The sequence below is a fragment of the Lynx canadensis genome, chromosome E3 (genome assembly GCF_007474595.2).
Source record: "Lynx canadensis isolate LIC74 chromosome E3, mLynCan4.pri.v2, whole genome shotgun sequence".
Lineage (NCBI taxonomy): Eukaryota > Metazoa > Chordata > Mammalia > Carnivora > Felidae > Lynx > Lynx canadensis.
In genome coordinates this window covers 34,960,836-35,096,968 of record NC_044318.1, presented here as the reverse complement: position 1 = coordinate 35,096,968, position 136,133 = coordinate 34,960,836, and the positions used below count along the sequence as shown (strand labels likewise).

The window sequence follows — 136,133 nt, the reverse complement described above, 5'->3', positions numbered from 1 at the left end:
GTCTGCTTCCAAATGATATTATACCACTTCACTTACATTGCAATCCTACAACAGTAAACTTCTATTTCTCCCCTTCCATTCTCTGTGCTATTGATATTATAATTTTTACTTTTACATACGTTATTAACGTCACAACACATTATTTTTACACTAGGTCATACTTTCATTCTTATGTATGTATGTACATTAAGTAATCTCTACACCCAACCGGGGGCTTGAACTCACGACTGCAAGATAGAGTCACATGCTCCACTGACTGAGCCACCAGCCAAGCGCCCCTAGACCATACTTTCTTTTTTTTTCTTTTTTAATTTTTTTTTAGGGTTTATTTATTTTTGAGAGAGACACAGTGAGAGTGAGGGAGGGGCATAGAGAGAGGGAGACACAGAATCCAAAGCAGGCTCCAGCCTCCGAGCTGCCAGCACAGAGCCCGACGTGGGGCTCGAACTCACAAACCGTGAGATCATGACCCGAGCGAACTCAGGTGCTTAACCGACTGAGCCACCCAGGCACCCCTAGACCATACTTTGTCAACAGGAGTAGTCTTGTTCCCCTGTTATGGGGGCTGATTTGATAAAAAATACCTAAAAGGCTCCTTAGGAAGATGGTATATATTTGTTTTTTGTTCTAACAATTTTTTGGTGTGTATTTTCTTAGGTTTTTCTGTATGTAGGATTATGTTGGGTAGTGTTCTGCAGGGGTCTTTTGGGTATGATGGGTTTAGAGTTTTCATTACTGATCTTCAGTCTGCTTGTTCTGTGTATTATTGGAAGTGGAGTATTGGAAATGTCCCACACTTACCGTAGAGCTATTTCTCCCTTTGATTCTGTCAATATTGGCTTCACATGTTCAGGAGCTCCGATATTTGGTGCGTGTATGTTTGTACCTCTTCTGTCTTCTTAGGGAATTGACCTTTTTATCATTATATGCTGCCCTTCTCTGCCTCTGAAATAGTTCCTATCTTAAAGTCTACTTTGTCTGACATCAGTATAGCTACTCCTGCTCTCCTGTCATTACTCTTTTGTGTGGAATACCCTTTTTCATCCTTTAACTTTCAAGCCGTGTGTGTCCTTCTATCTAAAGTGAGTCTTGTGGACGGCGTGCAGATGGACCCTGGTTTTTTATCCATTCTGCCAATCTGTCTTATCATGGAGTTTAATTCGTTTACATTCACTTTTTCAAATTAGTTAATTAATCTATTTATTTATTTTGGGGGCGGGACAGAGAGGGAGAGAGAGAGAATCTCAAGCAGGCTTCACGCTCAGCCCAGAGCCTGGTCTGGGGCTCGATCTCACAACCGTGAGATCATGACCCGAGCCAACACTGTGGGGTGGCCCAGTTGGTTCGGCGTCTGACTCTTGGTTTCGGCTCAGGTCATGATCTTGCAGTTTCATAAGTTCGAGCCCTGGGTTGAGCTTTGTGCTGGCGGTGTGGAGCCCGCTTGGGATTCTCTCCCTCTCCCTCTCCCTCTCTGCCCCCTCCCATTCACGTGGTCTCCGTCTCTCTCAAAATAAATAAACTTTAAAAAATTTTTGTAAATGAGTCAGATGATTAACTGAGTCACCCAGGCACCCCTCATTCATTTACATTTAAACTAATCACTGACCAGGGAGGACTTACTCTTGCCATTTTGTTACTTGTTTTCTGTGTCTAAGAGCTTTTCTCCCATTTACCCGGTTACTGCCTTCCTTTGTATTCAGTTGTTTTTTCGTTTGTTTTGTTTCTCTGTGGGGACATTTTAGTTCCTTCTCATTTGCTTTTGTATATATCCTACAGATATTTTCTTTGTGGTTACCATGGGGATCACACTTAATACCTTAAAATTATCGCAATCTCATTTGAATTGATAGCAACTTCAACCATATACAAAAACTCTACTTTTTTATAGTTCTGCCCTCCATTTGTTGTTGATGTGTCAAATCAGATCCTTAAACGTTGTATATCCACAAACATAGGTTTTACACACTTGGCTTTTAAGTCGTGTAGCAAATTAAAAGTCAAGTTACAAAACCGAATCGCCATACTTGCCCATGTATTTAACCATTACTAGAGAACTTTATATGTTCGTGTGGCTTTGATTACTGTCTAGCACCCTTTCATTCCAACATGAAGGCCTAAGCTGTTTCTTATAGGGCATCTCTAGTGGTGATGAATTCCTCTGGCTTTTATTTATCTGGAAATGTTTAAATTTCTTCCTCATTTTGTGAAGTTTTGCTGGATATAGACAATTTGGCAGCTTGTTTGTTTGTTTTTGTTTTTGTTTTTCTTTCAGCACTTTAATCATACCACTCTTCCAGTCTCCATGGTTTCTGCTAGGAAGTCTGCTGATCATTTTGTTAAGGATCTCTCATACACGCTGAGCCACCCTTGCTGCTTTAGAAGATTATGTCTTTGGTTTTTGACAGTTTAATTATAATGTGCCCCAGTATAGGTGTCTTTGGGTTTATCCTCCTTACAGTCCTTGAGCCTCTTGGATTTATACATCCATGTCTGTCCTCAAATTTGGGAAGTTTTCAGCCATTATTTCTTCAAATAATTCTCTCTTTCTCTCTCTCCTCTCCTTCTGGGATTCTCATAGTGCCCATTTTGGCCCCCTTGATGGTATGCTAGACAACGCTTAACGCTTAGCCTTTCTTCCCTTTTCTTCATTCTGTTTCTTTCTGCTTCTCTGAGTCAGTGATTTCAAATGACCTGTCTCCCAAGTTCACAGAATCTTTCCTCTGCCTGTTCAAGTCTGCCAGTGAACCCTCTAATGGATTTTTTTCAGTTTACTTACTATATTTTTCAGCTCCAGAACTTCTGTTCATATACTATTCTCCTGATTTCCACTGCTTCTTTGCCCATGTTTCCCTTTAGCTCTTTGAGCATTTTTAAGACAGTTGCTTTATAGTCTTTGTCTTAAAAGCCTATGTTCGTAAGCTAATGTTAAGCCTTTGTCTTATACTGTTTCTTCAAGAACCATTTCTGGGTCTTTGGGTTTTTTTCCTTTATTTGAACCATGGTTTCTTATTTCTGCCTTGTGATATTTTGTTGAAAGTTGGGCATTTGAAACATGTCCCAGTTTTCAGAGACTGGTTCTGTGCAGAGGAAGACCTTTTGCTGGTCAGCACAACATGAGGGCTTGAAGGTGTGGGTTTTATCTGGGTGTGCATCATCCCGGGGCCTGTGTGTGTGCCTAATCCTTCCTGGAAGCCTAGCTGCTTTTAAATGCCTTAATTTCCCAGAGGCGCCTGGATGGTCAGTCAGTTAGGCATCTGACTTGATCTCAGCTCAGGTCTTGATCTCAGGGTCATGAGTTCAAGCCCTGCATTGGGTACCATGCTGGACTTTAAACAACGAATGGATCAGTCAGTCAGTCAATGAATGAATCAATGAATCAGTGAATGGCTTAATGTTCCTGAGAGTGCCACCCCTGTCTTCTCGAGCCTCAGATGCCCTATCGTGTTCCTCAATCAGTAACCTTGTGCCGGGTGTCTGCAGACGGTCCTGTTGTGGGTTCCACAGGCCATGCCTGCTGCTGCCTGCTGCTTCCTCTGCTCTGAGATTTGAGCTGTGCTGCTTTTGACTGGGCTCCAAGTTAAGGGACCCAAAGATCAGCCCCTCAGACAACCCTTGACAGGCTGCTTTGCTCTCTGGTTTGTAAAAAAGGGGGACCCGGGACCTGGCTGCCACTTCCCCCAAATCGTGCTGTGCCACACCAGGGAGCACGTGGGGGAAAGGGCGCGTGAAAACACCTTGAAATGTTCTATCATTTTGAATGTAGCTTCTTCTTGGCTGGGCATTTGCTTACTTGCTGTAGATTCCCAGAGCTCCCGCAAAGGTATTTCAGCCGGTCTCTGGTTCTTTGTCACGTGTCAGGTGGTGGGGGTGGGGGAACGGGCCCGGAGCTTTCTAATCCTCCATCTTGCTGACGTCACTCTCTAGGCCTTTCGTTTAAATTTGTTACTTTTATTTTATTTTTTTTTTAATTTTTTTTTTAACATTTATTTATTTTTGAGACAGAGAGAGACAGAGCATGAACAGGGGAGGGTCAGAGAGAGGGAGACACAGAATCCGAAACAGGCTCCACGCTCCGAGCTGTCAGCCCAGAGCCTGACGCGAGGCTCGAACTCACGGACCGTGAGATCCTGACCTGAGCCGAGGTCGGACGTCCAACCGACTGAGCCACCCAGGCGCCCCTAAATTTGTTACTTTTAAATTGAGGTGTAATTTACAAAGGTGTAAATTAAAAATTAAAAAAAAAATTTTAACCATTTATTTTTGAGAGACAGAGGGAGACAGAGCATGAGCGGGGGAGGCGCAGAGAAGGAGGGAGACGCAGAATCCGAAGCAGGCTCCAGGCTCCGAGCTGTCAGCCCAGAGCCCAACTTGGGGCTCGAACTCACTAACTGTGAGATCGTGATGTGAGCCAAAGTCAGACACTTAACTGAGTGAGCCACCCAGGCGCCCCAAGGATTCACATATTTATAATGCACGTTTAGAAATCCTGTCCTGACAATTCTAGTATTATGACACTATCATTTGAGCTATTATGGAATCATGTAAGTAACAGTGATAAAACTGAAAGAGGAAAATGGTCAAAATTGCCTTAGAAATTAGTGCTTTATTTATAGATTATTTTAACAGACTTAGTAACAACAAAAATTCTATATTAATACTACCTTCAAATAGAATGAAGTGGAATCATTTAACTTTTAAGATTCACATTTGAGTATTCTTCTGTTATTGATCATTATTTTGAGAAAAATTTTATCAAGATTCTAATTTGAACCCCACTATATATGTACTCTCTGAACTAAAAAAAGCAAGGAGGCTAAAAGAGAAAAAAACTCAAAATTACTTGAGTGCAGAGATAAAGCTACCTAGGTAAGGTCCTGGACCGTCCAGTTGCTGCGTTAGAAGGCAAATCACCGCCTCGGACCATGTGGACAGAGGTGGAATCCAGCACCGGATGTAGACATTTCTATTGTCTGTGGAGTGTGTGTTGGGCCAGCAAAGACCGCTGGAGGAGAGAATCCCTGGAGGGCAGGATCCTCGTTTTCCTGAACGAAGGGAAGGACAGGTGCTCTTGGCCTCAGTCCCTGGGACCTCTTGTTCCTGGGTGACGCCTGAGTCGGAAGGGAAGTCCAGCATCTCAGCCAGCTGTTGTGGACAGATGAGTGTCTGTGCGTCTGGGCCTGGGTTCAGGAGGATGACGCACTCAGTGGAGGGTCCCTTGTCCAGCGGGCCCGAGCCTGTGGGGGACGTGGTTACACTTGGACCCTGCACCTTTACAACTCCACGTTCCTTCTTATTCCTGAGGAGTCTGGTTCCAGAGGATTCCCTGCTGGGCCTCATGAGCCCCTGCCAGATGCGTTGCCAGAAACATTAGAGACATATGTTAGGCTTTTAATTTCTTCTGAGTAACTTTTGTCTGAAGTCTGCCTCACCTTTTTTGTGTTTCCCTCATGGGAAATGAGCTGGCCTTGAGAGAGGCCATTGAGGATTTCTGGCGTTTCCGGAAGAATTCTGGTCTCTTGACCTGGTTCCAGCTCTTCACATGTGTGTCTGATCTTCTAAATTGCTGCAGAAAGATTCTCCTTTCTCTTTACACAGGGAATTCATTCTTGATTAAATGGTCAGTGGAGATTCATTTCTTCTTGCAGTTTCTGCTGGAACTCCTTTCACTATCTGTGACTTTATTTAGGGAATCATAAAAGAAAATGGAAAGTTTAAAAAAAAATTTTTTAATGTTTATTTTTGAAAGAGAGAGGGAGAGAGAGTGTGAGCAGGGGAGGGACAGAGAGAGAAGGAAACACAGAATCTGAAGCAGGCTCCAGGCTCTGAGCTGCCAGCACAGAGCCCGAGGTGGGGCTCAAACCCACCAACTGTGAGATCATGAGACTAGAGCTGAAGTCAGACGCTGCACCGCCCAGGTGCCCCGAAAATGGGAAGTTTTTAACATCCAGGTTCTATGCCCAGCACAAGCTTTCTTAGGTGATGACGAGTTAACGTAAGTTCTCTGACTCTAGAATTAGAACCTGGTTCCTCTAGAAGCAGTGATTTGGACTACACCAGCCCCATCAGGTAAACACCAAGCCCGTTTTGAATATTTTTCAAACCCTGGGGACGGGGGATGGGCAAAATGGGCAAAGGGGAGAGCTCAGAGGTACAGGCTCCCGTCTGTGGAATAAGTCACAGGGATGAAAGGCACAGCACAGGGAGTATAGTCAGTGGTGCTGTGATCACGTCATATGATGACAGGTGGTAACCACACTTGGGAGCACAGCATGACGTCTAGAATTATCGAGTTCCTACGTTGTATGCCTCAAACTAATGTAATATCGTGTCAACTTTACTTCCACAAAAAAAATATTGTTTCAAACCCAGAAGATCCTATAACTCTCATATGTGAGTTATTATTGACACATTTTTAAACGTGCACTTTTTTATGCAAGTCTATGAATTTTTATTTTTTTCCAATTTTATTGAGACCCGACTGACACAGAACATTGTATTCATTCAAGGCATGCGACATAATGATTTGATGTGTGTATCCATCACCGTGTTTTTGTGTGTGTGACTACAGTGAAGCATTCTCTGGGGATTTAAAAAATTTTTTTAACTTTATTTTTGAGAGAGACCGCAAGCAGGTGGAAGGGCAGAGAGAGAGAATCCCAAGCAGGCTCCACGCTGTCAGCACAGAGCCCGGTGCGGGGCTCAAACTCATGAACCGTAAGATCATGACCCGAGCTGAAACCAAGAGTCGGACGCTTAACCAACTGAGCCACACCAGGCGCCCCTCTCTGGGGAGTTTAAATGTGACCTGTAAGGGCACTGGTGGTTTTATCTTTCCTTGCTACTCTAACACACACGTCGTTTTGTCTTTTCTCAAGGCTTGTGAAAGCATCTCACTGAGCCGCATCGGTCAGTTTCTTCCAAACCCCTCGTGACCTGCCTTCTGTGGGCTTTCCAGATCCCGAAGGAGCCGTCCCACCCGCGCCCCCCTCCCTCCGTGTCCTCTCCATGACACCAGCCAAGACTTCCTGGGGCTGAGCTGCAGGACAGGCTGGGGGTGGCCAGTGTCACTGGGGGAACTGACCCGGACTCTGGGCCCGTGAACCCTCTGGGTTTGTCTGACTCTTCGTTCGATGTGCTGACCCTTGTCTCTTCCAGCCCCTCTCCTGCTTCTGAAAGAGGCTTTCTGCTTCCTTGGAGAGGACACTGCTGAATCCGGGCGTTCCTGGGGCTCATTCCTCTGCTGGCTTTTGGAGGCCGTTTTGGTCGTAGTCCCCTCGCCACTGGGTGTGTTTTGGGGCATCTTCCGACGACTGACGGCTCCATTGTTCCACACGCTGAGATTTCTCTTTGCTCAGTTCACCTCTGAAACTTGACATGAAGCCCAAGTACAGAGTAGGAGCTTTCCAGATCTTTATGAATGGCCTCCAAATTTGATTCATTTTTCTTGATTTCTCTTCTGGTCATCTGGCTTCCGTTAACTTTGTTCCAAGGCCTCTAGACTCTTCGGGTGTAAAGCTGAGCCCCTCCGGGGAGGGCACCTTGTCCTGTCTACACAGAGCAGGCGTTCCGTGATGAACAATCAAGTACGACCCTCACCGTGGCCATCTCCCCCAGTGATCCGTCTCGGGTCCCCTGCCACTGTGTCACCACTGGGCACCATGACCAGCATGGCGACAAGCACTGCAGCCGTCGGCAGGCCACCAGGCGCTCCCCCGGCACCCACAGCATAGGACAGTCAGAGGAACCCCTGGGGCAGGTGGACAGGGCCCCGGGGGCCACAGGTGGTTCCTGGAGTTCGGGTCACCCCGGCCCTACCCGTCAGCCCAAGGGCTCAGGACACGTGTGTCTTATCACGTGAGCCCATGAGCCGCGGGGGCCGGCGTGCCAGCCAGGCCAGCACCCTTCCTTCCCTGCATCATTCTGGGGCCCAAGGCCTTACCTGCCCTGCAGGGCGCACAGAAGACTCCTGCTCACGGGCCCCTCCTGGTTTGGGTGTGGCTTTGAATTGAGAGGCTTGTGGAAGGGGTTCTGGGGGGTCCCACACAAGTGACTACACTACGGGTCCCTTAAAAGCCAGAGGGATGTTCGGTGTTCATGTCTCAGGAATGTGAGGTCTGGCTGTGAGCAAGGAAACCTGATTCTGAACCTATCCCGCAAGTCCTTGAGGACGCTGATGTCACAGTGGGACTCCCGGGGGACGCTGATGTCATAATGGGACTCCCGGGGGGCCGAGTGCTCCTCCTGGGGGCCGGACGGCTGGGGCTGGGGCGTCTGGGTCCCGGGAGGCTGAGCCCTGGCCAGCCCCCAAGCAGCTCCATGCAGGTTCCCTGAGAGGACGCAGAGTCTCCCTGGCTGAGCTGCCAGGCCACAGGCGAGTCCGCCCCACATCCTTCCATTCCCGTGGGAACAGAGAGGGTGCCCTGCGGTGACGTTTTCACAGCACCTCTGCGTGTGGGGAGTGGAAAAGGGGGCAAAAGGAAGAGGGCAGTATGGGGGCACTGGGGTGGTCTTGGGGAGGTGCAGATGGACAGGCCTGCGTCTGGCCCGCCCCTGCATCCAGGCACCCCCCCCCCCAGGTCAAAGGTCACCTGGTGCCAGAGAGCACAGCCGTGGGAAGGCGGCTGGGGTGCAATCAGCTGCTGGCGCGGAGAAGGGCTCCCAGGGAGGGCAGCTGACGGGGCGAGTGTCAGCTGGGGAGCTTGCACAGCCCCGTACAGAAAATGAAAGAATGGTGGGGTGGGGTTTCTAGACCATATGCGGGCACAGAGTCTTCCCCAGGTCACCCGGCACTGCTCCTCTGTCCAGGGCTTGAGGCCGTTTGGGTCTGGGGTCCCAGCCCTTGTGTGGAGACCAGGAGGTCTCTTCCAGGAGGAACAGGGCAGATGCCCCTCAGGGGTCTCTTCTGACAGGCTGTGGCTGCAGGTTTGAGGGTGGGCCCGTCCTCTGTTTCACTAAGCAAACAACTTGACTCTTAACATCTGTAATCACTCCCTCACCACCACCCAGACCAAGGAACCGTGCATCTCCAGGGGCCCAGAAGCCTCCTGCAGGCCCCTCTTGGACATCACCATCCTCAGACGGAAGGACTCTTCTGACACAGCATCACCTTACCCGAGTCATTTGTCAACGTTTCGAGAATCCTCTGTGTTGCTCTTTCGGAGGCTCAAGAATTAAGTAATCCCCCCAACGTCACGTGGTTATGAACTGGAGCAGGATTCAAACGCAAGACTCTCCCAGCCCCTCCTAATCCTTCCATCTCCTGGCCCAGGGCCCCGAAAGATGGTTGGAGACTCTGGTTCCCATCCGGCGCACTGGGCGGCAGGGAGCCCTTGCCGGAGTTCTCTGCATCTCCCGGGGAGCTGTTTTTTTCTGTCAGCGGCTGCCCAGGTTCCCAGGGCAGCTCCTGGCCAGATGGGGAGAAGCAGCAGCAGCCCGCCATCCTGTGCCCAAGGTGCGCGAGGGGAGCAAGGTGCAGAAAGGTAAGACTCTCATGTGAAAAGCGTTGCTTCACATGAACATTACGACAGAACAGTATGATCCGTTATGACAGAGCTTGTCTGTGTGCAACATATTTCAATGGTGCACTACCCCTGGGAGAAAGATGATGTTTTCCCCATTTTCCAAATGAGTAAACCGAGGCACAGGGTAGGTAACACGTTCAAGGTCAAATTACAAAGCCAGGATTCAATCCCAGGTCTTGCCATCCTGCCTCTTGAGGGCATTTTGTATCTATCCATCTGTTTCTGACCATCAGGTAAGATAGGTGAGCTGTTATGTGGCCAAAAATAAGAATATCGGGGTGCCTGGGTGGCTTAGTCAAGCGTCCAACTCTTGATCTCAGCTCAGGTCTTGATCTCAGGATCTTGAGTTTAAGCCCTGCACTGGGCTCCGTGCTGGGCATGGAGCCTACTTGAAAAAAAAAATTGTCAATAGATACAGAAGTTATACAAAGGAACCAAAAGAAAATTCCAGCACTGCAAGGTGCAATAACTAAAATGAAAAATCTCCTAGGGGAGTTCAAAAACACATTTAAAGCAGAAGGAAGAATCAATGAATTTAAAGACAGGACAATTGAAACTGAGAAAAAAAGTGCACAGAACCAGAGTCCCATGGGACACCATTAAATAGAAAAACATAGATGGTGGGAATCCCAAAAGAACAGAGAGTAAGAAAGGAGTCAAAAGAATATTTGAAGAAACAATGACCAAAAACCTTCTCAGTTTGATGAAAGATATGAATCTACAACTATAAGAAGTTGGATAAACTCAAGATAGAACACGTTCAAGGACATACCAAAGAATCTTGAAAGCAGCAAGAGAGGTGACTTTTCTCATACAAGGAATCCACAGAAGATGAGCAGATTCCTCATCAGACTTTGAAGGTCAGAAAGCAGAGGGTTGATTTATTCAAATTGATGAAAGAAGGTGCCAGAATTCTATATCCAGCAAAATTGCTCTTCAAAAGTGAGGGAGTTTGTTACCAACAGAACTGCTTTACAAACAATGCTAGAGGAGGTCCTTCCATTTGAGATGAAAGGATACAGTAACTCAAAGCTGTAAGCAGAAATCAGAATCTCCAGTAAAAGTAAATACATGGGCAGTTATAAAAGCTATTATTATTATAATTTCGGTTTGTTAAGTCCACTTATTTTCTACAGGATTTAAAAGGCACATGCATTACAAAACCTAACTATATACAGATGTAATTTGTGACATCAGTAACAGAAGGGGGAGACGGAGCCATTCAGGATCAGGGAGTTTCATGTGCTATTTAAGTTGGCACAAATTAGGTTGTTGTAACATTAGGATGTTAAGTGTCATCCCTGTGGTAACCACAAAGAAAATATCTATAGAATAGACACAAAAGGAAGTGAGAAGAGAATCAAAATGTCACTATAAAAAATCAAATGCAAAAGGCAGCAGTGGAGGAAGTGAGGGACAAAAAAAGCCATAAGGCACGTAAAAAACAATAAAATGGAAGAAACAAGTTCTTTCTTAGGAGTAACTAAATGCAAATGTATTCAACTCTCTAATCAAAAGGCAGAGATTGAAGACGGCCAAGTCGGAAGCTCCAGGCCTGTGCTACCCCCATGGAAACATTGAAAATAAATACATAAAAGGACCTACAGACTGACTAAAATAACTATGGGACCTCTGGAAATCATTCCAAAATCTACAGCAACCAGGCGAACGCCCAATCGAGAAAAAGCCATGGTCAAAATGGTAGGGGATTTTGTGGCAGTTTTACTTGCCTTTGCCTCAACCCTTCCTGGTACGACAAATGTGTGGTTGGGAGGAGGCAGCCTCCTCCTGGCTTCCTCCCTTGTGCTGGAAGGAGGAGAGCAGAACTCATTGGCAATGTTCTGACCTGTCTGTGGACTGCCCAGGGGACTGGGGTTTCTGTTGTGCCTGACTCGGAGCCCAGACAGGGAAAGATGACCCATGGAGGGCTGGGGCACGCTCTCATGGGCAGAAGAATACAGTAACATCTAAGGTTCTGAGAAGAAGCTGGGGGGAGACTCTGGAAAACTAAGACTTTTGAAAAGCAGCCAGGTATACAGGCTGGGGATTGGGGGAAGTACAGGCCCAGGCGTAACACGTGCCCATAAAAGACCCAAGACTTAAGCCATTACCCTGGGTTGATCACAAGTCTTAGAACACACCCTGCAATTTAGTGAAGGTCTCCTGCCATTGTGCAAAGACTGGGCAGACAGGGCTGTTTTTTCAAATGACTACCTTTCAACAAAGATCTCAAGGCATACAAAGAGACGGGAAAACAGGGCACAAAGAAACAAAATCTTTATCTCCAGAAACCACAGAAACCATCCCTGAAGAAACATAGGCATCCGACTTACTAGAAAAGACTTCAACCAAGTAACTGTTAAATATGCTCGAAGAGCTAAAGGAAACCAAGAAACTGATATATGAACAAAATGAGAATATCAAAAAGTTATGTATGTTATTAAGGGGCTCCTGAGTGGCTCAGTTGGTTGAGCATCTGATGCTCAGATCATGATCCCAGAATTGTGGGATTGAGCCCTGCATCAGGCTCTGTGCAGGGCATGGAACCGGCTGAGGATTCTCTCTCTCTCAAATAAAATAAAATATAAAATTAAAATTAAAATTAAATTAAATTAATAAAATCTTTTAAAAAATTCTGGAGCTGAAAAAATGCAATAAAGGGATTCAACAGCAGACCTGAGTAGTGAAAAGAATCTGTGAACCCAAAGCCAGGTCATCTGAAATCACTGAAACAAAGGAGCAAAAAGGAAAACAAAGTGAAGCAGGCCTAAGGGACTTACGGGACACTACCACACAGACAAACATATGCACTCTTGGACTCCCAAAAAGAGAAAGAGAGAGAAAGGGGCAGAGAACTTATCTGAAGAAGTAATGGACAAAAATTTCTCAAATTTGAGTAAAGAAATGAATATACAACTTTAAGAAACTCAACAGACTTCGACAGATAAATCCTGAGACACACACAGCAAACACTGAAAGACAGAAGGGCAAAATGGAAATTTTACATTACAGTAATCGGACTCTAGAACAACCAGGTAGGTCAGTAAGGAAAGAGAGGACTTGAACACCACAACAGACCAAATGGACGTAACCAACATATATACAACATCCAACAACAGCAAAATATGCATTTCCCTCAAGTGCACGTGGAACATTCTCCATAATAAGTGACATTCTGTGAGGCCACGAACCAAGTTTCAAAAAATTTAAAAAGACAAAGCATATAAAATATTTGCTCTTCCCACAATGTACTGAAGCTAGAAACCAATAACGGAAGGAAAATTCATAAATATGTGAAAGCCAAGCAATAAATACATCGCAAGGGAAATTAGAACCCATCTTGAGACAAAATGACTGTGAAAACACAGCATACCTGAACTGAAAACAGTGCTAAGAAGGAAACTTAGAGCCATAAATGCTTACATTAAAAAAGAAGAAGGGCCTTAAATCAACAACTTACTTTATCCCTTATGGAACTTGGAAAAGGAGGAAGGTTAAGCTCAAAGCCAGCAGTAGGAAGGAAACAACATTACAGCAGAGATAAAATAGAGAACAGAAAACAATAGAGAAAGCCAATATAAAGCCAAGAGGTGGTTCTTCCAAAAAAAACAAAAACAAAAAAACAACACAACGGCAAACCTTTAGCTAGATGCGTGCAGCGGGAGAAGAGGACAAGGACTCGATGACACAAGAGGGCATCTTACTGCAAATTTACAGAAATAAGGGTTATAACAGAGTTCTGTGAATAACTATATGCCAACAAAATGGTTAACCTAGAAGAAATGGACAAATTTCTAGAAACACACAACCTACGGAGACTAAATCATGAAGACATATCAAGTCTGGATAGACCTATAACTAGTAAGGAGATTGAATCAGTAACCAAATACCTCCCGACAAAGAAAAGCCCAGGACCCAATGGCCTCATCAGCGAATTCTACCGGACATTTAAGGAATCAACACCAATCTTCCTCATACTCTTCCAAAAGAAGGAGGGAATGCTTCCTAACTCATTCTAGAAGGCCGGCATCACCCTGATACCAAAGCTAGATGAAGACACTACAAGAAAACTATTGGTCAGTATCCCTCATGAATACGGATGCAAAAAATCCCCAACAAAACATGAGCAAGTCGAATCCAACAATAGAATAAAAGTTTTATACACATCATGACAAAAGAGGATTCCTAGGATGCAAGAATCACTCAGTATACACAAATCAATTGATTTAATAGTCCGTATTAACAGAACGGAAGGGAAAGTAAATACTCTCAGCTGACACAGCAAAACCATTTGACAAAATTCAATACCTTTTCATGTTAAAAACACTCAACAAACTAGCAATACTAGGAAAATACCTCAACACGATGAAAACCATATATGAAAAGTCCCACAGCTAACATCATACGCAAAGGTGAAAGACTGACAGTTTTTCCTCTAAGGTCAGGACAAGACCAGATGTCTACTCACATTGCCTCTATTCAAGATAGTACTGGAAGTGCTAGCCAGAACAATTGGGCAAGAAAAAGAAAGAGAAGGCATCCAAATTAGAATGGAAGAAATAAAACTGTTTGCAAACAATGCAATCTTATATGTAGACAACATTAAGATTACACACACATCATTAAATTAGCAAAGTTGAAGCCTAGAAAGCCAACACACCAAAATGAGTTGTGTGTCTAGACACTAACAATGAAGAATCTGGAAAGAAAATTAACAATTCCATTTAAAATAGCATCAAAAAGAATGCAATACTTGGGAATAAACTTAACCAAGGAGGCTAAAGACTTACGCACTGAGAACTGCGGAACACTGCTGAGAGAAATCCAGCCCGCACAGATGTTACTGTGTAATGCCTTTTCTGGGTATCACGGCTGGGTCAAGTCAACAAAGAAAATTATCCCACCAAGTGTCCATCAAATCAACGGAAAAACACAATGTGGTACATCCCTACAGTGGCATGCCATTCAGCCATAAAAAGGAGTGAAATTCTGATAGATGCTCCAACATGGGTAGACCTTGAAAATGTTACACTAAGTGAAATAAGACACGGAAAGACCAACATTTTATGATTCTACTTACATGAAGTACCTAGAATAGGCAGGTTCACAGAGACCAAGTAGGACAGGTGTCGGGGGAAGGAGGAGCAGCAGTTACTGGTTAGTGGGTCTAGGTTCTAGTTTGGGAGGATGAAAAAGTTTGGGTACATTGGCAGTGATACAATATTGTGAATGTTTTAATGCCACCGAGGTAGACCTTACCCAGTGGATACACTGGCATATTGCAAATATCTTACCACAATGAAAATATCTAAAAAAGGAAAAGAAAAATGCAAACCAACAAACATGACCAGCATGTGAGGAACCAGTCAACAGCTTCAAGACTTTCTCGATCCCACAAGTTTCTGCTTTTGGTAGAGCACTTTCAACTGCCTGCCGTGTTTTTTCAGTTCCTTCTACAATTCTGAAGTCTGTCCTTTTTCCCTGGAAGGTCCTTGTCAGTATTTCGAGCCACTGACTTTCTTTTTTGCGGGACTGGAGAGAAAAAAAAGGAATCTCATCTCCACACCAAAGTATCAGACGCCAAAAAAATGTAAAGTCGTGAGTTTATTGCATATGTAACAAAATGAACCTGACCTCCTGGGTCCAGCCTGCTGTACAATCACTGTTTGTTTTGTGTTTCCAGCTGGTTCCATAACCACATTAAATAGAACTAGTATTTCTTTAAATACTTTTGATTTTGACATAAAACGGAACATTAGTGTACAATTTTCACAAAATAAATCAGCAATAAAAACAGTGGGAAGAATAACAAGGATAGCAGCAATACTTAAAAACAAGACATTACAAAATAAATTAAAAAATACATTATAAAGTGGTTGAGAAACAAAAATAAACAAATTTTAAAAATTCATACTATGTTTCGGGAAGGCTGCCGTGCGGCACGCGCCTGGCTGCGGACAGGGCCGGGGGGATGGGGCGGGTTCTCTGCGGAAGGCCACTCCTGACAGCTCAGGGTGGAGGACCCCCTCACCTGAATTGGGACCACGCGGCCGAGCAAGCTCGGGGAGCACGGGACTCCTGGCGGGCAGAGTCTCCCCTCGGGGAGAGCTGCCCTGTGTCCCCCAAGCAGCCCCTTTGTTTCTCCTTCCTACAGCGCTGGCAGAGCGGTGGTTTGCTGCATCCCTGAGGGTCGGCTGATGACCGCTGGTGAGGGCAAGCCTGCAAGTCGGGCCCCGGAAGCATCTGGGCCAAGGGGTGGGAAGGGGACGGCGGGGGCGGGGGGTGTTGGGGATCACCAAGGGCCACAAACGAGAGCTCGTGGAAACAGGGTCCACGTGGACCCAAAGTGGAGTCATCGGGAGCTTTTCCCCACTGTCTGCCACACTGCTCTTTCCGTGGTTCAAAAGGCCTAATCCAAGGTTCTAGAAGTGCAATGCTACTGACGGGCCTGTCTGGCGAGAGTAAACCAGGGCTCTGGAAAGTTCTGCTCTTTCAGGCCCCACTGTAACGCACAGCTGACGAGGACGACTGATGAGGGAGGAAAGCCCCGCCTTACAGGCCGGTCCCGCGTGCTGGGCCCACGCCTGACACCCGCGGGCAGCATGGGGCTGGCAGGCACGGGTTCTAAGGACTGTTCCTCCCGACAGCAGGAAGATCGTCTTACAGGAGCCACGTGCCACAGTCCCGCTAGACCCTCGTCTCCCCGCTCATTCCTGCAGCTCTGGGCCAAACCACAGGAACGGTCCGTGGTTCCCCCGCTCGGTCTGGATGTGCCCTCAGCTCTCTGTGGAGGTCTCCTCCTCACACTGGGGGGTTGAGGTGCACCTTCGAGAGGAGGCCTCTGTGGGGGAAGGGCCATAGCCGACATTTCCTTACTCTCGCAGAGGAAGGTTAAGAGGGAGGACTAGAGAGTCAGGGGGAGCCAGCTTCTAGAACGCCCTCTGAAGGACGATGGTAAACGAGCGAGACTCGGGGTAAGCCTGACCGGGGCAAGGCAGAACTTCTGACAGTCCAAGCCCATGATACGGCCTGGACTTCCTGAACGGATTTAATCTCTCCTCTGCAGCAGTCACACTTGACATCCTCTCTACCCTGGCACCTCCTCCGTAAATGGCCAGACGCGCGCTCTCTCACAGCTCTTGGAACCCACAGCCGCTAGCCCACGGCCCACCGAACCAGGTGAACTTCTTGTTCCGAGGGAGGGTCTGTCTCCCAGGGGTTCCCGAGCTCCCGCACGGCAGCCACAGAATGCTTCGGGGCAAGCCGAAGAACCACACGGCAAGACCCACAAGGGTGAGCTCGCCTCCAAACTCACCTAGCTCCGGAGGTATCCGTGACAAAAAGAGAGTCACCCGAAAGCCTTCCAGACCCACCTCAGACCCGCAGCTGGATCCCAACGCTTAACTCCGAAACCAACGGCAAACTTCCGACAGTGAAATGTCTTCCTGATGAATTACCCCGCATTTGCCCCCCCACCCCCCCACCAAACAAAACAACAACAAAAAACCAAACAGGACGATTGGCTGCTGCCCTTCACGGAAGTTCATCGCAAATCAAACCACCTTGTTCAAATACTGTTGAACTTCTGTGCAAATTGGAAAATGGTGTTGGAAACTCAGGGTCCAGGCTTGCTTTGGCCTTGCTCGTCACGTGAGGACGTCTGGGCGAGCGAACTGAGTAGTAGCGATTGTTCGCGTCTCCACCCGACACTCGGGAAACGAGCAGAATGAGCCAGGGTGAAGGGTCCCCTCCACTGACAGGTTTGCGTTCGTGCCCTACTCTTCGTAAAACCGTAACTCAGGGTGGATTTAAGTCAGTGGGGTGGCCCGTTCCCTCTCTCCCTGTGAGGCTACTTTGCACCAAGCCAGCAGCTACAACAGCAGAATTCTGTTAGTTCAGCTCTTAGCAACTTCCGCACAACACTTGGTTAGTATTCAAGTGACCCAGCCGACCCTCCTCGACATACAGGTGGTGGGGGAGTCGCAGCCCGGGACTGGCTGCATGGATCTGAGGCTGGTTTGGTGTGTTCTTTTATAAGCTCTGTTATGTGGTATTTTCACTGGAAAAATATCTCAAGCTAGATAGATAATGTGGCAAAAGGGACTCTTAAAAGGAAGATCATTTTTCTCTATGCAAAACAAGTTTTTTCAGCCAGGATCCCCTTAAAAATACCCCAGGCCTCCAGCAAAAGCTGCCCCAGTTCCTTTACTTTTCCAAAAGGGAAGCACATTTCGGATGCAAGCTTCCTGCTGGGGCAGAATTCCAACGGACAATACGGTTATTTTTCAGTTAGAAATTAATCTGCTTCCCAGAGCAGGCTGCTAGGGTGTGACTGCAATTTGAGCTGCAGAACTTGAAAAGGGACCTCAGGACTGTCTGGAGACAGAAGAGCTACCGGTTACAAACCCTCAGTAAGCCAAGCTCAGTTCCAGAACTTGTGGGTCGATCCTCCTATAAAGACCACAGGGCAGTGAGCCTATCACCAACCATGTGGGTTACAGTCGCTGCAGGGTATCCTGTGTGACCGAAGCCAAATGCTAAACCTGGCTGCATTTTATTGGATGGGTGATGGAAGGAGGTGGGGGGGGGGGGGGGGGGGGATCACTGTCAGAAGGGAGGAAAATATGGGTGGGAGCCGCCAACCAAAGTCCCCCCACCCCCCTCGCTCCCCCAACGAAAAGGAGGGGAGAAAACCCTTTCCCTCGGGTCATCTAGGGTTCCCGGGCCTCAGCCAGCTTTGCAGGAGGCGCACAGAAAGCTTGCTTTTGGTCTGGTGGTCGTGAGCTAGAATCTGTTGCCTTTGGTTGCTCTCTTCACTCCACGGCAAACCCGCAAGTCTCCTCCACGGCCGTCAGCAGCTTCTCGTAGAGCTTCTCGTACGACTCGTAAGGTGGAATGTCGATCCGATTAAAGCTGAAAGAGGACAAAAGAGCGACAGAGTCACTGCTGGGGCCATCTGGACCTAGGCCCTGGTCCAGGCGGGAGCAGAGCATTCAGGGCCTCGAGCTAGCAGCGTGTGAGTATACAGGCGGATGGGGCCAAGCATCTCATCGCCCAGCTGGGGTGGGGGGTACAGGCAAGTTTTCCACTCCCCCCTGGTGCTTTTCTGTTTCGAAAGCAAAGATTTTTCATGGAACACAGAACAAAATAAGTCCTAAGATCTTGAAAGCCAAAATTAAACCGATTACTATGTCCTGGTTATATCAGGACAAAGATCCTTCCTGATGCAGTGGTGGTTGTCTTCTTCGCATGTGGACCCCCGTAATCCAGACTGGCCGACTGTCGGATCACCACTGACAATCCACTGCCTGTCTGTCTAATCCTCCGTGACTTGACCTGAGACCAAATGGGGCAGTCTGGGATGTTTCCTGCAGAAACAAACTATTATCTCAAAACTAGTAAAACGTCAAATCTCTGATAGGAGGAGATAAATCAACATTTCCCTGGAGAAATTCTAGTGTTGTATTAAAAAAAAAAAAAAAAGAAAGAAAAGAAAAGGCATCCTTTAAGAAGGATATTCTCTCCTAATAAGTCAAAACATACAAAATTCTGACCGAGATAGTGACCTACTGAATTACTAGCGGTCAAGCAGTTAAGGATGGTTTTTGTCAAGAAAGAACTGGGCTGGGGCGCCTGGGTGGCTCAGTCGGTTAAGTGGCCGACTTCGGCTCAGGTCACGATCTTGCGGTCCGTGAGTTCGAGCCCCGCATCGGGCTCTGTGCTGATGGCTCAGAGCCTGGAGCCTGTTTCAGATTCTGTGTCTCCCTCTCTCTCTGCCCCTCCCCCGTTCATGCTCTGTCTCTCTCTGCCTCAAAAATAAATAAACGTTAAAAAAAAAAAAGAAAGAACTGGGCTAAACCGTGTGATAGTTTTTTTCTTAAAGTTGGGACTTCAGCATCTGAGGACAGTTCTCACATCCGTTTTATTCTAAACGTTCAACTATGAAAGGGCAGAGTCCTAGGGAAGAAAGCGGCTGCCGTGGGTCAACACAATGCTGTGTCTGTAACGGCCATGCGGGGCTGGGCGCCACAGCCTCGGTAGGGCCTTGGCCATGTAAGCACTTGAACCCACACCCCTGGGTTCCCAATCAGGAAGCTTCTGTTGCAATGTTACACATCTCGATGGCAAGGAACCGGCTCTCGCGAACCAGACACGCTGGTCTTTTTGATACGTGGTTTCTGAGACAAAGCGTACGTAAGTGACTTGATTTTTAAACTGCAAGGGAAAATCATCTGCTACAGGTATGAGTGATGTTAAAATTTAGTAAAGTTAAGAAGTTTTCAATGTGCAAGATGCATCCATCACCAAGTTCCAAGAAGGAAAACACAGGAAGCAAAGACTGGGAACTCCGGATTGAAAATGACAACTCCCCCGCAGGGAGGTATGTGTGTGCACACACGCGGCCCAGCAAAGGCAAGGCTGGAGCTGCCGAGTGCCAGCCGCCGTTAATCACATCTCACGACAAAACGGGTTTCACGAAAGAGACTTCTGATAACCCTCATGTGACACACGGCCAAGCGCTCATCCCACCTGACACTGGTTCCACGGCCAGTTGTCCTGGGGCGCAGGTAAAGGAAGCACGGGGAGTCACGTGAGGGGTGGCAGGCGCAGGGACAGGCTCCCCGCGATGCCACAGCGAGGTCCTTACCAGGTGTGGGCCTTCGGAAGGTTGTCTGTGTTGGCGTCGATCAGGTGGATGGTGAAGAGCCGGGGCCCTGCCGCGCCTGTAGAACCTTACGAGACAACATTCTAGTTAATGCACTTCAGAGGCGGGCCCCGGGCCCCACTGCCAACCACACCCTCGGCCCGATGCCCGGGCAGGTCGTCCTGCCGGACGGTCGTGGGCTTCCCGCGGCGGCATAGCCTGCACCTGGGTTAGGACACGCTGACCGTCCAGCGACCTATCCCAGCCATTCTAGAAAATCGCAGGGGCAGAGACGCGTGAGAGCTCTCCTCCTGGACCCTGGCCGTGGGCCCACTCAAGTGGGGATATTTGAAGGACAAAATCCTTAAATCACCAGTGACGGTTTTTCTTTTTTTTAAACAAGATGTTTAGCAAGTGGGCCCGCCCCTGACAGAGGACAGCAGGGTTATGACAAAAGCACGATACACAGTCATGAATCCCCCAGGCGGAGGGACGGTGGGAAAAGAAAAAGACACAAACACCTAGGACAACAGCCCAGGGGGATGGAAGTAGCTTCTGTCACTCAAATAAGTTCTTCAAATCTGGAAAAGTCTACAGGGAATGTTCTCTACATGAAATACACCTGCTATCTCTAGGAACATGCAAAGGTCCATCTGCTACTAGTATTTTAACATACTAACATTCTTCACCTTTTTCCTTCTGGCTCTCAGGGTTATCAAAAATCTGGATATCAGGTTTTTTATCAGCATCGGAAGGGACCAGAGAGGGGATGGGTACCTACACCAGACAGCGGAGCCTCTCAGGCAGTGCCTCTGCATAGAGGAGGAAACCGAGGCTCAGGAAGGACCCCTGGAGCTCATGACCAACACGGCAGCAGGAGACTCCATCTCCTGGCGCTCAGGCCGGGCTGCTCTCACCTCAGGGCTGCAGTGAGACGGCTGCTACCAGAAGACTCAGGAACGAATCCATGGTGCACTTTAGAACCTCTAATTTCTTTCCCCAAAGCCTTGCTGCTATTTGTACCCTCCCTCTGTCCCCCAGTTCTGTAGGGGTGGGGGAGGGACCGGCTCCATGGGGTCCTTCTTCACTCAGGTCTCGCCCAACTCAGCCCTGGGCGGGCACCAGGCTGGCCAGCCCCCGCCACAGCTGCGCGCCCCAGATGACACCCCGCCTGCTGGGCACGTGGCCTGCTGGGCACGTGGCCTGCAGGGACACCGAGAAAGGTGGGTTTGACAGGAAGCTGGGCTTTGTTTTGCTGAGATTCTCACCCCCTTTGCGTCTACAGGTATCTCCTCTCAGCTTGGGCAGAGGCTAGCACCCCCGGAGCACTGGGGGGCCGGCAGAGAGAATGGCAACAAGAGGGCCCCCGGGGGTGGGGGCGGCCGCGGCCGCCAGGCGAGCACCTCCACGCCCCCAGCGTTCGCTACGAGAAAACACAGGCCGCGCCACTTCCTAGGAGACATTTCAGGAAAACACCACCACGGCGGTCCAGCTCTTCCTGCCGTGGCCGGGCAGGGGACATGCCTGGCGGAGACGCGTGGGGCCAGGAGCCCCGCCTCCACATCAGTCACCTTGCAAAGCCTTGAAGCCTTGGAGAGGGACCCGAGTGGACCCGGTCACAAACTGCAGCAGCCTGGCCCTCCTCTCCTCATCGAAGGTCTCCACGGCCTGCCAGAACCAGCGGACGATGTTGCTGTCGGCCACACAGTGCTTCAGCCGAGTGTTGGACTTCCAGTCGCTCACGTCGATCTTATCCAGGCCGCCTATGATCAGCTGCGAAGGCGTTTAGAGGCAAGTTATTTCTCAGACGTACAGACCGGGTCATGGCAGCCTCCCAGGTTCCCAGCGTCTGAAAGGAGGGAATTCGTGGCGTCCGAATAAACTAGCCAGAGACTCAGACAAGCGGAGAGGGAGACGGGCCCACGCTCCCAACAGCGCCTTTTCTTACAACCAGGTCTGCTCTCCTCATCCGCGAGGAGTCAGTACCAAAGGGCCGACCGGCGAGACTGAAGGGGCTGACTGTAAAACGGGGCCACCTCCCCGGGACCCCAGGGGCCGTCACAGCAGGGCTGGGAGGGGAGTGGTGTGCGAGTTTCTGCACCGGGTGGGCTGCTGCCCGCCCACGGAGGCGCCTCGCCGCGGCAGAAAGACAAGGATTTCAAAGCCGTGAGCCACTTGGCACGGACGTGGGTAAGGGATGAATGAGTCTCTATGTTCACACACGCGAAGTGGGACACGAGAAGACAATAACACTTTGTGCGGAGTCTAATAATAGCTAGAACAGAAACACAAAGTTGACGTGCTGGCAGAATCTGGTTATACGCGAGAGAATTTCCTCGATCCGAGGTAAATACGTGGGAGGGGTTTGGAAACCGCCACGGCTGGAGATCTTGAACATGAGGATAAGCCACAGGACACCCCGAACAATGTCCGGAGAATGATCTGGACTCGTTGCCGCCAAGCAGACACCTGTCCTTGTCATAAACAGGCTCAGACGCCCTCGACACCCCGCTCGCTCTAGGCCTGTTCGTCGGGAGCCCCGACAAACCCCCGGCCTTGCCGCGGGGACAGACAAGCCTCATTCTGCAGGCAGGTTGTAAAACAAGAAAACACCGATCTCACTTGCGCCCTTTAATGCCTCCTTGGCTCGGCCCGGTGAGCACGTACCTCCAGTTCCTTCTGGTCAAACGGCTTCAGTAAGTGTTGAGGAATGAGTTCATTAAACCCCTTCTGAAGAGCCAAGAACTGGGCTTCAATCCCCCGCATGAACCTCCAATTTACATACAACCTGAGAAACAAATTCACAAGTTGGAGGCAGCATCAAGTGGTTCATGAAAAAAAAAAAGTTTTCTCCACAGAAGGTTCTGACATCTGAACCTGGCACCCTGCCTGCCGGGCCTCCCCTGGGGGCGGGAGGAGGGGGCGGAGGTGGGGGCAGATGGGACGAAACCCCCACCGGCCGACGTTGCCTAGCCTCAGTATCAGGTTAAAAATAAGTTAGCACAGGCCCTTACACATGCTGATGCTTCGCTAAAAATAGCTGTAGGAATTAACCTGACCTGTTAGAGCAAGTGCCATAACTGAAAAGTAGACCTGAAAATGACACACAGGATACCGTGGGAACACGCGCCAGTCTGGCAGCCTCCGCACACGGACACGCCCGCATGCTTCCAACTCCCCAGTGCGAGCGACTGGCCGTTTATTTGCCTGAAGAGGTAGGCGCCTGGACGGCTCAGCTGGTTAAGGGTCCGACTCTTGATTTCAGCTCAGGACACGATCTTATGGTTTGTGGGATCGAGCCCCACATCAGACTCTGAACTGACAGCGCGGAGCCTGCTTGGGATTCTGTCTCTTCTCGCCCTGCCCGACCCCTGTCTGCTGTCTATCTCAAAATAAACATTAAAGAAAAAAAGAAGAGAAAACAAACTACTATGGAGTAGACTTCCTCGAGACTGATCTCAAGGAAACTTCTAGGCTTCTATTCTCTCCTGCGTTCACCACCTTCACACCCAGAATTGGGAGGTCACCTGCAATCCCTTCCCCAGCTTGGGCTCTGGAGTCATTATCCTCCCTTCAATGGGCCGGCTCTGGTGGCACTAGGGGCACCTCTGTGCACAGCCCCCAACACTGAACCCGACCGTTGCTGAAAGTCTGTTCTGTTCCTGGGATTCTGGTCATAGGTGCCGGCAGGGAAGGGAAGCCTCAAACAGCCAAGGAGCCTTGACAACCTAAATGTGAACCCAGCCTTGCCCAGATGGTCCCAGGCACCTGGATGTCCCTGCTGGCAACTTCCAAGGTTCCCCAGAACATTACCGGACATATTCTTTCTTGTTGTCCTCTGTGACAGGAACGTTGCGACCATTGGGTTTCAGTTCATGCTGAAGAATCCTCCCGAAAGCATTGTGTTCCACACAGAAAGTGTGGTCTAGCACAGGGGTGATATCATTCTCTCTGTTGAAGTTAAGACACAAGATGGATGTCGGACCTCTGCCAGCATGCAGCAGCGAACAGAACCTTAGACGGAACGTTCCGGGAGAAAGACGGCACTTCCTGTCCATCACCCCAGATCTGCAGGGGGGGACGAGGAAAACCTAGGGCCCAGAGCACGTGTGAGGGCAGGGGTGCGGGTACTGAAGGGGTACCACAGCTCCACTCTGCATGTGCCCAGACTCTGGGCTCCCTCATTCACAGGGAGGTGATGGTAGCTCTCTCGTTCTGGGATTTTATGAGACACGGTGGCCTGACTGCCTTGTAAACTGAGTCTCCGAACAGAAGGATTCACGAAGAGGAAACGGGGTCAAAGGAAAAGCAACCTGCAGAAGACACACCTAGAAAACATTCGCAAGCCCTCCTTTAGGGCAGCCATTCCAAATGCATCCATTCAAACAAAGTAGCACTTGGAAGTTCAAGTGGACTCCTCTGCCCCCCGCATTTGCTGAGACGCAAGCAGAGTAAACGATTTTGTACAGGATGGAGGCCCTAACCCCCCCGGACTACCCATTTCCAGCTGGGGCACGTGAAGTGAGGCCGACCGGCACTTGGGGTGCAGCGGCTCCAGCTCCCCCTCTCGCTCTCCCCCTGCAGAGCCTGGATCTCTCCCTCCTGTGAAATCGGCTCCTTCACAAGGACCCGCAACCCCCGCGGTTACCACGTGACTGTGCCGACAGCTTCCAAGAGAGTTCTAGGATAATTCTAAAACAAAGTCGACTAAATATAGTTTTTCCTGATACTTTCTCTTACTATCAAATTCTCTGCCACTAATTTTGTGTTGGGTGCTTTCCCTCTCGAGATTCACTGGAGAGTCCAAAACAAAACCCACCACCCACCTATCAGGCCTGGGGATTAATTTTGTGGCCAGACCTTAATAATTTGAGGAAGAAATTAGTCTATGAAGTGAAACTGGCCAAATGTCATGAAGGAAGAAAGTCAACTGAGTATTTCTTGTTAAATCCACTTTTATGTTTTTGGCTGTAAAACAGCATTTTCTTTACTTCTCTTCCCTGACTTCACACCCATCCCTCGAAAACATTCACATGCACGCACACATGCACACAAAACAATTGTATTTGGTGGACAGTAAGATGGGTGAGGCATCTTCCATCAACTGAACAGTGAGTCGGTACTTACAGAATCCACACTAAGCTCTTATGGAGTTCTGGGTCCACCGACTCCAAATCAGAGAGCTGGATGGGTTTCCCCAGTAGCTGCTTATAGAAGGGAACCGTGAAGCCCCCGTTTATGTAGTGTCCGTGGAATACGGCGAGACCCATGATCCGACCCACGAAATGGAAATAAGACAGATGGTCCTGTAGGGGGCACCAGAGAACACATTTATTAGGAAAATGACCAGCCAGGGTGGATACCTTGTGCTTTCTCCAAGCTTCTTGGGAGACCTGTCCCATGGGCAACCCAACACTGACTCAGTTGCTCACAGGTTGTGCTCACGATCAAAGGAAAGAAGGCTGGTTAGGGAGTCAAAATTCAGAGCATGCGTTTTGTATAGATCATCTGAACATTTTACATGCCCTTCGTTCAAACATGTCCTCAGAACTGCTACATCATTTGTGGTACTCAGCCTAAAAGGAAAATGCAGAACTCTTTGCTCAAAAATTATTAAGAATTTCAACATGGCAGCCACGGAGAATCAAACCAACACAGGCGCTTCTAAGTGCCAGGCGTGCAGGTAGCCGGCCCCCCGTTTTCCCCACTGCACTACAAACAGAGCAGGGGGCAATTCTCCCTGAGTCCCAGGAGAAAGCAGAAGAGAAGAAAATCCAAAGGAAATAAAAAACCAAAGAGGAACATAGAGGAAAATAATGGACAGCCCAAGTAACAGAATCATTCTAAAACCAGAGCTGTTCTGGTTTTTAACTGGGGAACCTCACATCTCTGCTTTCCAGGTGGAATTATAAGCAGAATTAATGAAAACCCCATTTCCATTTCCTGCTCTACCTTTCAGTGTCTATTTACCAGAGACTGAGTAAGTCCACAATGGATAAACCAAGGACTGACACTGGACCTGGAAATCTAGCTAGAGAACTTTCCAATTCGCCCTCTCTTTATTCATGGGTACTTACGGGGTTGATCGAAGAATCCGGGTTGATTTGCAACATGTAAATGTTGTCCGTAGAATACTGGAAGAGTCCATAATACGGATTCAACATTTCATGGCACAATAAATAGAGCCACTCCCTAGGAACAACAAAATGACAACCATTTTATATGTGTGAAAATGTCCAGTTTAGGTCTTACCAAAAGGACTGACTCCCTGGGTCCTAGAAGGCCACACTGCAGGATAACCAGGCCCTGAGAGAAGGTGTAGATGGGGCAGATTAGTCTGAGGAAGTAACAACTTGCGTCCGGTCGTCTGAGAAATGGCTTTTCTGGCCCAAACTCCCACAGTGGCTCCGAAGCCGAGGAAGAACGGCGGTGGGCTTCACCCGGCACCACCTGCTACGGGCAGTGCTCTCGGCAGGGGGACTCATCAGCCTGCCAGAACCTCAGCTAAGGTGTTCCCTGGGACTCTGCAGAGACCAGCTCTCAGGTGATGATGTCAATCGTGTGGTTCCAATGGACAAAAGAGCAATTAATAAAGAGCAGTCATATCCTACTTATAAAGGGTGTGCGTGCACGCGTGTATGTACACAAAACAGGAAAGATCTATATGCAGAGCAGAGAGGAAGAGGAGGAGGAAGAGGATTTACACAGACACTTGGACAGTAGTTAACTTTAGAATCAGCATTCTGGGGGATCTTCAGTTTTCTTTTGCCTCTTGCTAGAGAGTTTTTACATTTCCAACAGGAACATGTTATTCACATTTAAGTGAGGAGAAAACAGTTTGCAGTCCAGGCAGACAGGGATTGAGAACGACTTTCACCCTTTATGACTTTCTTTTAAAAAAAATTTTTTTTAACATTTATTTATTATCGAGGGACAGAGAGAGACAGAGCATGAGCATTGGGGGGGGGGGGGGTGGGCAGAGAGAGGAGGAGACACAGAATCCGAAACAGGCTCCAGGCTCTGAGCTGTCAGCACAGAGCCTGATGCAGGGCTTGAACTCACAAACCGCGAGATCATGACCTGAGCCGAGGTCAGACGCTTAACCGACTGAGCCACCTCGGCGCCCTTACCTTTTATGACTTTCTATCTTGTCGATTCTACCTTTTGTCATAAACATTTATCATTTTTATAATTTTAAAAAACAAGCTGAATCCATAACAAGATATAATTTCATGAGTTCTGAAATCTGGACGAGATACATAAGAATAAATTATTTTTGGAATCCCTTTATATTCCAATCATTTCATTATGTATTAAAAAACAAAACAAAACAAAAAGCCCCAAATCAGAAACATCCAACAGGGGCGCCTGGGTGGTTCAGTTGGTTCAGCGTCTGACTTCAGCTTCAATTCAGGTCATGATCTCACAGTTATGTGAGTTCGAGCCCCACACTGGGCTCTCTGATGTCAGCATGGAGCCCACTAAAGATCCTCTGTCCCCCTCTCTCTGCCCCTGTCCCGCTCACGTGCACACTCTTTTTCAAAAATAAATAAACATTAAAAAAATTTTTTTAAGAAACAATCGTATGGAAGCCAATTTGACAATTATAATTTTTTTTGAAAAAATAAAAAAAAAATACATAAATAAAATTAAAAAAGAAACAATCCGGCAAAACAAGCACTCTCAACAGCATCTGTGTGATTTGGCTCCAGGGTCAGGGGCGAGAAGCCCAGGACCGGGAAAAAGCATATGCAAACACCTGTGTCACTTCTACAGTGACCCTTTTATTCTTTCTACTCAAATCTCCTTTCTAGGGGCGCCTGGGTGGCGCAGTCGGTTAAGCGTCCGACTTCAGCCAGGTCACGATCTCGCGGTCCGTGAGTTCGAGCCCCGCATCAGGCTCTGGGCTGATGGCTCGGAGCCTGGAGCCTGTTTCTGATTCTGTGTCTCCCTCTCTCTCTCTGCCCCTCCCCCGTTCATGCTCTGTCTCTCTCTGTCCCAAAAATAAATAAACGTTTAAAAAAAAAAAAAAATCTCCTTTCTAATGGATACATTTCGTTAAGACAGCAGCCCCAGATTTTATTCTGGAATTTCTTACTCTGTCAAACACAAAAGGCATGGAATTGAGATCAACCAGGAAAAGGATGAGCACACGTGCAAACGATCCAAGGCAACGGTGACAATACACAGAAAGGATCAGACTGCAAAAGATTACGTATCGAACTCAAGAGAACAGAAAGGAACTGGCAGAAACCAGGAGACTCCAAATGTCACACAATTCTTTACTAGAAAGGCAGAATTTCCCGGCTATAAGACCAAGGTTGAGAGTTTGGGTTTGAGAGGAATCCTTTTCAAAAGCCGAGGACCTGCAACTGTCTAGACAGGAAGTGATCAAAACACAAGCAAATATTCTGACCGAGTCACGCACAAGGGAGGGAGGCGTATTAGGGATGTTAAGGAAGTGGTGAGGGGAGAGCTAACTATACAGGAAATGGTTGAGAACCAAACACCGGGGAAGTGAGTGTAGACTGATTCTCATCGGCCAGATGATGAACGAACGAACGAACACACACACACACACACACACACACACACACACACACACACGTGATTTAAATCTCTCTGCAGCTCTCTGAGACAGGTCTGATCCCCTGTGGATGTGAGGAAGGATCTGAGGGGTGAAACAATGCAAGATCACACTGGAGTAGGAAACCCAGGACTCACAGCTCTTTCCGCTAGACCACCGTGTCAACCAAGGGACCTCCAAAAAGGCCTCTCTGTGTGGAAGACTGGATAAAAACTGGGACATGCAGAAGGAACAGAACTCCTATCAGATCAAACCGAGCTATTCACATGCGTGCCTGGGGATACATAATACAGCCACGCTAAGACGGATGGTAGGTTGGAACAGTTGAGGGTCCTGAATTCCTGAGACTGTAAAGGAAATAGCAGAGAAGAGAAAATGCAAGTAGTCTGATTTGAACTGTTGGGGCAAACACGAACATCTAACTAGGAAGCTTCTCACCTAAAAAGGGGGCAGAAAGCCTGATCCACTTGGCAGGAAACAGAACTCGCTTCATCACGGGCAAACAGAAGTTACGTTTGCCAAAAGAAAGACGGTTTCTAGAATCAAGATGGAGATGATTAAGGAAGAACTCTGGGACAGTCTTTTTTGTTTGTGTTAATGTTTTTTTTTTTTTTTAATTTTTTTTTCAACGTTTTTTTATTTTATTTTTGGGACAGAGAGAGACAGAGAGGGGCAGAGAGACAGGGAGACACAGAATCGGAAACAGGCTCCAGGCTCCGAGCCATCAGCCCAGAGCCCGACGCGGGGCTCGAACTCACGGACCGCGAGATCGTGACCTGGCTGAAGTCGGACGCTTAACCGACTGCGCCACCCAGGCGCCCCTGTGTTAATGTTTTTATTTATTTTTGAGAGCGAGCAAGACAGAGTGTGAGCAGGGGAGGGGCAGAGAGAGAGGGAGACACAGGATCCGAAGCAGGCTCCAGGCTCCGAGCTGTCAGCACAGAGCCCGACGCGGGGCTCGAGCTCACAAACCACAAGATCGTGACCTGAGCCAGAGCCCGATGCTTAACCGACTGAGCCGCCCAGGCGTCCCTGGGACAGTCTTGAAAGGGAAAGCGTTTCCCATGGAGAGCCAGTGCCCGCTGTGAGCTCACTACTGGGGAGAGGCGTGCCTTTCTGTGCCCTTCATCCCAGGTGGACTCAGGAGCAGCCGAGGGCAGGAGGATGAAGGGCAAAGACAGGAGTGGAAAGAAGGTGGAGGAATGATTTTCTCCAGGGCCAAATGGCAGATCGTGACTTCTAGCTAACACTAACCAGAGTTGGTGTTTTACATGTATTTGTGTAATTCTCTAACGCCTGTACCTCGTCAGATTGAGAACGCCTTTGGATGGGGACTTTGGAGGGGTGAAGGGGGCAGAGAACATGTTACTTTGCTCACTACTGTATCTCTAGTACCTGGTACATGGTAGAGTCTCCATATTTAATGGTTAATAAATAAACACAATTCTTACAAGAGCATACAAATTTTAGGGGTGTTCTCCTTTAAGAAGATTCAATCCTGTAGGGCGCCTGGGTGGCGCTGGTTGGTTGGTTGAGCGTCCGACTTTGGCTCAGGTCACGATCTCACGGTGTGTGGGTTCAGGCCCCGCATCAGGCTCTATGCTGACAGCTCAGAGCCTGGCACCTGCTTCTGATGCTGTGTCTCCCTCTCTCTCTCTGCCCCTCCCCTGCTCACGCTCTGTCTCTCTCTCAAAAATACACATTAAAAAAAACATTTTTTTTAAAGATTCAATCAAGTGAAGATTCAATCACAGATAAGAAATTTTTAATTTTTAAAGTATTTTGTTGCAATGGAATCAATAAATTAGTATGTTACGATCACATAAAAAGTGAAAACGATGTTGGAGCGGTACAGCCACTGTGGGAAACAGTGTGGAGCTTCCTCAAAAAATTAAGACTAGAAATACCAGGCAATCCAGTAACTCCACTGCTAGGTATTTACCCAAAGAAATGAAACCACGGATTCAAAAAGATATACGCACCTCTATGCTTACTGCAGCATTATTTGTAAGAGCCACGCTATGGAGCAGCCCAAGTGTCCGTGGACAGATGAACGGATAAAGGGATGCGGTATATACGCATGATGGAATGTTAATCACCAAAGAAAGGAGATCTCGCCGGGTGTGGCAACGCGAATAGACCTAGAAGGTATGATGCTAAGTGAAATGAGTCAGAGAAAGACAAACACCACATGGTGTCGCTTTTATGGGGAATCTAAAAACACAACAAAACAAAGCAGAAACAGACCCATAAATACGGAGGACTGATGGCTGCCAGAGGGGAGGGTGCCGCGGGGCCGGGCAAAATGCGTGAAGGGAAGAGGGAGGTCAGAGAGCGCCCCCTGTTGGTGACAGATGACGGCTACGCTTGTAGCGAGCAGAGCGTTCGACTTTTCAAAACGCTACGTTGCACACCTGAAACTAACGTAACATCGTGTGTCAACTATGCCTCGTGAAAAGTAGGAACTCGGAGATGAGCGAGTAAAATCAAATAGACTGTCTAGAATCACCACTTTTGTTCACGTAAAGAAAAAATCCTGAGGCACCGGAAGCTGAACGCTCCTAGAAAGTGGGGGAAAACAAGCAAAGATGGGAAATAAAAAGAGAGACCTGGAGGGTCCATCCAGGGAGTCCAGCATCTGCGTAACTGGCATTTCAGAAAGAGCAAAGCGGGGAAACAGAAGAGGGGAAACTGAGCAAGAAGCCGCTGCTGGTTCGGCTGATCCAGGAGGGAGGTACGCTGGCGTGGCAGGTGCTCCTAGGAGCTGGGGGTCCCGCGAGGAGGGGATGGGAGCTGGGGTTTCAGCGAGGACGGGAAGGCTCCGAGTGCACGCTCTGTGACTGTGGGCCATGCAGCAGACCGGGGCCAGGGATCTCGGGATCTCGGAGTCAGAGAAGGCCCTTTCGGGGGGCGTGCGAGCAGACCCAAGGGAACAGAGGGAATGGGCTACATGAGGGTCTCGGAGACACTCTAGGCAGAGGGGAGGTGAAGGCCAAGGCCCGAGGCAGCCACGGCGAGAGTGCAGCAGCCGAGGGAGAGCAGCCAGGGCCGAGCCTGGAGCACCTGCGGGGGTTCAGCTGGGGGTTCGGGGACAGGGGACGATGGCCGAGTCTCCAAAAAGCTCACGCCGGCTGCTGCCAAGCAGCGGCCTGTGCAGGACAGTGAGAAGCAGGGGGCACGTTCGGAGGAGCAACGACAGATAGGACAGGTAGGCCCCAAGCGGCGGGGGGGGCAGGGAGCTGGCGGGCAACATGCGGTCGGGGCAGCGCCGTCTGCTGAGGACCACGGACACGGGCCCTGGGAGACGACAGGGGAGGGGGTGAGGGCGGGCACTGAGGTAGGACAAACGAGAAGCTGATGAGGGGCCCTCAGAGATTCGGGACCATCAGGCTTCGAAGGGTTCAGAAACCCCCACGGAGAGCCCAGGGCAAGCAAGTGTGGCGTTGACGGGAGCAGCACACAGACGGAACCCAGGGTGCCCTCGGCGACCCCGGGACTGAGCCGGGGGCCGCCGATGCTCCGGGTGAGGAGCACCCGCACGAGGACTGGCAGGGACCAGGGGCCAAACCAGGAGAGGGGGGCGTCCGGAAACCAAGTGGAAAAAGCGCTTCGAGAATAGGGAGCGACCAGAGGCGTCAGGTTCCGCTGACAGGCCAGGGGACGTAGAGGCCCAGGAGTCATCACGGGGTCTGGGGGAGATGGGAGCCGAGGAGGGCATCCGAGGAAGCGGGGCAGGGGCGGTGTCGAGAGGAAGCAAGAGACATGGGAGCAGGACGAGGGATGCTCACAAGTCCCCCGAGGGCTCCTGCTTGAGAACAAACAGGTCAATGACTGAGGCAGAAGCACCTTTGAACAAATTTGTGTTTTTCCTGGAATTTCTCTTTTCTTTGCTTTATTTGCCTCGAGTGCCTCCTTAACATGTAGACAGGAAGGGGATCGCGTCCGGGGAAGGTTCAAGAAAGGTGCCGTCCTAGCGCACACACGCGGAGACTGACCCCACAGAAAGGAACACGGTGAGGAAGCGAGGCGGATGCGAAATAAGAGTAGGACACGCACTGTGCGGGGGACAGGGTGGCTCTCCTACAGGGGGCCGTGCAGGGAACACGGGGCCACGTGGGTAGAGGTGCCGGCAGACGGATACTCGGTGGCGGTGGAGAGACTCCACTGGGGCCGTGTGTCGTCAGTGGCAGAGGAGGCGCAGTCGGCAGCCGAGGGTGAAGGTGTCGGGGCCGAGGCAGAGGCCCGGGGGGCGCACAGGCGGGGACGCAAGGAGCACAGCACGGCTGCACCGGCCGCTGGGACCTCCCGGGGCTCGTGGGCGCCAGCGTGGGAGAGGCCACAGCGTGGAGCGCACAGCCCCCCGGCCACCCTCTGGGCCCGAGGACGGGGCTGTTCAGAGGCGGGGTTTTGCCAGGCAGGGGCAGCAGGCCGAAAGGGCGGCGAGGGGGTAATCGTGACGGCGGATGACGCAGAAGCAGGGAGCAGGGATGGGAAGGGGGGCAAAGAACAGAAACAAGGTGGCAGACTCCGAGGGTGACGGGTGGTCCTGGATGAGGCCAAACCACTTCGGGTGAAGTTAGGACTAAAATCAGATTGGCTCCAGACCACTGCTCGGTGACGCTGGGTGCCCGAAGATAGGACAGCGATGCCTTCAAAGTCCCGAATGAAAATTACTTTCTTCCTAGAAATCTATAAAAAGGGCAAACTGCAAATGAACGTTTTCCGTAAGACCTTGGAAAATTCACCTCCCACACGTCCTTTCTAAGAAAGCTGCTTGAGGGTACAGTCCAGTAACACAAGGGAGTAAACCAAGGAAGAGGGAACTACGGGATCCACAAAACCATGCTCTAACCCGGGAAAGCAGTGATGCCCGTGACCATGACTGTGCAGAAGACCTAAGGAACCACCAGTCAGACTGGGCAGTGTCCACGAGGGAGACACGCGGGGGAAGCGGGGGTGGGGGGTGGAGGGGGGCAAAAGATCAAGCTTAATCGGACAACGTAAAGACATAGCCTGGTTTTGAAAAAAAAAAAAAAGACAAAGATGAAGAAATTCTTGGAATATTAAAATTTGTTCTAAAGGCAAAAATCCTAGAAACCACTCAACCCCCTCGGTGAACAGTATTTACACGGTCCTAATAACGTAAACAATGTACTGATTTTCAAATTAAAGACAAATTTTTTTTGTGATGTTTCTTTTTTTGACAGAATGCAAGCAGGGGAGAGTCAGAGAGAGAAGAAGACACAGAATCTGAAGCAGTCTCCAGGTTGAGCTGTCAGCATAGAGCCCGACGTGGGGCTCGAACCCATGAGATCATGACCTGAGCCGAAGTCGGACACTTAACTGACTGAGCCACCCAGGTGCCCCAATAATGTACTGATTTTCAACACAAAAATACTAGGTAGGTAAGCACGGGGAGCTACTTAATTTTGGCTACAGAACAGACTATAAATCTCCAAGCCTGGATGACAGAACACAGGAGGGGAGGGCAGAAGGACTCCTGGAGGGGAAGTCAAAAGTATTTATATCCTTCTTGCTTATGAAGAAAGAGGTCAAGAGACAATGTGTCCAGTTGACAAACCAACAAATAATGGTGAAAACACATCATGTCAAGTTACCAGGGCAATGATGGAAGATCTAAAAATTGTGACGGCGCCAGACTAGGAAGTGACAGTATTACATTAGATCCAGTCTATCTGTGTCTGTGACCATAAATCCTGAAGTCAACGGATTATGCCTGAACTTGATCAGTTTAGTGACATAAAGTCATCCATCGGAAGAAACTGTTAAAAGGCAGTGGTCTCAAAGGTGAAAAGAGGCAGGACGGGAAACAGCAGCTTTTAATTCTTCTACTTTTAAGGTCATTGGCACGAATGATCTTGACCAGCATTTCACTTGACAAAATTCCTTTGACACAGATGCAATTTACATGCCTTTCTCCCACCCTGAAAGTCCTCTACTGAGAAAAGTAAGGCTGCCTCCCTCGAAGACTAATTTCAGGAGCAGGCCTCTCACGTCTCAGGTTAGAGCTGCCAGATGAAGCGTGGGGGGGGGAGTTGAAAAGTTTAAACCAATCTTTCCACAAAATAACGGAGAAGATGTGTCCTCTGGTGGTTCTCGGGACATGCTCACAGAGCCCCGACAAACCCTTACTCCCAGAAGCACCGAATGCCATGCGGAGACACGCCCAGCATGAAGCGGGGCTGACCGAGAGCCTCACCTGGCCACTCCGCCATAATCCAAACCTTCTTCTCCCCGGAACTTGACCATCAGTCGCTTCTTCAGATCCTTTGGCCGCATCTTCATGATCTGGCGATAAGACTCCTGCATGGCAAAAAAAAAAAAAAAAAAAAAAAAAAAAAAGACAGCGTCAGAGAGAAGAACGGGTCGCATTCTTACTGTTCTACAGAGATAGAGCCCGAATCAGGATAAATAGTCATTTAAATCTGAGTTTGATCTGATTCCTAGTCAGAATGTTGGTCTGATGTCCAGTGTCTGATGTGGGGTAGCCCCTGTCGCCTGATCTCCCCGGGTGTCCCTCAGGAACAAGGAGCTCGTGCCGGGCAACGTCGTACCCAAAGGAAACGCACACCCCCATTTTCAGCACAATCGCTAAAGGCCTAGGGACAGACATCCTCACCAGAGTCCATTTTCTCTACACAAATTGATTTTAATGAGGCCATACTAAGAACGACTTGTGTATTGTAACCAAAAGGAAGATGTCACTGGAGAATCTGAATAGTAAAAGAATTCGGAGCCTGTTTTTGTATCTGAGGTGAAAAATCGCATAATTTCCAGGGGGTCAAAAAAAGCAAAAAAGTATTTAAAGTAAGATCTATGGGGGAATGCCTGGGTGGCTCAGTCTGTTAAGCGTCGGACTTCGGCTCAGGTCATGATCTCATAGCGTGTGAGTTCAAGCCCCGTGTCAGGCTCTGTGCTGACAGCTCAGAGCCTGGAGCCTGCTTCGGATTCTGTGTCTCCCTCTCTCTTGGCCCCTCCCCCGCTAGCGCTCTGTCTTTCTCTCTGAAAAATAAATTAAAATGTTTTAAAAAAAATTTTTTTAATAAAGTAAGACCTATGGGAGCTTACCCAAAACACAGAACACAGGCGGCTAGCCTAACCTTCAGCTACTTTTTTGTTTTAAGTGCAACTAGCTAAACGCTTGTAGATATTTTCAGTGATAAGGCACTTCAGACTCTTCCCCTGCTTTCAATTTAATGTAATTCAAGCCTTCCCATCCCCAGAGGGAAAGGGGATGCTGAGTGGAAATGATCTAGCAGCAAAATGTGAAGAATGCAGCTCTTTTCCCTCCCTGCTCAATGGCCATTCTGGCCAATCCATCCATTCGCCTAACCGTCGTCTGTGGCCGAGCATCGAACATGGCCCTGGGTGCTTTCAGCGCCCAGTGAGGACGGCACTGGGCTGCCTGCCGCTGTGTCTTCAGGTCTCACCCAGCCTCTTTTGATCACTCCTGCCCATGATTCCACAAAGGCAGGCAGGACGCAGCCCAAACATCACCGAGACTTTACCTTCCAATCACCTGCCTTGAGGAAAGGGCCCTGTCTACAGGAGGTCCCGCCTGTTTGGTGGCCTTGATCCCACAGGGGAGCTGTCTGAAAGACAACCCTTTCCAGGAACCATCGGATCTTCCCATTTCCAGAAAAGACAATAAAGTGGCCACTTGGCCCCGAAGGTTCTCTGAGGAGGCGATGCCCTTAGGTGAGATGGCAAGAGCAGAAGGAGGGATTGGTTCTGGAGAAACCATGCGGACTGCAGGAATATATAACTGGCACACAGAAGAGGATTTACAGTGTTATTTAGTGCTAGTTTCTGTGTGAGTCTCTGTATTTTCGTTTCAGAGGCTCTCTAGCTTTTAAACTCCTACCACAGGAGGAAGTCCAGTCTGTCTCTCTATATGGCCATCAATCCTGAAAAAGCCCTGCAATTCGCTGAGTGATAAAATCGGTACCCGAAACACCAAACAGAAAGAACCTGCTGTCTGTCAACAGGGTTTAACAGTCTATGCCTCCCTGCTGGTCGCGCCGAATTCCATACCTCAAATATTTCTTCTCTGGACACTTCGATGCGGCAATGACCAGCTTGGGGTTGCTGAAGCGAAAGCTCGTGTCTGAGGACCTTCAGCTTCTGGACTAAATCCCTCTCGTATCTCTGGGCGGGAAGCTCCTCATCCTCCACCGAGCCCTCGCTGGGCAATGGCAGCGGCTGGCTGGGCTCCTTTAGTTGGCACTGGTGACTTGAGAAGAACAGAAACATCAAGGTCACCCCAAAAGTAGCGGCCCAGGGAGCCACAAGCAATGCCCCCCACTGGTGAGGGACTGAGAAGCGGGCTCATCACACAGAACTGCAAGAAGAGATGTTCCCTCTGCTGACATAACCATGTATGAAAATACATAAACACTGACAGTGGCCACCACTGGCCTAAATACAGAGGTCCAAATATGGCTTCAATCAAGAAGATACCCCAGTTCCAAGCAACTGCTTACCCTACAGCTTATCACTGCTGTAAATAAAAACAGAAATTGCTGTCATTTATCACACATCTGGTATGTATCTGAGAGACTGACCGATGCATTACTAGATGCGCCTTGGTAGTCAAAATTCAATGGAGCTGACGTGAAAACTTTCACGAGCAGGTTATCGTACAAGAGCAAACAAGGCAAGTGCAATCTAACGGGAACTATTCCTCATTTTCACGACCAAGAGATTTCTAAGCCCACTCACAAAACGCCAGCAAAATCAAGGACTAGGACTAGTAGAGGGATGAAGTGGCATTCGTCTTGTCCAGGTTTGGCCCCTAAGGTCAGGTGTCGGTGAGAAGAGCCACATGGGGCTCTTACGTTCTTGAGAACACGACAGAGCCAGAACACTGACTGTGGGATCCAAGATAACTCCCGGTTCCAAGTCATCCAGGAAGGACGGGCCCAGGAAAAGGCTCTGGCAAGCAGCAACACGGACTGCGGCAGCCCGTCCAGATGGTGACGAGCGGGCACTAAGGAAGAGCCTGGTTTCAGGGGCTCTCGTGCCAAGGGCCACACACTCCCCCAGAGAGCCACGTGCGGGGGCTTTGAACACGGAGCTGTACTGCCTAATGCTGTCATCTCAGTGACTTTTATTTAGGCTGCAAGCAAGGAAAGACGGCAACAACACAGTTTCAAAACTGTTCACAACTGAGGCGCCTGGGTGGCTCAGTCAGTTAAGCCTCTGACTTCGGCTCAGGTCATGATCTCACAGTTCGTGAGTTCGAGCCCCGCATCAGGCTCTGGGCTGACAGCTCAGAGCCTGGAGCCTGCTTCAGATTCTGTGTTTCCCTCTCTCTGCCCCTCCCCAATTCATGCTCTCGCTCTCAAAAATAAACATTAAGGAAAAAAAAAAAAAAAAACTGCTCCCGGCTGTCCTGAGAGTTTAAAAACCCGCAACTGTCCACCAGACATTTATTATATTTCGCTTACACTTAACCTCCACTAACAAACAACACAGTCGATAAATTAAGAGAAATATTAGTAGAAAACATTAAATTACAAGCGTAAGAAATCTACAAAGATTCTGTACAAGTCTTACTTCATGATGTGATGTAACCTTGGGTCTGTAAACTGGGTTGTTCGGTTATTATGATCTACAAAATATATTCTCCCCGAGACTGTACTTCTGACTTCCCAGCCTGGTGGCAGTGGTCCGAGTTCATCACAGTTCACGCTGTTAAGGTCTCTGCCGAAATGGAAGAGAACAGACAGGTTTGTCCGTCTGAGTGTGGAGGCACGAAACCAAAATGTCAGCAAGAGGAACCACAGGAGTCCCTGATCAATGCGGCCAACGTCCCATTCTGCTAAGAGGGACAGTCACAGCGCGACTCACGCCAAACTCCCACCGAGTCCAGGACTCCGTGCTGCAGGTGGCAGCGAAACCCGACAGATAAAAACGGAGCTCTAGGAGCCCATGACCCTGATGGGGAACATGGCTCATGGTCTACCCGGGGAACAGCGTTTCTTCCTCGAAAGAGGGCCAAGTAGCAGGAGGTAGATGATTGTTGTCAGAAAACCATCTGAATTTACAAGTTAAATTAAATGCTCAAGGTCACAAAGGCGGCTTCACTTGAAAGGCTCCCAGAAGCGCAAGTTCAAGGGGATATACTGACACCCCTTCAAAATCTCACAGTTCAGAACAGCAGCACCGGGAAGCGGCATTCTCGTGCTTTCCTTGCCTTTGTTACACGTGTGTCTCTGATTCTAACCTCTTGGTGAATGATCTCAGTACAATCCGGCCACATGGGAACACAACATTACTGGCCAAGTTGCTTGTCTAATCAGCACAAAGCCTGACGTTTCTTACAGCGGGTACTAGAGACACCTCATTCGTTTGCAGGTAATATTTCCATTCTAATTATAGACACTGAATCTTAAATTCAACAGAGACTTGGAAAGTCAGCAACAAGAAGTCTTTCTCAGATGAAACAAGTGATGAATAAAAAGGATGTGAGCATTACTAGAAACGTTATTAGGTAGTAATGCTATTCTGAAACAAAACAAAACAAAATTTGGAAAGGAAAGCAAAACGAAGAAAAAAAAGAAGAAACTTAACTCCATTACAGGGTGGGGGAGGGGCGGGGGTCTCTCTGACCTGGGCTCAGATGTATGGCCTTGTAGAAGGAAATCGCATAGAAAAGCTTCATCTCCCCCAGGAATGGTCCCCAAGGGACTGAGGCAAGAGGGACAGTAAAGTAGAAGAGAGAAAGGGTAATAGAGTCTTTACATTTCCTTTGTAACTTTTTATTATGGAAAACTTTAAGCACATAAAAAAGTAGAGAGAGACCACTAATGAATAACCAACCTCGACAATTATCAACTCGTCACCCTATTGCAAACCTAATCCCCCCTCCACTCCCCCCACCCCAGTTACTTGAAGCAAATCCCAGACGTGCTATCATTTCATCACCCGAAATGATATCAATATTGATATCAATACATCGTTGGTATTTTTAGTGTAAAATGGGAACAGCACATCTCGAAGGGCTTATTGGCTTTTCAAGCAAGGGCATGTGTGATTTCATCTAGAGCGAGGGTCTCTTTCAGTTACATGATCTGATCTCAAGACACAGGTTTGCTTCCTAAAGGACCCACGGGCGGTACAGTAGCCGCCCACTGACCACGTGGAGTCTGAAGGGGGCAGCAGAGAGCCTGGGTCCAAGACCCTGGGATGACTCCTTCAAGCCCCAGGGGTGCTCCCTATCGCGGAGGGCAGGGGTGAGGGAAGAAGTGCTGGCGGAGGGGCGCTGACGGTGCTCTGTCCGTAGCAAACGTACCTTGGTATCCTGGGGTCGTGCCACGTGCTAACTCCAGTCTGCGTGTGCAAAAAGTAAACTTGCCCCTGCACCGTTGTCCTTTGCTCTGCACAAGAAATCAGAGGGCGCAATTAGTTCAATTCCAAAGAGTTTTCAACGAACCCTCTTAAGCACAGAGTCTAAGCTTCCTTTCAATATTCTTTAAAATCAGGGAGGAAAGGACAGTGGGTAGCTTCCGCCTGACCTCCCACTTGACAAGCCCCATGGAAGTATCTGGGCGGCTCTCACTTCTTCCTGCCCACACCTGCGGAGGCAGCGATCTCCTTACTTGGCCACACCCCAGGAGTCCCTTCCATCTTGGTGCTGACCTCACCTTGGCCCCGTCACCTCCATCTGCTCTCACTTCTGCTGTTCTCTGCACATCTAAATTATATTCCTCCCTCACCGGGTTCCCCTCTCTGCGGCGGTCAGATGATCCCTTCCGTCCCTTCTTTCCCTTGTACCCGACGCCGAGCTTCCCACGTTCAAATTACTGAACGCTCCATCCACCCTCATCCAGCCCACGCATCATTTTGGATTTTTTTTGGTATTCATTTGCCTAAAATTTTCACACGATTGCTAAACTGGGAGACTGGAGTGATTGCTGACAAATTCATGATGCACCAGATTTATCGCCACCTTTTTTACTTGGCTTTCTTCTGACACGACCATCGCGCGGCCCCACTCTGCAAATGTCCACAGTTACCGCACGTACAAGTTACTAAAACAAGCTTAAGAAATGCAACCCTGCCGCTCACACTCCGGTGTGGCTGGGTGGGTTCTCTCACCATAGCCTTCGGGCAGTTCTGGTGACTGGTGGCCGTGGGGACGGTTCTGAGGTGTCTGTAGTGACCCCCGGACCTCAGGATTTCGAAGTCGCTGTGCCTGGAGCCTTTGATCTTGACTTGGGGATTCCACAAACCTGCAGTCCCCTCCCCCAGCCGCAGCACCAGTACTGTCTGTGTAAGGGGCTGGCTCCTCCATGAAGCAGCTGAGAGGCCTTCCAGGTCCTGAGTCTTCATACACAGTTCTAGAAAGGAGAGCAGCACAGCACACATGGGAACACCGGCCCAACACAAGTACCCAAAACCACACCCGTTTACTGTGCTTTTCTTCAACAAGATAGATGCCCCCAAGTGCCCAGCTGTACGAGATTCCTTCTGTCCCATCTAAACAGAAAGGTAGACTTTTTCATGAGGAACAAGCAGCCAGAGGGAGCCATCTGTCAAGTGCCACAGAGGCCACGGGCGGGATCTCATCCTCGGGGAGAGTTGAATGATTCAAAAACCCAACCTTGTACTGTAAGGAGCTCACAAAATGAAATTTCATATTTCTTGCTTTAAAATCAAATCCACGGGTGCACCTGAGTGCTCGGTCAGTTAAGCGTCCGACTTCTGCTCAGGTCATGATCCCATGGTTTGTGAGTCTGAGCCCCACGTCGGGGTGCTGACAGCTCAGAGCTTGGAGCCTGCTTCAGATTCTGTGTCTCCCTCTCTCTCTCTGCCCACCCCCACCCCCGGCTCTCTCACTCTCCCTGTCTCAAAAAATAAACATATATATATATATATATATATATATATATATATATATATATATTCAAATCCATACTCACTTTCCTTGTTACTTTACTCTCTAGTCGACCTTCAGGTTACATAAATACAGCAATGACTTTAAGTGCACTCTAACATAAATCTTTACCTCCTAAACTTTTTTGAAAACAATTCACCTTAAAGGCTATTTTTTGAAGACTATTCACCTTAAAGCCTATTTTCCCTCATTAGCATTAAAAAAAATCATACATTGAAAACTTTCAAATATATACACAAATTGAGAGACTATCTCAACAACCCCCCCAAACTTGTCACCCAGCTACAACAATGGGCATCTCACAGCTACTCCTCCAGTGTCTCCCCTCTGCCAGGTTATTCTGAAACCAGTCCAGAAGTGTTTCCATTTCACCCTTAAATACTTCAGCTTATGTCTTGAGAAAACAAGGACTTCTTCCATCATCGTGACTAAAAACAGTACACTCATTTTTTTTTTAAATATCATCAAATACTAGTGTCCAAATTTCCCCAGCCAATTGTCTCATTACTCAGAATATAAACAAGGTCCCCAATGTGCATTTAGTAGGTAGGTATGTCTCTTTAAGTCTCTTTTATTATGAATTTGTAGATTCTCTTCCTCTTTATTTCTCTTCCAACGTAATTGTTGAAGAGTTGTCTTCTACACTCTCCAGAGCGCCCCCTTCTGGATGCTGCTTAGTGTTCGGCAGCAATTTCTCGGTCCTCTTTCCAAGGGGTGTGTTAATGTCAGATTAACTCTCTTTTGTGCTGTTTTAGCAGCTATTAATGGTTACTGCCCAGCTCCATTAAGGCACTGGGGATCACAAAACTGTGATAGTGACCAATGAGCTTTTAAGTTTTTCTGTGTGTGTTTTAGGGTTTTTCTGCTGAGTGTCGTTATGAACTCAAGAATTTTAATATATTTGATTTGTTTCAATCCACTAGTTATAATTCTTTCTTTAAATTTGTAATGTTTATTTATTTATTTAGAGACAGATGCAGCAAATGGGGGAGGGGCAGGGAGAGGGAGAGGGAGAGGGAGAGGGAGAGGGAGAGGGAGAGGGAGAGGGAGAGAGAATTCCAAGTAGGCTCCGTGCTGTCCGCGCAGAGCCCAACATGGGGCTCAATCTCACAGACCTGATCATGACCTGAGCCAAAATCAAGAGTCGGAGGCTTAACTGACTGAGCCACCCAGGCGCCCCTACGGTTATAATTCTTACTGATGCTCAAACTCCCATCTTTGGCCAGCGCAAACCTCTTTAAATTGGATCTTATGGGCACAACCCCACTAGTCTTTACAGCTTCCTTTATAAACAAGGAAACTGGACCCCAGTTTTATCCCAAACTGCATCTCAAGCATTCGGCACAAAGGTGTGAAGGCTGTTTCATAAAGAGTGAGAGCCCAAGGCAGCAGAGAACTCAGCAGGCATCGCCACGGGGATACGTACCCTTCATTCTCTAACAGTCCTCGGCAGTCTACCACAGACCCTCCAGTGCCTATTCTGTCTCGTGTCTGTAAACTGACTAAAACAGAAAAGAACGTCTTGCATTAAAATCCAGTGGCATTCCATACAGTTGTGATACAGTGAGCCATTGCAAAGGTGTAACTTACGTACGATATTATTATACAAAGCGAGGCACATGTATATACATAAACACAGCTAGTCCTGTGCTTTCATGTCTGAAGCATTTACTCCATTACATTAGCCCTACACCACTGCATACTGTTTGGAACATTCCTTGTAAATGTGGAGGAGAGGCTGTGTTTTCACGCTCTCCATAAAAATAACAAATGCCCGGTATGCACTTCCTCTAAGTTACCTCACTTTTTAAGAAGATCTTGACTCATGTTTAATAAGGACACAGGGAGCACTTTCAGTATCTGCAAAGTCTAGATGAATTTAAACATTTATTCTCTATCCCTACTGTGAACAACAAAGACGTTTACAAAGTTGCTTCTAGTTACTTGTTTTTCCCCTGGCACATCACTCCACAGAGAAAAAGAAATCACAAACAGGAAAAGCATTAAGTGAGAACTTTCTCATTATGATAGTTTTCAGGATGCATACCCACTGTTGACTTATTTTGGGTCAAATATATTCAAGACAATACCTAAAAGATTTGGGGTCGTGACTCACTCCGGTACACTACTAAAATACAAGGTTTTCTCCGATTCCTTGCAATGCACACAGGCAACATTTGAATTACCCTAAAATGCTAATGAAATGGGGTGGATAACAGAACAAGCCACTTAACAGATAAATCACTTCCAATGGAACACCTCCAGTCAACACTTGTAACACTAGCACATTTGATCTTTTTTTTTATCCTAAAGAATTCAATCCTGACTCTATAAAATCCTATCACATGGAAGTCTTCAGAAGTCATCTTTGCCTTTTATGCATATTACAGGTCTTCCTGAAGAAACTATTTCTCAACTCTGGTACATGTGGCCACCACTCTTGTCACGTACACTTGGTTAAGACCGTGGCAAATTAACTGTCTATTAACGTGGTGATTAAAATTATATTTAAAAATTATAACCTGAAATCTTTTTGTAGCCTAGTCATTTTAACTCAACTTGGAATGACAGGATGAAGAGAATTCAGTAAAATAATAAAACCACAAAAGCGAAAGTTTCTAGCGCGGAAAAGATGGCCCCGGATGTGGCTCGTCCTTTGAAAATATGTCACCACGGTCAGTGCCCGAGTGCGCTTTCTCGGTGATGGAGAGCTGAATGTTAAATTTTGAAAAAGCATCTCTTTATACAGATGAGAAAGTTCTTACCCACTATTTGGCCACGAACTGCATCAGTATCTGAGGGAGTTAGTTTGCATAGATCCAAACGCTGGTCTGCAAACAAATAATTCAAAACTTAACCCAGGGAAATGTTAACTAGGGAGGAGGGCAGGAATTCTGTATTCGGTATTCAAAAGGAAAAAACAAAACAAAACGAAAAGATGCCTCATAACCCTTCTTCAGTTGTACTCTAAGGCAGAAGAGCATTCCGGTTCTTACAGCCAGTATCTTTTAATCTGCTGATGGCGTTGGAAAGCAGCCGCGCACAGCCCAGAAAGCCAGCTCCCTGCTTCTTGTGAATCTTCTTATGGTTCCACACGCTGATGGTTATGGAATCCGTTTTCCCAACATATCTGAAAACATGCAAACTCCTTTTTAATTGCCTCTTTGGATTACGATAGCCCGTTGAGAGTTCATCTGATTGACTTCTTAGTACAAAGGAATCCTTTTAAAATGACGTTGGCTCTATATACCCCACACATAACAGGTGCTCAATAAATACACATCTACTAACTTCAAGGGGCTGGGGAAAGGCCGACAGCCAGTTACGTAAGAAGCATAGTGCGTCACTACATCACGATAATCATCCTATAACAGAGATGCACTATATTTTTATAGTTCCAAAGGACGATGACATAATTCATAAAATCTCGCCAATTAAGCTTAACGTAGAATACTAGTTTGCAGCAAGGGCCTACTTATAAACCACAGATGCACCCAAAGCACATTAAAAAGTGCGTTCTACCTCCACCTACTCTTCATGCAAATCAACCAGAGGGCAGTTTTCGGGGAAAAGGGGCAACACCCATCTCCCAAGCCACTTAGGATTCCTGAGTGTAACTAAAAGTGAGTCTTGGAATCTGGTTACAAAAAATCCCACCCAGACTCCATGCAATCTGTATTAATACAAAACCAATAATCACTCCGTGTTCTTTTCATGACACTGTCTTAGCAGGGCCATGAAAACATAGGTGTATCTAAAATCATGGTCTTCAAAGTGCGATCCATCTTAGGAATGAATGTTACATCCATTCGATCATACCGAGCTATATTTTCTACAACAAACTTCATCTTCTCTTGTAGAAAATATAGTTCCTACTAAAAAGTAGAAATTTTATCAATCAATAGAAATATAAACAATATATATTTGAATAATAAGTATGTACAATAATAATGCATTTTCAAAAAGATTTTATTTTTAAGTAATCTCTACATCCCACATGGGGCTCGAACTCACAACCCTGAGGTCAAAGAGTTCCTTGCTACACCGACTGAGCCAGCCAGATGCCCCAATAATAATGCATTTTTAAAGTAAAACTCTACAACAAGCTTCAGAGGTTCACTGTGGGGGGCGGGGGGGGGGGGGGGACAGCATACAAAGGACCTGAACTATACCCCTTTCTCTCCTGTCAGCATGGCCAGGAGATGGAGAAGTTTGAAAAACACAGTACGGAAGCAAACCATAAAAATCTATGAACATGTCAAATGCAAGAACTTCCAAGTATACAATAAAATTAGGCAATATGTATTCATTTGGTTATCAGTGAGAAGTTAGTAATCATTTTTATTTTATTATTAAGTGCTTCTCTTGAAAGCTAGATTCCTGGTGCTCGCTCCCCAAATGGCTTAACAGAATATTCAACTCACAGATCATAGTGCTGGTTCCATTTTGGGTCCAATGTGTTTTTCACAGTGTCCGTTGAGTGGCACTGCCCAGATCCATCCACCACAATCTTTGCAAAGGGGTCGGGGAGTCCTAAAGGAGAGGAGACGGCCACACCGCGATGAGACTACACATCCATCCATGTGACACAGAACACAGTCTCACAGGCTACAGAGAGCTTTGAGATCATCTAATTTGGTGAAGAACTTTACCCTGGGGCACTGTATTCTCTAATTTAGGGTTAGTTTGATCAGCAAAATAAGTTATTTCTATTTAGCTTTCTAAGAAAGGCAACCCAGTCTGACACCACAGATTTTTAGGGGCTAGAAAACTACAAAAACTAGGCTTAAATTTAGAATCATTTCTGATGATCACCAACTGGGCTAATTAAATGGAAGAAAAGAGATCTATAATTCATTATATTTATACCTCCTAAAAAAATAACACCTAGCGATCTTACTTACTGGGCTTTGTCTATTTTATCTACGAACCCAAGTATTCACCAAGTCTTAATTAGGTGGGTTCCTAAATGCTGGCGTATGAGTCGCACAGATTTATAGGATCAGAGAGGCGGCAAGTTAAGGGTTTTAGAGACATACTTGATGGGGACCACTACTCCGGAGGTTCCCGGCTCCTTGAATAAGGCCTGTGAACCTAAGTTTCTTCACCTTTAAAGTGTGAATAATACCACTTAAGAACTGAGCTGCATTCTTGTGAGGATCAGAGAGTGAAGAAGTTCATGCTGCAGGCACCGACTTGATAGTGGTGAATTTCTGCAGTTAAGGGGTGATTTCTTCCTTTGGAAAAAGATCCCCTCTGGTTTTTACGCTTCCTTTAATTATGAGGCTTTTAAACTGTGATTTCATTTCTAAAATTTGACTAACAATTTGACTCAAACCCAGCTCTTTTACAGAAAAGCGTCTCGTGTGTATTTGAGCTGAGAACACTTCATCCAGCAGAAAGCAACAGATTCAGGGCTGGAAAGACGGAGAAGACAGGGTGCGGCCGGAACAGGGAGTGAGACAGTTTCTCTTGTATGAGTTATAACGCTACGCCTAGGAGCTCGAAGCCTCCACATTGTTGCCAACTTGGAAATGAAGTTTGTCAAACCATGGGTCCGTTCGGTAGAAGGCAGAACTCTGAGGGGAATATGTCCAGTGTTGTCTTTTTTTTTTTTTTAAGTTCAAATTACAAAAATATGTGAAGAATACGAATACTGTAAGAGAGCAAAAGCAGGTGTGTACTTACTGAAGAAATCTTTCTTTGCAAGGTTCTTGGCACATAACACTGAAAACAAACAGAAACGCTAGGGTTAGCATTTATGGAGAAGATTTTCATCGCACCTAGTTGCTGTGGACTGGATTGTATTGGACCCACCCCTGGGCCCTCAATTCCCGTGTTGAAGCCCTAACCCCACTGTGATAGCATTTGCAAGAGGCCTTTATAGGAGGTGCTTACACTTAGATGGGGTCATCAGGATGGGGCCTTAAGATGGGATTAGTGCCCTATAAGAAGAGACCACAGAGCTCGCTCTCGGTCTGTTCTCCATGTAAGGGCGCAGCAACATGGCTGTCTATATGCCAGAAGTGGGCCCTCACCAAGAACCAAATCTGCCAGCGCCTTGATCTTGGGCTTTTCCAGCCTCCAGGATGGTGAGAAATAAATGTTCAAGCCATCTAGTCTATGGTATTCTGTTATATCAGCACAAACAATTGAGACACAAGTCTATATTTGCAACACAAAAAAAATTCTAAAAATTATCTTTGCCAATGATGTCTTTCAAGTTTAGTAGCACATCACACACACACACGCACACACACACACACAAACTGACAAGCAACTAAAAAGTATTTTCTCCTCCAATTGGGAGTCAGCCATAACAAATATAATTTTTTTTTTACTTTTTTTTAATGTTTACTTATTTTTGAGACAGACAGAGAGAGAGAGAGAGAGAGAAAGCACAAGCAGGAGAGGGGCAGAGAGAGAAGGGGACACAGAATCTGAAGCAGGATCCAGGCTCCAAGCTGTCAGCGCAGAGCCCAACACAGGGCTCGAACTCATGAGCCATGAGATCATGACCTGAGCCAGAGTCGGCCACTTAACTGAGCCACCCAGGCACCCCTAAAATGTTTTAATTTAAACTTGAAATCTGAAACACACAGAAATGGATTTATCAATATGCTCTTATGACTGCATAGGATCCCATGAATGCCAATTCAAATGAAGACCTACAATATTTACCTGTATAGCTCCTGCTGATAGCAACAAAAGGAGCTGTGCATCTCTGATAGTCTAATAAATAAGACAATTTTGCAAATGCTAGAGAATAGAAAGCAAGGGGAGATTGACAGAAAATATTGGGCCATCATCAAGTGCTGTCAAAAGCAAATGAGAAAATACATATTAAGAATTTAGCACAGGGGTGCCTGGCTGGCTCAGTTGATTGAGTGTCCAACTTCAGCTCGGGTCATGATCTCACAGTTCATGAGTTCAAGCCCTGCTTTGGGCTCTGTGCTGACAGCTCAGGGCCTGAAGCCTGCTTCGGATTCTGTGTCTCCCCCTCTCGGTGCCCCTCCCCCACTCATGCTCTGTCTCTGTCTCTCAAAAATAAATAAACATTAAAAAAATAAAAAAAGAATTTAGCATGGGGGTGCCTGGCTGGCTCAGGCAGAAGAGCATGTGACTCTTGATCTTGGGGTTGTGAGTTCAGGCCCCACGTCAAATGTAGAGATTACTTAAAAATAAAATCTTTGTTAAAAGAAAAAAAGAATTTAGCACAATGTTGGCATAGAGACAGAATACAATTAAAGCTACTGTTATTATTGTAATAATGAGGTGGCATCAATTACTGTGAAGAAATTTTGTCACCTAATCTGTCACATGATTAAAGCTTACCAGACCAAGGGAAAATACACCAATGGCACTTTTAGAGTGCTTCACAAATTTTGCCAATTTTCAAGAATGTAGTATTTTTTTTAATTTTTAATGTTTATTTATTTTTGAGAGAGAGACAGAGCACAAGCAGAGGAGGAGCAGAGAGAGAAGGGAGACACAAAATCTGAAGTAGGTTCCAGGCCCAAAGTGGGGCTCGAACTCAGAAACCATGAGATCATGACCTGAGCCTAAGTCAGACACTTAACCAACTGAGCCACCCAGGCACCCCAAGAATATAGTGTTTTACTATAAACATTTTAATATATTCATATGATATATTGCTCTGCAAACTTTTCACTTAATATATTTTTTGTATAACAGCATTATCAGATATAATTCATACACTATACAGCTCATCTATTTAAAGTGTGTGATTCAGTGGTTTTTTAGTATATTCACAGGGCCACAGGATTGTACAACCATCACCATCAATTTTATTTTATTTTTTTAAGTTTATTTATTTTGAGAGAGAGAGAGAGAGCACAGGAGTGAACGTGAGCAGGGGAGGGGCAGAGAGAGAGGGAGAGAATCGCCAGCAGGCTCCGTGCTGTGAGCACAGAGCCCAAAGTGGGGCTCGATCTCACAAACTGTGAAATCATGAGCTGAGCTGAAATCAAGAGTCAGACACTTAACCAACTGAGCCACCCAGGCACCCCATCACCATCAATTTTAGAACATTTTCATCATCCCTCCAGATAGAGATCCCCTACTCATCAGCAATTACTCTTCATTTAACCTCAACTCCCTCTACCCCACTCCTAGGCAGCCACTTATCTACTTTATGTCTTTGTGGATGTGCCTATCCTGGTCAGTTCATATAAACGGAATCATACAGTACATAGTATTTTGTGACTGGCTTTGTCCACTAAGCAGGTTTTTCAAAGTTCACCCATGTTGTAGCATGAATCAGTGATACTCCATTGTACGGAAAGACCACATTTTCTTTATCCATTTATCAGCTCATAGACATTTGGGTTGTTTCCAATTCAGGGCCACTATGAATAATGCCATACAAGTTGTTGTGTAGACATAGATTTTTGTTTCTCCTGTTGGGAACCTACGAGCCGTTATGCTGCACATTTCGAGGACGGGTCAGACTGTTTTCCACAGCACCCGCACCATTTTATCTTCCCACTAGCGGTGTCTAAGGGCTCCCATTTCTCCACGCCCTCACTAATACTTACTGTCTCCGTGGCTTTTCATCTCTCTGGTTGTCATTTGCATTTCTCTGATGACTAATGACTTTGAGCATCTTTTCATGTGCTTACTGGCTACTGGTATATCTTCTCTGGAGAAATTTCTATTTAAAACTTTTTTTTTTTTGCCCATTTTTAAGTTGGGTTATTTGCCCTTTTATGTGAGAATTCTTCATTCTAAATATGCCGATATCTACAGACAAGATATCCTCATCAGATACAGGATTTGCAAATATTCTCTCATTCTGTGGGCTTTCATTTTCTTGATGGTGTTCTTCGAAGCAACAAAGTTTTAATTTTGAGAAAGCCCAATGTACCTATTTTCTTTGTCGCTTGTGCTTTTGGGGTCATGTTTCAGAAGGCCTTGCCTAACCAAAGGTGTTAGAAATTTACTCCTTTATTTTCTTCTAAGAGTTTTAATACTTTTAGCTTTTTTACACTTTCAGTTCTTTTTTATTACAAAAAAAATTTTTTTTTAAGTTTATTTCGAGAGAGACAGAGACAGCGCAAGTGGGGTAGGGACAGGAGGAGAGAATCCCAAGGAGGCTCTGTGCTGCCAGCACAGGGCCTGACTCGGGGCTTGAACTCGTGAAACAGTGAGATCATGACCTGAGCCGAAGCCAAGAGTTGGCTGCTTAACCGACTGAGCCACCCAGGGCGCCCTTTTACACTTTCAGTTCTTAACTAGACATTTAGCCTATGATCTATTTTGGGTTCATTTTTGTGTGTGATGTGAAGAGGTCCAACTTCACTCCCTGACAGATGGCTATCCAGTTTTACCAGCACCATTTACTGAGAAGAATATTTTTTCCCCATTGACTTGTCTGGACTCTTGCTGAAAATTAATTCCCTGTAAATTTGAGAGCTTATCTGTGGTCCTTCAATTCTAGTCCGTTGATCTACATGTGTTTCCTCATACCATGACCACACTGTCTTGATTACTGTCTTAGTCTGTTCAGGCTATATAACAAAATACTACAGATTAGGTAGCTTATAAAAAACAATTACTTCTCACAGTTCTGAAAGTCTGAGATCAGGGTGACAGCACGGTTGGACAAGGGTTCTCTTCCAGGATGCAGACTTCTTGTATATCCTCGGCAGAAGGGGCTACAGATCCCTCTGGAATCTGTTATAAGGCAGTAATCCTATTCTTTACGTTTCCACCCTCATGACTTAAGTACCTCCCAAAGGCTCCACCTACTAATACTGTCACCTCTGGGGGGAGGGGGAACATAAACATTCAGACCATAGTAATTACCATTAGCTTTATAGTAAGTTTTGAAATTAGGAAGCATGAGTCCTCCTCCAATTTCATTCTTTTTCAAGATTGTTTTGGTTACTCTGGATCTGTTAAACTGTCATGAATTTTAGAATCAGCTTGTTAATTTTGGAGGGGCAGTGAGGGAAAGCCAGCATGGAATTTGAAAAGGATTTCACTGAGCCTGCAGGTGTATGGGGGGAGTAGTGTCATTCTAACAAGCTTAAATCTTCTACTCCATGAACATGGGATGCCCCCCTCTTTCATTTAAGTCTTCTTTAACTTTGTTTCATAATTTTCAGAGTATCAGTTTTATACTTCTTTTGTTAAACATATTCCTAAGTACTGTATTTTAATCTTTTAGATGCTGTTGCAAATGGAACTGTTTCCTTCATTACATTTTCAAATTGTTTTTTTTTTCTTTTTTAATGTTTACTTATTTATTTTGAGAGAGAGAACAAGTGAGCAGAGGAGGTGCAGAGGGAGGGAGAGAGAGTATCCCAAGCAGGCTACACACTGTCAACGCAGAGCCCAACATGGGGCTTGAACCCATGAACCACAATATCACAACCTGAGCCAAAACCAAGAGTTGGATGTTCAACTGACTGAGGCACCCAGGGGCCCTTCAAGTTGTTCATTTGTAGTATACAGAAATACAACTGATTTTTGTATATTCAACTTGTATCTTACAATTTTGAATTCATTTATCAGCTCTAATACTTTTATTATTTTGAATTTTCTGTATGTAAGATCATACCATCTACAGATCTAGCTTACTTCTTCCTTTCCAATCTGAATGATTTTCTTCATTTCTCATGCTTAACTGCCCAGTACTTCCAATACAATACTGAATAGAAGGGGTGGACATCCTTTGTCTTGGTCCTTATTGTAAGGGGAAAGCATTCAGACTTTCAACCATTGAGTACGATGTTAGCTGTGGGGTTTTCGTAAATGCCCATATTTAGTTGAGGAAATTTCCTTCTGTTCCTAGTGTGTTGAGTGTTTTTATCATGAAGCACTGTTAGCTTTTGTCAAATACTTTTTCTGCATCTACTAAGATGATCATTTAGTGCTTGTCCTGTATCTGTAGGTATGAGGTAGTACATTAATTGATTTTCAGATGGTATGCCAACCCTGCATTCTGAGATAAATTCCACTTGGTTATGGTGCATCATCTTTTTAGTGTGCTGCTGGTATTCAGTTTGCTATGAATTTATCAACATTTTTTGTTCTATATTCATAATAGATATTGGTCTATAGATTTCCTTTCCTTTTCATTTTGTATCAGGGTGATAAAGACTCATAAAATGAGTTGAAAAGTGGACTCTTCTGTTCTTTCTCTTTAAGTTGGTGACGAATTGGTATTCATTTTTCTTTTTTTAAAAAACATCTTTTTAATGTTTATTTTTAACAGAGAGTGCGCATGTATGCACAAATGGGGGAGGGGCAGAGAGAGGGGGACACGGGATCTGAAGCGGGCTCTGCGCTGACAACAGACAGCCCAACATGTGACTCGAACCCATGAACCACAAGATTATGAGCTGAGCCGAAGTTGAACGCCCAACCAATAGAGTCACCCAGGTACCCCGGTATTCATTTTTAATATTTAGTAGAATTTGCCAGTAAGCCATCTAGACCTGGCTTTTTCTTGTGGAAAGTGTTTTCAATTACTTATCTAATCTCTTTACTTTTTATACACCTATTCAGATTTTTCATTTCTTCTTAAATCAGCTTTGGTAGCGTGTGTCTTTCTAGAAATTTGTCAGTTCACACAGGTTATCAATTTGTTGGCATACAGTTGTTTACAGCATTCCCTGATAATCCTTTTTTATTTCTATATTGTCAGTAGTAATATTTTTTCTTCAATATAATCTTTATGCCCTTCCTTCCCAATGGAAATACACATACACACACTTTCTCTCTTTTTCGTCTTTTCTGTGGATAGATCATAATTTATAGCTCCTGCTTGCTGTTTTGTTTCTGTAATTACAAAAATACTTGTAAAAAATGAAAACTTGGAAATGTGAGTAGAGAATGAATGCCCCTGAAATCTCATCATTACTCTTTGCTTAGGATTCTCCTGGCTAGTTACACATGCTTATCATTCCCACTAAATTTTAGGATCATTTTGGTGCGCCTGGGTAGCTCAGTCGGTTAAGTGTCCGATTTCAGCTCAGGTCATGATCTCATGGTTCATGAGTTCGAGGCCTGTGTAGGGCTCTGTGCTGACAGCTTGGAGCTTGGAGCCTGCCTTGGATTCTGTGTCTCCCTCCCTCTCTGCCCTTGCCTTGCTCACACTCTGTCTGTCTCTCTCAAAAAGTGAATAAATGGTAAAAAAAAATAAAATAAAATCAAAAAAATTTAATTTTAGGATCATTTTGAGCAAATTCAAAAAAATTACTTCATGAATAAATTTGAGGGGAATCTATCTCTTTACCATATGAAGTATTCCTATTGTTGAAGGCAGTACATTGATCCATTTATTACATTCTTCTTTAATGCTCTTAAGTGATGTTTTAAAGTGTGTCATAAAAGTTTTCCACATTTCTAATTGCATTTATGCTGAACTGTCTTTTTGTTACTATTGTGAATGGGAGTGTCCCTTTCACTGAATTTTCTAATTGTTCTTTGGATATAGGAGAGCTATTAATTTTCTTCCATTAATTTAACATCAGCCATCATTTTCAACTCTCTTCAAATGCACCTGCGATGTTCTGTTCCCTTCAACTTCTCTTTTCTTTCCCACAATTTGAAAGTCTCAAAGGCTCTCACATCAAACTAAAATGTTCAAAACTGAAGTTGAAACCTTCCTACTCTACTTCCTACTCTCCCAGAATCCATTACTTCAGAGACGGTCAGCTACGCGCAACAGCTGCACAAGCCAGAAATCTATGCTTTTCCTTCTCCATCTCTCTCTATGCCTTGACTCCTCACCATCTCTACCCTTGTTCAAGTCCCCAACATCGGCCATCACCAAGTACTCTTTTCAAAATTTAAACCTCTGATCTCTTTCCTTTTTAAAAATTCCATACTGGCTTCCCATTGCAAAATTCCATCTGTCATGTTCTGACCCCCAACCTACCTTGCCTTTCCAGCCTCAAACATTATCCACCAGCTCCAGGCCCTCGTGTTTCTAAGGTGCTGGTGCTGGGCTGCTTCTGAATGGAAGAATTCTGCTCATGTCTCAAAAAGGTGAATCTTCGCTCATATTTACAAGACTAGCGATGTTTTAATTTAAGGCTCATTCTAGTGGAATTTGATGACATCGTGAAGTGGAGAAGGTCTCAATAGTGTCAGCAAAGATAATCCTGCCTCAATTTTGTGCAAAGATCATTTAGGGCCATAGTGAATCTAGTTTGGTTAGTGGAATAAGATTTCTCCTACTAGAATAATTTTGTGATCTTGCCCACTCTAGGAGATAAAATGATGAAATGTAATTTATCACAGCATAAAATCGTACTCTATCCAGAACTACGACTCATTTTTAAACAAATATGTTAGACACCAATTCTGTGTGAGGCTCTGAGGATACAACAATGGACAGAACAACAAAGCTTACTTCTTTCAGCGTAGACCACAGCATGGTGGCTTCAACTCCCAACTCCTGGGTGGCCCTCTACTGTGGACACATCTTGTCTCTTACATTCCATAATTTCCTAATCACATACCACAATCTCCTAATGTTGGGGATAAGAGCAAATTACATAATGTTCACTTCGCGTCGGGAAATGCATGGAAGTTTTAACTTGAGGTATCTTCAATTAGTAAGACACCCTCTTCACTAGGTCGCTGACAAAGGCAGTTTCCCTAAAACACCGCTTGTGGTTTCACCCACCCCCAGGATGAGTGGCCATGGCACAAATTTAGTACTTTATTATAATAACCAACTTTAGAAATTTTCTGTCTTTTTTTAAGGTTCTGTATTTTGAGAAAGAGAGAATGAGAGAGCGAGAGAGAGCAGGGTAGGGGCAGAGAGAGGGGGGAGAGAGAATCCCAGGCAGGGTCCATACTGGCAATGAGGAGCCTGATGCGGGGCTCAAACTCACAAACCATGACTTGACCTGAGCCAAAACCAAGAGTTAGATGCTTAACCGACTGAGCCACCCAGGTGTCCCAAGAAACGTTCTAATTTGTGTCAATACTTCCACTGTTTTTCTGTTTGCCAAGGCTAGAGACTTCTGGCTGTCATTTTTATTCCCCCCTGCTCCTGTACTTACACGTGTCACCGAGTCCTATCTTTTCCTTCTCCTACAGGTCTCTCGAATTTGCCCCTTCCCCTACTTTTGTACCCGCTCTCCCATTCTTGGCTTCACTGACTCACAGCTCAATGGAAAAGCAATGACGCCCTCCCTCCTCAGGACACTCAGCCACAACATCAACCTTCTGAGACGCTATTTGCGTGTCCCGAGGCTCTAAAAGCTCCAATGGCTTATTTTATTCCAATGCATATTTTACCGCTAATCTAAATTTCTCCCTGGGTTCAAAGGTGCTCCATTCCCTCATATCACTTGTGTTTCCCACCATTCTTCAAAGTATAGCTTGGTTCATCACCACCTCCTACCACCCCAACTGTTACCACCTCTACGCCATTATTCTTCCACTCAACCCACTCGACAGCCTCCTTCTCTTCGCTGAGCTCCAGTCTTCACAGTCCAGGCAAGGCCCCTTGTCGGTGAAGCCACTCAGACCGGTATTTCCTGAATGCCACTCAGTGATAACACTTTCACTAGTGCCAAAATGAAAAAAGTGAGGACAATATGGTGTGGTTTTTGTAAAAGGGAACTAAATCATTTTAAATGCCTGTCCTGTGTTCTGGTGTTAGGTCTTTTCTCTATTTTTTTCCTATTACGATATCGCATCCTTAATGAAAATGAGGTAAGAGAAAATAGTGATAGTTTCACCAGTGACTTGGCAAAATAAATAGCTGACAATCTTATGTTACATTTACGTTAGTTTCGCCTGATATGAAAATTGCTGCTCGTAACCACCAGCAATCTACTCCCTCGTCTTGCTCCTAGTTAGGAACCATATGGTTGAGTTGACTGTTACTTTTCACACAGGCGGGACCCCCCCCCCCCAACCCCCCCCCCCCCCAGGTAAGAGAGGGGCTTTGACAGGGGTTTCATGTAGAGCTGGCCAAACAATCGACAGCCATGAAACATAGACTCTGATAAGCAAGAACCAAAAAGCCAGAGAGAGTAACAGTGATATAAATACAGAAAATTAAGGTATCACAATCATTTAAAACATCTAAGTAGGGGCACCTGGGTGGCTTAGTCGGGTAAGGGTCCGACTTCGCCTCAGGTCATGATGTCACGGTTCATGAGCTTGAGCCCCACATCAGGCTTTGTGCTGACAGCTCGGAGCCTGAAGTCTGCTTTAGATTCTGTGTCTCCCTCTCTCTCTGTTCCTCCCCAGCTCATACTCTGTCTCTCTCTCTCTCTCTCAAAAATAAATACATATTTTTTTTAACTAAAAAAAAAAAAACAAACAACTGAGTGTTAAGATAACAATTACATTAAAAATTTCAATTCAATGTGGCCAACACTGGATTCATAAGCTCACTTAAATTAAAAAAAAAAAAAAAAAGATCAATCATGATCCAGCAATTCCACCCTTAGGCATAGAATCAACAGGAATGCACACGTATGTTCACCACATAGAATGGTTATAGCAGCACAGTTAGCAATAACCAAAGACCAAGAACCAATGAGACATCTATCAAGAGTACAATGAATAAAGAAGTTGTATTCACAAAATGGAGTATTATACAGCACTGAGACAGATGAACACAACTACACACAAAATTAGGAAGGAATCTCACAAACACGATATGAACGGAAGACACGGCAGATGTTATACACAGTGCCATTTATACAGAACACAGAATCCACAGAGCTAATATATACTGTTGAAGTCAGATATGGCCAGGCTCTGTCTCTTGATCTGGGTGCTAATGACACATGTGTGTTCAGTTTGAGAATTCGGTGAGCTGTACACTTAAATATTTATAAATCAATCATAAAAATCAATGGAACAGAAAATACAAATATAGACCCATAGGTATGAGATCAATTGATTTTCATCAAAAGTGCCAGGATAATTCAATGAGGGGGAAAAAAGGATAGTCTTCTCCAGCCTGGAAAATGGGATATGCAGTTAGAATAAATTGGAAATCCTTAGGGTAAAAATAAACAAGCTTCAACTCCTACCTCACATCATACATAAAAACTGACTTGAAATGGAGCACAGACTTAAACATTACGTACCATTAAGAAAATGAAAAGGCATTTTTCCCCAGTCAGGGAAAAATCTTCAAAATACATATATCTGACAAAAGATTTGTAAACAGAATATATAAAGAACTCTTACAACTCAATAATCAAAAGAAAAACCACCCAACTTAAAAATGGGCAAAGAATGGGCACCTGGGTGGCTCAGTTGGTTGGGCATCTGACTTCGGATCAGGTCATGATCTCATGGTTTGTGAGTTCAAGACCCACGTCGGGCTCTGTGCTGACAACTTGGAGCCTGGAGCCTGCTTTGGATTCTGTATCTCCCTCTCTCTCTGCGCCTCCCCACTCATGCTCTGTTTCTCTCTCCTTCAGATATAAATAAACATTAAAAACAATTAAAAAAAATAATCACAGAAAACTCAGACACTTCACTGAAGAAGATATCAAATGGCCAGTAAGCACAATTAAACATGGCCAACATCACTAGTGATCGGTGACATGCCCCTGAAAACCACAATCAGGTGTCACTACAGTACCCACTAGAATAGCTAAAACTAAAAAGACTGACAATACTAAGTGCTGGCGAGGATGTAGAAGAACAACTCTCAGACATAGCTGGTGGAAGTGTAAATCAGAACAGCTGCTTTGGACAACTGTTTAGTAGACATGTACCCTATGACCTAGCAATTCTACTCCTGGATTCTTGTCCAAAGAAATGAAAATATAATAGCCACAAAAAGATGTGTACGTGAAAGCTGACAACAGTTTTATTCATAATCACTAAAATGATAACCTAGCATCTATCAACAAGTGAATGGACAAATGGTGGTATGTCTATAAAAAAGAATGAATTACTGATACAGTCAAAACATTAAATCTCAGTAGCATTAAAAACACTTTAGAGTACATGCCATATGACTGCATGTATACGATACTTTAGAATGGGCAAAATTAATCATTATAAAAAGCAAATCAGCGGGTGACTGGGTCCAGGGGCTAGGTGGGGAAACCAGCTGCAAAAGGTCATCAGGAACTTTCCAGAGTAATGAAAAGATTACAGATCTTGACTTGCGTGGTGGTTATATGAGTGCCATACATTTGTTACAACTCACTGAACTATATATACACTTAAAATGAGTGCACTTTACTCTAGGTCAATTATATTTCAATAAAGGTTATTTTAAAAGTAAGAAAAGTCATAGTGGTGGACAAGAATACAGAATGACACGAGAAGATAATCGGTATATTTTATTGGAAAAAGTTAGGTTTCTTTTTTTTTATTAATTTTTTTAAGTTTATTTTGAGAGACACCAGCAAGCAAGCAGGGGAGGGGCAGAGAGAATCCCAAGCAGGCTCCACATTGTCAGCGTGGAGCCCAATGTGGGGCTCAAACTCACAAACCACGAGATCGAGATCCAAGCCGAAAGAGTACGATGCTTAACCAACTGAGCCACTCAGGCACCCCAAAACGTTACATTTCTACTATCATCGACCATTAAAAGAAAAAAAGGCTCCATGGAGAAATGTATGCTTCTAGGACCAGGACACGTAATATATACTTGTGAGCACCTTGTAGTGACAAAAAGTAAGAAAATGCTCAAAAAAAAAAAAAAAAAAAAAAAAAAAGAAAAAAGGAATGAAAGAAAAAGAAAACAAAGGGAAAGAAATAGAATCCCACCACACTTCCAACTTGGATAAAACTGACATGTTACTTACTAGGTTTCCAGAATGACAGAACACACACCAATAGGAATGATGAAATAGATACATAAGACACACATACACATAGCTCTGCACACAAATTAAAGGAACCTCTAAAAGATAGAGACCAAACAAGAAAAAGAGGAAAACTTTAGCCATAAACAGATGACACAGCCACAGGCAGGTGACTGTGACTGCAGAAGGTGGGACCAACATTGTGGCATCCCAGGCATGGCCACAGGAGTGGCGAGTCACTGTGGCAGGTGTGGCAAGGTTTCTCGTCAGGCATGCCCACTGTCCAATGGGAGCCAGAGACCCAGGGCCAGGCTCTGCCTCCAGCTGCGGGACTGACTGCAGAGTGTGCTTCTGGGACACAGGATGGTGTGTGGGCAGAAGCAGGGGGCGGGGTTCAAGTTCAGAGCTCATTCATCGCACAGAATAACAGCTCTCCTGCAGCACGTCTCTCCCTCATCCCTCCATCCCTCTCACACCTTGACTGAGAAGCAGGAAATCCCAGTTGCAGAAAGAAATACATAACTGGGAATCACTAAATGTTTACAGAAGTTGCATCATGGGAGAGAAAATAAACTCAATAAAATCATTTTCCTTCTAAAACAGAGAATACCCATTCTTTTCGAACACGCGTGGAATTTAGAAAAGCGGACTGTGTTCTAAGCTACAAAGGAAACTTAAACAAATTTCCCAAGCTGATAAACAGTCCACATTCATTCACTAAATGTAATAAAACATCCACACCAAATATATAGCCTAAACAAATCCTCACTTCTGGAAATTTTTAAATCTATTTTTAAATAACTCTTGTGGTCAAAGTGGAAAGGAGAAGCTATTTACAATCAAATGAAACCAAAAAATACTATATGTTAAAATACATAGGCTTAACTTCATTCATTAAAAACCCAGAAAGATGGAAAACATGTGAACCAAGCTTCCAACTCAAAAAAGATAAAGGGGCTCCTGGGTGGTTCAGTCCGTCAAGCGTCTGAGTTCGCTCAGGTCATGATCTCACAGTTCGTGAGTTCAAGCCCCACATGGGGCTCTATGCTGACAGCTCAGAGTGTGGAGCCTGCTTCGGATTCTGTGTCTCCCTCTCTTTCTGCCCCTCCCTGCTCACACTCTGTCTCTCTCTCTCTCTCTCAAAAATAAACATTAAAAAAAATTTAAGATAAATAATCCAAAGGCAGTGAAAAGAAGGAATTAATAAAGATAACAGCACACATTAATGAAAAAGAAAAGAGTTGCCAATAAAATCAGAAGCCAGTGCTCTTAAATAGTTTTTTTTTAATGAACAAATCTTTTTTAAGTAAGCTCAAGAGAAAAGAAAGGCAGCATAAATAACCCATGCAAAGACAAAAGGAGGAGATAAAACCCAAAGACTAAATTTTACAAATTGCAGTAGTACACAGGTGCAACTTTAAAGCAATGGTTAAAGTGGAAACTCTTCTAGGAACATACACATTGCCAAAATTGGGCCCCAGAGTAGTAAAACCCTGACCACTACTCATAGTTAGGTGAAACGGTAATTGAAAAGCTCCCGACAAAAATAAGGCATCAAGCCCAGACAGTTTTACAGGAGAATTCTATCAAGATTTCCAGATACAGATAATTCCCACCCTATAATAAGAGGAGCCATTCCAACCAAGTTCATGAGGCTGACATCAAAACCAGAAACGTCGAGAAAAGAAAAGAAAATGGCAGACCATGGTAGATATCCATAATGCTCCCCGTATCTGGTTCTCCTCTTCCTTAAGACAAATGGAAGACTACACTTCCCAGCTCCCTCCAGTTGGCTGGGACCATGTGACCATAGTACTCCTGGCAGAAGTGGTGTGTGTCACTTCTGGGCCAAAGTACAGCATAACTGGTAAGTTATCTCTGTGCCTCCATGAGATGGTAGACCAGCAGAACCCCTATCAGCCAAGAAAGCTGACTGACTATATGGAAAACAGCCCCCACTGACTCACAGTGAACAGGTACAAAAAGTAAATAATGGTAACCTGAGGAGAGTGGGTAGGGAGGGCCAGGGAGGGGACAGAGGATGGTACAGGGAGAATACCAGGCTAGGAATTAATGGACTAGAGGGACTTTGGCCTGACATTTGTATTCTTCTATGAGAAGGATGTATTTATTTATATATTGCCTTTATTTTTTTATTTATTTTTTTAAAATATGTTATTTATTTTTGAGACAGGGAGAGACAGAGCATGAATAGGGGAGGGTCAGAGAGAGGGAGACACAGAATCTGAAAGAGGCTCCAGGCTCTGAGCTGTCAGCACAGAGCCCGACCTGGGGCTCGAACCCACAGACCGCGAGATCATGACCTGAGCTGAAGTTGGCCGCTTAACCGACTGAGCCACCCAGGCGCCCCTATATATTGCTTTTTAAAAAGAGATCTCAGGGTGCCTGGGTGGCTCAGTTGGTGAAGCAACCGACTCTTGGTTTTGGCTCAGGGCATGATCTCACAGCTTCGTGGGTTCAAGCCCGGCATCAGGCTGTATGCCAGCAGCACAAAACCTGCCTGGGATTCTCTCTGTGCCCCCCCCCCCCACTCATGCTCGCTCGCTCTCTCTCTCTCTCTCTCTCTCTCAAAATAAATAAACTTAAAAAATAAATAAAAATAAAACTAAATCTCATCAGTCCCAGAAAAAAGAGAAAAAGATAATAGACACAGGAGAGGGAAAGAAGAAGGAAAACCTGAAGAGGGAAGAAATTCACTTAACATCTGGAGAAGAATCTCATAGTATTTGTAGAATCTTGGATTGGGAGAAATTTTGACATTACCCTTTTGACAGATCGAAACTATTTATTGGTACTCCCCTCTCCTCCCCCCGTTTATCTTCTTTTTAAACCAGGGGGGAAATAAACATGGTATTTATTTTTCAAAAAAGTTTCCAGGTTTGATTTTGTGGGAAGCAATGTGGTGCAGACATGTCTGGTGCAGACATATATCTAGGGGTAAAGTGAATAATTACTAACTGTAAGACTGACCACAATTTCTGATATTTATTGAGCCTACTCTATGCCAAACACTATTAATAGCACTTTACAGATGATACTTTACCTAGTATTCACAACCGATAAGGGAACCAAGGTTAGGTGAGGTTAAGTTACTTGCCCAAGACCCAGCCTGTAGGAGGAAAATCTTGAGTCTGAAGCCCAAGCTCTACACGGCATCATATTTTGCTACAGTGTGTTTTGAAAAGGTATAATTATGGTGACAAATTGACATACAACACAAGGAAGGCAAAATACTCTAGAGAAACATGTATTTTTTTAAAAAAGTAAACAAAGATGACTTTAAAAAAAAAAGGCAACTCTTCTAACTAGAGAAAGGAAAACAGTTGTAAAGTAACGGTACTTCATTAAGTATACATTTTATTTTTTTAATGTTTATGTATTTTGAGTCAAAGAGCAGGGGTGGGAATCCCAAGCAGGCTGCATACATACTGCAAGCGCAGAGCCTGACGTGGGGCTGGAACCCACAAACTGTGAGATCAGGACCTGACCCGAAATCAAGAGTCAGACACCCGACTGAGACACCCAACTGCCACTCATTAAGTGTACATTTTAAAATACACCAACCTGTTAAGATATAATTCACAAACCATGAAAACTGTACTTTTAAAGTATGAATACAGGGGAACCTGGGTGGCTCAGTCGGTTAAGCATCCAACTTTGGCTCAGGTCATGATCTCTAGTTCGTGAGTTCAAGCCTCACATCAGGCTCTCTGCTGTCAGCACAGAGCCCGCTTCAGATCCTCTGCCCCTCCCCCTCTACCCCTGGAATAGCCAACTCGTTCTCTCAAAATAAATAAACCTATTAAAGAAAATAAAGTATGAATACAATTCAATAGGTTTTTAGTATATTCAGTTGTACAACCACAACCATTTAATTTCACAATATATTAATCATTTCCCAAAGAAGCCCTGACCCATCAGTAGCCACTCCCCATTCTCCTTTTCCCCAGTCCCCAGCAACCACTAATCTGCTGTCTCTGTGCATTTGTGAACATGTCGTATACATGGAATCATACACATGTGTCGTTTATGATTGGTTTCTTTCATTCAGCATAATGTTTACCATTTCATCCTGAAAGTTTCATTCATGTTGTAGCAAACATCGACACTTCATTCCTTTTTGTTGTCAAATAATATTTAGCTATATGGATATTCCACATTCTGCTTAGCCAGTCATCAGATAATGGACATTATTGTTATTACTGCATTTCAAGAGCTGTTTTGGCTACTATGAATGACGCTGCTAATGCACATTCGTGTAACAAGGTTTTATGGAGACTGATGGGTTCAAATTTCCTGGGTATATGCCTAGCGGGAGAACTGTGGGGTCACAGGGTCTCTCTGTGTTCAATTTTCCTGGGTATATACCTAGGGGGTGAATTGCAGGCTCAGGGTCACTCTATGTCCAACATTGTGAGGAACTGTCCAGTTGTTTTCCAAAGTGGCCACACAATTTTACATACTCACCAGCAGTGTATAAAGGTTCCAACTTCTCCACCTCCTCACTACCTCTTATTATCTGTCCCAGCACCATTTGTTGAAAAGACCATTCTTTCGTCCCACCTAATCATCCTGACATCACAGTCAAGAATCCATTCACTATAAATGTGTGGATTTCTGGACTGCTCCATTCCATTCCATTGATCTACGTGTGTCTGTTCTTACCATGGACAACATTCTGTCTCGATTGCCATAGCTTAGTAGTAAGTTTTATAAGTGGAAAGTGTGTTTCCAACTCTGTTCTAGTTTTTCACAACTGTTTTGGTTATTCTGGATCCCTTGCATTTCTATATGAATTTTACAATCAGCTTGTTAAATTCTGCAAATAAAGCCGCTTGGGATTTGGATAGGCAGGTCCTGTGGGGCATCCGTCCAGGAATCTGGAGAGTGCTGCCATCTTAACGATTTTAAGTCTCCAGTTCATAAACATAGGACGTCTTTCCATTTACCTAGGTTTTCTTCAACGGTGTTTTGTTGTGGTTTTTGGCGTACAAGTCTTGCTAAATTTTTTTGTATTACTTTAACGGGAATGGTTTTTAAATTTCTTTTCCGGTAGATTAGTGGCTGCAAAGGAAAGGTGGGGATGACAGCTAAGGGGTAACAGTGTTTCTTTTTGGGGTGATGAGAACGTTCTACAGTTAGCTGCATGTTGTGATAGTTGTACAAGTCTGTGAATATACTAAAACCCACTGAACGGTATACTCAAATGGGTGGATTTTATAGGATGCAAATTCTATCTCAATAAAAATGTTACAAGAGAAAGAGACAGAGAGTGACACATAGAACAAACCCTATCAGGTAGATGAAACAAACTTAGCATGTTGTACTTTCCCATTTATCTCAAAAGGAAAGACCGTTCCATTTCCCCAGGCCAGTGTCAAAGACACTGTTAATACACTGGTGGTTGCTTAGAAACACTAACTCCTATTAAGTTGGTCTGCAACAAAGTTTGCCATGACTGCCATAATATTAAGCTAGGGGGAGGGGGAAAGAAAGCTTCTGCTGTTTACTTTTCTAATGTTGACCAAGTGCATTTCAGAGTGACACATTAAGTCACCTGCCCATTAAGCAAACCACCTAAAGGCAGCTGCGATGGTTTCAAAATTGTTCAGACAGCCTCTCAACTGAAATCCCTGCTTCCTCTGTTGGTTCGAATCCAGTTGTTCTTAAAACACTGTCAAAATCCTTTTTGATAGTATCTGAAGGGTCTCCACTGCCTACAAACTGCTTTCTTTGGCGCTCAAAGCACAACATATGGTTTCTCTTGATTTACTTTACCAACCTTATCACCTAAATACGGTTCATTTAACTGTTTCTAGACAACATGGCAATTTTTACCTCTGGGCCTTTTTTCGTGTCACATGCTGTCCTCTATGACATCTAACCAATGTTTCCTGACCTATAATATGGGCTTCACAATAGTGCAGGTGCACGGTCGGCACTCGGTATCTGTTGAAGAACCCTACTTCCTGTTTGATGCTAGGCTCTGTCCCAAGCACTTCACCTACGTTATCTCCTATTCCTTCCACAAACCCTGTGAAGAAACCCAGGGTCTGAGAGGCGACATGCACCGACCCACTGTCTGGCGATAGAAATTCTACTCATTCTTGGGCTACAGCTGATACCCTATCTCTTCCCTGTTAAACCGACAGCAATTGCTCCTTTCTCTGAACTTCTGAAGTATTTCCTGCCTTTGACACGTAAATCTACCCTACCTGAATTTGACTTGGGGGAGACCTTCTTTTTTAGAGCAGTTTTAAGTTCACCACAAAACTGAATGGAAAGTACAGAGATTTCCCACATCCTCCCTGCCCACCCCCCACCCCACTATCAACATCCCTCACCGGAGTGCTGACACATCACGGTCACCCAAAGTCCACAGTTTTACATCAGGGTTCATTCTTAGTAGTGTACATCCTGTGGGTTTCGACAAATGTGTAATGACATGTATACAGCATTTTAGTAGCATCCGGAAGAGTTCCAGTGTCCTGATACTCCTGCACATTGCCTGTTCATCCCTCCCTCCCTGCTGACTCCTGGCAACCACCGATCTTTTTGACTATGGGTTTTGCCTTTTCCCGAATGTCATATAGCTGCAAGTATACAGTATGTAGCCTTTTCAGATCTTCTTTCACTTAGTAACAGGCATTTATGGTTCCTCGTGTCTTTTCATGATTTCATAGCTCATTTCTTTTTAGTAGTGAATAATAGTCCACTTGTCTGGATGTATCACAGTCACTTCCCAGTTTTAGCAATTACGAACAGAGCTGCCACAGACATCTGTGTGCAAGTTCTTGTGTGGACATTTTGCGTCCCCACCAGCAATGAATGAGAGTTCTTATTTTGCTCTACATCCTTGCCTGTACTTGGTGGCACTGGTGTTTTGGACTGCAGCCATTTTAATGGGTGTGTAGTATTTCACTGTTGCCTTAATTTGCATTTCCCTGGTTGATATATGATAGGGAGTCTCTTTTCATATGCCTATTTGACATCTTTAGATCTTTGGTGAGATGTTCATTCAGGTCTTTTGCCATTTTTTAATTGGGTTGTTTGTTTTCTTGTTGTTGAGTTTTAAGAGTTCTTTTTATATTTTGGATTAACAGTCTTTTATCAGTTATAGCTTCCGAAAGTATTTTCTCCCTATCTGCGGCCCTTGTGTTATTTTTTTATTTTTCACATTTTTATGTCTTACAAATTCGGGTTAATTTTTTCTTTTTTTTCTTTTGTTAAAAGTAATCCCTATGCCCAACATGGGGCTCAAACTCACAACCCCAAGGTCAAGAGTCATCCGCTCTACTGACTGAGTCACCCAGGTGCCCCTGAGCTTAAATATATCAGTTATTTTGAGTAGCCATACTGCTCCTTCACCTTGGGAAGTAATACCACCCAATAGTTAAATACTTAATATTTAATGAAAAGTCTTATCTTTCACATAGAAGACCATGGGTAGCCCTTCTATTTCGTGGCAGCCATCAGTTACCAGGTGGATGGCTCATGGCACACTGGAAGCTATGCAGAAGAACACAGGCTTGCGGGTGGTACACCTGCTCCCCATGTTCCCATGCCTCTTTAACCCCAACTAACCCAATAAAGCCTCAGCCTGGGTACGTGGCTAGTCCCGATTTGGTCATTTTGCAGATTTGTGTCTGCTGTGGTGGATGCAAGTGCCCAGGTCCTAAGGGTGCAATCCACAGCAAACCTGGCTAGCCATGGGTCCTAAACACCTGCAGCTCGCACACGTAGCTGGAACTGGTCACCTCTGGGACCTTAAGAGTCCTACACTCCTACTAAGCTGGTGAAAATTCCACACACAAATTCTTTGAAGTTATCCTTACTGATTTGCAAACCAGAGTTATCAGAAGATATCGGGGGTATCACCAAGCCAATCCATAGACATGAGGAGATGGGTGGCCAGACATCTCCTCCTGCACATTGTGGCTTTGGAAAGGACTGTAAGTTTCAGGACACTATCTATAGTTCTCACAGTGTTGTGTGAGAAAGTCCCAATACTCTTCAGATCCACAGTCACCACTAATTTAAGCAACCTCTGTAAAATTCAAACCTTAAATTTGATCTGTTAAAACGGTAAATGTCTGCACCTTATTTCATGAATGTGTTGTCAAACTTAAAAAATTAAATAGTGGTCCCAAGCCAGTTCAATGAGAAGAGAACAGTCTTTTCAACAGATGGTGCTGGGACAACTTGATATCCACATGCAAAGAATGAGGCTAGACCCCTACCTCACAACATTCACAAAAATTAGAAGAAATTGCAGGCATAAATCTTTATGACCTGGGACTAGGCAGTGATTTCTTAGATGTAGCATCAAAAGTATAAGCAGCAAAAGTAAAAAATATATAAATTGAACTTCATCAAATTAAAAACTTTTCTGCTTCAAAAGACACTATCGAGAGAGAGAGAGAGAGAGAGAGAGAGAGAGAGAGAGAGAATCCTAAGCAGGGTTCACACTCAGTGCAGAGCCCAATGTGGGGCCTGATCCCAGAACCCTGGAACCATGACCTGACCCAAAATCAAGAGCCTGATGCTCAACCTATGGAGCCCCCCAGGCGCCCATGAATAGATATTTCTTCAAAGAAGATACATAAGTGGCACCTGGGTGGCTCAGTTGGTTAAGCATCCGACTTCGGCTCGGGTCATTATCTCGCAGTTTGTGAGTTTGATCCTTGCGTTGGGCTCTGTGCTGACAGCTCGGAGCCTGGACCTACTTCGGATTCTGTGTCTCCCTCTCTCTCTGCCCCTCCCCCACCTGTGCTCTGTCTCTCTTTATCAAAAATAAATAAATGTAAAAAAAAATAATAAAAAAAAGAAAATATATAAGTGACCAATAAGTCCATGATGCTCAACATCAAGTTATCATCAAGGAGACACAAATAAAAACTATAAGGAGATACCATTTGGTGTCACTTTGAAAAATAGTCTGACAGTTACTCAAGCTGTTAAGCATACAGTTGCCATATGAACCAGCAATCCACCCCTAGGTACACATAAGAGAATTGAAAACAGAATCCTGCACACAAGTGTTCATAGCAGCATTATTCATGATAGCCAAAAAGTAGATACAACCCAAATGCTTATCATCTGATGAATAAGGAAAATGTGTTATGTTCCATACAATGGAATATTATTCAGCCATAAAAAGGAATGAAATCCTGATATAGGATATATGCTACAGCATGGATGTACCTTGAACATATTATGTTGAGTGAAGCCAAATACAAAGGGCCACAAACTGCATGATCCCATTTATATGAAATGCCCAGAATAGGCAAGTCTATTGCTATAGACTGAATGTGTCTCCTCAAAATTCCTATGTTAAATCCTAATTCCCAACATGACAGTAGCTGGAGGCAGGACCTTTGGGAGATGATTAGGTCATGGCGTAGAGCCTCAGGAATGGGATTAGTGCTTTATAAAAGGGACCCCGGAGAGTTCCCGCACCCCTTCAGCTGTGTGAGGACACAGCGAGAAGGTGCCACCTATGAACCAAGAAGCCGCGCTCCCCAAGCAGTGAGCCTGCCAGCACCTTGATCTTGGCCTTACCAACCTTTAGAACTGTGAGAAATAAGTGTTTATTGTTTATAATCCACTCAGTCTGTGGCATTTTTTTATGGCAGCCTGAACAAACTAAGCCATCTATAGAGACAGAAAGTAGATTAGTGGCTCTAAGGGCTGAGAATAAAGTGGACACGGCCTGACTGCCACAGTATGTGGGCTTTGTCTTGAGGGGGGGTGATGACAAATCCCGAAATTAGATGGCGATGATTGTGCAACTCTGTGAACATCCTATACTACATTCAACGCTGTAGTTTTTGTTTTTGTTTTGTTTTGTTTTTTGAGAGAGTGTGTGCCCACGAGCAGGGAAAGGACAGACAGAGGGAGAGAATCCCAAGCAGGATCTGCACTGTCATTGCAGAGCCCAATGCAGGGCTCGAACCCACAAACCATGAGATCATGACCTGAGCCGAAATCAAGAGTCGGAGGCTTAACTGACGGAGCCACCCAGGCACTCCTGACTTGTAGAATTTAAAGGGTAGAGTTTATGGCATGACCATTATGTTGCAATTAAAATATTAAATGCACTAGTGGTTTGAGGACTAAGTGTTGTTTGTGTTTTGTAAGACAAACCCTTCAGTCTCAGCTTTCTCTTATTGGTAAGTTACAGGTCATTGTTTAACATGTTCTGCAGACTGTGTGCAATAATACGTGTTAAATAAATTCTTCAGGCGGGGCTAAAAAGATAATGGCCAGCTACAACGAAAGGAGTAGATGATGTAGTGTCTGTCCCAAAAGAGATTACAGTTTAACTCAAGAAACAAAACGCATCAACAGGAAAACCAAACAATAGTGCAAAGCAGCTCACTTTTGCTAACCAACATTCAATTACTCATCAAGTCATATCAATTCGTCTTTTGTAGTATCTTAAATCTATTCTTTGCAGTCCCAGCGCCATTGCTCAATTCCAGGCGACTCTGGTCTCATGTCTGGGTTCTTACAATAGGCTCTGGCATCTCTTTTCTCTGATTCATTTGAATCATGAAGTAATTATTTGTTGGATAAATGAATAGAACACTCTTCATTATGTAACTCCCCTACACATAAACCTCTGAGGTTAACTCCACTTCCAAAGTGAAGTACAAATTACTCCCTGCCCCACGCCCCTCCCCCCTGCACGTCCCCATCCCCCTACCCCCCACTCCTTTGCTGGGGTCCCTCCCACCACCACCTCCTCCTCCTCTTCACCATCCAGATCTCTGCTTCCCTCTGAGCCTAGTTCAAGTTCAAGGCTCTCTTCCTCCATCAGCCATCCCCTATCCTGTACTGCCCTGTCAAGTTACACTTTTTATTGGTTACTTACATAAGTCTTCAAACAGACTATAAACTCATTGAAAGTAGGACCCATGACAGACGTAAATCTAAGACTAACATCTTGCTCAACAAACACTGCCATATGGACTCGAACTTCCAAATGAGCCGTACAGATGACCGGAACGCAGAGAAACAGAACATTATTGTGGGGATGCTTGGGTTGCATGTGCTTATTTCTGTGGAGGTGAGACAGGCTGAACTTCAAAGAGCAACAAGTTTTGGATATATGAAGAGGACGCAGTGTCAGAAATTAGATGGGCTGTGCAGGGGGAAGGAGGCGTATCACGGGACCCACGTACCCAATGCTTGCGTTTCACAGGGAGGATCTACACACTGATACAAATCGAATCTTTAAAATACAATTAACTGGGTTTTTCGTCTTCAAAACCTTTCAAAACTCTACACTACTCATGAAAATCACATTGAAAAGTAAACTAGCAATGATCCCCTGAATAACTTGGCACTTGCATGGACACAGAAGTCTACATTTTCTGCCTGTTACTCACCTGTAATAAGATTTTGGGTTAACTTTTCTGCAAATCCACCTACATGGATCTTTTTATCACACTACTAATTTCTGCTCAATTTAAATCTCCAAATAGATGGTATGTGTGCAGTAGGAAGGGGCTCATTCTTCATATGCTAATATTATTATAACTGCTTAAAGGACATTGGCCTTCATTTGACAGCATGTAAAAAAGAGCTTACTTCCTGAAAAGAAAAAAAAAAAAAACACATGAATTTATGAAGACTGGAAACTACAAAAAAAAAAATTTATGAACATAAATTAGTAAAAGTCAGTTTAGAAAAGGATGGTGGGAGGGTGCCTGGGTGGCTCAGTTAAGCGTCCAACTTCAGCTCAGGTCATGATCTTGCAGTTTTTGAGTTCAAGCCCCCCATCAGGCTCTGTGCTGACAGCTCAGAGCCTTGAGCCTGCTTCCGATTCTGTGTGTCCTTCTCTCTCTGCCCCTCCCCTGCCTCACACTCTGTCCCTCTCTCTCTCTCAAAAACAAGTATTTTTTTTTAATTTAAAAAAAAAAAGAAGAGGAGGAAAGAGATAGTGAGAAACAGGTGGAGAGCAATTGATGCTTCTCAAACGTGCACCATTTTTCCCAGCAGAAGCTGCACACGAACACGTGACTCCTCTGTGACCTAGACCAGGTGGTGCAGGGGTCTGGGTATAATCTCAGGTGTTTTGAGAGGGGGGCATTAGAACAAAGCTCTCACAAAATGGATCTTCTACTCACTGATCATGATTAAAGCAACCGTCAAGGTCAAACACACTGCTCAGGGCTTGAGAGCTACCAGCCTGCCCCCTCTTTCCCTGAAGCTTACCACTACCTCAGCTTGTTGCCAGCACCCCCCCCCCCCCCCCCCTGCTGCCCCCATCTCTTCTTCCCACATAAATCCATGCCCCTTACAGGCAGCTTCTCTAACCCAATGTGGGGAGGTGGGGAGGGGGAAAGATGAAAAAGGGGAGAGTGAAGGCAATGAATTTTAGGGGAAAACTAATTAGCAACCTCTGCCTTCTGTCCTGAGACATTAAATACCCCAGAGCTTATCATTAAATGCACAATTCGTAACAGAAAAAAAACTGGTGAAATGTGAGTAAGCTGTTACAGTTCCTGGTATTTAATTTCAATTTTCTTTTCCTACCACCAACCAAAAATGTCCCATAAATGTAATATCTTGGTTTAGAATCTTTTTCTTAGAGCAAAAGTCATAAGAGATGACAAGTTTTCTATATAACGTCATTTTCGCTGCCCAAGGTTACACTGCAAATTTTTAAACGCTGCACACACAAAATTCTGCTAGGGTTTAACCCTACAAAGGAGTCAGCAATGTCTTAAAGTAACAGCTATGCTCTAGACCAGGGACTGGCTAACCATGGCCCGTGGGCCAAATTTTTGTAAAAAACAGGCCTTCTGCCGGTTTTTGTAAATAAAGTTTAAATGGAACACAGCCACGCTCATCTGTTTACTAAGTGTCTGTGGCTACAATGGCAGAACCGAATAGTTGTGACAGAGACCATATGGCCCACAAAGCATAAAATATTTACTATCTGGGCCTTTCAGAAGAAGGTTGCCAGCCCCTGCTCCAAATTTATAATAGTACTGACTGTATACACAGAATAACCTCAGTGGACAAGCTTCTCGAGGATTCATGAAGAAAAACATATCCCCAAAATACCACCCTGGCTTTTGACTACTTATTCATTTATTTATATGGATGCTAAATACAAAAACAATTTGAAATTTTCGCAATGCATATCCACCGAACTTGAACCAGATGTCAGACACAGTCATTCCACAAGAACACCATGAAGCATTCCTCTCAGATTGCTATGTTGTAGTCTACTGAAAACCATTTGCAGACTACAAGTAGAAAATGATGGAAAATGTCCATGTGTCTCTCCGAGAGTCTGGGCATTCACAACACTCAGCTCGGCCTTGACTCAGAAAAACGTGTCACTGTCCAAGGGGAGAGTGGAAACTGCCTTTCGGAGGCCTTTACTTCCCAAAATGCCAGGCCCTTAGGGCTCTGAGAACTGGGATGGTTCCCAATTCACTCCACCCACAAACACGAACTGTGTGAATACGGGAAGCCCTTCTCCAAAACCACCCAAAGAAAGGACCCATCTCTGGGCCCATCGCCTCCCTCAAACATAAGGGGTCCTTGCCCAGGTCTTCATGCCAACTGAGGCTAAGACCTCTATTCTTCGGAGCCTCCTTTGGCCTCTACCCCAATCTATGTTATGATAATTTTGTCTTTGTAGCCCAAGACTCGTCATGCAGATCACTCTGGGCTCTATCTCTCCCTAATGTCTCCCACTCTGGGCCGGAAGCATAAGCTCCCTCCTTCTAAGACAGTCCTCTTTGCCTAATCACCTCCACCCTCACCCGGATGTACAGATCCATCCCAGCTGGATCACGAGGGACCCAAAGCCATACAGAATCCTTCTTCACTTGAAATTATCAAGGCCTGGGTTCAAATTGCAGCCCAGCTAGTTAGCAAATGGGTAGCATGGAGCACACTACCCCACCTCTCAGGGCCTCCAATTTCTCATCTGTACCACAGAGATAATACTTCCTACTTTTCAGGGTTATTGTGAGCGTCAGAACAGGCACGTGATAAAGACAGTTGCTGTTAGAATTAACTATCTTACTAATTACTACTAACATTACTACTCATCAAGGACTTACTGTTTATCTGACAATGTGACAGCAACTCTACTCATTTCAATTCACTAACTCCTGGTGTAGGTAATATTTATCCCCAGTTTACAAACATGAAAACAGACATAGAGAGGCGAACTTGCTTAAGATAACAATACATGTACTGCATGGTGGGGGTCAGGACCCAATCCTAGTCATTGGAGTAGCTGAATCTCATTAGTCATGAATTCTGTATTTGTGAATTTGCCTACTTGTTAAAATTACCGGCGAGGGGCGGGGGCGGAGGGGGGGGGGTTGGGTGGCTCAGTCAGTTAAGTGTCTGATTTCAGCTCAGGTCATGATCTTACAGTTCGGAGGTTCAAACCCCACATCAGGCTCTCTGCTGTCAGCTTGAATGCACTTTGGATCCTCTGTCCCCCTCTCTTTCTGCCCCTCCCCAGCTTGTGCTCTCTCTCCCTCTCTCTCTCTGAAAAATAAACAAACATTAAAAAAAAAAAAAAAAAGGTGAGGGGGGAAATGGAAGCTACATACTAAAAATATACGCCGTTACTCGCTGTTCCTTCCTACTTCCAGAATTATAAGCAGTTTTGTTAATCTCGGAAACCCCTATATTCAGAAAACATTTCCCAAAATGAATTACGAATTAATCAAATTTAAAGCTGCCTTCAATCTGGCATTCTCAATACTGTCAAATTTCCTTTCCTCTCACTGCAAAGCCAACCTCCTCTCTGCTCTCAACTCTAGCTCTAGCAATTAGGACAGAATGCAGACAGTCCTACCACCACAAAGATGTATTGTGTTTCGTCCCAGAAAACAAAGATTTCCCTGGAATTCACTCCCCCAAATCCAATAAAATACAACAAAGCAAATACCCTATAACAACATTAAATTATTACCCAAATCATCAGAGCCCTACAGAAAAGGCACCCAAATTTTGAAGAGTTTTTGTCATTTCGTTCCTAAAATTCTCATGCAAAAAATCCTTTTATGCCAAGCTAAGCACAATTTGACTTCTCTTCTCTTCATGTAAAGGACTACTCTTGAAGACATGGTCTTCATTTAAAACAAATTCTAAAATATATTGTCCTATATGTACACTCTGCTGTATGTATACTTCAATTAAATGGGGGCGCCTGGGTGGCTCAGTCAGTTGAGTCTCTGTTCAGGTTCAGGTCATGACATCATGGTTCATGAGTTTGAGCCCCATGTCAGGCTCCACACTGACAGTGCAAAGCCTGCTTGGGATTCTCTCTCTCCCTCTCTCTCTGCCCTCCTCCACTCATGTTCCCTCCCTCTCTCTCAAAATAAACAAATACACTTAAAAAAAAAAAAAAAGCCAAGTACATAACCCTAGGTTAAATTGAGATAAGCCAATTTTTCAATTATGAAATGGTTATAAATAATCTGCTGAAATGAAAGCTTTGCAGTCAAAATATTAAAGCTTTGATAGTCTTTCTACATTGTAACACATTAATGTGAATTTTCAAAAATAACAGATAACAAAAGTCAAATTGTGAGTTTCATTAATAGCCCAGTTGATACGCATGAGATGAAAAATAACTGAAGAAAGCTGTTTGAAATTACATATATCTCAAAATTACAGTCCAGTAGTTGTTACCTAAAAGTAACCTTAAATATTTCAGGACAGCAAATTAAAAATACTAGAACTACAAATCAGACCAAACTAAAAATTCATCTAGAGGTTGAAAGTGAGCATAAGTTACATGGAAAGCTTGCAGGATCTCCCATCAGTTGTTGGAAGCCCCATCTTCTGTGCGCACACACATCAATTAAATAAAATAGTGATGGAATAATAAATTACAATAATTTTTAAAATTCATAAATATTCCCTCTTATAACGAGTAGCTTTGTAGATCATAAAGAGAATATCTCCTGTTAATTGAAAATGTTAAAACTTAACAAGTTGAGGGCAATACTTATCAATTTTTAAGTAACTCCACAACTCTTTTTAAAAAAAATTTTTTTTAGTGTTTATTTTTGAGAGAGAGAGAGAGAGAAAGAGAGAGAGAGAGAGAGAGAGCGCACAGGGGTGGGCAGAGAGAAAGGGAGACACAGAATCTGAAGCAGGCTCCAGGCTCCCAGCTTGTCAGCACAGAGCCCAACGCGGGGCTTGAACTCACAAACCGTGAGATAAAAACCTGAGCTGAAGTCGGATGCTTAACTGATTGGGCTACCCAGGCACCCCTCCACAACTCATTTTTAAAATACTTATAGCTCTGACTAAATTCGTGTCGTTTAAGTCACGTTAACCTCGGCAGCTGCACAGGACACTAACAGGTGAATTTGGAGAATACAAAAGGGAATTCAATTCAAATACCATCTGTTCTGCTGCGAGTTTCTGTAACACAGATGACCTCATGTTTGATTGGTAAGTGGGAATGACATCATTACAGCATGGAAGCGTCACCGATTCATTTGTGAGTTTCCAAAGCAAAGAAGGGGAGGGAATGGAATTACTGAAATCTCAGGCAAGAAAAAAAAAACAAACCCTCACCTAACTTGCCTTAGCAACAAGTTGTAGTTTAAGCAAGCTGCAAACGGGAGCCTGCACCCGGGCCTCACTCCCCAGAGGGGTGCGGCCACAGCCAGGCCAAGGTCTCACTCAGCTGGGCTGTGGCACTGGTTCCTGTCAACGCTCCCTGTGAGGGCGGCGCCACTGGCTCCGAACTCGACTTGTGTTTGCATCCTCAGACACCCACTATCCATGCACCAATTCAAGCATTGCTAGAATTTCCACTTTGCTATTTTTGTATACTTTTAGTATCCATTTTAGCAACCTCTGCCTATGGTCCAGGTAATCAACTGAGGTACCAATTATGCTTTTGCTAGTAATTACTAAGCAGCATACATCTTGAGAGATCTGCCACAACCTTCCTTACTCGTCTTGTAAGACACTTTCTCTTGAGAGCGTGCGTGCACATGCGCACACTTGCACGCCTAAGCGGGAGGAGGGACCCAGGGAGAGAGAAAAAGAGAATCTTAAGCAGGCTCCGCACCCAGCGCGAGCCCAATGCAGGAATCAATTCCATGACCATGAGATCCTGACCTGAGCCAAAATCAAGAGTCGGGCGCTTAACTGACTGAACCACCAAGACACTGTTTTTAGTGCATGATTTGCAGGATACAGGATTTTTCATGAACATAAATATTCCATCATAGCACAAAAAGCTCGCTTAAACTTCAGGACCTAAAAAGAAGATATTTTCTTAAAGATCTCAGCTTAGAGAAAGGACCGTCTCTTCATCAGTTTGCCAAAGCTGCCGTGACAAAGTACCAGGTGCTGGGGGCTTCAACAACAGAAAATTTAGCTCACATTTCTGGAGACTGGAAATCCCAGATCAAGGTGCCTGCAGGGTCGCCTCCTTCTGAGGGCTGTGAAGGAGAATCTGTTGGACGCCTCTCTCCTGGCGTCTGGGGGTTTGCTGGCTCTCTCTCGAGTTCCTTGGACGACCGACGCAACTCCTGATCTCTACCTTCATGCTCACATGGCATTCTCCCTTTGTGCTCGTTGCGTCCAAATTTCCCCATTTGATAAGGATACCAGTCATAATTGGATTAGGGGCCTACCTGACTCCCTTTCACCTTGCATCTGTGATGAACCTATTTCCAAATGGGAAGACACCATTTTTTTTTATGTTTCTTTTTTTTATTTTTGAGAGAGAGAGAGAGAGAAAGAGAGAGAGAGAGAGAGAGCGCGCACGCACAAGCAGGGAAGGGGCAGATGGAGGAAAACACAGAATCCGAAGCAGTCTCCAGGCTCGGAGCTGTCATCACAAAGCCCGACGCGGGGCTCAAACTCACAAACCGCGAGATCACGACCTGAGCTGAAGTCGGACGCTTACCTGACTGAGCCACCCAGGTGCCCCAAAATTGGAAGCCACCTTTTGAGGTACAGCAGGGACTGAGGACTTTAATATTATGAATTTTGGAGGGTCAAAATGCAACCCATAACAACCTGTATCCAATTCACAAACTGGAAAAATACTAAAAACCGTCAGTATTTTCAGCCTCTGGTAACAGCAGATGAGGTAAGTCGATCTGCTGAAAACAGTAAAAGCTGCGAGAATATGACAAGCATGTTCCTAAAAGCACCAAATAGCTAACAAGGTAGGGAGGATGTACTGAACCCTAATTCAAGTCAGTACTTGACCCAGAGAGAACCAAGAAGTCCGGCTGCATCTTGCCCTTCAGTTATTTGCTAAAAGGTTGCCCTTTTAGGACTTGGGGGATGAGGGCTGGAATCTGTTAACTGCCAAGGATGGGGTCCTGGTGAACAGTATCTCAGTTTGGGCCGGCCCTCAAAAGGCAGCAGGCTGGGAGTAAGAATTCTGAGCAGCCCAGGTTTGTATTAGCTGGATGGCCAAGAAAATCTCAAGCCTTGACTCCGGACTACTAGTGACAACTTTCAAATACAAATGTCTAGTGCCCTTGAACTATGGGGTAAACCACTGGCCAAGCTCCAGGTGGTCACTTGTGGGCTACAGACAGGTGAGATACAAATAGCACTGCAAAGGTTATGAACTGAGACACTGAAACCACAACCCACAGAAAGCCGTTTGGAACACACACCCTGAATCCAACCAGGTCAACGCCTGCTAAAACAAATACATCAACATTCACCACAGGATTTAAACAAGACGCAGAGCCTCATAGCGTAACATTCAAAATGTTCAGGATGTAATCCAAAATTAGTCAGCATACAAAGAACGAGGAATTGCCACTCACATGGGGGAAAAGATAGACCATGCAAACACTAATGATAAGAAAGCTGGAGTGGCTCCATTAATATTGGACAAAGTGGACTTCAGAACAAAGAAAACCATGGGGGATAAAGAAAGACATTCCATAAGGAAAAGATGGTTAATTTGCCAACAAGGCAGAACAGTCCTAAATGTGTATGCATCTGACACCAGAGCTTCAAGACACATCGAGTAAAACCTGACAGAAGTGAAAAGAAAAACAGAAAAATCCAAAATTACAGCTGGAGACTTCAGCACTTCTCCCAGTAATCGACAGAACTGACAGACAGAAGGTCAGCAAGGACACAAGAGGACTGAGCACCCTCCACTAACTGTATCGAGCAGACATTCATCGAGCACTCCACACAACCACAGCAGTGTCACCTTCTTTTCAACACACATGGAACATTCATTAAAAAAATCTTAACAAATGTAAAAGAATTGAAATTGTAGAATTAGGTTCTCTGATCATAACAGAATTAAACTACAAAGCAATACAAAAGGTAACAGGAAAACCTCCAAACACATGAATAGTAAACACCACACTTATAAATAATTCATGGGTGAAAGGGAACATCTTAAGGGAGGGGATAAAAAAATATTTAGAACGGAAAGAAAAAATTTTAATTAATGCATCAAAATCTGTGGAATCCAGCTGAAGCAGTACTTAAAAGGAAATTTAGAAATTATTTCTCGGGGCGCCTGGGTGGCTCAGTCGGTTGAGCGTCCAACTTTGGCTCAGGTCATGATCTTGCAGTTTGTGAGTTCGAGCCCCGCATCGGGCTCTGTGCTGACAGATCAGAGCCTGGCGCCTGCTTCAGATTCTGTGTCTCCCTCTCTCTGCCTCTTCCCCGTTCATGCTCTGTCTCTCTCTGTCTCTCAAAAATGAATAAACATTAAAAAAATTTTTTAATTATTTCTCTATTTTTCTAATGTAAAGGGCACAGTGGAGTCATAGCTGAAAATTAAAATTTAGTTACTTTCTGGGGCTTGATATCCCATACTGTAAAAGTGGGCAGAGGACCCACCAGTAGGTAATCACATTAAGATTAAGAAATCAGGGGTGCCTGGTGGCTCAATCGGTTAAGTGACCGGCTCTTGATCTCACTTCAGGGAATGATCTCACAGTTTTTGAGTTCTTTGACTTTGAGCCCTGCATCGGGTTCTGCGATGACAGCACGGAGCCTGCTTGGGGTTCAGTTCTCTCTCCCTCTCTGCCCCTACTCCACTTGTGCTCTCTCTCAAAATAAACAAATAAACTTTAAAAAAAAAAAAACTTTAAAAAATAAAAAAAACAATACCTACTAACTCTAATTTAAACTGCATTTTTACAATTTCTCAAAAGTCATTAAGAAGAACAGTAACAGAATATTGAAAGTATCTTTTGTTGAGTACATCAATGTCCAAAGAGTATCCCAACCAATTTGGCTTAGTATTTCCAACACACATCATTTAAAAGGCTATGTTTCCAATCAAACTAAATAAAATACAGTAAAAGTAATAGAAAAAGATGGCACAGGAATTCTGAAAAAAAAAATCTCCATTAGCTAGCTTCTTGTGATAAAACATAAAAAAATTCACATCTTTAAATAACCAGAGGTCATGATCATTACCCATAAAATGTTACATACGAAATTTTTATTAGAAAAGTTGCAAATGGGGGCACCTGGGTGGCCCAGTCGGTTAAGTGGTTAAGTGTCCAACTCTTGATTTTGGCTCAGGTCATGATCTCATGGTTTGTGAATTCAAGCCCCACATCAGACTCCGTGCTGACAACATGCAGCCTGTTTAGGATTCTCTCTCTCTCTCTCTCTGCCCCTCCCCTGCACGCGTGCAGGAGCTCGCTCTCAAAATAAATAAAACATTAAAAAAATAAAATATAACAGATAATTGCCTTATTTTTAGTAAAGAAATGGAGGTTGGGAAAGGGAAACTATAATATTTTAATTCCAAAAGAATACCTTATGGACATTACAAAAAGCAGTTGCATTAGAAGGACATCTATGAACATGCTAACCAAAGAAAGAGGCAGAGAGATCATAAAACACAGTATGCCAGGTGGTCTTACAATGTAAAGGGAATAATTCTTAGAACTCTGACATTTTATGACAGGGCCTATAACACAGAACACTCCACTTCCTTGTTTTCATCACTAACTGATGCATATTTCTGTCCCATGTCACCACACATCAGCCCCCTATTCACAAATACTCTCCCTGGAGCTATATGGAACAAAGGACAGCAACAGAAAATGACACAGTGCACCTAGAAAGTGCACTGAACAGGGGCGCCTGGGTGGCTCAGTCGGTTAAGCATCTGACTTCAGCTCAGGTCATGATCTCACGGTTCCTGGGTTCGAGCCCATGTCGGGCTCTGTGCTGACAGCTGGGAGCCTGGAACCTGCTTCGGATTCTGTGTCTCCCTTTCCCTCTCTCTGCCCCTCCCCCGCCGGCACCCTGTCTCTCTCTCCCAAAAATAAATAAACATTAAAAAAATTTTAAAAAAAAGTGTACTGAATACTAATAAGCTTTGTGACTGATTAAAATTGGACAGATTCATGTCTGTACCATATCTGGTCAAGAGAAACTGCAGATAAACTTAACTGCATAATACAGTTTTCCATCCAGCCATGTATTAGGGATTTTCAACCCTTTGAACATCTTCCCTGTCCATTAAGATTATAAGGTCCTTTGAGCAGTTTACTCTACCTCATTCCTTTAAAATAACATTTAAGGAGCGCCTGGGTGGCTCAGTTGGTTAAGCATCCGACTTCGGCTCACGATCTCACAGTTCGTGGGCTAGAACTCTACGGCTCTATGCTGACAGCTCAGAGCCTAGAGCCTGCTTCAGATTCTGTGTCTCCCTGTCTCTTTGCCCTCCCCCACTCAGGCTCTTTCTCTTTCTCTCTCTCTCTCAAAAATAATTAAATATTACAAAAAATTAAAATAACATTTAAGAATTGCTTTGGCCAAGCCCTGTGCCACTGGAGAAATAGAGGTGATTGAGTCTCCGCCTCTCATCTTTGGCAGCAGCAAAGACATGTATAATGTGAAAAAGGTTGTGCAGACCCTGCTGTAGGAAGATGAAAGAGGGGCCAGCCCCTGCCAAGGAGGAGACACAGAGAGAGGTCATTCTACATGTACGAGGACATGTTGGAGAGGCTGATACATTCAGGGACAAGGGTGTGCTTCTATGGGATGTTGGTTTAGGAGGCAGAGAAAGGGCTGGGCCATACTAGAAAAGGTCTCACCAGCAACTGCTCAAGAATTTGGACTTTACCCTGTGGGCAATGAGGAGCCAAACAGGATCAGACTGGCTTTTTTAGGAAGCTATAAACTCTGGTACTGGAGTAGAAAATGAGAGGGAATGGATGCGAAGAGGCAGGAAGTGGGAAGACTGACCCATCTGGAGGCGGTTTAAATAGTCTAGGGAGATCTTATTTCGATTTCCTCCCCCTGCAGCAACTAGTACACAGTAACCTTATGCATAGTAAAACAAACAAACAAACAAACAAACAAACAAAAACAATGTTGGACTGAACTAACTCAAGAAGGAAAATACCTAAGTTGCTTACAACGTGCTTTTCTGTTTCCTGAGACAATTCCTTCCTCAAGACGGGGTGGGGGAGGGGAGGAAGAAGCCACAACATCATATACACTCATAACCAATGCCTTTCACACCATCCTAATATACAGCTAAGATCCTTAAGAATCTGAGTTCTCACAGATTTTCCTTGTCTTCATTTTATCACATTTTCACTCATCTCAAAACATTAGTGGAAAGAGTTTCGAAAAAACCTGCTAAGCAAATACCCTGGCCAGAGCATGCCACATACACATTTCAAATAATGAAACCAAGTAAGGGGGTCAATGTATAGGTAGTGCCAGTTTGGGATATGCACTGATTTATCCATCAAGATATAAATCTTCAATGGATACTCCCAATAACTGTTCCAGAAGCTGAATGTAATCAATCGTAAAGATGTGGTAGACGATTTAAAATAAGATAGCATCTACCCAATGCAATCCCTATCAAAATTCCATCTGGTTTTGGTGGGGTTTTTTTTTGCATAAATTGACAAGCTGATCCTAAAATTTGCATGGAAATTCAATGGACCCAGAAGCCAAAACAATCTTGAAGAAAAAAAAAAAAGAACAAAGTTGGAGATTCACACTTACCAATTTCAAAACTCACAACCAAGCTATGATAACCAAGCTGATGTGGGACTGATGTAAGGCTGAACATACATAGGTCAATGGAAGAGAACTGGAAGTCCACAAATAAATCCTTACATTTATGTCACCTGGTTGTGGACAAGAGTGCCAACATAAGTTAACGAGAGAATAGTCTTTTCGACAGATGGTGCTGAGACAACTGGATATCCACGTGCAAAAGAATGAAGCTGGAGCCTTACCTCACACTGTACATAATAATTAATTCAAAGTAGATAATCCAAAGTTAATGTAAGAGTTAAAACTATAAAACTCTCTTGGGGTGCCTGGGTGACTTAGTAGGTTGAGCATCAGACTCTTGATTTTGGCTCAGGTCATGATCTCATGGTTCATGGGATAGAGCCCTGTGTTGGGTGGGCTCTGTGCTGACAGCTCAGAGCCTACTGGGGATTCTCCCTCTTCCTTGCTCTCTGCCCCTCCCCCACTTGGCACATGCTCGCGCACTCTCTCACAGTAAACATGAAAAAAACTCTATAAAACTCTTACAAAAAGAGAATAGGACTGAATCTTTACAATCTTGGGTTTGGCAATGGTTGCTCATTAGATATGATGCCAAAAGTGTAAGTGACAAAAGAAGTAATACATGAATTGTACTTGATCAAAATTAAAAAGTTTGGTCTTTCAGAAGACACTATCAAGTAAAAAGACAATCCACAGAATACTTCAAAACTATTGGAAAATGTCTGATAAGGGACTTGTATATGGAATATATTTAAAAAGCCTCTCTTATCTATGTAGATATAAATAGATGTTAAAAGGGATGCTTGGGGAGCTCAGTTAAGCATCCAACTCTTGATTTCGGCTCAAATCATGATCTCACGGCTTTGTGAGTTTGAGCCCTACATCAGGCTCTGTGCTGGCAGAGTGGAGCCTGCTTGGGATTCTCTCTCTCTCTCTCTCTCTCTCTCTCTCTCTCTCTCTCTCTCTACCCCTTCCCCACTCATGCTGTCTCTCTCAAAATAAATAAACTAAAAAAAAAATAAAAATAAAAAATAGATGTAAAGATATCTATTTATAGATAAAGGGGATTAAGAGGTATGAACTTCCAGCTATAAATAAGTCACAGACATGAAAAGCACAGGAGAGAATATAGTCAATAATATTGTAATAATGCTGTTTGGTGACAGATGGGGACTTTACTTATTGTGGTGAGCACTGAATAACATACAGAATTATTGACTCAATATGCTGTACACTGGAAGCTAATATAACACTGATTACTTCAATAAAAATGTTTTTAAAACTCCTAAAAATCGGTAATAAAAAGACAACCAATTTCAAAATGGGCAAAGGATTTGAAGACTTTTCTCAAAAGAAAACATACAAATGGTAAGTACATGAAAAGATGCTCAACATCAGTAGCCATTAGAGAAATATAGATCAAAACCACAGACACTAACTACTTCACACCCATTAGGATAGCTAAAATAAAAATGACAATACCAAGTACTGGTGAAAATGTGGAGAAATCAGAACACTTAAGCTTTACTGGTGGGACTGTAAAACGTTTCAGCCACTTGGGAAAATAGTTTGGCAGTTCATCAAAATGCTGAACACAGAGTAGCATATGACCCAGCAATTTCCCCACTTAGGTATATTCCCAAGAGACCTGAAAACATGTAGGTCTACATAAAAACGTGTGCATGAATTTTTATCACCAGCATTACTTACAATAGCCCAAAAGTGAAACAAATCAAATGCCCATCAAGTGATGAATGAACTAAGAAAATACGGCATACCCACACAGTGGAATATTACTCTGTTATTCAACAATAAAAAGGAATGGGTGATCTTGAAAACTTCCCTAAAGTGAAAGAAAAAATGACATATTGTATGACTCCATCGTTATGAAACGTCCAAAACAGACAATGCCCGTACAGACAGAAAGCGGATTAGTGATTACAGGGGCTGGGGAGAGGGAATATGGGGAGTGACTGCCGGTGGGTACAGAGTTCTTTTTAGGCCATGAAAATGCTCGTGCTCACTTCCGCAGCACATATACTAAAACTGGAATGATATACAGAAGATTAGCATGGCCCCTGCACAAGGATGACACACACACCTGTGAAGGTTTCTACATTGTTTTCTTGCCATTTGCAATGACATGGATGGAACTAGAGAGTATAATGCTAAGTAAGTGAAATAAGTCAGTCAGAGAGAGACAAATACCATAGGATTTCACTCATACGTGGAATTTAAGAAACAAAACAAACAAGCAAAGGGGGGAGAAAAGAGAGAGACAAACCAAGAAAGACCCTTAACTATTTATTGAGTACTGATGGCTACCAGAGGAGAGGCGGGTGGGGGGACGAGTGAAATAGGGGATCGGGATTAAGGAGTGAGCACCAGGTGATTAAAATTAAAACTTAAAGGTTGGGGGGCCCTGGGTGGCTCAGTCGGTTGAGTGTCTAACTCTTGATTATGGCCCAGGTCATGACCCCAGTATCATGGGAACGGGCCCACAATCAGGATCGTGTTGAACAAGGAGACTGCTTAAGATTCTTTCTCTCCCTCTGCCCCCTCCCCTACTTGCAAACTCTCTCCTTCCGTCTGTAAAGAGAAAGAAAAGAAAAGAAAAGAAAAGAAAAGAAAAGAAAAGAAAAGAAAAGAAAAGAAAAAAAAACTTCCAAAAATTGGTCTAAAACAAGACATGGTGATGGTTATGCACCACTGTGAATATAATAAAAGCCCCTGAATTGTATACTTTTTTTTTTTTAATTTTTTTTTCAACGTTTATTTATTTTTGGGACAGAGAGAGACAGAGCATGAACGGGGGAGGGGCAGAGAGAGAGGGAGACACAGAATCGGAAACAGGCTCCAGGCTCCGAGCCATCAGCCCAAAGCCTGACGCGCGGCTCGAACTCACGGACCGCGAGATCGTGACCTGGCTGAAGTCGGACGCCCAACCGACTGCGCCACCCAGGCGCCCCTGAATTGTATACTTTTAAAGGCACATGAATTATATCTCAATAAAGCTGTTACACATGTATATATTTTGAAGACAGTACCCACCTGTGGTTTATCAACTAGATCGGCATCTGCATCAATGGCTTATTTTTTGTTCTATTACCAATAAGCTTAAAAATTATTTAGAAAAATACTAAACCAGAAAATCATCACAAAGGTGGGATGGACAGCATAGAGATAGGACTCTCTGAAGATTTTTAACCTTAAATACCACCAGCATGTTACTCTCTAAACATATGCAATTAAGATCTATCTTAAAATTGTCGGGTTAATCTCTTCGGCGTGAACAGTCTGTTTTTACGAAGTCCAGAGCTATTCAGGCATGTGGGTTAACTAACACCAAAGGGGGAAAAGTACATGGTGAAAACGTGGGCTGTAACAACTGAACCAGAATGGTTTCCGAGGGACTGAAACAAACGATGCTTGAAACTAAACGAGTCTGTGCCTTGTATTTTTAACAATCAGTCCTGGGTCATTATTAACAACTAAGTTTATAAATACTTGTGAAAATTAATGAAGGGAAGTCCCACGAAAGTGGATTCAGGATGCCAGAAGAGGAGGCTAGAGGGACACCACTCAATGTCAATTACAGACCGTTAACAGAAGAATCCTTGCCAGGAAAGAATTGTGGATTCCAGGCCCCGATACTGAAATGTGCATTGCATCTCCTACAAGAAATGGACCATCCCAGCAACTCGGCCCATGAGAAATCGTCACCCTGAACTCCTGCCTTTCTCCACTGGACTTCCTCTCAACTTCCTCCTTCTTCTCCATAAAATAACCTTCTTGTCCTTTGTTGGACTGGCCTATGGCTTTATTGTAGCTTGTCTGTCCTGAAATGCAATTCTCTGTTGTTACCAAATAAACCTATTTTTGCTGGTAAAACAACTGTTTTATTTTTAAGGTTAACGTACTCAAACGTTCACTTAAAATACACCGAGGTTAACAAGCCAGATAGCAGGAAATCTGTGAATTTGGCGCCGGAAAGATGTTGCACTTCATCTAGTAAGAAAGAGAGCAACCAGCACCTCAATTTAAAAATGCAGTGACAGGGCACCTGGGTGGTTCAGTCAGTTAAGCCTCGGACTCTTGATTTTGGCTCAGGTCATGATCTCACGGATCATGAGTTTGAGCCCCAAGTCGGGCTTTGTGCTGACAGCGCAGAGCCTGGCTGGGATTCTCCCTCTCTCTCTGCCCCTCCTCTGCTCACGCTCTCTTGGAGAGAGAAAATAAAAAAGAAAAATTAAATAAAACTAAATAAATAAAAATACAGTTCCAAATTCTGAGCCAAACATTATAGAAATATATATATATATGTATATATATATATATATATATATATATATATATCTCCAGCCTTCTTGAGGAATGCATGAAAAGAAGCACATTTATCTGAATAAGTTTTAGATCTTTGTTAGAAGACAATTATTAGCTCCCACTAATAGTTTATAAGTTAATACGGGACACATTCTATCAATGATCAAACAGACCAAACTCAAAGATTAGACAAGGAAGACTGCACGATGTGGACTGAAGGAGAGAGGAAATGTAGATAGACTCTGTGAAGCAACAAGAATATTCAGAATCAAAGACAGACACAAGATAATACTCATCAAATTTCAAATCCAAATCCAAGAAACTATGGCTAGAGATAAATCTGGCAGGCCAAAGAAATCTTTACTTAGTAAAGTGATTTTAAGTTTATTTATTTATTTTGAGAGCACAAAGTTCAAGCAGAGGAGAGGCAGAGAGAGAGAGAGAGAGAGAGAGAGGGAGAGAGAGAGAGAGAGAGAGAGAGAGAGAGAGAGAGAGAGAGAGAGAGAGAGAATCCCAAGCTGGCTCCACACTGCCAACACAGAGCCAGATGCGGGGCTTGAACTCACAAATCATGAGATCATGACCCGAGCTGAAGTCGGACGCTTAATGAACTGAGCCACCCAGGCACCCCAGTAAAGTGATTGTGAGACTAAAAAAATAATTATGGGGCACCTGGGTGGCTCAGTTGGTTAAGCGTCCAACTTCAGCTTGGGTCATGATCTCACGGTTTGTGAGTTTGAGCCCTGAGTTCAGCTCTGTGCTGACAGCTCAGAGCTTGGAGCCTGCTTCAGATTCTGTGTCTCCCTCTCTCTCTGCCTCTCCCCGGCTCACACTCTGTCTCTCTCTCTCAAAATTAAACATTAAAAAAAAAATTTTTTTAAGCAATTAGATGAAGAGGTAACCAAATTTTAACTGCACTCTAATTTTTCTGCCATTTATTTTCATGTTAGAACTCAGTTCAATCTTCTGAAAAGTTACCAATGAACCTGATTCTTGACGAGCAATGCTACTATTACGTCCTAAAGAAATTGGGGGCGGGGGAAGGGGCAGTCATGGTAAGAATGTTCCAGCAATGTTAACATGCCATTTCCACTAACTTAAATAGTGGGATACTATGTTCCTGGTTCATACTTGTGTAGAGGTTTAAACAGGCAAATAAATACACTACAGGAGGGGCGCCTGGGTGGCTCAGTGGGCTGGGCATCTGACTTTGGCTCAGGTCATGATCTCGAGGTTTGTGACTTGAGCCCCACAGCAGGCTCTGTGCTGACAGCTCAGAGCCTGGATCCTGCTTCAGATTCTGTGTCTCCCTCTCTATCTGCCCCTCCCCCACTCACACTCTGTCTCTCTCTCAAAAATAAATAATATTTAATATTTAAAAAAATTTTTAAATACACTACAGGAGACATGCACAATTAAATTTCAAGCTGAAACGCAATAGATATATTTATTGTATGACGTGCAATTTTTGCATTAGAAGTGTGAACTCCACATCTGAAGATCCAAACATTTTAATTTTACATCAAAGGAGGAAAATAATATATACAAAAATATACAGTAACTTCGTTTTTCTTAGTTTGCATTCCCATGTCTAGACAAACTTAAAAGACTATTTTAGTATGATACTGGAGAGGGTGGGGAAATAAAAATACATATATTATGGTGTGGATTTGAAATAAAAAAGATAAGGAACCATAAGTTGGCTCCTTTTATAGGAGCACACTAGGATTATGAATTTTGATCCCATTTAAATCTATACTCTGCACAAAATACAGGCAAAATATGATTTTCTATAAACAGAAACTTGAAATTTTTATATCCTATTCTAAAATGTCACTAACATTTTAATGGAGTCATCTCAATATTTTTCTGTTCTTTAGGGGCACCTTGGTGACTCAGTCTGTTCAGCGTCCGACTTCAGCTCAGGTCACGATCTCACAGTTGGTGGGTTCGAGCCCCATGTCAGGCTCTGTGCTGACAGCTCAGGGCCTGGAGCCTGCTTCGGATTCTGTGTCTCCCTCTCTCTCTGGCCTTCCCCCACTCATACTGTCTCTCTCTGTCTCTCAAAAGAATGAATAAATGTTAAAAAAAATAATAAAAATAAAAATAAATAATATTTTTCTGTTATTTGTACATAGTACTAACATCCCATACATTTGTCTCTTAGGAGTTCTGAAAGAGAATTTATCTCCTGTAGCCAAATCAATATTATAACAAAGGCATGCTGTATATGGCGGTGGTGGGGGGTGGGGTGGGGATAAATTTCTGGATTCAGTGATTAAAGAAAACAAGGACTAGGGAGTAAACGGTCTGGTAGAAATTCACTGAGAGCAGAGCCTATGTGCTGGTCTGATGTGCAGGTGCGATACTTACAAACAAAAGTGGGCAGGGGGCAGTGATGGAAAAATTGAAACTACAGATGGCAGCTATCTTCTAGCAGAATCTACACAAACCTGGAAGTTCTCACAGCAGAGTCACAGCATTCTACAAAATTAAGCAAACACTGAGAAGTGTATTTGTATTATCTGGAGTTACCAAAGGAACTAAAGATGGAAACTCAGGGGTGTGGACAAAGGAAGGAAAAGGTATTGTCAATTTTTCAACCTAATCTCTTCGGTACTACTTTACCATTTTATTTATTACCAAATGCAGGTATTCAATTTTTAAGACCAAAAAATTTAATTAAGGATGAAAGAAAATGACATTGTTCGATCTCCTTATACACACAGTAGATCTGTTTCTAATCTGAAAAACATTCGAAAACAGTGTTCATTCGATCCCATGACAATAGAATATAATAACAATGATAGTAAGAAATGTTGATACAGGCACAGAACAAAATCTGTAGGCTCATTTTTTTTTAATTAAAAAAATTTTTTTTTAACATTTATTTATTGCTGAGAGACAGAGAGACAGAACACAAGCAGGGGAGGGGCAGAGAGAGAGGGAGACACAGAACCTGAAGCATTCTCCAGCTCTGAGCTGTCAGCACAGAGCCTGATGCAGGGCTTGAACCCACAAACCGTAAGATCATGACTTGAACTGAAGTCGTATGCTTAACGGACTGAGCCACCCTGGGCACCCCTGTAGGCTCACATTTCAAACTCCTATACCAAATTATCTTATGGGTTAATGGGGCGGGAGTAGGGGGTAGGGGAACAGCAAGTAACTTTCACTTTCTATACCAAGTAATACTGTAACTTTAAAATTGAATATACCCTGGGGTGCCTGGGTGGCTCAGTTGGTTAAGCATCCGACTTCAACTCGGGACATGATCTCATAGTTCATGAGTTTGAGCCCTGTGTCGGGCTCCGTGCTGACAGCTCAGAGCCTGGAGCGTGTTTCGGATTCTGTGTCTCCCTCTCTCTCTGCCCCTTCCCTGCTCATGCTCTGTCTCTCTCTCTTTAAAATAAACATTAAAAAAATAAAAATATTCTATAAAATTGAATATATATTACTTTTGTCAGGGATCCTAAAGATAAAGAATATAAACTAAAACACGTACGTCTAGAAAAGTAACTGAGAAACAAAATCAGAGTAAAAGATTAATAGCAGTATTTCTGAGAGAAAGAAAGAATGGGCAAGTTATTTTTTCCCTTCATGTTTTTCTGGGTTTTGCCCCAAATATCATACAAACCAGCTATACTCCTTTATAGTGGAGAACTTTATTTTTTACAAACGATTTTTAAGAATATCCTCAGATGAGAATCTTCTAGTATAGGCATGTTGACCCACCACTTCCTTAAAAGTATCCAGCTTTATGGAATATCAACATATAAATATTTCATCAATTCTAAGGCCTACATATTAACATCTCTGAAATCAAGATGCATCTCACAATCAGCCAGTGACAGTTGGGATACAGTTGTCATTGCCTGGATGCGTGTGGCGATCAAAAGTACCAGCACTAGGGGCGCCTGAGTGGCTCAGTGGGTTGAACGTCCCACTCTTTTTTTTTTAATTTTTTAAAATGTTTATCTATTTTTGAAGAAAAGAGAGACAGGATGTGAGTGGGGAAGGAGCAGAGAGCAAGGGAGACACAGAATCCAAAGCAGGCTCCAGGCTCTGAACTGTCAGCACAGAGCCTGATGCAGGGCTCGAACCCACAAACTGTGAGATCATGACCTGAGCCGAAGTCAGACGCTTAACTGACTGAGCCTCCCAGGGGCCCCAAGCATCCCACTCTTGATTTCAGCTCAGGTCATGATCTCCTGGTTCGTGGAATCAAGCCCAGTGATGGGCTCCTTGCTGGGTGTGGAGCCGGCTTGGGGTTCTCTCTCTCCCTCTCTCTCTGCCCCTCCCTCGCTCATACATGTGCTAAATAAATATTTTAAAAAATTAAAACATTAAAAAAAAAAAAGCACCAGTAGTAAAACTTAGACAACAAGGTAAACACAGAACTGTCATATGACCCAGCAATTACACTCCTGGGTATATACCCAAAGGAATTGTTAGCGGGGGCTCAAATACATACTTGTACACCCATGTTCACTGGAGCGTTATTCACAATAGCCAGAAGGTGGAAAGAGCCCAGGTATCTATCAACTGATTAATGGATTAACGAATTACAGCATACCCGTGCAATGAAGTGGTATTCAGTCATACCATGGAAAGAAACTCTGACACACAGACATGAATGAACCTTGAACATTATGCTAAGTTGAAAGAAGCCAGACACAAAAAGACAAAATACTATATGATTCCACTATTTTTTTAAGTCCATTTATTTTGAGAGCGCATGAGTGCACATATGCACGAGCAGGGAAGGGAAAGAGAGAGAGGGAGAGAGAATTGCAGGCAGGATCTGCACCGTCAGCACGGAGCCCAATGTGGGGCTCGATCCCAAGAACTACGAAATCACGACCTGAGCCGAAACCAAGAGACAGACGCTTAACCGACTGAGCCGCGCAGGTGCCCCTGTATGATCCCACTTTTACGAAATATCTACACCAGGCAAATGCATTGAGGAAGTAAATGAGAGGTTACCACGAAGCTGAGAAAAGTGGAGATGAGCAGTTATGACTTCATGGTCACAGAGCTTCTGTTTGGGATGATTAAAAAAAAAAGTTTGTAAATACACAGTGGTGACATTATGAATGTAGTTAATGCCACTGAATTGTATACTTAAAAATGGTTAAAATGGTAAACTGTTTGATATTTTTACCACAATTTGTAAAAATTACTAATGTAACACACCAAAACCCACTGGATGGGTAAACTGTATGAAATGTGAGTTGTATCTCAATAAAGTGGTTTTTAAAACTTGGGGAGCTAAGAATAGCCCATCCTTCTGAAAAAGTGTCAGTGTCAACACTATGGCACAGCACGTGGAAATATACAAATATCGGTGATTCTGTGCCAAACGGTTGAGGAGAGATGGACACTGAATATGAAGATACCTTAGGAATTCTTTCATCTCTCCTGCTTTTTCTTTTTAATTATAACGCACAAGAACACTACACGATAAAAATCTATATTTCAATGAGCTACCTGTTCAAGACTGTAAAATAAAAATGTCAGATCATAAGAAAGCCACGTCACTGTTTGACTCTCAGCATTTTGCTCATCGAGGGGCACCTGTAACGGCGCGTCTCGCAATCAGTGTGCACACGCCACTCACAGCGCCATGTACATATGGGCCCGCGTGCACACACACATGGGCCCTTTCCCTAAGCAACCTGTGAAATCAAACATACATTTGCATTCCCAAACAGTAATTTCTGAAAATAAAAAAGCACCAGGAAGACTATGTGAAATGAATACCATTTGGCCAAATTCCGTGTTGGCTGTTGCAAGCACTCAAAGAAGGCACTGGCTTCACATGGAGGTATGACACAGCAGAAATCTAATACAGATATAATGTCTATTACTCATTTGGAGCCATGACTCAGAGTATTTTAAAAATACATATGGAAACCAGAGTCTTTTCATAACTAGACTACAAACGAGAAACTCGTGCCAAGACGTGACAAACACAAATCTTAAAAAGCTTCACAGATTTGAATCTCCCATTTAAAACACAAACTATTTTATCAATGCTTTGATGTAATACTGAAATTGCAGGAGCCACAGAGTTTAAAAGCCCAGGAACATTTTTCTGGTTTTGATGATGCTAATCACCTGTCCAATTAATGGTCAATGATCACTGCAGGACATATACAAGTTCAGGGAAACCCACGTATTGATGGAGGTGATAATCGGGGTCTCTTGTTGCATATAAAAAGCAATTTGCAGTGGATACACCTGGATGCAACTTTTCAGCTGGAAGAAAAGTACTGCAAAACTTTCCATTTTTACAATAACTTAATCATTTGGGTCACTATAGAAGTGACGGATGCTCATCAGAAATCAGAGTAAACAATAAAAGCGCACCATAATCTCACCACCTGGCTCTAACTTCCATTCCTGTCGTCACGTGGAGCCTTTCCATGTAGGTCGGAGAGCGAGCGATGAAGTGCCCAAGGGCCCAGCTGTGGGCCGGACTTACAGATTCAAGTCCGACCTCTTCTACTCACTGGCTGAGTGACCATGGGCCAACTAGGCAACAGTTCTGTGCCTGTCTGTCAAGTAGGAATAACAGAAGCTCCTTCATCAAGTTTTTAAATATAACGATCCCACACATACAGTTTTGCTACCTGCTTTTTCGCTTAATAAAAAAAAGCGTGAACCAGTTTCCATGTCATTAAATACCCTTTATGTTTAAGGGCCACAATGCATTCCATTACACAGTTGTTCCACAATGTACTCTGACCCTCAGAGCCAGGCATTTAACCATTCCCAGTATGTCTGCTATTCCAACAGGCCTTTACACGAGACCAGGAACGGCTGGGAGGTAGACGTCCTAAATCTCAGGGACAGAGACCCTATGCATACACAGACCAGGCCATTAGCCTAGGAGATGGCCTTTGTGCCTCCCGGCCACCTGAGCCACCTTAGGCTTCTCACCTTTGGTGCCCAGCCTCCTGGCCATTCGTGAGTCCCCAACAGTCTTGCAATAAATTCTCTTATGCTTAAATTAGCCAAAGTCCGTTTCTGTTACTTGTCACCAAAGCACTTTCCTGATACACATGATAACATTCTCTCCCATAATACTCCATTACACACACACACAAATAATGATGCCACCAACCAACCTCTCCAAGTCAGCTGTGTCCCAGGAAGGAGTAGGTAAAACCAGACAGCTCTAGTGCAAAGCACCGAAGTTCTCTGAAAGATAGACATTTTTATCCCAGTGAAAATTCTGCTCTGAGAGTCTTCATGCACTTATAGGCCTGGGATGCTACAATTAATTACACAGAGTATATAATCTATAAAAAGACCAATCCAATCTTTCTCAGAGGAAAAAAAAAATCAAATTGCAAATACTACTATTCCTACTAATAACTAGTAATATTTATATACTGTTGTAAATAGCTTACCTGCTAGTCATTTAATCGTGGCAATAAATTTGTAAGCACTATTGTTATCCCCATGTTATACACAAGGAAAGTGAGGCATCAGAGAGACTGAGTAACTTGCCCGAGGTCACACAGCTATTCAGGATTTGAACCCAGGCAATCCAGCTTCAAAACCTATGTTTTCAACCACCATATATACTGCTTCTTGATTTTTGTCTCATAACGACAGATTTTTTAATTATGATCACATATTACATCTTCATTATTATGTGTCAGAGTTCGATGTAAATGGCAAAGGGAGATTTCCCACATAGATGAACTCCAGTAAGTACTTCATCTTCTACCGTGGCTTCTCCTGCTAAGACTATGTATGATCCCAGTACCTAAAACAATCTATGGGGTGTCTGGGTGGCTCAGTCGGTTAAGCGTCCGACTTCAGCTCAGGTCATGATCTCACGGTTCGTGGGTTCAAGCCCTGCATCAGGCTCTGTGCTGACAGCTCGGAGCCTGAAGCCTGCTTCAGATTCTGTGTCTCCCTCTCTCTCCGCCCCTCCCCCAATCGCATTCTGTCTCCCTCTCTCTCAAAAATAAATTTAAAAACATTAAAAAAATAAAAATAAACAAAACAACCTATCATTCCCCTTCCTCCCCGAACAAATGCCAAGTGCTGTTCCGTTTCTAAGCCTTCCCTCAAGCGGTTTCCATTATTTAAAACACCCTCCGAACCCAACACCCACCTGCCTATTCCCATCCAGGAACGAAATGGCAATCTCAAATGCCACAATCCCCACACACCTCCCTCAAGCCTATCCAGATGGAATGAATCCGCCTGCCCCCATAGTCCTGTGATTCTGTTTACCTCCAGTAGAGCATGCATTACAATCTGCTAGTTTTTTCTCCCCATCCATCCCTTCCCGATGTAAGGTTCTAGAAAGCAGAGACTACATCTGATAAATTCTCTTCTTTTACTTGGTACCCTCCACCGTACAGAAAAAAGTTATCGCAAGAAGTAGTTGCTCCATTAATGATGACTGAGCTTAAGGGAAGCAGGCTGTGGAAATCTATCGAGAGAGACTATCGCAAAGAAGCAAAAAGGAAAATATCAAAGAACTAGAAAAATTTAGCTTATCATTAAGCTACTCTAAATCCCTGTAAATAGAAATCTCAACACCTATCATTAAGAGACACTATCATTTGTGGAATTTTAACATGTATCTCAATAGGTCCTTTTATGGTCTGAATGTGCACACTGTGGGAAACGAACAAGGAAATTTTTTGGAAAACTATTTAAAACATTTGGTAAATACTGGGAACACAAGGTCATATGAACCACAAAGAAAAAGTCGAAACTCTGGCCACCACCATAGTAAGCAGTGAGGGTTATAACTGCAGGCAAACCAGACAGGTGGTCTGCTCTCACTTTAAGAAACCCATTGCCGGGGTGCCAGGGTGGCTCAGCCGGTTGAGCATCCGACTCTTGATTGTGACTCAGGTCATGGGATCGAGCCCCACATCGGGCTCTGCGCTGACAGCATGGACTGCTTGGGCCTCTCTCTCTCCCTCTTTCACTCTGTCCCACTCTCTCTCTGCCCCTACCCAGCTCATGCTCTCTTTCTCAAAATAGAATCCCATTGCCTTCTGTATCTCTTATATTCCTTCTTTGGTTTTCCTCAAGTCATTTATGGATTAAATCAAAGCTAAGAAGCTCTTTGCATTTTCTGAATTACTGCTCATTCCTACAGTGAAGATGAAATATTCCCTTTGAGTTTTTCCCATATTGGAAAAGTAAATGTGGAAAATGGCAGGAAGAAATCCAAATAATTGTAATTATTAACCAAATGGAACTAACGTACTATTACCGTTGATTCTATGACAAGTTTTGGGGAAAAGAAGATTCCTGCATCAACAAAGACAACTCCCTGCCCACACCACCCGTGGATCAAACACAGAAGGAGCCCTCCTGTGCCATCTGTAGGAAGGGGTAGAAATGAAATCCACCCTTACCACCTGACACATGAAGTCCTCTGCCACCATGAGGAACCCTCGCCAGAAGGAGCATCTGAAAGAATGCATTCTTTTCAGAAAACTAAAGCCTCGCTTTTATTATTTTTTGTAAAGATTTTCCTCTTAAGCAAACTCTACACCCAAAGTGGGGCTCAAACTTACAACCCCAAGATCAAGAGTTGCAATAGACTTATAAGTTTACTGCTCTACTGACTGAGCCAGCCAGGCACCCATCACCTCTCACCCCCAAAATAAAACCCACCTTGAGGTCTTTCTGATTGGACTTGGTTGATTCCTTCTGATTCACACTCATTAGGAGTTCCTGGAAATCCCTTGCGTATAAGACAACTAAAAACAGGAAAACAACTATCTTCAAACTCAGAGAAAGTTGCATACACATGACCTCCAACAGTTTCCACCGGAGATGATCTTTTTGTTCGATTTGCGAGACTGCCTGTGCCAAATAGCATACAGTTATAGGAAGCAAGCAATATTAAGCTGGTCCCAGCCTTTCCAAAGCCAATTCCAAAGTGGCACCAAATGGTATTCCCAGAGAAAAGAGGTTACCCTTAATGAAATCGCACTTGTTCTTTTGAGTATTAGTAACAACACCGGGGTAGTGAGACACATGATTGTCCACCTCAACAGCAAATTTATTTGCACTTATCTACACCTGGCCCAGAAAATATGTGACAAATATCCCGAAAGAGTGAAAAGGAGGAAAACTGAGGTTGTCACTCTAATTTGCCTATCTGAGAACACTTTCAAAATTGTTCTTAAAAAAAAAAAAAAAAAGGATTCATAATAGACATGTCTAAACTCACTTAAAAAGTTTTAAGAAAATCCCATGAAAATGTGTGAAAGGCACTAACAACAGAGCTACTCAAACCACAGTGAAAGTCAAACCCTGCTCATAACCTAAAGAACACTCGGCCATTGTTGCTGTGTGGAGTCTCAACAGCTGGTCCATACCAGGCATTCCCTGTTACACCCTTGCACTCAAGACTTTCAATTTGTTTTTTAATATAACTTATTGTCAAATTGGCTTACATACAACACCCAGCGCTCATCCCAACAAGGACTTTCAATCTTTAAAATATTAGTAGGATCTCTCATCTTGAAAAGAAGCATTCTTTTAATATAGAATAACAACACCAGGATGCTTGGGTGGCTCCGTTGGTTAAGCATCCACCTCCTGATTTCGGCTCAGGTCATGAACTCACAGTTGGTGAATTCGAGCCCCGTATCGGGCTCTGCACTGACAGCACGGAGCCTACTTGGGATTCTCTGTCTCCCTCTTTTTCTGTCCCTCCTCCCCACCTCAATAAATAAATAAATGAACATTAAAAAGAATCCTGTTCCTGGGTGGGTCAGTGGGTTAATCTTGATCTCAGTTCAGGTTCATGACCTCTTGATCTCGGTTCAGGTTCATGATCTCATGGTTCGTGAGTTCTAGCCCCACGTCGGGCTCTGAGCCTGATTGGGATTTTCTCTCTCCCTCTTTTTAGAGATGTGCACGTGCCTGGAGGTATGTGTGCACATCCTGTGAAAGCACATATGTTAAATAAAGATCCTTATATGTTATGTCTATGCAACTACATATGCAGTCACAGGCCCCTCTTGTTAACCTCAACCCCAGACTTTACTCTCTCTCTGTATGACTTCCCCACATGGTGACCAATGAATGACACAGCTAACATCTCAGAGGTTAAGTTTTCAAATTTCCTAGAATAGAACTATACCAGATAAGATGGCTTAAACATCAGTCAGATGGGTAAGTTTCAAATCCAGTGACCGTATCAACCAAACTAGGGCACGTTTTAGAAAAAGAAAGGGTACTATTATTGATTATGCCAGGACAGCAGGTTTAAAACAGAATTGTTCCAGACAGAAACAAAAAATACAGTTACCCTAGAATATGCCCACCAGATGAAATTTTTTTCCACTTCCAAGAGACATTTCTACTGTTCTATAGATGCCAAAATATGCAATAAATCACCTTCTCTTAGGCATGCTATTTGATAATGGCAGATAAATTGGAACCTGGGGGAAAAGGAAGGCAAGATATGACTGAGTCTTGAAATATGTTGTCCAATAGACTAATGCAGAAACTGATAGCATTCCTGCTCATCCAAGATTTGAAAAGGACACAGAAGCATTGTCCATTAGATGCACATCACTTTCCAGAGTCATTTTTTTCAATTTAATCACTAAAGACACAACTGTAAGCCTAAAGTAATATACACAGCTTAAATCAAGAGAGAGGGTTACTAAGAACCATGGGTGGGATTCTCAATCTACAAGATTAACAAACCTGTGTTGTGGAGAGATTAATTTCTTCTAATTGATATTAAGAACCTAATTTCACTTAATTCTAAGAAGTTGAAAATCAGTCTGCACCCTTGGAAATAAGATGTTAAGGGAATCAGATGATTTTTTTTAACGTTTATTTATTTTTGAGAAAAAGAGAGAAAAGCCACAAGCCAGAAAGAGGGAGACAGAGGATCTGAAGCAGGCTCCTTGCTATGAGTGCAGAGCCTGACATGGACTCGAACCGAGAGATCATGACCTGAGCCAAAATTAAGAGTTGGCCGCTTAGCCAACTGAGCCACCCAAGCACCCCTGGAATAGGACGATGTCTTATGTGCAACTATTTACCCATGTTCTCTCCTCTTCCCTACTCTGTTATACTCCATCCTGTGATACTGGGGCTAGGACTCCCAGATCCCATGCTGGCAGGCTCCCTGTTCACTTCTGCAATGCAAAGTTCTAGAGAGAGGGTGAGAGATGAGGAAGAAAAAGAGGCTTCTTGCCTGTTTCCCTATTTCTGTTAACATCGCTCCAGCAGCAGCTGAATTTCCAAATGTAGAAATTTATCCACAGATAGGCTTGCTGATGGGTAAACTGACACACATGCATTACAGCATCGTGTGTAAAAGTACAAGACTATAGACACCCTATATGTCCGTTAAAGATGGTCAGGCAATTTAACATAAATAAGGCAGTAATGGAGGAATAGAGTAACCAAAAAAAGGGACGTAAGACATACAGAAAACCAATATCAAAATGGCAGGGCGGCCTGGCTGGCTCAGTTAGAGGAGCCTGCAACTCTTGATCTCAGGGTTGAGTTTGAGCCCTACATTGGGTGTGAGATTACTTAAAAACAAAAGCTTTTAAAAAAATAATAGACATCTTTGTAATTTTTTTTTTTTTTTTGGCCAGTGACAATAATTAGCATTTTATTTTCTTCACTATGGACCCGACAATAAAGCCCAAGTCTAAAAGCTGTACCTGGTTATAGTCTCCTTAGTATAATTGGCTATGTAACACAAATGTAAAAGCTTCACGGATATTGGTAGAAGTTTTTCTTTATCAGCAAATACATAAATGTATATTAAACTCTTCAATTGAAAGGCAGAGATGGATGAAATGGATAACAAAACATGATCCAACTATATGCTGTTCACAAAAGATTCATTTTAGATTCAAATACACAAATCAGTTAAAAGTGAACGTATAGAAAAAGGTATTCCACACTAACAGTAACCAAATTCAACAGCTAGAGTGGCTATATTAATTAATATCAGACAAAATAGACTTTAAGACAAAAACTGTAACAAGGGACAAATAAAGACCTTATGTAATAATAAGAGTCAATTCATGAAGAAGATAAAATAATTATAAATATTTATAAATATATATGCACCTAACAATGGAGCCCCAAGTATATAAAGGAAAAACTGACAGAATTGAAGGGAAAAAAAAAAGAAAGTTCCACATTAATAGCTGGAAGTATCAACACCCCACTTTCAATAATGGGTAGAACAATTAGAATAATGGATAGAACAAGGAAATAGAAGACTTAACACTACAAACCAACTAGACCCAACAGACAAATAGAACATCCCATCCAACAACAGCAAAAAACACATTCTTCTCAAGTGCATTCTCCAGGATTAACTATACATTAAGCCACAAAAAAAAGTCTTAATAAACTTTAAAGGACTGAAATAATTCCAAGTATCCCTTCCAAACACAGTGGAATGAAGCTGGATATCAATAATAGAAGGAAATTCGTAATTCACAAATGTGTTGAAGTTAAACAATGCACTTTTAAAAAATTAATGGGTCATATAAACATTACAGGGTAAATTAGGAAATACTTTGAGATAAATGAAAATAAAAATACCACGTTTTGAAACATAGGAGATGCAACAAAAGCAGTGCAAAGAACTGGAAATTTATACCTATAAATGCCTACACTGATTGAAAGAGGAGGATCTCAAGTTAATAATCTAACCTTCCATCTAAATGAACTAGAAAAAGAAGGGCAAACTAAACCCAGAGGAAGCAGAATGAAACAATAAAGATCAGAGCAGAGATAAGTGAAGTAGAAAATTAAAAAAGAAAATCAACAAAACGAAAAGTTGGTTCTTTGAAAAAGTCAACAAAACCAACAAATGTTTAGCTAGACTGACCAAAGGAAAAGACTACTCAGATCACTAAAATACGAAATGGAAGTGAGATTGGTCATTCTTGCTGATCTCAGAGAGATGAAAAGGATAAGAGAACACTATGAACCACTGTATGCCAACAAATTAGAAAACCTAGATGAAATGCAGAAACTCTTAAAAACACAGAAATCACCAAAACTGACTAGAAAAGAGCAAATTCCGAATAAGTCTAGAACAAGTAAAGATTCAGTAATCAAAACACATCCAAAAAGGAAAAGTCCCAGGACCAGATGAGTTCACTGGTGAATTCCACCCAAATTTTAAATAAAAATTAACACCAACCTTCCTAAATTCTTTCAAAACTAGAAGAAGAGGGAATACTTCCTAACTCATCCTGTGAAGCCTCTATCACCCTTATACCAAAGTCAGACAAAAACATCACAGACCAAAAACTTGTGAATAGAAATGCAAATAAACCTCAGTGAAATACCAGCAAATTGAATACAATAACATATTAAAAGGATTCTATACCAGAACCAAGTGAGTTTTATCCAAGAAATGCAAGGGTGGCCGAACAATAAAAAATCATTTAATGTAATATATAATATTAACAGAATTTTTAAAACTGCAGTATCATTGAATTAATGCAGAAAAAGAATTTGACAAATTCCAATATCTGTTCATGATAAACAAAAAATAAAAACACTCAACAAACTAAGAACAGAAGGGAACTCCCTCAACTGGAAAAGGGCAGCTATGAAAAACCCACAGCTAACATCATCTTTGGTGATGAAAGGCTGAATGGTTTTCCCCTAATAACAGGACTAAGATTAGAATGTCTACTCTTGCCAGATAAAAAAGCATCCAGATTGGAAAGGAAACAATAAAACTATCTTTTTCACATATGACATAATCTCATCTACAGAAAGCCCTAAAGAGTCCACACAAAAGCTATGAAAGCTAATAAATGAGCTCCACAAAACTGCAGAACAGAAAATCAGCATACTAAAATCAGTTATATTTCTATACGCTAGCAACGAACAATCCAAAAAAAAAAGCTAACATGCCACTTTACCTTATTGAAAAGAACAAAATACTTAGCAATAAATTTAACCAAAGAAGTACAAGACTTAGATGCTGAAAACTACAATACATTGTTACATGAAATTGTAAAAGACCTAAATAAATAGATATCCCTTTTCATGGATTATAATGTTCAATAATGTTTAAATGGAAATAATTCCCAAATTAATCTACAAACTCAAAGCAATTCCTATCAAGACCCACCTGCCTTTTTATAGAAATGGACAGATTCGGGGCACCTGGGTGGCTCAGTCGGTTAAGCGTCCGACTTCGGCTTAGGTCATGATCTCATGGTCCGTGGGTTCGAGCCCCGCGTCGGGCTCTGTGATGACAGCTCAGAGCCTGGAGCCTGCTTCGGATTCTGTGTCTCCCTCTCTCTCTGACCCTCCCCCGTTCATGCTCTGTCTCTCTCTGTCTCAAGGATAAATAAACATTAAAAAAATTAATAAAAAGAAATAGGCTCATCCTAAAATTCATACAGCATTGCAAAGGATCCTGAAGTCAAAACAATCTTGAAAAAGAATAAAATTAGAAGACTTACACTTCCTATTTCAACTTACTACAAAGCAATAGTTATCAATATAGTATGAAACTGGCATAAGAAGAGACATTCTAGACCAACAGAATACAATTCAGAGTCCGGATATACAGCAATACATTTATGGTCAAATGATTTTTGACAAGGTGCCAAGTCCAATCAATAAGGGTTTTCAACAAATGGTCTTTCCAACAAATGGTGCTGGAACACCTAGATATCCACTTGCAAAAGGATACATTTGGACCCCTATCTCACAACATATACAAAAATCAATTCAAAATGAATCAAGGACCTCTATCTAACCGCGAAAACTATAAAACTCTGAGGAAGAAACACGGGGTAAAGTTTTTATTACTTTGGATTAGGCAATGGTTTCTTAAATACGACACCAAAAGCACAAACAACAAAATTAAAAAAACAGATAAATGACTTTATCAAAGTTAAAAAATCTTGTGCATCAAAGGACCCTATAGGAAAGTGTAAAGACAACCTACAGATTGGAAGAAGATATTTGGAAATCATACCAAATAAGGGTCTAGAATCCAGAATATGTTTAAAAAAACATTTATAACTCAAAACAAAAATACAAACAACACAATTGGTAGACATTTCTCTAAGGAAGATATGCAAATGGCCAATAAGCACATGAAAAGACCCTCAACATCTTTAGTCATTAGGGAAATACAAATCAAAACCACAGTAACACCTTATACCCATTAGGATGGCTATAATAGTTAACTCTTAGGAAGGAAGGAAAAAGAGAGGGAGAGAGAGAAGGAAAGAGACAAAGAGAGAGAAAGAATGAAAGAAAAAGAAAGAAAAAATGAATAAGCGTTTGCTAAGATGTGGAGAAACCGGAACCCTCATACACTGCTGGTGGGATGGTAAAATGATGCAGCCACTATGGAAAACAATTTAGCTGTTGCTTTTTAAACACAGAATTCCAAATGACCTAGCATTTCCACTCTGAGGTATATATCCAAGAACACTGCAAACATATGTTCACACAAAAATTTGCACATCAATGTTCACAGCAGCTTTATTCATAACAGCCAAAAAGTGGGAACAACCCAAGTGTCCATCAACTGATGGATATAGAAAATGTGGTCCATCCATCCAATGGAATATTATTCAGCCATAAAAAGGAATGAAGTAGTGATACACACTACAACATGAATGAACCTCGAAAACATTATGCTAAGTGAAAGAAGCCAGACTAAAAAAGGCCACATATTGTATAGGACTGCATTTTTCTGAAATGCCCAGAATCAGCAAATTCATTGAGCTAGAAAGCAGATTAGTAGTTGCCAGGGTGAGGCTTGGGGGGTGGGGGTGGGGGGGGTGAGGGGGATGGAGAGTGACTGCGCAGTGGATATTGGATTTCCTTTTTGGGACGATGACAATGTTCTGGAGTTCGACAGTGATGACGGTTATACGTTGGGAATGTACCAAAGCCACTGAATCATACATGACACCAGTATGTATCAATCAGACTGATATATATGGAAGCTTTCCAAGATATATTACTGGGTGAAAAAGCAAGGCATAGAACTGAGTATATGTTCCCCCTAAAGAAGAAGGGGTGCGCAGGGAGAGGAAAAATATATAAGCATTTTTTATCTAATACACCTTTGCAAAGATAAACAAGAAGGTTACCACCAGACTGTCCCTGGGGAAAAGAACTTCAAGGATAGGGGCTGGTGTGAAAACACTTCCTTTTTCAAATAAGCCATCTTGTACAGTCTACATGTCGTTCCATGTATAGATCCTCCCCAACCCCTGCCAGAAAACAGCAACAACAACAAATTGACCTTTGTGAAAGGGGAAATATTTAAATAAAGGGGTGGTTATATAATGAAAATACACTAATGGGAAGATTGTTGACCCACACTGGGGCAGAAAGCGGGGTGGGAATGAGATTCTACATGTGTTTGACAATGTAAGGGACTGGTATACTGTTTTAGAATATAATTACACAAATCCCAAATATAAGGGCATATGGATAGTGTGATGCTTGCACAACAGACACTGAATGGCTGTCTGAGTATGTGACAGCCTCAGTATGACCAGCCTGAGTTTGGCTGGTCCAGCTACAAATACTGCCCAGGAAGCCGTCCTCAGGCTCCCTGACTCCCTAGGGGCAGGGAAGCCTGGTTCCTCCCTCCTTCCACTTCAGATCAAGCTCTCCAGCTGGGGCCTGTGGGCACCAACAAGTAAGGTGGCCCATGTTGAAAGGATGTAAAAACATGTTTTCTCAGACTCTGGGAGAAAGAGGGAGATTGTGCAGCACACCCATGATTGTCATCAACGACCCCCTTTCAACTCTTTCTTTCAGCTTGAAAGATCTTGCAGCTGTATTGTTCTCCCGAAAAATTAAATGTACTGGCTTATTAACTCATGGCTTCTAAGTCTCCAGGTACATTTACAAGCATACAAAAGGAAGTCCTATCATTACCCATCACTACCTACAATACAACCCAGACAAAGTGCTGGTTTTAGCCATACTTCCTTGGACTGGTGACTGTTTCCCATTTCTGTTGGATTACCATCAAATCTTGCCTCCTAACCTTTAAATTCACCACAGAAGCTGCTAGTGATTCTGGCTACCATGACAGAACCCCCTGAAGCAGCTGGGGGTGACAGCCAGTCCCTTCCTGCCCCATCTTCTTTATTTCTAGAGCGGGGGGAAAAAACAACACCAAACCTGGAAGCCCCACAGAGCAGCTGCTTTTGTGGTCTGTGACTTAATTTAAGGAAGTATTCTATGAAACCTCCAAAAAGAATCTAAATTTAGATCGAAGTCTTTCACCACCAATGCCAGCCTCTCCAGCTAGGAAACCCACACGCACAGCAGCACAGTAGGGGGGGAAAACAACAAATTTAAAATACACATAAAAGTGTCATCATCGAGGGATTGAAGCTAGAATTATTCAGGCCAAAGAAATTTTCTTCTGGTACCACCAACATCTTGGTTTTTGATAAAGGAGTAGTGATTACAGAAACTTTTAGGGAGAGAAGCGGTGACATAAGGGAGACAGGTTTTCTTCACGAGATTTCTACTAAGAGAGCTAGGAGCTACTCTATATACCAGGATGTCTGTAATGACTTAAGTCCAGCATCGAAGTATTAAGATCAACATATTGCCTAAAAAGAGTTCTCTAACACTGAGTCAGACAGGAAGGAAAAACCACCTACTTAACACTACTATTTCCCCAACACCTCACTCTTCCCAAGTGTGTCAATTTAGACCTTGAACTCTGAGGTAACAGTCACACTGGGATGACTTGATATTAATGGCAATTAACAAGGAGATAGCACTCTCTCCTCTGCATTATTTTTTCACCTTGAAGAGTGAGTCTGTCTGATCTATTTATTTATTTTGAGAGTGAGAGAGCATGAGTAGGGGGAAGGCAAAGAGGGAGAGAGAGAGAATCCCAACCAAGCTCCACCCCGTCAGCACAGAGCCCGCTGCGGGGCTCAAACCCATGAACCGTGAGATCGTGACCTGAGCCAAAGTCAGACGCTCAACCGACTGAGCCACCCAGGCGCCCCTTGTCTGATCCATTTAAAAACTAATCTTCCCAATGTTCCACTCTCCCAATAAAATTAAAATACTATATATAATTTGAAAGTTAACATTCAACAGCCTATCCTACTTCATACCCCAGAAAGGTTCTATTTTGCAAGCCGTATCTGTAGACAGATTTCAGCAGATAACTGTGTAAAAGATAAAAAGAGAGTGAAATTTTCTCTGTTCTTTCCGCCTTGCATCCTCCTCTTCTCCCCACCCCCCATCAGCTGGGAAACATTCCCAGATTCTTCTCAAGCTTAGTTTGGAAGTAAAGCTGAGCCTCGATAAACACGTAGCCCAGGAAATGCTCTGGATCACAGACCACTTAGAAGACTCGGTCTATCCTCTCCCAAGAGACCTCTTTCAAACTCCACTTGATAGGGTGGGCAGGCAGTTTTAGATTTTCACTAAAACCTCCTGGAACATTACTGAGTGATAAAATCATAGCAGTCTGGCAACTATACAAATGGTGGAGAGAGCACCACACCCAAAACAAGCTCCTGAGACTTCAGGGAAACTATGGTTCCAGTGAGCTCCCCATGTCGTTTACCCCCTGTGGAAATCAGGGAGCCGGAAGGGGAGCAGTGTCCACTAACATCACTTCTGCGCACAACTCCTACAAGACGGCTGCTTGATGCTGGTGGGACACAACGAAATAGCTACAGGGACCTGTTTTTAGTATTTCTGAAATGTTAATGTCCTTGGCCCAGCACTACCAAAAGGACGGACTCAATCACACAGACATCAACCATATTTCTTTTTCCATAATCACGATTTCACATCCTTTCTCCTGTGTCTTTTGGCTAACCACTGGTGTCACACTCGGTTTCTGTTAAAAATGTCTCCAAGACCCAACCATTATCTACGCTCGCAAATTCTCCCCTAAACTTGGTTCATGAGTTCAAACGCTGGATTAAGTGGAACCACAAAATGCTCTATCTCAGAGGGGCAACCAGTTTCATGATACCATTAAATAGAACATACCATTCTTTCACAGGGAGAGGGTGGTCATGAGGCCTGAGGACCAAACCAAATAGAAAAACAGCACAGGCACAGCCTGAACCAAGAATGCTCCAACTTTTACCAACTGACGGTTGCCAGAGGGAAAAGGCGATGGGGGGTGGGGGATGGGGGATGAGCAAAATGGGTGAAAGAGAGAGGAAAGCACAAGAAGGTGGAAGTCATAGGGATGAAAGTACAACATAGGGAATATAGTCAATGGTACTGTGATAGCGTTGTATGTATGGTGACGGATGATGGTGACATTTGTAGTAAGCACAGCATAATGTACAGAGTTGTCAAATCACTATATTTACACCTGAAACTAATGTAATATTGTATGTCAACTATACTTCATTTAACAAAAGAGGGGGGAAAAAAGGTGAGTTCAAACTTTTGGGAATCACTAAAATTTTACAGTTGAGTCTTGAAATGAGGGGATGGGGGGGGGTTGAGGCACTGACATCCCCCATCCCTGTACAGTTGAAAATCTCTGTGTAACTTCTGACTCCCCCCAAAATACAACTACTAGTAGCCTACTATTAACTAGAAGTCTTTTTTTTTTAAATTTTTTTTTTCAACGTTTATTTATTTTTTTGGGGGACAGAAAGAGACACACAGCATGAACGAGGGAGGGGCAGAGAGAGAGGGAGACACAGAATCTGAAACAGGCTCCAGGCTCCGAGCCATCAGCCCAGAGCCCGACGCGGGGCTCGAACTCACGGACCGCGAGATCGTGACCTGGCTGAAGTCGGACGCTTAACCGACTGCGCCACCCAGGCGCCCCTAACTAGAAGTCTTATTGATAACATAGACAGTCAACTAACACGTATTTTTATGTTATATGTATTATATACTGTATTCGTACAATAAAGTAAACTAGAGAAAGAAAGTTAAGAAAATCCTAAGGAAGGAAAGACATTTACAGTCCTGTACTACATTTATTATATATAATAATATATATAATTCAACACAGTTCAAACCTATGTTGTTCAAGGGTCAGCTGTATTTATTTTTTAGAAGTGTAATTACCGAGTAATGTTACAGTGATAATATATGTGACACATAATAACAAGGCACAGTTTATTCTGATTTTTAGTAAATAATCAATAGGAATGTACGCCAAGTAGGAAACGGCAATAAAAAATATTGGGGCGCCTGGGTGGCGCAGTCAGTTAAGCGTCCGACTTCAGCCAGGTCACGATCTCGCGGTCCAGGAGTTCGAGCCCCGCGTCAGGCTCTGGGCTGATGGCTCGGAGCCTGGAGCCTGTTTCCGATTCTGTGTCTCCCTCTCTCTCTGCCCCTCCCCCGTTCATGCTCTGTCTCTCTCTGTCCCAAAAATAAATAAACGTTGAAAAGAAAAAAAAAAATATTAAGTTAGTAAGAGGTGGTGGAAATTTGAGAAGATTCATTTTCCTTTTTATATTGTTACTCATCTCTGTCACAATAATGCCAGTGCCATTTGCCCCCTCCATAAACAATCTTGAAGCGATCACTTTCTGGGAAGGTTGGTTGAAAAAGTGAGCTCCTAACTGAATGATGTTTAACAGCGATTTTAATTTGAAGAAAAGAACTAGCTTCAGAAACGACGTTTACGCCAACATAGAAAGTAAGAAGCAAAGTTAACTTCACGAAGCCGTCACCTTTAATCCACTTACAAGATAACTCAGTGAAGCCTTAGGCCAGGGAGCCTCTACCATATGCTGGGCAACAGCTGGGCACCAAATTACTTCATTTATTCCTTGCAACAGCCTTATGAGGTAGGTCTTATCTGAGGCTTAAAGCTGAAATGCAGGGCTTGCCCAAGGACACTGGTATGCAGGGAAACTGGGAGGACTGACTCCACAGTCTCCAAAATGAGGACAGGAGTAGTACCTACCTAAGTAAGTTTACTGAGAGGAAACGCATGAGAAGTGCGTAGCATCGTGCCTTCCTGGCGAGTAGTAAAAGCCTCAATAATTGACAAATAGCTTCATCATTACTGCCCAGAGTGACCCCAATCCTGAACAGCAAACCTGAACAGGAAACCCCGGTCAGGTGTATCCTAAAACCCACATCCAACCACAGCGCTCACCTTAGAATTCCACAGGATGTAGTTTGTATACCTGACCTAGTTTCCATAAAAAGAGCCAAAGGGCAGAAGAGGCACTCCAAAGAATAACGTCCCAACACTAAAGCTTCAAGCTGGCATTTGTCAGACTCTCAATCTAGAATCTCTTTGGAGAGACTCCAATCAGGGTGTGAAGGTTGTACAGCCCCCAGCATAAGTGATCCGGGGCAAGAGCCCTGGACCTTCCACGGGATCTGCCTCCCCACCTCGAGGAATTCCCTCCTGTGCACTTTAAGTTTAACCTATTTTGCCCGCAAAAAGATTTTAAACAGTACCTGACTGTAAATGGAAATAGTTCTAGTGTCAAAAAAAAAAAAAATTAAAAAAATCACTCCACAAACACGAATTTACCATCCATACTGGAGGAGCCATAGTTGGGCTCCAATTAGAACTTCTAAGAAGGATTTTCAGAAAGCATGTTGCAATAAACCAGCAAGATACTAAAGTGAGCACATCAGAGGAAAGGCTAAGGCAGCCTTCCCTGAACACCTGCTGTGTTTTATCAGGATGTTCAAGATCATTTAGTATTTACATCACTTAACTTGCTTCACAGACACTTATCTCCGACCCCCGCCCCCCCCCCACACACACACACGCCCACCCAATTGGAATGGTTTTTCAAGGGCCATACAGGGAATCTGACGTTAACTTCGTAACAATGCACAGACTGGGTAAACAACAAGTATTTCCCTTCATCTGGTCTCTGACCCCTTCCTGGTGTCCAGTATGTTACTTTCCAGACAACCTAGCACCTAGTAGTTATTCAATAAATGTTTGTTAAAAAGAAATTTTGTAGACCATTTAGTCTAAACTTGGCCCCCACAAAGGATTCCTTGTAAAGCCTCTAGAAAGACTATCATCCAGTATTTGCATAAAACAGCAACACACAACACTCACTTTGTGAAGGGGCCGAATTTATTCCCTCATCAGACAGTTCTCACTGTTACCAAGTTCCCCTCCAAGAGGCAGCTGCACACAGTAGGCATCACAACTGTCATTCTCTAAGCACTTACCCTGCAGACCCTTTTTCTAGAACTTTCTAGAGTTAGAAAGTGGCAAAGCCAGAATTGGAGCACAGGCCTCTAGCGTGGCTGGCTCTTAGCCATGGTACTACATTCACTGTATCCTGTGCTGCCCTCTGGACACAAAAGACCCCCTTCTACACATCAGAATTTATCAGGTCAGTTCCAGATCAAATCTCTCTACTGCTACCCAGACCCCTCGGCCTGTCACTGAAGCCTGTGTCCTCTGTTCCCTCTGTTTGGCCACCCTCTTGCCCCATTCTGTCTTTGCATGTGCTATTACCCCACAGTCCCTGTCCCCATGCAGATCTTTCCAGAGAGACTTCAAATTTGGCCTCCCCAGCAGCTAGGCCTCTGTGGCCCACAAGGAGCTGTCTTTTCAATCTAGCACCTTTGTTTTTTTTTTTTTTTTAATGCTTAACTGTTTCTAGTGCCTGTCTCACTCCCTACTGTACTGTTAAGTTCTGGGTAGAGACTATTTTTGTAACCTTTCTCTCATCCTTAACACCTGTAAGTATTGTGCTCAATCCTGAGTAACACAGTGAATTGACTTCAGTGCCTACCCTCCTTTCAAAATAATCTGACTAGAAAATTAATATCAAATTCGAATGCAAAAATTATAAACTATAATGTTAAAGAATGAAGCCTCACTCAAATAATAAAGTGCTTATTTCTCCTTTGTATTTTTCAACAGATATATATTCCCTTAAAGGATAGATAGGCTACAATGATGTAGTAACACACTGTAGTCACAATTTCTCTGGTATTTGTTTATTTAAAATGATTATTCTTTGGGGGCACCTGGGTGGCTCCATGGGTTAAGCGACCGACTCTTGATTTGGGCTCGGGTCAGGATCTCACAGTTGTGAGATCAAGTCCCATTTCAGACTCTGTGCTGACAGCACAGAGCCTGCTTGGGATTCTCTTTACCTCTCTGACACTTCCCCCACTCTCTCTCAAAATAAAATAAACTTTATTTATTCATGCATGCAAATGGAGGAGGGGCAGAGAGACGGAGAAAGAGAGAATCCTAAGCAGGCTCCACACTGTCAGTGCTGAGCACAATGCTGGACTCACAGTCACGAACCATGAGATCAGGACCTGAGTCGAAATCAAGAGTTGGATGCTTAACCAACTGGACCACCCAGGCGCCTCTAAAATGGTTATTCTTTATTGAGATGCCCTTTTATTCTTTAATGATAATCTGAACTGGGTTTATTTGGTGTTACGTATTTCACAGCTGTTAAAAAGAAATAGGCAACACCAATCAGGAAAGACTGACATGATGTAGAAACAAATGAACATAACAGAGGTTTTATTCTCTGCTATCATTACATGTCCAACACAGGTTGTGTTGTCATTGTCGGGGCGGGATGGGGGGGTGGGGGGGGAGTACATGGACCAGGGCAGAAAGGGACTCTCCGTGCCACGTAATCATTCAGGGACCCAGCCTGACAAAGGCCCCACCATGCGCCACATGGTCCCCAGTGCTCCACAGAAGAGCTGGAGGCTCTTCCTGTTTCGGCCCCACAGTGGGACAAATCACTTCTCACACTTCACTAGCCGGAACAAGTCACGTGGCCCCACCTAAGCAACAGAGATGTTTCTGCTACAGAGACAGCTCTGGGTGTACGGACAATGGAGCGATCCCTGATCTATATTATGTGAACAAGCAAGGTGAACAAAAGTGCACATCATATACTGTCATCTGTGTTAAAGAGAGAGGCGGGGGACAAAGGGAAATGAACAGAGACCCTTTGGAAGAATCCAAGAGAAACCAGTAGTGCGATGATAATAATAGCTACTTCTCTAGAGGCAAGTTCTTGGCTGACAAAGGACAAGGAGGGTAGGAGACTTATTTTTAATGAATACCCTTTTATATCATACGCGTACATCATCTATTTAAAAACTCCGACTGAAGTTTTTAGGCTGTGATGTATACACTTCAAATTAATGAGTTGTTTTATTTTTCTTTTCTGAATAAAGTCCCATCTATTCTAATATAAGAAATGCCAAATCCTTGACTCACACTGCCTGAAATTAAACACCTGGAGTAACACCGACATCATCATACCCTTTTGCAAAGCCTTGCTGAGAGATTTTGACTGGCTCCTGTCTATTCTAAACATAAACATCGCTACTGTACAGGTGATAAGAAAAGTGCTGACATTGATAAACTGTTTCCTTTTGGAAATATTTTTTGTTGGTATTTCAACAGAGGTACCATTTCCTAAAGTCAAACTCCTTGTCTGAAATAAAACATAAAAACTTTTTTTTCCCTACCGTTAGGCTGAACCCTAGACAAAATCCAGAAGCCAAACCTGGGTTTCCAAAAAGAAAACACACACTGTTGTCTCAGAATGCATGAAATTATGGAATGTGCAGAGTGAGTCTTTTCCAAAATCATCACCAACACCCTCAAATACTATTTAAATACTTCGTGTGCCAGATGTGCCTGAGGACAGCCTCTGGGGCTTATGACGAGGCTCGAGGTAAGCCATCGGCACATCTGTTCCTCTCCTGCGATTGTCGTGAACAAAAGTGGAACCCCGCTGACATTCAGTTCGTGAAGTAAGCCATAAATAATGCAATAAGTAAACAGGTATGACAAGTCTCCAAAAAGACTTCCGTGATTCATTTCAAAGTTAATATCAAAAACAGACCTAAAAAAAGAGAGAGAGAGAGAGCCAGAACAGGCTTACACTGCTCCCGTCACAACACCCGAAATATCAGGCTCCAAGAGAAACAGCACGCTATCGAGGCTATGTGCTATCCTCATAGATTTTACTCTAAATTCCAGCGTAGCATATCACATAGCAACTTTTTACTGCACCAAGTTGGTACTTAAAGAGCCTGTGACTACCGCTCAAACTCTACAATGTACTTCCACATTTAAATTTTAGTGGAAAATCAAATACCACGCATTGCTTCCAAATATCAATATTATGCCTTCCAAACTGAATGTGTTTGCGTGTATCAAAGGCGCCTTCCTAAGCAGGCTCTCTGCCAACAACCTGTGCTGTTCTAAAACGTTCCGGGCACTATCATTTCAGCTACCTTGAACTTCTGATGAGTGTTAGCCAACCAATTATTGATGATTTCCAAAAACATTATCTCCATTTTTTTCTAAAGCGCTGAAGAAAGCAAATCACCAGTTTCCAAGCCTATCATGGGTCTTGTATAATCCATTACTAAACCTACAGAATGAAGTAGCAATTATTAAATCGCCAATATCGCAACACGAGACCAACACCAACATAAGCTTAGGACAAACACCAAAACGAAGAGAAACTTCAGATCACACCATGTCTTCAGTCTAAACTGAAGACAGATGGCATTACTTTGTGGTACTTTGTGGGTGTGCACACAATTTCCAGGACTTGCAAGTCAGAGTAGCCATAATACCGTGTACCATTGATTCGAAGACATTTTCTCTTATTTTAACATCTCTGAAATCTTCAAATGAATCATGCTGTAGTGTTATACTGGTGTTTCTTTTTTAGTGGTACATAAGGCAATGGTGTGACTTTCAAAGTCACCTTAGATTCACTGAAAGATGACAATATTAATATTAGCTAACATATAACTATGTACCAGACACTGCATGTGGATTATTTCATTTAATACTCATAAACTCTGAAGTGGCTCCAACTATTTCCCACCGTCTTTTTTTTTTTTTTTTTTTTTAAGCTGAGAAAACTTAGAGATGAGGTCACTCATCTAAAGGCACAGGCTGGCTCCAGCCCAGCTCCTAACCACCCCACCTGGCTGGCTCCACAGAGGAAAGAACTTGCAGATGAGAGCGCCAACCATTCCTTGGAACATGGGTTCAAAGCTCAGCCATGAGCGCCCCCCCCCCATTTTTTAAGCCTGTTTATAAGCCCCCCTCCCTGTTTTTTAGGAAAATGGCAAAGAAAATGCAGGGCTCCAAGTATCACAATGGATATTATTTCAAAGACTTTATTATAAAGAAGGGTTGGTAATCGCCTTATAAAAAATTATATTCTTGCATAAAGAACAATTTTTTTTCTTTCTATTCATCCTGAATTCAATGAACAAATAATTAACGTGTATTTTTCCCCTCTCAAAAAATACCCTATCATCTCTAGGGAAATGACATAAGAATTTCTAGAATCTGTACCTGAATTTTGTTTAAGTCTTAGTACTTGAAATAGTCCCAAATAACACAACAATCCAGAAACATTCTATGACATAAATCAACAATAACATTTGTTGGGGTAAGTTTACATATAAAGCTACCATTCCTAACTCTTAGCAAAAATATTTGGCACCTTTACAGAAATACATCTTTTGCTTCACACAAAGAAGGCATACTTGTTTTTCAGAAGTTCATTAAATGGTAGCTTTCTCATCCTCATGTTCAGCATACACAAAGCCAGAATTATACATTTTTTTAATGGTATCATCTAGTTAGTTGTTGGTTGCCTTCCCAGCATCCATCTTTCTGTTCCCTCAAAATGTCCCGTCCTGTATGCTGGGTAGGACTAACGCCATTACTAGATGCCAAGATGGATCCTAACTGCCCAACCCGCACATCCCATCAACCTTACCACAGCGGTTGGTTCAGAGATGGATACATGACCCAAATCAGGCCAACCCAACAAGAGGATTCAACTCCAGGACTTCTACTCCAGCAAAGAACTATTGGAAAAGTGGACTTTTAACATCTCTGCTGGTTAAAGCCAGAAGGAAATCACTATGGGAGCATCTAGAGCCATCTTTTGATCACAAGAGAAAGAGACAGCCAAGAATGGTTCTGAGGTCACAGCACTGAGAACCAAAGAGAAACTGGGTCCTTGTCATACAGTGAAACTACTTTTGGACTTTTCAGTTAACTTACTGAATAAAATGCTTTCTATTGAACCAATTTAAGCTAGGGTTTAAACCACTTACATCTGAAAGCATCTTGTTTTTAAAAACTAATAAAAAAAACCTCAATGTCATGAAGTGTGGTATTGTAAATACATGGCAGAAATAAAAACGTGACACTGGCTGAACAAAGGAGGCAGGGTAAAATTCAGCGAACACCCTACCTGGTCAGTGATGTCACTTACTAAGATGGTGTGGACTAGGATCAGAGCGCCTTGGGGAATGGCTGTCGTGCAAGGGGGTGGGGATAAAATCATGAGCTATCCAGAGGCAACTGGCTGCTCCTGTGCAAGAGAATGTAATGCGCGCTCTGAACCATAAAGACTATCTATTTCCCCTTCTCGGTTCTTTCAAATAGTAGTCTTTAGTTTGGTCTCCTGATCTCCCTCCGTGGTTGTACACAGTTCAACTTGCCAGTGTCCATCCCTAAATCATCCGACCATGAGAAGCTCCACGACCCTGACAAAGACAACCGGCCGTCTTCACCAATGCTCCTGGAGCTGAAGCTAGAGGCAGTGAACACCGAAGCAGACGGTGACGGAGCCGTCCTAGCCAAGAGAAAGGACAATGTGAACAAATCTCTTTCCAGCTCCCCTTTAGAAGAAGCGAAAATGAGGGCTTTTGTAGTTAATCTTTTAACATCTTGGAAATCGAGAAATAGCTGATGCTGTGGCAGGATGGTTTTGGATGCAAGTCACATTCAAATCGAAAAGGGCAAGAGGCAGCTGTCCAAACAAGAGATGCTCACAGCTTGAACTAAGAGAGAGGCAAGGGGCATAGAGAGAAGACACGCTCCAGATGAACCATGGCTGCAGAAACGAGAGGGCTTGAGGAGTTAGATACAAAAGATATGACAACATGTCTCGGTTTGGGGTTTGAGCAACTGAGTGGATTTAATGAAGCGAGCAAGACTGGGGACAGGAAGGTTTCTGGGAGGAGAAAATCAGGAAGACTGGGATATGTAAAGCTGAAGGTGTCTACTAGGTGTGTGTGGGAACAAGAACGTCACCTTTCCAATCTTGCACAATCAAGGAGGAAAAAAAAGGCTACCTTACAAAAAAAAAAAACAAACAGAAAACACCTTACCTAATGTTGTGAGTTTGTGGATTTTCCTCACTGAAGCCTAAGGAGAGTTAAGTCAACGTCCCATGAGAACATGTAGGCCTTCTCCTGCATAGGATTATTGATTATTGTAAAGTATATGAATTTATTATAGTTTAGATTAAGTGTGCTTCGGGGCGCCTGGGTGGCGCAGTCGGTTAAGCGTCCGACTTCAGCCAGGTCACGATCTCGCAGTCCGTGAGTTCGAGCCCCGCGTCGGGCTCTGGGCTGATGGCTCAGAGCCTGGAGCCTGTTTCCGATTCTGTGTCTCCCTCTCTCTCTGCCCCTCCCCCGTTCATGCTCTGTCTCTCTCTGTCCCAAAAATAAATAAACGTTGAAAAAAAAAATTAAAAAAAAAAAAAAAAGATTAAGTGTGCTTCTGAGTATTTCCATAACTGCACATGATATGATTATCCATTTAGGACAAGAGGAACTATCCTTTTCTGTCCTGTAAAATGTGTTTTTAAAGAGTAAAACAAGTTGCATGCTATCTTTTTTAACCTAGAAATAAAAACACATACAAAACAAAACAAAACAAAACACACAACGCTCTTGGGGCTTGGTTTGACAGCTTGGCTCAAGTGAGGAAATGTACTTGAGAACTCTTTGGAAATGAAGAAACGCAGACAGAGAAGGCATTGCTATTATTGACATGTACGAGCAAGCATCAAGCAAATCTCAAATCTATCATTTGTAGGTAATATATGTAGAAATACAATTCAGTAAAATTTAGACTTTTTATCCCAAAGATCTAGGAGAACTATAAGGCAATAAATTACAGGTGGTTACAACCTTTTCTACTTTTATCGAGTCAGTTATTTCTTCTTTAGGCACAGCTAAAATTAATAAGCAAGCCCATAAAAAGTTTAAAGCAAATATTGATAAATATTTAGGGAAAATACCAAGTTATTGATGCTGGTTTATGCAAGTTAGCATTTTTGTCCCCACTTTAGGGATGAGGTTATTTTCTGAAAATAGGTCCGAGGTAACCCCAAATGATATTCCAAATAAATGATATAAACCAGCACTGTTATTTAGAACCAAGACCCCAATCTTTCAAAGGGCTCACTATAGAAAGTAGATCTCAGGGGCACCCGGCTGGCCAGTCGGAGGGGACGTAACTCTTGATCTCAGGGTCATGAGTTTGAGCCCCACGTGGTGTGTGGAGATTATTTGAAATTAAAATCTTAAAAAAAGAAAAAGGTAAATTTTTTTTTATTTTTTTTTTTTATTTTTTTTTTTCAACGTTTATTTATTTTTGGGACAGAGAGAGACAGAGCATGAACGGGGGAGGGGCAGAGAGAGAGGGAGACACAGAATCGGAAACAGGCTCCAGGCTCTGAGCCATCAGCCCAGAGCCCGACGCGGGGCTCGAACTCACGGACCGCGAGATCGTGACCTGGCTGAAGTCGGACGCTTAACCGACTGCGCCACCCAGGCGCCCCAAAAAGGTAAATTTTTAAAGAGAGAGAGAGAGGGAGAAAGAAAGAGAAAGAAAAGAAAAGAAAACCAAAAAGAAAAGAAGAACGAAAAAAGATTGATTTCGGGACCAGATTTCTCAATCTGGAAAAAATTTGGGCTTACTTAGTTTCATGCTGGAACAATTTGTGTGTGAGTGTGTGTGTGTTTGTGTGTGTGTTTAAGTATCAGAATAAACATATTCTCTGGGAAAAAAGTTTGTTCAGATCTACAAAGTATGCAGAGTATTTTTCACTCTCCAGAACCCAGGAATCTTCCTGTGAAGAAATACATATAAGCATGGCTATATGCCTTTAGACACTATTTTAGCCTTTTAAAATATATTTGACACAATTATTTTGAATTTTCAGAACACGTGCATTTGAAAACAATTTCAACCAATGTACTAGTTGTCCTAAGAGATTAAGAGCTGTAGATTCTTTTTTTTCTCAACATTTTTAATTGTTGAAAAGCAATCTATTCTCAAGAGGAAAGAGGGGAAGAGATCAAACAGTACAAAAGGAATACAGTGAAAACATGTCCCTCTCACCCAGATCCTCAGGCCCTGGTTCTCCCCCAGGGACAATCACAATCAGTATTTTCAGCAGTACCCTTGCAGTGATACCCTATACAAATAGGTCAATAAATTTCCCCTTTTATTTTTTATTACTCAAATAGTATTACAACATTCACTCCTCTGAATCTTTTTCCCCCACACAATAATGTGTCTTAGAAAGTGCTTTGTATCAGAATCTTATAAGCACAATCTTATTCTGTTAAACAGCTACACATCCTTGGGTATATAACATAATTGATTTAACTAGTGCTCTATTAATGGCACATTTAGGGTGTTTTCTCTCCTAGTCTCAAACAATGCTGCAATGATTTTGCATAGATGTTTTTTTTAACTTATTTACTTATTCATTTTTAAGTGATCTCTATACCCAATGTGGGGCTCAAACTCGTGACCCCAAGATCAAGAGTCTCATGCTCTTCTGAGCCAGCCAGGCGCCCCTTGCATATATCTGTAAGAAAAATTCCTGGAGGCAAAATTGGTCAATCAAAGGCATAGACATTTATTATCTGATAGTACCAAGCTGCTGTCCTTACTCTATTGTATCAATTTACATTCTCAGCCAACAATGGAAAAGAGCTTCCGCTTTTCCACACCTTTGTCATCATAACATATTTTCAAACTCTTTGGTCTTTGTCAATCTGCTTAGTGAAAAACTGTTTCACTCCCAGTTTCAACTGGTATTTTGTTTGATATGTAGGGCTGGGTATCTTTTCCCATGTTTGAAACCCATTCTCTGTCTTTTCTGAAGTGTTTGTATTCTTTGCAAATAGGTTATTGGCCTTTTTCTAATTGATTTTGAAAGCTCTTTATATATTAAGGAAGCTAGACTTTCATTTTCTTTATTTTTTTTTTATTTTTTTTTCAACGTTTATTTATTTTTGGGATAGAGAGAGACAGAGCATGAACGGGGGAGGGGCAGAGAGAGGGAGACACAGAATCGGAAACAGGCTCCAGGCTCTGAGCCATCAGCCCAGAGCCTGACGCGGGGCTCGAACTCACGGACCGCGAGATCATGACCTGGCTGAAGTCAGACGCTTAACCGACTGCGCCACCCAGGCGCCCCTAGACTTTCATTTTCATATAGACTGCAAATTATTTTTCCTAGTTTGTCTCTGCATATCAACTTCTATCCATTTTTTTTCTCACGGAGAAATTTTCTATCCCACTACTTAAGTCTTTTTAATTGCTTATAATTGTTTATCAGCTGATTCTTTTGGACTTCTAAAACAAATAATAGCAATTTTGCTTTCTGCTGTCTTTCTCTAGTTAACAACAATTTTGACAGAGCACATCCCTGTATTGTTCCCGATTTTAATGGGAATGCTTCCAAGGTTTCACAATTAAAGATGAGGCTGGCTTTGGCAACTAATGCTATTTCTCCAAGGAACTTTCTGAATGCATAGAGAATTTAACAATTTGTTCTTGAGTATTACTTTTCATGTTTATCAATAGGTTTTATAGATTTTCTTCAGTGTCAAAGCATACCATTAGTGTTAGCAATGACATAATTATTTGGGAATAAGAAATAACAGGAACCTATGGCCCTCTATTTACACCAGGCTACCCTATAAATAATCCATAACTACGCATCAAAATATTTAATCCGCATCAAGTCCTTGCGCAACATGCAAAGGCAGGTGCATCACAGACAGGCAAACGGAGTCTAAAAGATTGTAATTCCACCCACCCCCTTTCTTCACTTCTGTGAGTTAAAAATCAAATTCCGACCTTCTGACTCCCCGAGTCAGTGTTTAAGCCACAAGAAAGCACCGTGCGTGGCCTTTAGAGAATCTAGCGAATGCCCAACGTACAAAGAAAAACGCAGGCCGCTGTCTACATCCCGCAGCCTCACAACGTTCTCTTCCAGACTCCTGAAAGCAACCTCCAAGTTGGACTCGGGAGCTGAAAACATCTGAAATGCATCACCCAGCAGCCGGCAAAATAGGTTCATGCTCAGTGATACACGATGTTGCTGACATTCCTCAGCCAATTAGAATTCCTTTCAGCTGCAATGGAGGTGAACACAGCTGGAATGAGAGTGGGGCGCGTCACCAGGCGCATTGATTGTACATTATTTAAGCCTTGTTTTAAAACAATAAAAGAGCTCCCCCCACTTTAATCCGGAAGCATGGAAACAACATTCCACTTAGTTTAAATATCCAAATGGATTACATTGCATCTATAGACACAACAGTAATTCTAACATTTTAAAAAGAAGATATTTCCAGTCCACATGGCTAGATGCTTGTGTGTGTGTGTGTGTGTGTGTTTTCAACAGAGCTTTCCAGCTCATCTTTAAGTAGCATGCCTTAGGGACGTGGTCAGCTAGAATGCGGTGGATGACAAGCCAATTTAAATTAGGGGTTGTCTCTCAATAACATTCACTTACAGAACAACAAGCAAACCAGTCACTTAGGTTGTTCAGTGACAAAAATAAAATAAATAACCACATATTTTTAATTCTCTACTGGCTTAAAAATATTTAACCTCTAAAATGGTTTGAAATTACAACAATTTGATCCAAGTAAGAATCCTAAAAATTAGGGCTTCTCAACCAGAGAATCAGAGCACTGCCAGGATACTAAATTATTTCATCTATTTCCGAAGGTTTTTGAACTTCCCTTTTGCTCTTGGCACTCAATAAAATGCACAATTCAGCTACTTTAACTTTTAACCAGTGTCCACAAACATGTTACAAAACAGCCAGTTTAGTCAAGTGGATCATTGAGCTGATGTTGAAATATTATGGGTCAGTCTTTTTTTTTTAATTCATGAGGAAATACTTCTTCCCAAGTGACTCAGCCCCCAGAACCTCCCCTTACACACAGCACAACACGCCAGAACCCGACAATTCGACCAAACAGAGAAAATGAAAATTTGGAGACTAGAAGGAAAAACTCAAAGTTCAGACACCACTTTTATGGTTGCAGAAATAGGAGTTGTGAACTGAAATAATTAGACTTGAAGTCAAAAATTCTAGTTGGATATCACTACAATTACTATCGAGCTATAGACAGAAATAAAGTGTACAAGGTATTTCATCTCTCAGGTCAGTTAGGGGGTCAAGAAGTTTTAAAAAACGGATTTGAGGGGGGAAAAAAAAGGTTTTTCTCAAGACCTCTCCAATGTGGTCAAATCACAAATATAACCTATATTTGGCAGAATGTGATTCCTTTTCAAGTAAAACTGAAGCTTAACTTTTGCAATAGTTACTTGAGGTAGCACATCCCACACCCTTAACCAGCATTAATCCAGCCAAAGAAGTGCCTTCACAGTACCTTCATAAATCTGAGGCTGAGCCCGAGGAAAACTCAGAAGCAGCTCAGGGCTAAACACTGATGACTTATGCCAGCTTATCCCGGTTTCGTCGTTAAAAACCAAAGTGTTGCCTGCCTTACATAAGCGAGGTTCACTGCTGCCATAAACCAATAAAGGGAACTCTCTTAACAGCCTTCTTAACCTTTAAGAGAAACAGAACTATTTCAAATCAATTAGACCACCTGTTATTGGTTAATTACAGTTATTAACAGTTATTACTACAACTGTTTCTCTCCAAGTCGCATCATCTGGATGCCAAACCCCAAGTCGGCCTTACTTTCCATGTGCTACAACTTTAAAAATAGCCTCCATTTCCATATGCTATCAAGGAAGGCCTCTTCCCTTCTCTCTACTTGGAATTAGAATTTTTCTCTTTGCAACACGCAGTCACGCTTCAAAAGATATAAAAACACAAGGAGGTCTGAGAGTGTTTCAAGGCCTAAATACCCAAAAAAGTTTAGGCATTTGCTATTTCAACTAACTGGTTAACATTGGAATAAAATTTAATTTGCTTGAAGAGCACTGTGGAACCCTTAGAGCCCAAAATTCCATTCTTTTACCCAAAGTGGCCTAAATAATGTATCTGGGATTCATTTGTGTACCACATAAGAAACAAAAGTTTTTGCAAATCCTGCTTGAACTTAAAACCGTTTCCGAAGTGTTTGATTTGCCAGTGAACTCTAAATGTCTACAAGATAATGTTAAGATCACTTTGATTTTGCACATATTATGCCCCAAACCTACTGAAACTATTTAAAAACTATTTTCCTGTTAAAACATCACAAAGACATTCATTAAAGTTAAATTCTTTTAAATATAAAGACTCAAATATTCTTCTACTACATAGGCCAGGCTTCCAAAGCAGCTCCATATACCACTCAACAGTTTTCAAAAGCTGAAAGGGCTCCAGAGGAAGAAAAAAAATATATCATAATCAATACACAAAATTAATGCTTAGCATAAATCAAACATAAGAGCTGTGTTTTAACACAAATTTCTGAATATCAGCATTGAGATTTAATAACACAAAGCATAAGTACCCAACATAATTCAGAATAAGTAGGTAGCCAAATGGAGAATCAAAGATGTTAGAATAAAGTTGAAATCTCGGGGCATCTGGGTGGCTCAGTCAGTAAAGCGGTTGGACTCTTGATTTTGGCTCAGGTCACAATCTCATGGCTCGTGAGTTCGAGCTCAGCTGTTAGCACAGAGCCTGCTTGGGATTCTCTCTCTCTGTCCCTTCCCCGCTCACTCTCTAAATCTCTCTCTCCAAATAAATAAACATTTAAATAAAATTTTTAAGTTGAAATCTCATTTTATATGACGAAACTGAGACCCCAAAAGGTCACATAATTTGTTCCATATCATGCAGCTTAGGATAGAGCTGAACAAAATCAAGTCTTTTTTTTCCTAAGCAGGCTTCACGTCCACCACGGAGCCCAATGTGGGGCTTGAACTCACGACCCTGAAATCAAGACCCAAGCTGAGATCCAGAATGAGACACTCAACCCACTGAACCGACCCAGGTGCCCCTCAAGTCTCTTAATTCTAAATCCAATGCTCTCTTCATCACCAAATACAACTGTGGACCCCAAAGTTCTAAATGCTCTTTTATAACTCCCATGCCATCAGATGTTGCCTTGAATTATGCTCTGTGTGGTATTACTGACTGGTTAGAATGTCCCTCATTTTTAAAAATATTTTTTTCAAATATCACAGGTAGAAATAAACTCTGAAACCTGTAACAAAAGCATACAACTTTTAAAAAATGGCTATCCAACAGGCCAGAAGTGAAGGGAGTTCAAACTGCCCCTGAAAGCTTGAAGATGAGGCCAAAACCACCCCCTCTTCAACGAAATATCTGGTTCCAACGTTACAACATAAATGAACTTTCAAGAGACAACTGCACGTGGGTCTACAATGACCACTCAACTCTCCATCCTGTTGCGGGGATGACCACACTCACAGATCATCTCAGACCGCCAGTAACATCACCAGGGGTGAAGGGAAAAGGTGCTTTGGAAACAACACCCTTCTTTACCTGATCCTTCAGTATCAAATGCCATCCAAAACTCTCCAAAGCATTTCTACATCTGTGGCACCTAAATTTCTGAATCCAAAAATAATTTGGGAGGACAAACCAAGTCCCCCCCCCCCCACCCCCTTCACACGGGAAAGGCCCAGACCTGCCAATTAGGCTTGATTAATATATATATTACACCTGACACACTCTCATTAGAACCTATTCCTTCTGAAACATTAATCATATTTCTACCAAAACTCATGAAGTCAGTTACTTCTGCTTTTAACGAAACCAATCTGATGTCAATTACAGTTTACACTGTAAATGAGAATCAAATTAAAGTTGTCAGTAATTAAAGTTTTACAAGCATCACAAAGTCAAAAACATGGCTTTCATGTAACCATAAAAATAACAATGTTATACATTGTATCTCCATAGTGAGAAGTGTTTCCTCCAAGTCCTGGAATAAAGGATGATGTTTCTCCAGAAGCAAAGATCCCTGGAATATATGGCTGTCACTCCACAAAACCAGGGTCTGGATTTGGGTCCAAATCATCTGATCTGAACATATCATCTCATCATAACCTAATGTGACATCTTTATACAAAAAAAAAAAAATTATAACTCTTCTCTCGAAACAAACAAAAAATCATGCAACAACCATGTACCTTCAAAGGAAACTTTAGTTTTTAAACAATCACCCATTGTTGTTTTCATGGATTTTACCGACGAATTAGTGTTACGCATCTGCGATAAAGTGTCCAAAATGCTCATTCTGTCTGTGAAAGGATCTGACCAGACTCTGACTTCGGAGTCCTCACCACACGGGCCACCGAACAGAAAAATCCAGGGGAAAGCCCCCGTCAGGAATTAGCCTGAACTTTTTATTTCCTTTCCAGGGCTGGAAATAGTCGAGTTCGGAAAGTCCCGCAGCAGAACCGCATCTGCAGCCCTACAATCCCGCCTCAGGTGTGAATTTGAGCTGGGAGGCGCGGCCGCGGCGCCCTAAGCCCTGAGGACACCGCGAAGGGGCGGGCGAGGGCGCAGACCGGCCCGGGATCTCCGGGGCCCGCTAGCGAGGGGCGCCTCCCGCAGACAGCTCGCGTCCACACTCCTCCAAACCCGCGCGTCGCCGGCCCGCAGAGCCTCGCGCTCACCCTTGAAGGTGGCACTACAGAGGCTCCTAGGAGACACGGGCATTTCATTGAAAAGACTAAACGGGAGCGAATCAAGGAGCCTGCGTTAGTGCAGCTGCCCGAGCCTCCAGTGGGGGGCGGGGCGGGGGTCCCTCAGCGCCTCGGCAGGGCTCAAGGATGCTGGGGGAGGGGGGGGGCGGTGACGGCAAAGTGCAATGCAGAGAAGGAAAGAATTGAAGAAGCACGGTCAGGAGTAGATAGTGGCCTGGCCTGAGGGAGAAAGGAAGTGGAGCAGACCGAAGAGGTCTGGACCAGCGGGGAAGTGAGGAGAACAGGACGGGGAGAAGCCACGAGATAGGACTGAGGAATTCGAGGCTGAAGGAAAGGGTGGAGGCAGCGAGACAGAAGCAAGGGGGCGGGGCCGGGAGATAAGCAAGGGAGGGACTAGGTAGAAAATGAGGGGCGGGGCTTAGGGGGAAAGTGAGGGAGCCCGGCCAAGGGAGAATAAAGGGGCGGGGCCGGGAGGGGAGAAGCCGGGGGGCAGGTGGGGGGGGGTGGTAGCGGGAGGAAGGTACAGAGTGTGGGGGAGGGGGTGAGAGCCGGGGGCAGGAGGGAGAAGCTAGGGGGCACGTCCGAGGGCAGACAGGGGAGCGGGAGACGACGGGAAGGTGGTGAGAAGCGAGGGGCGGGACCGAGAGCAAGGGGCGGGGCCTGGAGGGAAAAGCGAGGAGGCAGGTAAGGGGAGAGGGAAGAAAGCGAGGGGTAGGAAAGGGGGGGGGGAGATGAGGAGTAGGGGCGGGGCCACGAGGGGGAGAACCGAGGGGACAAGGCGGGGATGAGGGAGGGGGGCGACCGGGGTGGAGGGGTGAAAGCAGGAGGGGAGAAGCGAAGGGGCAGGTGGGGGAAGGAGGAGGAAAGCGAGAGGGCCGCGGGGGGGAATCGGGGTGAGAAGCGAGGGGGCGGGGCCGGGAGCAGCGAGGGGGCGGGGCCGGGAGCGAGGAGCGAGGGGCACTCGCCGAGGGGGGTGACGAGGTCCTGGGACAACGGCCGGCGTGGGGGAGGGCCACTCCACCGGGGCGCTCTGCGGGAAATTCCGGGGCTGCTGGGGGGCCGTGCGGGGCGCCAGGGGGCGTCGGGGGAGCGGGGGGGGGGGGGCGGGGGGGCCTCCCACCGGCCGTACCTGTCAGACGGATCTTGATGCTGGAGCCGTTCCTGCGCGTCCCGGGGTTCGACATCTCCCGCCAACGATCGGGCAGCCGCGGATCCAGCGCCGCCGCCCCCCGGCCCGGCCCGGCCCGGCCCCGCCGCCGCCGCCTCAAGGTTACGGCTCCGGGCTGGGCGCCGGGGTCCGAGCCGGGACACAAACTCCGCGGCCCAGGCGTCCGGGCGGCGGGAGGATGGTCGAGCCGGGGGATCCGCGCTCGACCCGGCGCCCCCGACCCTCGCTCGCTCCCAGCCGAGCCCAGTCCGGAGCCGCCTCCGCCGCCACCACCACCACCTCCTCAGAGCCGGACGCCCGCCGCCCTCGCCGCTTCCGCCGCCGCCGCCGCCGCCGCCGCCGCCGCCTCCCGGAGCCGCGCGCGCTCCCGCCGCCGTGCCGGCCCGGCCCTGCGCGCGCCCGCGCCGTGCGCCCCCGCGCCTGCGTGCGTGCGCGCGCCCGCGGACACGCCGGGGCGGGGCGCGCTGCGGGGCTACGTCGCCGGCCCAGCCTCGGGCGCGCGGGCTCTGGGAGCCGGGGCCCCCCGGCTTCCCGCGTCTTCCCGCTGGGAGATGAGCGAAGGCGTTCGGGGCTTGGGAGTCGAGCGCGCCTTGGAGGCCCGCGGAAAGAGGAACCGGGTCCGCCTGGGCCCGCGGACTGTTACCCTCGGTTTTCGCCACATTCTCCGAGGGAACGGGTTTGCAGATGCGGACGGAATTGATTTTCCAGGTCTGTGTCTCAAGCCTCGGGGCCCCCGATAGCTATTGAAAAGAGGATTACGTGAAACCGTGGCCTGTCACTACACCAAGTACCTTGCGCAAATAGTCATGCAACACTTTTTTTTGAGCAAAGGGCTTTTAAATAATGCACTTTCAACGGAGAGATTTCTCAAAGACACAGTCCCCTAGGTGTGTTCTGTGCAACTAGTGCGCTCTATTGACCCATGACAAAGTCTCCAGAAGCGCAGGAAGTGCCATTTATGGCCACGGTAAACAAGATGGGAGAGAAGGATAAAGTTGAGAGGTAGATGTTTGTGATTATCCAATCTGCATACAATTCAACCCAACACAAAGGCAGCTTTACAGCCTGCCTTCCGCTAACACTTCCCCCTATCAGACTTGCACAGTAGGACTAAAAGCTAACATTTCCCCTCCTCCCGAGTGGCAGGGTAGAACTAAATCTCGTTAGGCTTTCTCCAACAAACTCCTCTCTTTGTTAACCTGTAATGGAGAGGAAATACTATGTTAATAGAGAGGAAAAGCTGGGCGTGTTTACCAAATTTGTTTTTGACCAACTACCTAATTCTTTGAAAGCCTTTATTTGGTTTGTGTCTTAAGGAAACCAGGCTCTGAGCCATTGCAGCCAGGGAATTTTCCTGGAGTCACAGTTCAGACTAGAGCCCTCTTTCTAGCGCCCCTTGACATGCCCCCCTGCCTCAGGCTGAGCCCAGTGAGAGGGCTGGGCTGGATTCAAAGCTGCTTCTTGAGGCTCAGTCATTCAAATAAAAAGACAGGCCTAGATCATTTCTATGGCCCACTTGCAGCTCAAACGTTCAACAATCCTAGCGAAATATCCAAGAATACAAGCTATGTTTAAGCAACAGAGCAGTAGTCCCAGAATCTAGCAGTTTCTCTGTAGGTGATTGTCACTATGAGTGAGTCCCTGGGGTCTGAATAAATCCTTTTAGAGTCTCTAATCCTCACCTCCAAGTGATCTCCATTCTTCTTTCAGTCCACCCCAGTATCTCACCCTTCTTTTCATTCCCACATTCAAGAAGTCCCTGCTTTCTCAACCAAGCTAAACCTCTCTCTCTCTCTCTCTCTCTCTCTCTGCTTACCTGAGTTGTGGCCCCTGTTCTAATCCCCAACTATTCCTGACCTAAAATCCTTCCATTTCTTAACCTTCCTGTTTTCTCACCTGCCTAGATGTCTGGGCCTTCCTTTTCCTGATCATTTGTTTCCTCAACACCTGAGGCAGGAGGTCACTTCTGGAGGTTACTGAAAGGCATTTCATTTACTCATTAACAAGTAATTGCTGTTGTCATTTAACCAGCTACACCTAATGGTGTCTTTCAACACAGCCCGCACTAGTAAGACTTTCCTAACTGGAAGCTAATGTATTATTCATCAGCAAACACCAGCCACCTACTATGTGGTTAGGGACAAGGAATACAAAATAAATAAGTCACAGCTGTAGCATTTCAGAGGCTCAGTGGACTGGATGAAACAGACAGGAGCAGCTGACAAGGACACAGTGACAGAGGTGTGTACCGAGGGCTAGAACATTGATTACAGGACCGTTCTGCCTGGGAGGAGGGAGATGGGAAGATCACAGAAGAGTCCCAGAATACCTTGATCTACGACCTAAACACAGTGTTCAAGTTCGTCGGGCAAAGACATTGTAGGCAGAGGGAGGGGCTGGCACAGAGGCATGAAAATAAAGGTTTTCTCCAACCGTTCATGGCACAAGGACAGTGACACAGCTGCCGTATCTTCTATCCTCACACCTGACTATTAAAAGCTGACACTCTGTCCCAAAAATAAATAAAAACGTTGAAAAAAAAAATTAAAAAAAAAAAAAAGGGGGCGCCTGGGTGGCGCAGTCGGTTAAGCGGCCGACTTCAGCCAGGTCACGATCTCGCGGTCCGGGAGTTCGAGCCCCGCGTCAGGCTCTGGGCGGATGGCTCAGAGCCTGGAGCCTGTTTCCGATTCTGTGTCTCCCTCTCTCTCTGCCCCTCCCCCGTTCATGCTCTGTCTCTCTCTGTCCCAAAAATAAATAAAAACGTTGAAAAAAAAAATTTAAAAGCTGACAAAGATGATAAAAGGTATTGGCCCATGTCAAATTCAACAGCCACAATTTTGGGCTAGGCCTATGGGCCAGCCCTTATATTGAACTTCAGGTACCTTGATTTCCTTTGATCGTGTATCAAATTTGTCAAAAATACTATCTTCTAAAGACATCGGGAACAAATAGATGGGAAATGCTTAACAATTCTGCTGAGACAGAGATGAAATTTGGTGAGTGTCTTCAAGGATCCTCTTTGCAATGCCTTTACAAACGAGCGGTTTTGACCCTGCTTTCTTTGTAGGACTTGGCAGCTCATTTTATTTCTCCCAAATGTATCACTCGCCTTTGTCGGTGTTATTGGGCATTTGAAACGCTTTCCAGTGGGGGAGGGAAAAAAAATCTCTCTTTGGATCCAACGATGCAGTAGTTCTTAACCTGTCTTTGGAGTCCCAAACCTTTTCAGGGAATCTGGTGGAAATAATGGATCCTTTCCCCCAAATTCATGTGTGCAACTCTGCACCAAATTTTACATCCAATTTCAGTGGTTCATGCATGATCTCCTGAAACCAATTTGTGGGCCCTGTAAGGTCCCACAGCCCCTAGATTAAGAACTCCTAAAGGAGATGATCAAGCAAATCACACTGGGAATACCCCATTTATGGGTGTTGAGGAGCCAATACAGGGGTAGCCCCTTTTGAAGGTAGCGGGTATTCTTGCTAAAAAGTTTTAATTTCTCTGGAATAAGTGCCCTAGAGCTGTGGCCCACACACACCCACACTCTACCCTGGCTCCACCACGTTACCAATTGGTGCCAGAGCGGGTTCATTAAATTTGCCAAGCCTCACTTTGCTCATCTGTACAATGGAGATAATAATGCCTCTCACCCACAGTTATTGTGAGGTTTAAATTAGATGTAGATTTAACAGTCTACTAGAGCAGACACGTGGTAAATGGTAGTTCTGATTAGTACAGGTAAAATACATATGCTAATCTTTCCCCCAAACTTGCTAGTACTATTACCCTAGGGAAATTGGGGATATTATGCAAAGGATCCCTGGTGGCTATACCAAATACCCCTTGAGAGCATACTGCTATACCTGAGCTGGTGCCTCTGTGGCAAGTGGCTAGATCAGACCAGCCTTTAAGGTCTTGGTGTTGTGTTTTTTCTTTTTTTTTTTTTAACACTTATTTCTGAAAGAGAGAGACAGAGCACAAGTGGGGGAGGGGCAGAGAGAGAGGGCGAGACACAGAATCTGAAGTAGGCTCCAGGCTCTGAGTTGTCAGCACAGAGCCCGATGAGGGGCTTGAACCCATGAACTGTGAGATCATGACCTGAGTTGAAGTCAGATGCTTAACCAACTGAGCCACCCAGGTGCTCCTAAGGTCTTTTCTATATCTAGGATCTAGGCCTCTTTTGCTTTTCACCTAAACATTATGTTTTTAAAACAATCAAATATACAAAATTTATGATTAATTAGCACATTTATTTATTCTTTTATGCAGTTTCTCTGCATAAAAAGGAGAAGTCTTTAGGATCTTCCTCTAAATTACACCCTAAGCTTAATATTACCAATATGCAGGGTAATATCGTTGGCAGGGTTTATTATCATTGGTAGGGTCTTTTTTTTAATACAACTGTTTATTAAAAAAATATTTGAGATCACTGTAAATTGACATGCAGTTGTAAGAAATAATATAGAGAGATCTCTTGTGTACTGTGCCCAGTTTCCCCAATTGTAACATTTTACAAAACTGTAATATAATATCACAACCAGGATATTGACATTGATACAATCGATTAATACTCAGATTTCCCCAGTTTTACCTGGACTGGTGTGTGTGTGTATTAAGTTCTACACAGCTTTAACACCTGTGTAGGTTTCAAGTAACCACCACCACAGTCAAAATACTGAATAGTTCCAACACCTTCCCATCCTCATGTTGTCCTTTTATACCCCCACCTTTTGTCCCACCCCCCAACACCTGGCAACAACTATCCTCCATTTCTAAAATTTTGTCAATTCAAAAATGTTACATAAGGGGAATCATATACAATGTAGAATTTTCGAATGGAATTTTCTCACTCAGCATAATGCTGGGAGACTCATCCAAGTTGTTACATGTTTCAGTAGTTTGTTCCTTTTTATTACTGAGTCGTATTCCATGGTTTGGATGTATTACCTTTAATACATGAATGTTTAACCATTCACCCTTTGGAGGCTAACTCTGGTTTTTGGTTATTACAAATAAACTACTATGAACATTCATGTGCAGGCATTTGCGTGAACATAAGTTTTAATTTGTCTGGAATACGTACCCTAGAGTACAATTGCTGTGTCATATGGAAATTACAAGTTTAGTGTTTTAAACTCAAGTGGCTGTAGCATTTTACTTTTCTACAAGCAATGTTTCTTGGCATCCTTGCCAGCATTTGGCATTGTCACTATTATTCCTCTTAGCCATCCTGATAGGTGTGTAGTTGTGTTTCATGGCTGTGGAATTATTTGAGATTTAGATTATTTCTTCAAATATATGCAGCCAAGGGATTAAGGACAATTCTAGAAAAACGTAATTCTAAAGTCTTTCTTTAAAGATCCTAGTTGAACCCCACAGTCTATGTTCAGAAACAGCTGAGGTCAAAGTGAACATGAGAAAATGAACTGCTATTATACATTTTAAAATGTAGTTTATGGGGCACCTGGGTAGCTCAGTTGGTTAAGTATCCAGCTTTGGCTCAGGTCATGATCCTGCAGTTTGTGAGTTCGAGCCCCACGTGGGGCTCTGAGCTGACAGCTAGGAGCCTAGAGCCTGCTTTGGATTATGTGTCTCCCTCTCTCTCTGCCCCTCCCCACTCATGCGCGTGCTCTCTCTCTCTCTCTCTCTCTCTCTCTCAAAAATAAATAAAACATTAAAAAATTTTTTTCTTGGGGCGCCTGGGTGGCGCAGTCGGTTAAGCGTCCGACTTCAGCCAGGTCACGATCTCGCGGTCCGTGAGTTCGAGCCCCGCGTCAGGCTCCGGGCTGATGGCTCGGAGCCTGGAGCCTGTTTCCGATTCTGTGTCTCCCTCTCACTCTGCCCCTCCCCCGTTCATGCTCTGTCTCTCTCTGTCCCAAAAATAAATAAACATTGAAAAAAAAAATTTAAAAAAAAAAATTTTTTTTCTTAATATAGTTTTGTCTATGGAGTGCTTCCCACTTAAATGAGCAGTGTTTTAAACAATTGACTATCCTAATAAAAGTAGTTAAGACACTATTAAGAATAAGCTCATTGTAAAAAATTCAGACATGACATTTTTCTCGTAAATAAACAAAGGTGATGTCCAGACTTCTGATCTACTCCTCCTTCAAAATCTCACGGGGGCTCCTGGGTGGCTCAGTCAGTTAAGTGTCCAACTTTGGCTCAGGTCCTGATCTCACACTTCATGGGTTTGAGCCCCACATTGGGCTCTGTGCTGACAACTCGGAGCCTGGAGCCTGCTTTGGATTCTGTGTCTCCCTCTCCTTCTGTCCCTACCCTGCTTGTGCTCTCTTTCTCTCAAAAATAAAATAAACATTAAAAAATGGTTTTAAAAATCTCATGATTTCTATTGGTCTAGAAAAATAAGATAAATATTCCCTAGGTTTGTTGTAGCTCATCTGTAATATATTAAGCAACAATAACCAGAGAAATCAACAAAACAAAAGGATTCCCAAGTAAGACCCTGAATCATTGTTTATTGGCTAAAAATTGATGCTAGCTTTTGGACAGAATTAGAGGAAGCTCCACTATATTCTGAGCTATTGGTTCTCAAAAGTATGGTCACCCAAAAAGCAACATTGCCAGGGAACTGTTAGAAATGCAAATTCTCAGGCACCACCCCAGACTTACTATCAGAAACTCAGACGGTAGGTTCAACAATTCACGGTTGAACCAACCTTGGGGTGATTCTGATGCAGGCTTGGGTTTGAGAACCACTGTGAAAGGCAAACAATTACCTTCCTCTTGTCCTAACTCAAGGAAGAGAGCAGTGATGTGCAAAATCCAAAGCAAAGGTATTTGGGCCACAATGTCAAAAACAACTATAGGTTGTTTAAGTTACTATAGGTAACTTAAGCAAAAATGGGATATATTAGAAGAGCTTCAGGGAGGTCACAGAATCCTTGCTAGATTTTATGATGGAAAATGGGCAGTGATCAACACATCTGAACAGCCAAGGAGCAGATTTTTTTCTTAATCAGAAACAGTATGGCCAGGACAACACCCCTAGAATTAATGCTCCCCTAGGAATTAATGCCATCTGTCCTTATGTCTCAAGATGGTAAGCACCAGAAGGCGTTCCCGGTTGGCTAAGTCTAAACCAGGCCCCAAGCCCTGGCTGCCTGGGGATAGCGAGAAGGGAAGATAAAGCCACTCTTACTTTTGCAGTGGGAAACTGAGCCACCACCTCGTGCCCAAACGATGCACAGGAGGGCTTTCTCCCTAATAGGAAGGGAACTGAACAACCCCTACATGGCTAACGTCTGCCTCATGAACATGATGGGAGAGGGAGGGCAGCAGACTAATGTTTGATATGATTTGATTGAACCGATACCAATAACTTAGAGTTTGGTTTTTGATTCCCCAAGCACACACTGACTCTAAGGTGAAGACAGAAGAAACCTAACGAGAGGAAAGGCAGAAGGAATTCTATGATTTAAAACAAACTGGAAAATTCACAAATCGCACACTGTTGCACTAATTATTAAAAAAAAAAAAAGACTTGTAGTATGTGACAATCATTTACCATGGTCTATGATGGCAAGGAGGTGCCCCAATTCCCCGATCCTCCAGATGCGCTGAACCAGTAACCAAATCCCTGCTCTCTCTGCATTCTGCACAGCGTCTGAATCAAACTCATCTTTCTGCCGAGATCCGGCAAGGCTCTAATCTTACCCTGATTGTGCAAAAATAGAAACGAGTACAGATGAATGTGACAAAGATTCTCCTAGTACCAAGAAAGGGGCGGGAGCTGTGTACCTCATTATTTAAAGGCATTCATGTAAACAAATTAAGTTAATTTGCGGTTCTGGTTTGTGTGAGGGAGGGATGCTTATATAATTATTAGCTTCTATTCCTGCTTAGTGAACGTGATAAAGATTTTTGAGGATAGCTATTTCCAATCCAAGTTCACGCTTTCTTCAGTGCCCGTCCATAGAACTGTCCATGTACTTAATGCGGACTCTTTGTTCATATATCCGTCTCTCTAGACTGCATCAAGCCTCTGTCTGCCCAGGATCTCCCTGGAGGGATGGGGGAGTGGTGGGGCTTAAGCCACAGAATAGCTCGACGATGCCCATTTTTTCTTCCCAGGAACGATATTTTAGAAAACACGGTCTAGTCATTTGTATGCACCGATTTATAGTATACGTTCACTTTTCCTCTTTATTGTACTGTAGGATATAAGCAAACATTTATTAGGAAATTCAGTGTGCCATGCAATGTGCTAATGTGCAAGGAATTTTTTCTGCTATTAGAAACATTTTTGTTGGGGGACACGTGGGTGGCTCAGTCAGTTAAGCATCTGACTTCGGCTCAGGTCATGATCTCATGGTTCATGGGTTCAAGCCCCGCATCAGGCTCTGTGCTGACAGCTTAGAGCCTGGAGCCTGCTTCAGATTCAGTGTCTCCGTCTTTCTCTTCCCCTCTCCTGCTCATGAGGTGTCTCTCAAAAATAAATAAACATTAAACAATAAAATTATTAGAAACATTTTCGTTGTAAAATACAACACACGTATGGAAAAGTGAAACTCCTAGATAGTCACCAGCAGGTAAAGAAACAGAACATCTCCAGACCCCAGAAGACACCTGCATTCATCCTCCTGATTACAATCGTTCCCAGCCTCCTCTCCAGGTAACCATTCTCCTCTTATAATAATTTCTTTGCTTTTATTCATAGTTTTGTTAATTATGAATCCCTAAGCATAGTTTTCTTTTGCCTGTTTTTGAACTTTCTATAAATGGAACCATACAGTAGGTGCTATTTTGTGTCTGATTTCTTTCTTTTACTCAACATTGAGATTCATCCATATTGCTGTGTTGTGGCTATAGTTCACATGTTTTTATTGTTTGCATAGTATTCTATGAATACATTTCAATTTATCCATTCATGGGCATTTGCATGTTCCACTTTGGGGCTAATGTAAACATTATGCTAAGCCATATTTTGACTAATATGATCATCATATTAAATAGCATTTCCTGATTACTAATAGGGTGTTACTTTGGCTATTTGGAATCCCTTTAGCAAAGCACATATGCAATGTTTTGGGTTTCTTTGTTCATTTTTCTGTGGGATTTTCTGCCTTTCTTACTGATTTATAGGCATTTGTTGTGTGGCTTGGATATCAGCTGTCAGGGTTTTTTTCCCCAATTTTTTTTTATTGTGGCAAAATATACATAATATAAAATTTACCACATTAACCACCTTTAATTGTAAAGTCAATGGTATTAGATACATTCATAATGTTGTGCTCCACCACCATCATCCATCTCCAGAACTCATTTCATCTGGTAAAACAAATTCTGTGTCCATTCAACAACTCCCTATTCTCCCCGTTTTCCAGCCCCTGAGCACCACCATTTGGCTTTCTGTCTCAGGGAATTGGACAATTCTAGAGAGACTTCATATAAGTGGAATCATACGATATTTATCTTTTTGGCCTGTTTCACTTCACATAATATCCTTAAGATTAATCCACATTGTAGCATGCCAGAATTTTCTCCCTTTTCAAGGCTGAATAATATTCCATGGCATGGAGAGACCACACTTTGCTTATCCATTCATCTGTCGATAGACATCTGGGTTGCTTCCGTGTTTTAGCTATCGTGAATAATGCTGCTTTGAACACAGGTATACAAATACCGATCTTCAAGACCCTGCTTTCGATTCTTTTGGGTAGATAACCAAAATGGAATTGCTAGATCATATGGCAATTCTAATTTTATTTTTTGAAGAATCACCATACTATTTTCCATAATGGCTACACCACTTGACATTCCCACCAGCAGTGCATGAGGGTTCCAATTTCTCTACATCCTCACCATCACTTGTTATTTTCTGGTTTTTGATAGTGGCCATCCTCATGGCTGTGAAGTGGTATCTCATTGTGGTTTTGATTTGCATTTCCCTGATGGCTAATGATATTTATCACCTTTTCATGTGTTTGTTGGCCATGTGTAGGTCTTCTTTGGAAAAATGTATATTCAAGTTCTTTGTCCATTATTGAATCAGGTTGTTTGGCAAAGAACTTTTAAAGGTCAAAAAGGTATTTTCCCTGCATTTTGTGGCTCACCTCTGGTAGTGGAGACCATCACATAAGCAAATAATGTATGAATGAGGCAGAAGAAAGGCTTCCCTTTCTTGTGGACACCAATATGCTGTTGGTGTCAGTAGACTAGGGCAAGGGTTTGGCTGCTTCACCTGGATGGATGTGGAAGGAGACTTGCTTGTTGAGTGTTTTTGCCATATACCTTAAGCAGCAAGTTTCTAAAGAGTTTCAAAAATTCACAGTGATTAATTCAGGAGCATCACCAGTTTAAATTTTATACCCAGGATGTATGGTTGGCAACTTTATTTCTCATAAGGCACCCCTAAACCTTAGCTTTTTGAAGGACTCAAGCAGCTTTCTCAACAA

General features: G+C 43.8%; 1 protein-coding gene and 1 non-coding gene across 6 annotated transcripts; one reads left to right on the top strand and one right to left on the bottom strand.

The window, feature by feature from the left end:
* Window positions 1-15,106: 15,106 nt before the first annotated feature.
* SMURF1 (SMAD specific E3 ubiquitin protein ligase 1) lies at window positions 15,107-125,989 on the bottom strand. 5 transcript variants are annotated; one of them, XM_030300370.1, is made up of 18 exons: window positions 125,677-125,989; window positions 47,364-47,402; window positions 46,100-46,208; window positions 44,672-44,805; window positions 44,441-44,506; window positions 43,102-43,177; window positions 40,877-41,118; window positions 40,071-40,155; window positions 38,333-38,479; window positions 36,809-37,007; window positions 34,974-35,077; window positions 26,244-26,358; window positions 25,294-25,472; window positions 23,980-24,117; window positions 22,834-22,954; window positions 21,738-21,939; window positions 20,170-20,254; window positions 15,107-18,434 (listed from the first exon to the last, which is right to left on the bottom strand). In XM_030300370.1, the coding sequence occupies exons 1-18, from the start codon at window positions 125,729-125,731 to the stop codon at window positions 18,335-18,337; spliced, it is 2,196 nt and encodes a 731-aa protein (XP_030156230.1). In that variant the 5' UTR covers window positions 125,732-125,989; the 3' UTR covers window positions 15,107-18,334. The 5 variants fall into 5 exon arrangements, with proteins under 5 accessions (XP_030156230.1, XP_030156226.1, XP_030156224.1 ...); XM_030300366.1 differs by lacking the exon at window positions 125,677-125,989 and adding an exon at window positions 124,518-125,033; XM_030300364.2 differs by lacking the exon at window positions 125,677-125,989 and adding an exon at window positions 124,029-124,462.
* On the top strand, window positions 84,509-84,615 carry LOC115504622. The gene has a single exon (XR_003965729.1). It is a non-coding gene; the product is annotated as a U6 spliceosomal RNA (small nuclear RNA).
* Window positions 125,990-136,133: the final 10,144 nt, after the last annotated feature.

Excerpts from the sequence above, each read along its gene's own strand:
- SMURF1 (XM_030300364.2), bottom strand. The coding sequence starts at position 124,134 with ATGAGCATTTTGGACACTTTATCGCAGATGCGTAACACTAATTCGTCG. Across the intron at positions 24,118-25,293 it reads AAGAGCTTAGTGTGGATTCT|AGAGAATGATATCACCCCTG; the intron begins GTAAGTACCGAC and ends TAACTTCAACAG. Across the intron at positions 20,255-21,737 it reads AGGCTTCAAGGCTTTGCAAG|GTTCTACAGGCGCGGCAGGG; the intron begins GTGACTGATGTG and ends TTGTCTCGTAAG.